Source organism: Mus musculus, chromosome 17 (assembly GCF_000001635.26).
Source record: "Mus musculus strain C57BL/6J chromosome 17, GRCm38.p6 C57BL/6J".
NCBI lineage: Eukaryota > Metazoa > Chordata > Mammalia > Rodentia > Muridae > Mus > Mus musculus.
This window is the reverse complement of record NC_000083.6, coordinates 70,817,342-70,939,237: the sequence shown is the minus strand read 5'-3', so window position 1 is coordinate 70,939,237 and position 121,896 is coordinate 70,817,342. Positions and strand designations below refer to the sequence as shown.

Genomic DNA, 121,896 nt, shown 5'->3' with positions numbered 1-121,896 from the left:
TGAGTGTGAGTGTGAATGTGTGTGTGTGTGTGTGTGTGTGTGTGTGTTTGGTGTTTGCACATGTGTATACATGCATGTTGAGGAGCATCCCTGGATGCTGTCTTGGGGGTCAGACAGCAACTTGCAGGAAGCAGTCTTTTCCTTCTGAACTCAGGTTGCTGGGCTTGACTGCAAGAGCCTTAACCCATGAGCCATCTCAACAGCACTCCATTCTCTCTCTCTTCTCGTCTTGTCCCGTCCCGTCCCGTCCCTTCCCTTCCCTTCCCTTCCCTTCCCTTCCCTTCCCTTCCCTTCCCTTCCCTTCCCTTCCCTTCTCTTCTCTTCTCTTCTCTTTCGATTTATTTATTTACACTTTAGCTGTCTTCAGACACACACCAGAAGGGGGCATCAGATCCCATTACAGATGGTTGTGAGCCACCATGTGGTTTCTGGGAACTGAACTCAGGACCTCTGGAAGAGCAGTCAGTGCTCTTAACCGCTGAGCCATCTCTCCAGCACAATTTTATTTCTTTTCTTTTCTTTCTTTTTTGTTTTTTTGTTTTTGTTTTTGTTTTTGTTTTTGTTTTGTATTGAGACAGGGTTTCTCTGTATAGCCCTGGCTGTCCTGGAACTCACTCTGTAGACCAGGCTGGCCTCGAACTCAGAAATCCGCCTGCCTCTGCCTCCCAAGTGCTGGGATTAAAGGCATGCGCCACCACTGCCCAGCTCCAATTTTATTTCTTAATATAAGGTTTATTTTCTTAAAAAAAAAAATCTCACCATTGGGGAGGAAGTCTACACTAATTGAAGAGGAGAAACCAAGCGTCGAGGAAGCAGTGGGGGGTGGTGGTAATGATGCAGAAACATCCCTGTGAGAGCACGGCTGGGACTTAATAGTGGGATGGATCTGAGAGGCGAGGAGAGTGGAGTAGATATGTCTGAGAGATGAAAGATGACTAAGAAAGGAAATGGAGGAGTGAGGGTCCAGATGTGGTCATTTGTCTCTAAAGATTGTTCCTTCGGTAGCCATCTTGTCAATCTGGCTAAATTAAGAAGCATCTAGGAGGGCAGCAGACATGCATGTAGTATGCACTTGTACATGCAGACAAAACACCCCTACCCATAAAATAAATAAACCTACGATAATAGAATCATTACACCTAACATCTTAAAATAAATGTGTATCAATTAATAAAGCACGCCTCTAGCCTCTCACATAATGAGCGGTGCACCCCCTCATAGGGTCACAATACAACAGCACTATGGGAAGATGGTGAAATTAGGCCCTAGGACTGGCTGGAAGGTCCTGAGTTCAGTTCCCAGAAACCACATGGTAGTTCACAACCATCTGTAATGGGATCCGATGCCCCAATCTGGTGTGTCTGAAGACAGCTACAGTGTACTCACATACATAAAATAAATAAATAAATCTAAAGAGAAGTCACTGGGACATTTCCTTGAACTCCCTTGTTTCTAGGCCCTTACTGTGTCACCCATGAAGCCTTGAGCCAAAAGAAGCAGTTCTGACTAACTGGATGCTGTTAAAGTGTCTGTCACTGATACACAGAGTTGCTTAACACAGTCCCCAGTGAGGTCATCCAATCACCAAAAAAGCACGCTGACCCAAGGCTGGTTCATTAAGACTCCAGGGAAGCTGTGGAAGAAGCCCAAGCTACCTAGCTGAGTTTCCAGTTGGCAGTCAGATCAGTCACCAGCCATGTAATTTCTGGTCCAACCAAGTCTAGAGATGAGTCTCAAGCAAGTATCTCACATCAGTCCTCTGAAAAAAGGCAACAAGAAGCAGCTATCTGGGCCCAAATGATCCACAGAATTGCAGGAGAGGAAAATTTCAGTGCTGTGAGGTTTCAAGGATATATGTCTATGTTTATGAATGTGTCTGTATATCTGTGTGTGTGTGTGTGTGTACATACATATATACACACACATGTAAATAACTCACAGGGTTGAGTTTGGTGACTGTGAGAATGGGTATAGCGTAGCTGAGATACAAGTTGTTTAAGGAAAAAAGGCTTTGGGTGGTATACTGGCCAGTTGTCATCACTGTGATCTCAGAGAGACAACGTAGAGGAGCAAAGATTTCTTTTTTGGAATCTCACACTTTTGGAGGGTTCCGTTCCGTTCATTATGGTCAGAGGACATGGCAGAACACAGCAGCTACCACCATGACAGCCAGAAAGCCAACAAAACAAAACAAAACAAGGACTCAGGAACTGGACAGGGCAAGATATATACTAGGGATGGCCCCCCATTGACCTACCTGCCTCAGCCAATCCCACCTCCTACACGTCTCCATCTCCCAATAATGCCATATTAAGATCAATCTGTCAGGGAATTCATCCATTGGAGCCTGCAGCCCTCGTGATCTGACTCTGGGAATTTGCTCGAAGACACGCCCACCACAAGCTACTAGCTCCCTAGGCATTTAAAATTCATGGAAAACAACGATAAAAAAAAAATCACCATCATTACGTCTCCACTACACTGGCACGCTGGACTCCTTCTTACCCTTGGGGCACACTTTCCCATATCACCGTGAGACTTATGGTCATCCTGGGCTTATCTGAATTCTAGGATGGCTCCAAGAAAACTGCTCCAGCCCAAAGTGGAATCTCTGACTCTGGGGAGCCCAGAGCTCCCACTCAGCAATGAATGCTTGGGTTTTCCGGGAGCCCAGGGGAATCGATTGTGCCCATGGAGCTCTTTGAGTAATGGGCAATCTAAGAGATGATGGAAAATAGAGGAGGATTCTGATATAGGCTGAAGATCAGCTGAGACATCCATTCTCATGGAATAAACAACTACTGGATTCTTGGACCTTCCTTCGGTAAAAGACCAAAGGACTAGCTGGATCACAGCCTGTAATCCACTCTAAAAGGTCCCATATTATCCCTCTGTCTCTGTCTATGCTTATGACTATATCAGGTAGATAGATGGATGGATGGATGGATAGATAGATAGATGATTTGTATATAGACAGTAGATAGATAGATAGATAGATAGATAGATAGATAGATAGATAGATAGATGATATGTATGCAGATAGATGATAGATAGATAGATAGATAGATAGATAGATAGATAGATAGATAGATAGATAGATAATAGGGATTCATTCTATAAATTCTGTTCCTCTAGAGAACTCTAAGACGAATGAAACCAGGTCCCTGTCCCCAAAGATCTTTGTCTGGTAGGGGAACAGGGTGACCTCACCATATGGCCACATATTTTTGCTGCCCACAAGTGGGTGCTGCAAATAGCAAAAACAAACAAACAAACCAAAAACACCTAACACATGGGAATGGCTTTGGAAGTAGGCCTGCTGAGTGGACGGACATGCTCTGTTTGAAAGTGATGGGTGCAAGTTGGTAAGGAATATATTTGTGTGATTAATCTTTATTGTCAGTTCAACTGGACTTAGACTTTCCTAGAAGAGATGGCTCTGGCCAAGTGTATCTGTGAGGATGTTTCCAGAGAAAATGAGCAAATGAGCAGTGAGGCCTCCCCATGAGATTCAGTCCTCAGCGCTGCAAAAGATGGATGTGGGAGCTGTGTTCCCGGCCTTCCAGAAGATACTCTCACATCTGGGGTTCAGACCTATTTCACAGACATTCTTTGAGCACCTGCCTCATGTCTCCTAGGTGGATTTGCAGGTCCCAGGGTACAGAGCTGGGCGGTCAGCCATTCAGGAGCAGATCTACTGCTGGTTGTCTGTATTCATTACCTTTCTGTTGCTATGATAAAAGTAATCAAAGGCAATTTTAAAAAAAATTTCATCATCACAGATGCAGAGATAAGTTTTGTTAGGGACTTTTGAGTTGAGGTGTAGCTCTCGGGTGAACATTTTCACCATTCTAAAACCTAGGCTATATAGACTTGGAAGATATCAGGGTATAAACTGCACACAACTCCTCCCAAGACGTAGGATGTAACCCTTCACTCATTTCCAACACCGGCCATCCTTGCCTCAGTAATTCTATAATAGTTTGGAAATAGTTTTTCTATAGCTTTTCCCTACAATGATATTACTTATTTACATGCCTGCCTTCCCCTACCAAGCTGTGAGGCACTAGGAGTTGGGGTTATACCTTACAGTTTCTAAATGTGGTGGTTTGGATGAGAAATTTCCCCTCAAGACACATGTCCCTCAACAAAGCATCCCTAATGTGTGGTACTGTTTAGGAAGGCTCTGGAATCTATAAGATGTGGAGCCTTGCTGGATAAGTTCACCCTTGAGGCAGGGATGGAGAGTTTATAGCCTCACCCTCCTGGCTGCCTGCTCTCTCAGCCTCCTGCATGTGATGATTTCCCAGCGGCTGCTGCTGTTGCTGTTGCTGTTGTTGCTGCTGCTGTTGCTGTTTTTCCACCACAGAGACTGGCCTTCCCCTCTGGAGTTGTGAGCTGAAATAAACGAAACTCCTCCTAAAGTTGCTTCAGTCACATTATTTTATCACACAACTACCACCACCCCACCAACAAAACACAAGCAAAACCCAAATTCATTAATAATGTCTACACACACAACAGGTGATTAGATAAACAAATGCATAAATGAATGACTCAACCTTAGACAGATAAGCATTTCTTTTAAGTATTTTTTAAAATTATGTGCATGTGTGTTTGGAATGGGGGGGGGGAGATATTAAAACCCTGTACATGTGCCCCTGAGGAAACCTGAGAGATCAGAGCCCTCTGGAGCTGCAGTTATACTGATCTGAGCCATGTGATGTTGGTGCTGGGGACCGAACCCAGGTCCTCTGCAAGAGCTGCACTTCCTCTTCCTGCTGAGTCAGCTCTCCAGTCCCTTGAGCAAGGGTCTCTTTTTATTAGACTAAAACTTGAAAGCAGTTCAGTATGTGATAAGCATAAAGCTGAAAGGAATGCTGTCTATAAATACACTTCTCATTCTTCATCTAGACTTACTTCTGTCTACAGACTCTATCTAATTACACAAATTTATCTTCATGCTATTTGGACTAGGGGAAATTTTGCAAGTTATACTGAAAAGAGACTTCAGTTGTATGGTTTGAGTAGCTAGTTAAATAGAAAGGAACAGACAACGGCTTGAGACCTGTGACCTTCAAAGTTTAGTGGATTTTTCATTTTTACCCTCTCAATAAGGGAGCTCATATAATTTAGTTAAATAGCTTTGGGAACCTCTTTGACTATCTTAGGAAGTTAAGAAAATCCTCTGACACCTTTGAATTTTATACTAGTGTACTTTATTTAATCCAATAAGGCATAATTAATTTATTTAGACATTAGAAGAATCAGCGTAAGGACTTAACTGCTCTGCCCAGAGGCTAGCCTATAAGTTTAGTTTCCCAGCCTTTCGATGAGTGAAGAAAACAGCTGTGTTTACCCCATTTGTGACTGACAAGATCCATTTGTTGGTACTGTGCTAGCAAAGTTACTTTTACAATTGCAAACTGGCAGTAACATGACTTCAAATTATCTCCTGTGCCTGAACAGATCTTTGGAGGGAACCCTGACTGTTTTGAAGGACTACTGAAGGCTCTAAAATATTCATTGGATGAGAAGTCTGCCAAGAGCTTCAAGAGTCCAACTGCTTCCTCAAATTACCAACAGACAGAACACGTGAAGAATGTTCACAAAATGACAGAGTTGCTTACATACCTTGGCTGATGTCTGAACTGCTGGAATTAAATTGAGGCCAAAGGTTAGGAGTACACGTCTTTCTAATGTCTCTCTAGAACAAACTAAGATATTATTGTGGTCCCTACCACTGTGAGCTAGCCAGATTTTTGAACAGAGGATTCTAAAGACACCTTTAAAAAAAATAACCTAATTTTAAAAAGCCCTGGGCTTCTGAGTCACAGGACCATTCAGCACACAAAGTTTAAGGGCCTGTTGTGGTTGCTAATGGAACTGTTGCCATGTGAAGTCTCTTTAATTAAGTCAGGAACAGGAAGGCCTCCTGCACAGTGTCTTACTGTCCATGATGCAACTCATAACTCCTGCCCATCTTCCTGTCCCCTTTGTGTTCCCTGGCCTCCCTATGTGCCCTTTAGATTTATATTTAAGTGTGTGTGTTTGTGTGTGTGTGTGTGTGTGTGTGTGTGTGAGTATGTCTGTTTGTGTGTGTATATGTGTGGGTGTATGTATGTGTGTGCCCCTGCCCACTCATGCACATGTATATATGGGTGCCTATAGAGGCCAGAAGAGGGTATCTGACCCCCTAGAGATGGAGTTACAGGAAGTTCTGAGCAATCAGACACAGATACTGACATGTGTGCCATACTGACAACAACTTGCCAGATGTGAACACACTGATGACAACCTGCCATATGTGAATACACCAATGACTACCTGCCATGTGTGAAAACACTGATGACAACCTGTCATGAGTGAACACACTGAAGATGAACTGACATGTGTGAACACACTGATGACAACCAGCCATGTGTGCCACACTGATGACATCCTGCCATATTTGAACACACTGAAGACAACCTGCCATGTGTAAGCATACTGATGACCCCCTGCTATGTGTGAACAAACTGAAGACAGCCTGCATGTGTGATCACACTGATAACAAAATGCCATAAATGAACAAACCTATGACTACTTGCCCTGTGTCCCACCCTGATGGTAACCTGCCATGTGTGAACACAGTGATGACACCCTGCCATGTGTGAACACACTGAAGACAACTTGCCATTTGTGAACATACTGATGAAAATCTGCCATGTGTGAATACACTGATGACACCCTGGCATGTGTGAACACACTGATGAGAAACTGCCCTGTGTGCACACACTAATGACAACTGCCATGTTGCTCACAGATGACAACCTTCATGTGTGATCACACTGATAACAACCTGCCCTAGGTGAACACATGGATGACTACTTGCCATGTGTGCCACACTGTTGACACCCAGCCATGTGTGAACACAATGATGTCAATCTGCCATGTGTGATCATGCAAATGACTACCTGCCATGTGTGAACACACTAATGACAACTGCCAGGTGTGAACACACTAATGACAACCAACCATGTGCAAACAACACTGATGACAACCTGCCATGTGTGAATATACTGATGACAACCTGCCATGTGGAGTACACCAATGACAATCTGCCATATGTGAGCACACTAATGACAACATGCCATGTGTGAACACAATGATGACACCCTACCATGTGTGAACTCACTGATGCAACTTGCCACATGTGAACACACTACACACTAATGCCAACTGTCATATATGAACACACTGATGACTACCTGTCATGTGTGAACACACTGATGACATTCTGCCATATGTGAACACACTGATCTAAACCTGTCATGTGTGAACACACTAATGACAACTGTCATGTGTGAAAACACTGATCATACCTTCCAATGTGTGAACACACTGATGATAACCTGCATGTGTGATCACACTGATGACAACTGTCATGTCTGAACACACTAATGACACCCTGCCACGTGTGCCACACTACCTGCCATGTGTGCCACACTGATGACAATCTGCCATGTGTGAACATTCTGATGAAAATCTTGCCATGTGTGAACACACTGATGACAATCTGCCATGTGTGAACATTCTGATGACAGTCTTGCCATGTGTGAAGACACTGATAACAAACTGCTATTTGTGGGACACTGACGACAGTCCCCTGGAAGATCAGCAAGCACTCCTAAAACTGATCTGTCTCTTTTGCCACCTATATGCCCTTTAAATATTTCAAGTCTTAGACTGGTAATTTTATAATTTTTTTTCACACACGGTTACTAGGTTGCCCTCCAACTCAAATCTCCCTGTTCACTCTCCTGAGTACAAGGGTGCCCCCTACACACCCCACCCCACACCCCTTCAGTAGCTCAGTGATTCTCCAACCTGACAGACTCCCCCCCCCATGTGAGAAGTTTTTTTGGATCTATAACTGGAGCCACACTTTGAGATTCTAACTTAATTGTTCTGGGGAGGTGTCCAAGGATGAAAACATGTTTTTAAAAGAAATCCTCCATATGGGTATATCCTACCAAATTTTAAATAACTGCTTCAGATCTCAGCCTCTATGGCAAACCTGGCAGTTTGGACATCAGCTCCTGAGGCAGAAAGACACGTCCAGCATTTGACCTGACTGCTGTGCTGAACTTCTATCATGCCTTTGCAGTTGTCCAGTGTGATATCCTGAGAATAACAATCACTAAGATAGCTGTACTCGAGCACTGCTACAAAATACCTCTGTAGGCAATTCTCCCATCCCCGTCACAACGGGATTCACTGGGCACTAAAGATGCCGCCTTGCGGTTGAGGAAACTGGTACTTGAAACCTGTGTTACTCCAGGCCCGCAGTGATTTTGTAAGAAGTGAAGGCTTTCAGTTCAAGGAAATTGCCCAAAGACTCAAGGCTAGAAGCACATGGGACTCAGCTGTGGCCTCCTGTAAATGTTCAGGAAGCATTGTCTAATCTATTTAAATGACATCCTGGGCCAGTGAGATTGTGTTGTCTGCAAGAGAGAAAAGACCGCAACCTCGAGCCATAGCAACAACGAAGATGTGCATTATCTTCCATTCAGGAAGTCCAGGGCTGTGGATGGCTCAAGAGTAAAGTGCTTGCCTTGCACACGTGAGGACCTGATTTCTATCCATCTCCAGACTTGACATAAAGAGCTGGTCATAGGCAGAGAAAGGCAGATCCAAGGCCTACCAGGCAAGTAATTTACCACTGAACAGTCCTAAAATGGTTTAATTTTACTATTAATACTCAATAAATTAAGTTCTAACTTAATGCCTCCCTGGGCTTTTAAGTTCCTCTCATGAATTTTTTACAAGCCCAATAGATCCGGCAGTCATTTTACAGGGCGTTTGTTTTACTTGTTTTGAAAAAAGTTCAGCTGGCCTCGAACTTTCAACCTTCACATCTTAGCCTCCCTGACATGCTGGGGTTATACGTGTGCCCTACCATACTCAGCCTTAAGAGAGCTTTGAGCAAAGCCCAGTCCTATTTGTCAACAAAGAACTTCTATGTTTTACTCATCAATGCCTATCTGATTTTATTACATAATTGTCTTCCATTAAAGCCTCGTGACCACTGAGTAACTCTGAGTCTGATATTTTACATCCCACTTGCCCTAATTTGGATATAAAGTTCTCTTCATTTACCCACTCCTGAATATGAACTTGAACATACCTTAATCAATTATTCAGATTGACACTTGCGTTGCTGACCAAGTGCCTCTTCTGCCAGTCATATTCAAACACACAATTTTATAACGTCAGCCATTCATTTACAAATCCCTTAGCCCCCCAATACAAACATGATTTGGCTTAGTTCCCTCAGATTGTGCTGGGGTTCTGAGGTACTTCCCATTCAGCCTGTAAGTTTACCATTAATTGAGGCTTGAGGTTGTCCAGCCAGCACAGATTAACCAGGATGCTAAGTGAAGTCTTTGGTGACTAAGTGAACACCACTTGTGGTTGCTAAGTCAATTCCTCCTTAACTGAAGGAGAGGGGTGTGGCAAGTAACCCAAGCCTCTGACTCCCCTGTCGAAACTATTTCTCCTGCATCAATTCACTTTGGCTCTTAAAATACAGAAACACTTTTATTTGTTTGTTTTGTTTTGCTTTGCTTTTGTTTTTGTTGTTTTTGTTTTTTGGATATTTTGTTTGTTTATCAGATAGTCTTTTATTGAAATATTTTCTTGTTGCTTCTTAACTAGCTGGGCACTCCACTGCACCACTGTTGATGTCATCTATGACGTCATGAGGGTGGCGGCCGTCCACATTGCAGCCCACAGACTGTGTGGTACCCAGGATCTCCTTGATAGTTCCCGAAAGTTCTCTAGCCAAAGACCGGTGTCTCATCTGCCGGGTAATGTTGACAATCTCATCAAAAGTAAAGTTCCCACTGTGTTTAATGTTCTGCTTCTTCCTGTCTCTTGGTGGCTCTTTGAGGGCTTTGATGATCAGGGCAGAGGGCACCACCTCAATCTGGGTCTGTCTGTTCTGGATGCTCAGTTTCACTGTAATTCTGAGACCTTTCCAGTCACCGGTAGCCTTGGCAATGTCATCGCCAACTTTCTTCGGAGACAAATCCAGAGGACGGATCTTGGGGGCCAAGGCGGATGTGGCGCCGACCTCACCTCCGGTGCACCTCAGGTACATGACTTTGATCTCGTTGGGGTGGAACTTGGGTGGCATGGTGGAGGCGGCTGGTGTCCGTAGCCTCCTCCCAGCTGAAAGCCGAAAAGCTTTTTTTTTTTTTTTAAGGTTTATTTATTTATTTATTATACATAGGTACACTGTAGGTGTCTTCGGACAAACCAGAAGAGGGCGTCACATCTTATTACGGATGGTTGTGAGCCACCATGTGGTTGCTGGGATTTGAACTCAGGACCTCTGGAAGAGCAGTCAGTGCTCTTTTTTTTTTTTTTTTAAAGATTTATTTATTTATTATATGTAAGTACACTGTAGCTGTCTTCAGACACTCCAGGAGAGGGAGTCAGATCTCCTTACGGATAGTTGTGAGCCACCATGTGGTTGCTGGGATTTGAACTCGAGACCTTTGGAAGAACAGTCGGGTGCTCTTACCCACTGAGCCATCTCACCAGCCCCCAGTCAGTGTTCTTAACTGCTGAGCCATCTCTCCACCCCCAGAAACACTTTTCTTGAGTAAAGGAATCTGCAGGACGGTTGGGTAGGTAGAGGTACTTACTGTCAAGCCTGACAGCCCAGCTTTGATGCTCAGAACCCCCATGGTTGAAGGAGGAAATTGACTTTAACGGTTGTCCTTTGACCTTCCTTCACTTGCATGAGTATATGCGTACACACACAAACACACATGTTCATGTACATGCACATGCACACACATACACCAACAAACTGAATAAACATCTACTAACTCTTGCCAGGGAACAAATGACAAACCAAGTTATAGATACTACAAAGGTCTAACTTGGTGAATCAATTTGTTTTCTTGGTGTTACAAAGAAAAAAAAAAAAAAGGATGTCGGGCTTATCAAAAATGTGATAAGCAGAAATGATCCTCAAACAGCTGCACTGTCACAGTCCACCCCGGCTTGGGTGACAGGTCATGAAAGCTGGAAATGTAGAGCACACTACATAGCCTGCGAGCAACTCCACAGGTTGGAGTGTCCTTCACAGTAGCTCTATTGGTCTGAGCCTCTTCCAGGCATCTGGGCTTGTGTGGAAGTATCCCTTAGCAGTTCTTAGTTCTTATATATGCTGGGGATATAGGGCTTGGGGGGGGGGGGGCGGGGGGGAAGCAGGTCTTTATATCTGTTCAGGTTCAGGGACTTCCTAAAGTTACTGAGTTTACTTCCTGTTGTTTGACCTCCCCTTTAAGATTCTGTGTCTTAATAAACTTCCCTCCAAGGTAGATGGTTTTAGATACAGAGGAAACTGCTACACAATGGTCAACAGAAGCAAAGTTGGAGTTTATTTTAAAATAGTTTTAATGGGGCTAAAGACAGGGCTTAGTAGTTAAGATCACTGGCAGACATTCTAGAAGACCCCAGTTCAATTTCCAGAACTCACATAGCTACTCAAAACTGTAACTCCAGGCCCATGTGATCCCACACCCTCTTGTGACCTCCATGAGCAATAGTCATGCATGTGGTGTGCACATGCCTGCAGACAAACACCACACACATAGAATAAACAAACATACAAACAAACATTTTTAAAAGTTTTAGCCTAGACTTAAGTAGGAACATTAACATAAAAAAATAAGAATTTAATAAAAACATCTCTATTAAAATGGTATTGTCTTTATATGGAGTGTAAAAAATGAATTACAAATAAAATTAAATTAAAAAAAAAGAAAAAAATGGTATTGTCTTTACAAAGGCAATCTTCATAGCAATTTTAGTTGTGCTGAATCCTGACTTCCACGAGTTGAGACTTCAGTTAGATTATGGGGAGGCATTCCTTTCTCTTCCATGTTCCCTCAATTTCTTTGCCCTGCCAGCCTTTCCAGGTGCTTATTACCAAGCCCAATGACCAAGCTCAGCCCCTGAAACCCATGTGGCAAAGGAGAGAATGACCCTTGCAGCTTGTCCTCTGAACTGGACATGGGTGTTCTGGCACATGATGTCTGCCCTCATTAAATAAGTAAATAAGTAAATAAATAAATAAATAAATAAATAAATGTTAAGAGAAAGAAAAAAAGAAAAACAGACAGAAAGAAGAAAGACAGAGAAAAAATAAATAAATAAATAAATAAATGTTAAGAGAAAGAAAGACAGACAGACAGAAAGAAGAAAGACAGAGAAAAAGAAAATCCCATGCTGGCTCACCCAAGGCCTGAACTCTTCTTGCTTTCTGCAGTGAATTCTGTGAATCAATAAGGTTGTTGTCTCTATAAAAGGCTCTTATCTACTTGGGCAGGTAAAGAGAGGCTTATTCAGGCTGGGAAACAATTTCACAAATAAAGGCTTGATTTAGGGGCAGCATCTTGCTATGGTTTGAATATATACACTAGGAAGGACAGGTGGAACCTTTGAGACATGGTAGAGGCATTATGTAGATGATCCCATTTTTTGAGTCAATGGTTCTGTGAATTATTGTAGGAGTTGCTTTGTTAGAAAAGCAAGCTCTCCAAACTGAGGGAGGGAACTCAAGGGAGCTGCCGCCATCGTGGAAGACACTGAGATGAAGAGAACTCTGAATCTCTCCTGCATGGATAGAAGAATCTCTAAGTTCACCTATGAGCAGTTCCAGAAGCTAAGAAATACTTTGAGACAATGGGGGAAACTCTGCAGGCCTTGGCTGAGGAACTCAAACTGCCCAATGGAGTCATCAAATACTGGTTCTTTGAGCAGCGTCATAATGAGTTGAGGCGCACGCGGTTTTCTAAGGGCCACAAGAGTTGGAGAATATGCTGTACCCATTGTACATCAAGAGGGACCACCAGGCAGAAGAACTGCAAGGAGTCCCTCTCAAAATGACCCTGGACTGCCCGAAGGGTTGGAAGCCTTGAAGAGGCTCAGACTCTCTTCTGGGTACCAGAGCAGAGATGGCATGTCACAGGATTTCTGACTTTTCGACTTCCTTGTTGGGGCAGGGAGCTGTTGGGATTTATGTCTATGGAAGGTACATTAATAATAAAGTTTGCATTCATAAAAACGAAAAAAAAAAAAAAGGCAAGCTCTCTCTTGCTACATGTCTTGGATCAGCAGGAAGGTCCTTACTGGCAAAACACTGGCATGTGTTCATGGCCGTCTGGGACCTTGAATATTTCTCTCTATAAATTTTCTAGTCTGTGATACTTGGTTATAGCAATAGAAACAGATGAAGACCTTTGGAGTTTTAATGGACTGCTCTGAGCAGGCCTCCTAAAGTGGCTGTTCCCAGAGATGAACACTTGTGTGCCGTTTTGTTTGTTTTTGTTTCTTGAGAGATGGTCTCTATGAAGTCCTGGCTGCTCTCAAAGATCTGCCTGCTTTTGCTTCCTGAGTGCTGGGATTAAAGGCATGTGCCACAATGCCTATTTTGTTGTTATTGTTTTGGTTTCTTGTTGTTTTTGAGGTTTTTTTTTTTTCCTACTTTCATAAATTCTGACTCTCTTCCTATGCGTTCACAAGAAATGGATATGGAAAGGGAATCTCTTCATTCTCTTTAAATGGGCTCTGTCCCCCTACCTCTTGACAGTCTTGCTGTGTAACTAGGTGGCCTCAAAGCATGATCTTCCCTCCTTAACCACCAGAACGCCCCTGCTTGGGATCTCATAACAAGATGACAAAGGTTTCTGGAGACTCGGGTATTAATGAAAGTTAGAGTTTTTTGAGGGGGGGAAGGGGTGCTTGAGCAAGGCTTAGCCTTCTTTTTTTGTTGTTCTTTTTGTTTTGTTTTTTGAGACAGGGTTTCTCTGTGTAGCCCTGGCTATCCTGGAACTCACTCTGTAGACCAGGCTGGCCTTGAACTCAGAAATCTGCCTGCCTCTGCCTCCCAAGTGCTGGGATTAAAGGCGTGCACCACCACCGCCCGGCAGGTTTAGCCTTCTTGAAGCTCAATTACTTCATCTGAGGATTAAGGGAATTGTGGAGATGCTGTCTGGGATTTCTTCCGGCTCTAGCATTCTGTGGTTTTCTACATTTGTACCCTTGAATGGAAATTCATGGTATTTTGAATGACCTATGCCTTACCAGAGGACTCAAAACCAAAACCAAAACCAAAATAGTTATTTCAAGAATGTGGGTGGGTGATAGTAACAACAGGAACAGGAAGGGGAGGGCTGACGGGACTTGAGGCAGGAGCTGACCTAAGAGAAAACAGCCCGTGAACCCGTGCGGAGAGAGGCTGCTGGAGCTCCAGGACCTACATCTGCCTGGACTGTGTTCTGGAGGCATCAGGTAAAAGAAGGGGACCTAAGGAGTCTTGTTTACTGTTTTTTAAAAATTACATTAGCATTTAGTTTGTGGAGGGGGTTGAGGGGAGAGTGTAGGGAACAAGTGCTTGTCATGGTACACGCAAGGACGTCAGAAGACAACTTACAGGAATTCATTCTCTCCTTCAACCATGTGGGTCCTGAGGATCAAACTCAGGTTTTTAGGCAGGAGCAGATGCCTTAACTGGCTGGGCCATCTCAGTTGCCTTTATTGTCTGTCTTTTATCTGTCTGCTAATCCCTCCTTCCACTGAAATCTCCAGAACACGTATCAGTGCAAAGCAGCCGCTCAAAGAATATTAAAAATATAGTGTGAGAAAACAAAACAAAACAAAAAAACAAAAAGCCGGGCATGGTGGCGCATGCCTTTGATCCCAGCACTCGGGAGGCAGAGGCAGACAGAGTTCTGAGTTCGAGGCCAGCCTGGTCTACAAAGTGAGTTCCAGGACAGCCAGGGCTATACAGAGAAACCCTGTCTCGAAAACAAACAAAAAAACAAAACAAAAATATAGTGTGAGGCTCTCAGTGCAAACAACCTTTGTACTCTTTTGGGAAACCTACCACTGCAAGGAACACATGTTGCCTATGTAAGAACCAATATTTCCTATCTATCTGTCTATCTGCCTATCTGTCTGTCCATCCATCTCTCATCTATCTATCCATCATCTAGCAATATCTATCTATCCATTTACCTATCAGCTATCATCTTTCTATCATCTATTATCTTTATGGTCACCTATCAATTAATTTGTCATCTATGTATACTTTAAGACAAAACCTCATGAAACTTGCTCTTGTTAGTTTCGATGGTGTCTGACATTTTCATCTTCTATTTTTTTTCCAGTGTATGCAATGTATACAATGTGTGTGTGTGTGTGTGTATGTACATGCATGTATGTGTGTTGTATACATACAGTGTGTGTACAGGAGTGCGTCATACAGAGGCCAGTGATCGATGCTTCCTTTGGCTCTGGGTTTTACATAGGTTCTGGCAATGCCAATCTGGGAGGCAAGCACTCTACCTGATGAGTTCTCTCTCTGGATCTTCCATTTTCATTAAAATCTTGTTTTCTTCTAGTCAGATATAATGCAGATATAGACCTGCGGTCTCTGCACTTAGGAGGCAAAGGGATTTTGTTGTTTCTGCTCTTGTGAGCATCCAAACAAATTCTCCTATAATCAGCTTCCAGACTTGCCATAGCCGTGTTGAAATTCCAGAGGCTGCTGCTGCATCCAGCACGCAGCTCATCAGACCTGCAAGACAACTGCCCTTAGCACCGAAGCCATTTCCCCAGCCCGTTTTTTTCCTTTTTATTTTTTTTATTCAATCCAGGACCTCTGACCACATTCAGATGGAGCCTCCCTGCCCCAATTTACTTAATCTACACGATCCCACAAGAAAATGTCTGCAGAGTTAAACCTAATCTAGCTAATCCTATACAAGCATGCCCACAGGTTTTCCCTCCTAGGCAATTCTAGATCCTAGATCCCGTCAAGGTGAGACGTGTCATACTCGGCTCCCTTAACATTGTGTAAGAAAGACTGCTCCCATCTCCTGTTGGGCTAATTTTATGTGCATCAGTGTGTTACCTGCATATGTGTCTGTGCACCATGTGCACGTCTTGTGCCCAAGTTGTCCAGAAGAAGGCACTAGAACGGGAATTACAGATGTTTGTGCAGCTGGAGATCAAGCCTGGGTCTCCTAGAGCAGTAAGAAGAACTCTTCACTACAGAGCCAAGCTCAGGCTCACACCTCCTGTTCTTGAAGCCAGTGTCTTAACAGTCAACGACTAGAACCATCCAGTGCTGAGAGTTATCTGCATCCAGTACTTTAGGTTAGACCTCGATAAAGCAAGAGAAAGGGTTAATCAGAAAACCGATCACATTCGGCAAGCATGAAGCCTGGCCCGACGAACAGGACTGATAGAAGTGTGGTGCACGCTGTGCGTGATAAACAACGCACTTCCTGTGTGAACTTCTGTAGAGAGAATATCTTGCGTGTTGTATGGATGCATCACCTTTCACATAAAAAAAACCTATGGCCTATAGGAAAGGGTAGACTAGAAGGTGGGACATCCAGGAAGCAGAAAGGATTCTGGGATAGAGCATAGTGTGGGAGATTCTTCCAGAAAGATGGGATGAAGTGGACACATGGTACCTGAACACAGGTAACCAGCTACGTGATGGAATGTAGATTACAATAAATGGGCTAAGTTATGATCTAGTCAGAGAAGAACCTAGCTATCTGGCCAAGGTATTTGTAAATATGTTTTTGAGTCTTATTTCTAGGAGCACGGGGTTGGGAGGGAAAACCAGACCTAACGTCTACAAACTTCCAATCTGTCTTCGCTAAAATGTCATGGAAGTGTGGGACTTGAGGTAGGCCAGCCTGGCTACGTTTATCTGCTGAGGTTTTTTTAAAAAACTGCTCATGCTTCACACCTGCCACCATCTAAGCTGAACGCCTACCACTATGCTAAAGCCCTGGGAAAGCACAAACGACCTCTTGTTTAAAGCCGGATTTGTCCCAGATGCAGCTGTAAACTCCTTCCTTAACCCCGTGGTTCAGAGGTTTTTTTGTTTGTTTGGTTTGGGTTTTTTTTTTGCCACGTTGAGTCTTAATTCACTAATCTTGATAGCCAAGTGCTAGGGAGGGAGGGGCACAAGTCCAGAAGTTTAAGGTCATTATCAGCTACATAGTTAAGTTCTAGGCTAGGCTCGTCTGTGCTACCTGCAACCCTGTCTCAAACATACAAACAAGGCCAAACAAAACAAAACAAACACACCAGGCAGGCACGTTCTGGAGCTACCTTGAAAAGCTTCTGTGTTAGGGATGCCTGTCGGGACCTGACAACTCAAGCGGTATGGTCACGATAAGCCTTCCCTATGAACTTGAGAGGGTTGAGTGATGCCTCGGAGGTTAGGGAAACATAGTTCTGGGTGTGTTTGTGTGGGCGTTTCCGAGGCTGGCTGGAATGTGGGACAGAAATTGAGGAGGGAAGACCTTCTCTGAATAGAGGTAGCATCATCCAACAGACGGAGGTCTGAATGGAACAGAGGGAGGAAGCCTGCCAGTGTAGGCATGTTTGCCTCTGCCTCCCGTCTGTCATGAGGTGAGCCACGCTGTTCCACCTCACGTTCGTTCGGTGCCAGAATCCTCTGATTTGTGGCTGCACAAAGACCCAGAGGTAATGGAACCAAGTGTCCAGACTAAGGAGCCAGAATAGCCCTCCCCTCCCATATTTACTTGAAGGTATTTTGGATGGATATGAACACAAGCCTTTGATGCATAAAAGTGCTATGCATCTTTTAAACAAGTGCTGTGTTTTAGAGCTTTGGGTTAAATTGTCCCTGGTTGCACAGTACTGTAATAATATTGAGGGGAGAAAGGAAAGAATACAGTGGGAAAACGGCCAGAACAGAACTGTCGTTTAGTAGCTTGGGCGCCTCTACACTTCTGAGCCTCATATTTCTGAGTTAGCCAGAAAAGCGATCGCATCTGAAGAGATGCTTTCTCTTCCCTCAGAAAAAAAGTCTGTGGAGTTTGTTTGAGTGTCCATCTTTGTAAACAATGTATATTTCTCCCCCAGGAATGTCTCTGCTCTCTCAGCATCCTCCTTGCTTGAATGTCTGATTCCCAGTTGGGGCTCTGCCTTTGGATGTTGTGGAACCTTTGGTACATGGTGCCTGGTCCATTAGGAGCCCTTTGAAGGTTACATACACTTCTAAGGGTAGTTCTAGGTCTACTTCCTGTCTGACTGTCTTGGAGCCACTGTGCATACCTTCCCCCTTACCACCGAGCCCCTCTGCCATGCCTTCCCCGTCCCCCTGAAACCAATAACCGTGAATACAATTTCTTCCCTTTAATTGATTCTGTCTGGTGTCTTGTCGCAAGCATGAGAAAAGTCACTGAACACAAGTTGGTTAGTTACGACCTCTTAACAGGGAGTGTCTGTCACTCAGAGGGGAGCAGAGTTTGGAAGATTTGAAGCATCGGTTTGTTCACGGAGCACTGTGCAATGTTTTGCCATGGTGTGCTGTTCCAGTGCTTTGTTGGTACTGTCTTTTGTGATCCTCACGGTACAAACATCTTTCTTTTAGTGAATGAGGCACCCGGGTTTAACTCACTGCGTTTGGACACCTGGAGGACACAGGCAGCAGAGTGGTCAGTCACAGTGGAGCGTATGTGCTCATTACCGCCTGTATGGTTAACTTTTTTTTTCTTGTTTGAGAATCCCATGTCATGTACCCCGATTGTACTCTCCTCTCAGTTTCCCCATGTCTGTCCCCTTCTGCTGTGACCTATTCCACCCACACATATACAAAAAGGAAGGAAGGAAGAAAGAAAGAGAAGAAAAGAAAAGAAAATCCTGGAGCATGGTCAAATTCCTAGGGGCCAATCCCCCAAAGGAAGATGAGTCATTTCTCTGCTTGCATCCACACCAGAAGCCATTGACTGAGGAGAGCCATGTGGTGGCTGGAGATGGGCAGGGCCAGCTCTTCTGCACCTGTGCCCCTGAACTTCAGGCAGAAACCCAGAGCACAGACATCCATCCACATGGACCTCACTGGTAACACAGGAGACAGACAGCAACATGGACCCTAGTTAGATCAGGACATCAGCCCACTTCAGTGGCTGCATGGACTCAACACAGCCTCAGGTGGCTTCTCGTGACATATCAGCACGGGCCCCCGAGGCAGCAGAGCTGGAGGACGGCTCCAAAACATTAGGCGGCGTCCCAGGCTGCATATGTCCACACGGATCTGTTCCAGAAGAAAAGAGTCATTATACAGGATGACCAAAGAAAGTGCTTTTGACTAAAGACTATTCCAAGGGACAAAAATCCAACCAAAGATACCCTAAACTGAATTTGAAAATACGACACAAAATCTCTTTCCAAGACTTAAGAGAAGGAAAGACTAGGACAGAGTGGTATGTGGTGTTACTTGGCGAAGACAGAGAAGAGAGGAAGTCACCATGTTCATACAGCTTTACATACACACACAGATAAACACACACACACTTCACATATACACACAGACCACACACACACATACCCCAAAACACGTGCCATATATACACACATAACAAACACATACCACACACACACATACCACAAAACACATGCCATGTAGACACATGTATACTATACACACATACACAAACACACATATAACACAAAACATATACATACATGCCACAAAATACATGCAATATGCACATTTACATATCATATACATATACCACAAAACACATGCCATATATACACACATAACAAACACATACCACACACACACATACCACAAAACACATGCCATGTAGACACACGTATACTATACACACATACACAAACACACATATAACACAAAACATATACATACATACCACAAAATACATGCAATATGCACATTTACATATCATATACATATACCACAAAACACATGCCATATAGAAACATATACTATGCATACATGCAGAAACACACATATCACAAAATACATACCACATACACACAGAGTATCACCAATAACAAGGCCAGAGAAGGGTCAAGCTTATTTTTTAGGGGATCTGGGCTGGACCTTCTCCCACGAGGGCTGCCAGCAGACAGGTCAGCAGTAGAACTTGAATTTGGAGTGAACAATGAATACATTTTTTTTTTTAAAAGAATGTCCCTGTTGTTATCCCATTGAAATTTAACATGCCATCCTGTGTTTTATCTGGCAACCCTCCTCCCAGCTCATAAAGAAAAGACTCTTAGTAGTATAGTTTCACCAAAGTTGGAGGAAGCCTGGGGACAGGAATGTGACTCAGTGTGGGGTGTGCACAAAGCTCTGCTGTCATCTCTGGCACTGCACATATGCAAAGAAGAGAGATGGAAGCCAGTGAAGAAGCGGTCTGTGCAGAGGGGTGGGCTTTGTTGTTTCCTCCCCTGGTTATAACAACCGTGGAAGTGTGTAAGGACGGCTGGCAGGAGTGAGCAGAAAGAGTTGAGGCTTTGCTATGCCGGACTCCCTGATTATGTCACGCTCTTCTGTCTTCCTCTGAACTCAGATCCTGACAAGATGTGCTCACATTTTTCCTATTTTGGCAGCATCATTGAAAGAGAACTGCGGACAAGAGGGTGGCGTGGGGAGGGTTGCGCGTGCCTGAGCAACAAGATGAAACAAGACTGAAGCTTTCCATCGTAGCATCCACGTTGCTCTAATGGAGACAATGAGATGTCTTATGTGTTCCCTCCATCGCACACCTGTATGTGTCTGCCCTGAAGGGTGAGCCGGAGGGATTTGGGGCCACCCAGTTCAGCCTTGTGTTTCCTCCTGGCCCCAGACATTTTTCTGAGGGTCAGATTCCTGGCATGTGACTAGGCAGGGCTCTTCCTGTTCCTTTGCCTTGACAACCCCTCAAGGGATTTTGTGGGCCACAGAAATTTTATAACTCAGAAATGAGAACGTATGTCAGCGTTTCTTGAGTTTCAGCTACGAGACAAAGTAGCTTCAGTTGTCCAACCATAAAACAACAGGGCTGAGTTTTATTAAAAGACACACACACACACAGACACTTGAGAGACAGAGAGAGAAACACTGACATTCATCATTTGGCCAAACCCGCCCAAGGAGCGATTGTTCAAAACCCTTTGCCTCCGGTTCTTCACTCTCAAGCCTTCTGGGAGAAGATTAACTAACTCTCTTGAGTCACGACACAGCAGGTTCATATGTTCAGTGGCAAAGGAGTAAGAAAGTGTATGCTAAACTTTCCAGCCCGGTCTAAGCAGGGTCCAGAGATTCTGCAGTTTACTTTCTCTGGGCCATTTCGTGGGGGAAATCTGATTTTCCTTTCTTCCCACTACCTTTGGTCATATGAAATCCCCAGGTTTTGGTACCTTACCCCTGCTAGTCCACAATGCATGACATTTTGTCTCAGTATCAGCAAGATCCTTAAGTGAATGAACAGTTGACATTGAATGGGAGCTGACAATTTCTATTTATTTTCTATGAATATAAGGGAGTACAATAGCTGCATGTGTGTGTGTGCATGTACATGTGTTCATGTGTGTGCACACGTGTGCGTGTGTGTGCGCGCGCATGTACACATGTGCGTGAGTGTGTATTCCTTAACAGGTAGATGCAGTTGGCTCTGTTATGATAATTTTACTCCCTCTGTGCCTTTAAAACTGGTCTCGTGAGATAAATACCAGGACAGAAAGGACTCTGTACTGCATTCGCCAGGATGTTACCAGATAAATGACTGTGGCATTTGCCTGTTCCATGAGGGATGTGTTACCAAATGATCTCAGATTTGGAGAATTTGTGATAATGCCTGACAGCCACCATGCTCTTGAATAAACACGAAGGAATTCCCTTTCATCTTCCCTTCAAGCCAGTCACTGGACTTCTCCAGCGCACAGCCCTGCAAGGCGGGCTGGGAAATCTGGAACTTGTTTGCTCATCTCTGTCTTCTTTCTGAGTTCTGTGTGCGGTGACCACATCTGCGAGTTCTTTCAGGGTGTTGGGGTGCCATTAATCTAAGTCGGCAGCCGGCCTTGCTCTCATCGTCCACAGGACACTCCCTTTCCATCTGCTTCGGAGAGACAAAGCCTCCATCTTCCACGCTCTCTTAGCACAGTCATTACACACTTTATTTACACCGACTTTTTTGTTGTTTTTCCTGGGTCTATCAGGGAAAAAGTAATATTTACTACTACTACATATATCCTTTAATCTATAGAATTCCATCAGTAGCTATAGCAAAAAATCAAAATATACTGTCCAGAGCTAAAACGATTCCTCTATTAGCTGAAGGATCCATGAACATAATACAGCACTTTGCATTACCATAAATACTCTAAGGAGTTCTACATAGTTTTTAAAAACCTGTTCCTTTGAGTTTTCAGTTTTAATCTGGAATCTTTGTCATGTGTTGCACTGTTTCCACAAATATCACATACTAAATCACGGCCATGTCATCTCCATTAAATGAAAGGACATCTCTCTTTCCCTCCACATTCTTCCTTTCAAGTGCACAGATCTGCGTACTGCCTGGACTCTACTCAGGGACTCGCTCATCCGCTCCCTTAGACACTAGGCAAAGTCTGTAAAATGTCACCCGCTGACTCTGGCAGGACTGAACCAATAGAAACCAATCCTGGTCATTCCAGTCCTTCATGTTGGTGCTAGTTTGAGGGCTACTGCATGCAAGCAAGGTCTCAATCCCATGGTTGCATCGCTTCCAGGAAGGACAGGGGAGGGCCTTCCTAAGACGGCTCAAAGGGTTTAGTTAGTGAATTAGGATCGAAAGGCCATCTGCATAGGAAAGACGTGGCTAACTAATCCTGTTTGTAGACGACACGATTTTATAAAGAGGGAAATCTAACGCCATCCCCCTTTTGTGAATTGTGTGGTTTGGGTTCTGGAAACCTGGTTGGGAGCACTGGCAACGAAGAAAGGACAGACACACAGACACATGGACAGAGAAACCGATGAACCAGCTGCAGGTGCAGCACAGAAGGGGGTGAGCTAGTCTTCACAGGAGGTCTCCCAAGCAGCAGTCTCTCTCAGGCTGTAAATACCCTGGAGAAGGAAGCTGTGGTTGGGTAGTTTTTGCACACACTGTTCACCCGTTAGCAAACACCAACACTTGCACACACTGACGACATTCACACTCAGACAACAGGAAGGTTTTACCAGCCCTTGGAGCCCCACTAGTGTAGTGGGGTGGAGGGAAGTGTGTCCTTTCCCATGGAGCTGAGGTCCTTGACATGGCCTCACCTGTGGCTACAATACACCTTAGCTCGAGGCTTCGTCTGCTCTCCTCATTCATGGCTTCCTCGGCTCGCCCTTCCCAAAACAAAACAAAACCCCCAAATAATAATCATTAATCTGTTTGAAGACAAATCTTTGGCATGTATATAAGTTTGCCATCTCAGTATTAAACTCGAAAGCAAGTGTGGAGAGTAGAAACCATAAAAGAAGCTGGAACCTTCCAATTTTGTAAGATAGGATATTCTCTCATAGAACAGCAGCTATAGGATGGAGCCTAATTTCCTGAGTTGATCAAAAAGTTTGAATCAAGTAAATATAAACTCCGAAGCCAACAGAAACGTAGGCAGTTTACCTCACACACAAGACAAAACTCAGATGGCGAGCTGGGCCTCTCCTGCTTACTTGCAGCTTGAAGGGAAAGTCACTGCAGGGCACAGAAGAGGGTGTGGCCGAGAGTCATGGAAAAGGAACAGCTAGCTACCTTGCTTCCACAGGGCAGGGAGGGTCGCTGCTTTTAAAACTGCAAAGCCATTGTGGCTAAGCTGGAGTCATATCTGTTGAGGCTTCCTGGCGTTGCTGCTGAGCCATCTTCCCCAGATGAACAAAAGGACCTATCTTAATCCATTTGAGCTGTTGTGACAAATTCACAAACAACAGAAATGTGTTCCTGTGATCCTAGGGTCTAAAATCAAGGTGCCAATAAAGTCAGTGTCTGGTGAGGGTGCCTCTTATTCTCTCTGATTCCATTCCTGGGTTCTTCTCCAACCTCATCAGCCAAGTCACCACTTTTTTTTTTTTAAAGATTTATTTATTTATTTATTTATTTAATGTATATGAGTACACTGTAGCTCTACAGATGGTTGTGAGCCATCATGTGGTTGCTGGGAATTGAATTTAGGACCTCTGCTCGCTCTGGTTGGCCCCACTTGCTCCGGCCCAAAGATTTTTTTTTTTCTTTTTTATTAGATATTTTCCTTATTTACATTTCAAATGTTATCCCCTTTCCTAGTTTTCCCTCCGTAAATCCCCTATCCACTCCCCCCTCGCCCTGCTCCCCGACCCACCCACTCCCATTCCTGGCCCTGGCATTCCCCTATACTGGGGCATAGAACCTTCACAGGGACCTAGGGCCTCTTCTCCCATTGATGACCAACTAGGCCATCCTCTGCTACATATGCAGCTAGGGCCACGAGTCCCTCCATGTGTTTTCTTTGGTTGGTGGTTTAGTCCCAGGGAGCTCGGGGGTACTGGATAGTTCATATTGTTGTTCCTCCTATGGGGCTGAAACCCCCTTCAGCTCCTTGGGTACTTTCTCTAGCTCCTTCATTGGGGACCCTGTGCCCTGTCCAATAGATGACTGTGAGCATCCACTTCTGTATTTGCCAGGCACTGGCACAGCCTCTCAGGAGACAGCTATATCAGGGTCCTGTCAGCAAAATCTTGTTGACATCTGCCATAGTGTCTGGGTTTGGTGGTTGTTTATGGGATGGATCCCCAGGTGAGGCAGTTTTGTAACTCCTTCCATGGGTATTTTGTTTCCCCTTTTAAGAAGGATCGAAGTATCCACACTTTGGTCTTCCATCTTCTTCAGTTTCATGTGTTTTGCAAATTGTATCTTAGGTATTCTGAGCTTCTGGGCTAATATCCACTTACCAGTGAGTGCATATCATGTGTGTTCTTTTGTGATTGGGTTACCTCACTCAGGATGATAAATCAGTACACTGTAGCTGTCTTCAGACACACCACAAGAGGGCGTCAGATATCACTACTGATGGTTGTGAGCAACCATGTGGTTGCTGGGATTTGAACTCAGGACCTTCGGAAGAGCAGTCAATGTTCTTAACCACTGAGCCATCTCTCCAGCCCCAGGTTCTCACTTCTTAATATGAATGAATGAAGATGGGTTTCAGTAGGTGAATTTGGGGGAAGACAGCAGAAAGTGATGTCTAAGTGTATAAAGTAGTCAGTGTTATATAAATATCAAATCTGGTTTTGATTATATCTGTGGTTATCACTGTGAGGAGCTGGAGAGTGGGTTTTATACAGAAATCAACCAAACTGGTTTGAAACTTGTGTGTATTTAATATCGATTTCAAGCACAAGGCTGGGGTTGGATAGATGCTCAGTGGTTTGGAGCACTTGTTATTCTTACAGAGGACCTAGGCTTGACTCCTAGCATGTATGTGATTCCCAGACATCTGTCACAGCAGTTCTAAGACAACCAGGCACACATGGAGTATACATACATACAACATATATACATACATACATACATACATACATAGTAAAGTAAATAAGTGCAAAAAGAACATTAAAACTACTACAAAATGTCATGTCCAAGATAAATCCACTTTCACATTCTACATTATAGTGACACACTTATACTCCATATTCCAAATGGAATACATACGTGCTATTAGTGGTTTAACACAGATGCTGTCATGAAGGTTTGTTCTAACTCCCCATTCTATGCCCCTGGAGGAAATAGTACAAGATGGATACCAGCAGAAACTAACTCGAACACTCACAGAACTAGGGGAGAGCCCAAGGCTAATGAGAGGAACAGGGAAATCACAGCTCTGAGGAACATGGCTGAGCACCTGACCAGAGGGGCAGAGCTCTGCAATGATCGGCTAGATGCCTTTGTTTTCCACCCCTTCCCTCTTGTATAATCTGCCAAAAGTGAGAAGCAAGGCTTGTCTCTAGGATATTGTCATTCAGATTGCAGACTTTCTGAATGAAGCTCAATTTCAATGTTATCTTTTGTTTTTGTTTGTTTTTGAGACAGGGTTTCTCTGTGTAGCCCTGGCTGTCCTGGAACTCACTCTGTAGACCAGGCTGGCCTCGAACTCAGAAATCCACCTGCCTCTGCCTCCCAAGTTCATTGTTATCTTTTTAAGTGTGGGAAACCAATCAGTTTGCCAGCCTGACCCCTACATGAGCTCTACTTTGTTCTACAGCAAATCAAAAAGCTGAACCAACGGCTCCCAAGCTGCCCTGTTCCGACCAGACAGATGAATCTCAGCCAGTCCTGTTGTCCTGTGCCATTCGCGTGGCACTTCCCTTCAGACTGTGATTTCCTTCGTACTGTGAGCGACAGGAGCTGGGAGATGGTTCAGTTAGTAGTGTGTGCCTGGCATGACTGGGCACGAGTACCTGCCTCTGTCCTAGCACTTTGAAGAGGAAGCCAAAGGATCTGTAATCCAGAAACTTCCTCAGCTACAGCAGGAAGGTTGAAGACCTGTCTAGAAGAGTGGGGGAGGGGGAGGGACTGTGGAAGGAAGGAGGAAAATTACCAGCCGTACTCCCCAAAGGAAAAGATGCTTTCTGCATTTAGTAAACTGTGAACCGAACAAGTATTTGAGGGTAAAAATGTCTTTTTACTGAATATTTATGGACTTTGGAGGAGTCGTTATTTCTTGAGCAATACAGAATAGTAACCATTAACATGAGATTGATCTTGCAATCGGTTTTCTAAACAATCTGGGTTACTTAAATAGTTGGAAGGACTGAATGAGCTCCATGAAAATACAATGCTGTTTTATATATGAGGCCTTTACATCCACGCATGTGGGAATCCGCAGGGAAGCTGAAATCATCCCCCTGTGAGTCCCGAGAGATGCCTACCATAGGAAATAAGAATCCCTGTGTAACTTGAAGTCCTGACTTTGTTTGATTAGAAGATGTCGCCGGGCAGTGGTGGCGCATGCCTTTAATCCCAGCACTTGGGCGGTGCCAGGTGGATTTCTGAGTCTGAGGCCAGCCTGGTCTACAGAGTGAGTTCCAGGACAGCTAGGGCTACACAGAGAAACCCTGTCTCGAAAAACCAAAAATAAATAAATAAAATAATAAAATAAATAAATAAATAAATAGAAGAAGAAGATGCCAAGTCTTGTGTTCCTGGCACCGTGGGTGGAAGATTTCCTGCGTGCCAGGTCACTAACAGCAAGATGCATTAGCCCATAGCTTTAGGAATTGCAGATTTCTTGGCACCAGAGGGTGGTGAGTAACTCTCTCCTCCCCTTGACTAATGGAAGCCTCTTCTAATAGTTCCTAGCCCTTACCTCTTTCTCCAGCATTGGGGCACACAGAAACCACCTGGTAAGAAGTTAGGATCTTGGGCCACCCTCACCGAAGGTCTGGTCAGAGCGAGTTGTATCCATTGACCATGACTCTGGTCATATATCAGTTGTCTGTAGCCCACATGTTGAAAAGCATTGACAGAGGAGACTTGCTCACCTGTAAAAGATACAGAAAATGTCACTGACAAATCTGACACTTGGCTGTGGAGACAACTCGACTGGCAAAGCGCTAATTGAGAAAACATGAGGACCCAAGTTCAATCCCCAGCACCCATAATGAACAACTAGGTATGGTGGCATGGTGGCATGCACTTGTGATCCCAGTACTGGGGAAGTGAAGACATTCCTGGGGTTTGCCCACCAGACAGCCCGGCTTCATTAGACAGCACCAGGTCCTACTGAGAGACCTGGTTTCAAAAATTAAGATAGGAGCCTCAAGAGGAATGGCACCTGAGGTTGACCTTTGATCTTCACATGCAGGCAACATACATGCAGACACATGTCCACACATACCTGTGCGCATGTGCACACACACAAAGATGCGGTTGTGTGGTGTGTCACTGTATTTCAGAATGTCCCTTAGCATCTTCCCCTCAGTGCTAAGTTCTCACATCTACAGGAGCTGTTCTCTTTTTCCCTTTCAATAAGTGGGTTAGAGATGAGCTGACTCACGCAGGCCGAGTTTTCATGGACTGCTACTGTTCAGCAAAGCTTGGGGGCAGATGGCATTTCAGAGTTGGGCCTTGAGTTCTTCAATAGCTTTTCAATACTCCCTGGACTCAGCTCCTATTTCCCTCTTTTGAGAGGCATTGCTGTGAGCATCTCATTCACTCCCAGTCTTGGCTGTTGATCAACTTTTCAAGCACAGAACTTGAGCTTCAGCAGGTCTCTTGAGTTCAGAACTTGTGCTTCAGCAGGTCTCATGAATTCAGAACAAAGCAAAAATCATAGTCCCTCCTACAGAGCTTTCGAGTACAGTAACGGTACAAAACGATCTGTTGTGTGAATCCATGAATATATAAATGTAGACGTGCAGGCAGCCACAATGCCTTCAGAAGGCCAGTTGCCTCTCTTGGGGGAAAGAGACATAAGCTACAGAAATACTGCATTTAGATTCAGAAAAACTGGCCCCTGCCTTCTCAGCATGGAACCTATACGCCAGTGCCAGCCAAAGAAAGCACAACACAGCTTATAAATGCAAGCTGACTACCTAACTGTATATATTTAGTAGCTCTAGTTTTAAAACTAAGAACAGGTGAAGTTAATTTTAAGATGGCATTTTATTGGACCCAATGTGTCTAGAATACTATTTCATCACATAATGAATATACACATAAAGACTTAAAATTAAAAAAGTTTTGAGAGTTCTCACAAGATAGCTCTGGCTAGCCTGGAACTTACTATTTAGACCAGGCTAGCCTCTAACACACAAAGACTCACCCACCTCCACCCCTTAAGTGCAGGGATTAAAGGTATGTGTTACCACAGCTGGCTGTTTTTATTTGTAATTATATATGTACATGTATACCTGGGGATTGGGTACCTGAGTGCAGTACCAGAGGAGGCCAGAAGAGAGCAGAGAGTTTCCTGGCCCTTTGAGTTACAGGGGTTTGTGAGCCACTTGGGGGGATCAAACTCCAGTTGTCTGCAAAGGAGGCATACGCTCTTAACCACTGAGCCATCCTCTCCAGCTCCCCAGTACACACTGCCTTCATTGTGCTAGGGACTAAACTCAGTGCCTTGTGTCTGTAAGCATGCACGCTACCACTGAGTTATGCCCCAATTCATCCAATATGAATTACTGATAGGATATTTTATATTCTCGTCTCATTCTGCTCTTTAAAGTGGTGTGTGGCTTACACTGACCGTGCCCCTTAGTTTGGATCACCCCAGCTCAGTTGCCCACTAGTCACATGTGGAGCAGCTCTGAGGCTGTGTTAGTCACAAACACAACCTGGTTTCCTTATTTGTGACTGTGCGTTAATACCTACCTCATCAGGTTCTATACAGATACAACAAAGAAGAGAGTGTGTAGGTGGATGGCAGCTTATGCCTTGCAGGTTTGTTTCTTGCTGTGCACTCAAAACTGGTTAAGTGGGGACTCTGCTCACTCATGTCAGGCTTTTGCTTTAGGAGAGGCAGGCTAAGTTATTTAGCCACACCAGAATGTCAATGGGAATGGAAAGCTGTAATCCTCCCATGCATGTGCAGTGGGTGGAAAGGAAGAAGTATTTGCTGAGCTCATTTGGATGAAGACACTTTAGCTATTATGAATGGGATTTATGTTGTTTTAGTCATGTGGTGGCTAATTTGGTGGTAGTGGTGGTTGACATGATCAAGTGATGCGTAAAGGTAGGATGTAATTCAATTCTGGGCATGTCAGTGAGCATGTTTCCAGAGACGGAGCCAGCTGAGTTTGGGGGAGAACTGTTCTCCGTGTGGACAGGATGGACCCCAGGAAGCAGCAGCAGCAGCAGCAGCAATTCTCTTGGATTTAGCCATTGTCTGCCACTGCTGATCTCAGTTTTCAGACTCCGGTTTCCTTGGTCTTTGGCTCTGCAGTTCCTACCAGTGCCCGTTGATGCTTGACGTTGTTGTCCTCTGCCTTTAGGCTGCATCCTTGCCTCCTTGGTGATAGCCTGCCACTTCTTAGATGGAGTCACACTGCTAGCTTGTGGAGTGGAACTCTGCGTCTGTAGTCTTGCAAGCCATTCCAGTAAGTCCAAACATATATGCAAGTATAGACATACATCACTCCTAGGTTCACACTGTTTACAAAAAGAAGCCCAAGGTGGAAGGTATCATGCTTTGGGATAAGAGCATGGTCTCAGGTAGCTTAGGCTGCCCTCAAATTCCTTGTCTTCCTGTGTCCGACTTCCAAGGGCCAACATTACAGATGTAATACAGATGTTTCCACATCCAATGCCCAATATCCAAACTTGCCTGAGGTTGGACCCAGTTTTAGACATCTAAGTTTCCGTTTCTGGATGACTTTGGATTTGGACTAGGATTTTCATCTAACTGAGTCACTGCCATTGGCATGCTTGCTAGGGGTCAGCTATTAGGGGTCTCGGGTCTTATTTGGGGCTTAGCCAAAGTAACAGGTCCCTCTAATTGTTCATGTCTAGGTCTTTGTTTAGCTCTTAATGTTCTCTGAGAACACAGAATTAAAGTTCTCTTGATTTTGTTCCTTGTGGGGTTTTTTGTTTGTTTGTTTGTTTGTTTACTCGCTTGCTTTGAGACTCATTCTGTGTAGCTCAGGCTCGCCTGAAGCTCCCAATTTCTTGCCTCTGCTTACCAATGGCTGGATTACAGGTGCAGGCCCACGCACTGCCATTAAGCTCATTTGTAGGTGCTCCCCTGTTGCTGCCTGCCTCCTCAGTCTGTACAGAGTGCAGACACTCTCTGCCCCTGCTTGCCCCAGCATCTCCAAAGGCAGGTTAAGGGTGGGACTTATGACTCACACTGGCCTTTTCAAGCTGGGGAATTCAAGCTGGGCCCAGGGCCACTCTGGAAGCAAGAGCTGGAGCGAGACCTTCTTCCTTCTGCTTTCCAGTTCTCTCCTGGCCCCCAGCCCAGAGGACAATGCTGCCCAAAGCAGGGCAGTTCTCTAGGTGTGTGGCATATCATTTCCCCCAACCCAGTCAAGGCACAGAGCATTCATTGAGTTCTTGGGGCTTGCTGGCTGTTGGGGGTACGTGACGATCCTCTCTGTAAGTGACGAGCTCTCTGTGTAAAAAGCTGTTAACAATAGCCATCTATCATACAATTCACCTTTATAGTGTGCCTTTAGCACACTTAGGGGTCCCAAATAATAAACACAAAATTTTTATATGGGCGTTTTATCAGTGAGGACGCTTTGCAGAATGGAGCAAAAGCATGTAGGTTTCTCAGAGACGAACTGTGACCTGGACTCCGTAAAGTGGGCGTAGACTTTTAATCATCCTTTCACCAGTGAGATCTGAAGGAACTTGTTCAAGTGCATTACATTGAACTTGTTTACTTGACCACGGTAATGGAAGCAGTGATTTTCTTCCACCCAACATGCCTGCCTTTGAAGAAAGAGTCTGCACAATGGCTCTAGATGCATCTGAGTGGAAGTACCAGCTCTGCAAGTGACCTGGGGGCTGGGGGTGGGGGCACCTGTTGTGAGGACTGTTCTGGAAGCTGTGTCACATCACAGGATGGAACCTGACGTAGACTGATTGGGTTTGATGTTTCTTTCAGCCTCTGTCTGCAGGAATATTCCTACTGGGATAGAACAGAGAGTCTGTCAGGTTTAGAGAGTCGTTTCATTTAAACGGGAAATGAGATAGGAGGTTGGGTACTGTGTGCTGCATGCAAGCCTTTGATCCCAGGTCTCAGGAGGTAGAAGCGAGCAGAGCTCTGTGAGTGTGAGGCCAGCCTGGTCTACATAGTGTGTTCCAGGACAGCCAGGGCTACATAGTGAGACCCTGTCTCTAAGATAGATAGATAGATAGATAGATAGATAGATAGATAGATAGATAGATAGATGAGATAGATAGATAGATAGATAGATAGATAGATAGATAGATAGATAGATAGATAGATGAGATAGATAGATAGATAGATAGATAGATAGATAGATAGATAGATAGATAGATAGATAGATAGATAGATGAGATAGATTGGTGGTTATAGCTGCATCTTACTATCTGTAGATCATATTAATATCTCAGTGTAAATCATACCTCAAAATTAATCTGATTATGCATCCCCTCCCACCTTTGGCAAAAGGATTATTTTGAGCAAAGACAACTGAGATCGGTGAGCTTGAACTTTCCCTTTGTGAAGATATTTAACAGTAAGCTCACCTTATCTGCTGAATGATCTCACTGGTCTGCCAGCTACCGTTTTAAATGCTTCAAAACATCTTGGTTACTTCCAAAGGACTCCAAAACCACCAAGCAATCCTCCAGTACCTCTAGGCCCTTGGTGAATGCCCAAAGTCTGCATCCATCTACTATCCTGGAAATCTCCCTTCAGTAGAATCAAACAACATACCACACGGCTTCTTTCACTTAGCCTAATGTACATTTTACGCAGCTGTAACAAGTGTCAGAACTGAATTGGTTTTGATGGGCAGGATAATGCGCAAGCATGAGCACACACTCGTGAGTGTGCACACACTCACACTCGTGCACAGACACACACACATATAGTGGGAAGGGCGGTTGCTTTACCTGTCCGTTTGTTGATGAATAACTGACATTTCCACATGCTCTTCTCACACCCTGTGTTAATGCCGGGAGTGGCACTGGCTAACTTCTGGATGTTACATTACCCTTGCACTCCTGGGATAAATGATCATCTATTATGCTGTGTAATTCTTTCATAGGAGCTTGGACTGAGTTTGCTACTTTCTTGTGGCGGATTTTTATATTATTATTTTGCAAACCAGTTTGAGCCTATTGTTTTTGTTGCTGCTGTTGTTTAAACTTTTCGTTGATTCTTTGTGAGTTTCACACCATTCACTCTAGTCCCTCCTATCTCCCTGTCCCCTCATATCCACCCTCTGCCCTTGCAACCTCCCTCAAAGATTAAAAAACATACAAATAGGGGCTAGAGAGATGGCTCAGTGGTTAAGAGCACTGACTGCTCTTCCGAAGGTCCTGAGTTCAAATCCCAGCAACCACATGGTGGCTAACAACCATCCGTAACAAGATCTGATACCCTCTTCTGGAGTGTCTGAAGACAGCTACAGTGTACTTAAAACATATAATGAATAAATAAATAAATCTTTTTAAAAAATATACAAATAAGTAAACAAAATAAAAGCATAGAAAACATCTCATTGTGGAAGCTGTAGTGTGTCACAGTGTCTACCATAATGTACCCCTCTGTCCACACGTCTTCACTAGCAGATGTTCATTGTAATGAGCAATCCGTCTGGTTTGGGATCTCTGGCATCTGTGACGCCATCAATATTGGATCCTTACTGGGGCTCCTCCCAGTTATCCTGCTGTTGCCCGGTGTCATGGAATTCTGCAGGTTTGAATCAGCAGGACCCAGCCTTTCATGCACCCCAACAGTTCACAGATGATGTGTATTTTAGGGTGGACCCTGAGTCAAAGCCCTGTAGCTGAGCTGGTCAGTCAGCTCTCCCCTATCCACAGCATTAGGGCAAGCTTCCTAACATCATTAGGACTGGTTTACCAACATGGCTCCTGCTAGGACTCCCACAATGCCCCTAAGCAGGATGCAGGGTCTGCTCTCTGGCTCTCATGACTTCTGGGTGGGTGGTTTACCCTCACGCAGGAGGTTAGCTTCTAGGTGATTCCCCTGGCCTGCCCTCAGGGACCTATCAATTGCTTACTTCATAACCTGCCTTGCCGCCACCTCCAGGCACAACAGGTGTGTGCTGCAGATAAAAAGGACCACTCCAGTTTGTGCTCTCTGGCTCTATCTCTGGCTCGCTCTCTCTTTCTCTCTCTCTCTCTCTCTCTCTCTCTCTCTCTCTCTCTCTCTCTCTGCCACTCCAGCTTGCTCACCCCCTCTGTTCCCAGCGTCCCCTTGTTCCCTATGCCTCCCTCTCTCTGCCATCATGGCTCTGCTCCCATCTGCCTGTCTACATCCCTCTTGTCTGTCTCTATCCCTTCCCAGGCCCTCATTCCTCCCCTTTACACCAGGTCTGTTGTGTGGGATAACTACTTAGGGGTACACACCTTGGCATAGGTCCACCAAAGGTACCCCCTACTGGCACTATATTCATAACACATGCCTCCAGAGCCTGTTCCACTGTATTGCCCAGGCAAGGTGCAGGGCCTGCTCTTCCAGTAGTGAGGGACAGCTAGCTCTCCGGCTCTCATGACCTTGGGGCCAGCTCTCCTGACTACCACGGGTGGAGGGGAGGGCATCACACCTGGGCCCACTCCACTTCACAGCAGATGCATGGGGCTGGCTCACCTGGGCCCCCTCTGCCCTACTGTGCTGCCCAGGTGAGGTACAGGGACCACTCACCTGCTCTCGTGACCCAAGGGGTCCAGAAGGGTGAAGTGGGGGAGGGCATCACTCCCCACACAGAGCATCAGGAGAGTGGCGGGGTCACCAGCTCTTTCTTGCTCTTGCCCTCTGGTCTGGCTCACCTGGGCCCCCCCACCAGGGTCAGCTCTACTGAACCTATTGGGGTGTTTGGTTTTGTTTTTTTCTTTTATCTGTTCTATATAGAATCTGACACCTGGGACTAGTGTAAGGCAGGCAGTAGGTGTTATGCATGGGATTGGGTGAGTTTGATATATTTTGGAGGGCACAGTCCTGCTTACCACAGGTTTGAGTCTGAAAGTCTCATTCACTAGTTACTTAAACACTAAGTATCTAAATTAGAAAATCTTCAAAAAAAAAAAAAAATTAAGGGGCCAGAGAGGTAGCTGAGTGGTTAAAAGTGCCCACTGCTCTTGCAGAGGACCCAGGTTTGGTTCCCAGCACCTACAACAAAGGGGTTCACAACCACTGGTAACCCCAGTTCCCGGGGGGTTATGATGCCCCAACACAGGTTTCTCATAAACTTACACAGACACACATTCACATAAATTTTTAAAATAAAATACTTTAAAATTAAGTTTCTAAATAATTATTTAAAATTTCCTTTTTAATAATCTTTTAGGGTTTTCTTTTGTCATAATGACTGGTATTACAAAGCTGTCATCTTTGTGGCTGTAATTTTCTATTTTTCTTGAGGATAATTGAGAGAAATTATGTTAATATTTTATGACTTTTCATTCCCTTACTTAAATTGTTTTCTCAATGTGATTGCTAATTTCATATTCATGTCCAGGACATTGTAATACCACTCCGCTAGATCCTTGTTAATACTGGCTTCTCTCTCTCTCTTTAAAGATTTATTTATTTTATTTATATGAGTGTACTGCAACTGTCTTCAGACACACCAGAAGAGGGCATTGGATACCATTACAGATGGTTGTGAGCCACCATGTGGTTTCTGGGACTTGAACTCAGGACCCTCTGGAAGAGCAGTCAGTGCTCTTAACTACTGAGCCATCTCTCCAGCCCTCGGCTTTTATTTCTTAACTTTTTTTTTCTTTACATGCAATACTACTGAGGCCGAACACTTTTGTATTATGAGTTTTATCACGGCAGGAGAATTGGCCGTCAGAATCACTCCTGCTACCACAGCATATAGCACGCGCCATGTGCTTCAGTAAGTCCCCAGCAAGGTCTGTAGGATGAACGCTGGAAGACTACAGTGGATATCAGGTGGTATTTTACATATAGCGATTTGTCTTTTAATCGTCACTAGAATCCTATAAAGTAGATACTCCCATGGGCATAACCACTATTTTCCAGGAAAGGAAACTAAAGCACAGACAAGTTTAATTTAACTAGTCCGAGGCCACTCCGCCACAGAGGGAGATCGAGGGTGGAGGCCTAGGCTAGGAACTCTGGCTGCAGGGGCTTGGTTCTTATTTATTTGTTTGTTTATTTGTTTTGAGGTAAGCTCTCCCTATGTACCCTGCCCGGCCTAGACCGTACTATGGAGAGCAAGCTGGCCTAAGTCAAAGGGGTCTACTTGCCTCTGCAGGCACCAGACACATGCTCCAAGTACATACACATAGACAAAACACCAACACACATAAAAATTGAAATTTTAATTAAAATCTATGCAGTGGGGGAGTGGACCTGAGGGGACTATAGCGTAAGGGTGATGGGGGTACATTATATGAAATTCCCAGATAATTAAAATATTCTGTTTAGTATATATTTTATTTTTATTTTTATTCTTATTTATGTCATATGTGTATAGGCTTCTGTGGAGGCCAGAAGCCAGTGTTGAATCTCCAGGAGCTCAGACTGTGAGCAGTCGAGTCCTGTGAACTAGAAGTAAGCACTCTTAAACCTCTGAGCCATCTCTGCAACCCCCACTTGTAAAAAGCTGTAGTCACCTGTTTTTATGTGAGTTGATAATTAAGAAGTAGTTTCTCTATGAAGTTTCCCAAGTTCTTATGTGCAACATTTGTTCTCACAAGAACCAAGAAGGCTTATTATATTTTTATTACTTTGTTTGCTGTGTATCCCTGGGTGGCCTTGAACTCACTCTGTCCACCCGCCTGTCCTCAGACTTGTGTGAGTCCTCCTGCCTATGTTTTTTACATGCTTGCTCTGCAGGTACTACCACAACTGGTAAGGAGGAAGGGTTTGTACCTTTATGGTAATCTATGGTGTATATTTCTGCTCCATGTTGAAGTTGTCTTTCCTTGCTTGTGTGTTAACTCAGCCCCAAACAGACCTCAGTAAGGCAAGACCTCAAACCAGAGCCGCACATAGGTGCTTAATGCCTAGACATGAGTGGCAGATATGAAATTTGCTGGGTATTATTAACACACATGCACAATCACACACAAGAACACTCAAAGGCCTGAAGGTATACCTCAGCGGTAGAGCACATACTAGCAATCATAAGCTCCCAGGATCCAATGTCCTCTCTTGTCTCTACACCAAAATGCAAACAAAGTTAAGTGGAGCTTGAAAGACAAGGGTTCTAGACTCACAAACATCCATGACCAAGATGAGCATTCTGGGGCTTAACAACAATAGTATGTCTCTAACAGGTGTTAATTAATAGTCTTGATGATCTAGAGTCTTTTAATATGTCCATGTGTTAAGGAATCAAAGACATAGCATTTGGTGGTGCGCACCTTCAATCCCAGTGCTCTGAGAGTGGAGCAGGTGTATCAGGAGTTCAAGATCAGCCCTAGCTACAGTAAGAAAAAAAGAAAAAGATAGAAATGAAAACCTCCCCAGTCCCTATTCTTCACAAGTAAGTAAATGACCACGTTTCTGAAATATTCTTGTTAAATGTCTAAGTAGACCATGAGAATACAAAAACAGAGTTTACACACTGCCCTGGCCATGACTCAGAACTTAGGAAGCATTTCTCATGAGTTGTATACAGCTGTCAGTACATAAGACACAAAACCACGGTGCAATAGAGATGACAATCTCGTGTGTCACGGTCAATGAATCCTTCAGTTAGGTGATCAATAAGACTCCTCAGGGGTCATCGCCACTGGTCTCAACATAAGAGGAAGTGTGTGTGTGTGTGTATGAGAGTGTGTGTGAGTGTGTGAATGAGTGTATGAGTGTGTGTATGAGTGAGTATATGAGAGTGTGTGTGACTGTATGTATATGTGAGTGAATGTATGAGTATGTGCGTGTGTGTAAGTGTGTGTGAGTGTGCGTGTGGATGTGAGAGAGAATATGAGTGTGTGAATATGTGGATGTATGAGTTGTGTGACTGTGAGTGTGCATATGTGTGAGAGTGTGTAACTTTGTGTGACAGTCTGCATGTGTGTGTGCATGTTTATGTGAGAGTTGTGTGTGTGTGTGAGTTTGAGTATATGTGTGACTCTGTGTGTGTGTGTGTGTGTGTGTGTGTGTGTGTGTGTGTGTAGCTAAGACCAAATGTCCTAGAACTCGTTACATAGACCCCAGCTTCCTTGAACTCATTAAGGTGTACCTGCCTCTGCCTTTGAAGGGCTGAGATTTAAGTCATGTATCACAATGGAAGTACAAGTTTACAAACATAAAGAATTCTATACTAAAACATACTAATTTAAGTGCCATCTCTGCCAAAAATGATCTGGGCTCCTTGGGGGAAAAAAAAAAAGACTAATTTAGGGTAGCAGTAGGCCTATATCATTATTTTCCAGGAGGTAAGAAAGGGTTCAGATGTACATCTGAGGAGCAGTGAGGTGGCTCAGTGCTGGAGGTGCTGGCTGTAACCCTGAGGATCTGAGCTCAGCCCCAGATACGTGGTGGAAGGAGAAAACTGATTCCTCTGACATAGCATTCTGTGGCATGAACACCCTCATACATCCTCAAAAGAAATTTAATTTTAATATTTTAAAAGATAAAGGCAATTTGTTTAAAAATAATTACAGAACGGAGCTGGAGAGGTGCATCTGCATCTGATCGAGGCTGGGAGAACACGGTGGGGCAGAGCCCTTCACATCATGGTGGTAGGGAATCTGCACTAGTAGAGCTTTTGGTTTGGTGTGTCCTCCCCCAGCCTTGAGCAGGCTAGACCAGACGTTGTTTGCCGTAGTTGATGGATGGAGTCTTCCCACCTAGGTAAAGTCTATTGTCTGCCACATCTGCAACTTCCTGCAAGAAGCCACCACCTGCTGAGCAGCTGACCTTGTTTTCCTGAGATCCTGGCAAAGTGGGGGATGTGTAGGGGTGTTTCGCTTGCACGTACGTCTCTGTACCAAACGCATACTTGATGAAGCCAGCAGGGAGCGTTGAATCCCCTGGAACTGGAGTTACAGAGAGCTGTGAGCTGCCCCGTGGGTGCTGGGAACTGAGTCTGGGTCTCTGGAAGAACCGCTGACTCGTTCCTCCAGCACAGGAGATTTTAAATTTTAAATAACCAGAGTTTAGCGTTTATGCTACAGAGGCATGGGAGCAGTAAGATAGATCACATGTAGGCAAGACATACATCCAGAGACTGATGGCAACTTCCTGCAACTGTTTTCTTCATGGATAGCTATGTCCTCAGGTACAAGGTACCAACTGAGTTCTCTTACGCTATGCAGGAAAACAATGGAGAAAATGATATGTAAACTTTGTTATTAACCTTAATGAATTGATAGAGAAGTTTAGTGACCATACTAACTCATGGTGGGATAAGATATTCTCACAGAACTCATTCATTCCCCACCAGCTAGATCATTACATATCATATAACTACTTTAGATAAGAAAAAGGAAACTCGCTGGTGGCAATGCCTTTAATCCCAGCACTCAGGAGGCAGAGGCAGGCAGATCTCCGTGAGTTCAGGGCCAGCCTGGTCTATGGAGTGAGTTTCAGGACAATCAGGGATATGTCTCAAAAAACAAACGAATGAAAGAATGAAAAACAACTTGAATATAGCAAGTACTTTACTCATGAGTAGATACCAGATAAGAAGAGGTTGAAGAAATGAACTAAATCACCCTTCTGGACTCCGGAGGGCCTAGGGACTGTATGAAGTAGACACCTCGTGCTACCAGCCCACACCCACTGTGGCTTCACCCTCCATTTCAAATGCTGCATCTAAGGATGTTCTGTGACTGGCGGCCAGTCAGCTGGGGATTTGTTCTAACCTGATGACAAAGCCTGGCCTGGCAGTCAGCTTTCACAACTGACTGTGGCAGTTAGTCTTGACTGCTCCCAAGGAGACATCCTGCCCTAAGGACCTGAAATTAATTAGAAGTCTGTTATTTTAGTTGTGACTCATTCTAAAAATTTTCCTCTGCGAGGGTTGATGCCAGAGGCCTCTACTCTGTGACTTCCCAAACTAGACACCTGAAAGACAACGTCCTCTCAAAAAACGGGGACTAGACCATAGAGTGGAGATGGCTGCTTCCAGCTTTCTCCTCTCTAGCTCTGTGGAAGTCTCCTTAGGATTCTCAGGACCACCCTGGCTAGCATTAGGCCATCGTTTTCTATTTTTTCTTAATTTAGGAGGTGTGATGGTTTGTATATTCTTGGACCAGGGAGTGGCACCATTTGGAGGTGTGGCCTTGTTGTAATAGGTGTGACCAGGTTGGAGTAGGTGTGTCACTGTGGGTGTGGGCTTAAGATTCTCACCCTAGTTGAATGGAAGTCAGTCTTCCACAAGCAGCCTTTGGATGAAGACATAGAACTCTCAGCTCTGCCTGTGCCATGCCTGCCTGGATGCTGCCATGCTCCCACCTTGATGATAATGGACTGAACCTCTGAACTTGTTAGCCAGCCCTAAGTAAATATTGTTTTTTTTTATAAGACTTGCCTTGGTCATGGTGTCTGTTCACAGCCGTAAAACCCTAACTAAGACAGGAGGTAAGTTAGATACACAGTAGGAGAGCAGTGGCCCTGAGGAAAATGTAGTATTGCCCACAGTCTTTTCAACCAGCCTAGCCCCCAGCCCCTACAAGATCCTGAAGCCCTGACTCGCCTGACTGCCTGCACTGCACTGGGATTACATGTGCACACCGTCACACCTGGTTACGTGGTGCTGGAAATGGTACCCAGAGACTCAACACGACAGGCAAGCACTCTACCGGGTTATGTCCCCAGTCCCTATTTTAATAAGTGGTTAATTAGCCAGGCGTGGTGGCGCACGCCTTTAATCCCAGCACTCAGGAGGCAGAGGCAGGTGGATTTCTGAGTTCAAGGCCAGCCTGGTCTACAGAGTGAGTTCTAGGACAGCCAGGACTACACAGAGAAACCCTGTCTCGAAAAACTAAAAAAAAAAAAAAAAAAAAAGTGGTGAATTATTTAACAAGACCTGATTTTATATTTTATATCATACATATATTATATATATATATATGTGTGTGTGTGTGTACACTTTTATCCTATTTAAGTTTTTCTTTTAAGATTTATTTATTTATTATATGTAAGTACACTGTAACTGTCTTCAGACACTCCAGAAGAGGGCATCAGATCTCATTAGCGATGGTTGTGAGCCACCATGTAGTTGCTGGGATTTGAACTCAGGACCTTCGGAAGAACAGTCAGTGCTCTTACCCGCTGAGCCATATCTCCAGCCCCCAACGTTTTTCTTTTTTTGGGGGGTGGGGGGGAGGGTTTCGAGACAGGGTTTCTCTGTATCGCCCTGGCTGTCCTGGAACTCACTCTGTAGACCAGGCTGGCCTCGAACTCAGAAATTCGCCTGCCTCTGCCTCCCAAGTGTTTTGTTTTTTTTTTTAATTAAGATATTTTTACGGACTGTAGAGATGGCTCAATGGGTAAGAGCACTGACTGCTCTTCTGAAAGTCCTGAGATCAAATCCCAGCAACCACATGGTGGCTCACAACCATCCGTAATGAGATCGTATGCCCTCTTCTGGTGTTCTGAAGACAGCTACAGTGTACTTACATATAATAAATAAATACATTTTTTTAAAAAGATATTTTTACGTTTTTACAGGCTTTTGGAAGGCAGGGTCTCTCTGTATAATCCACACTGGCCTCAAACTCCAAAACCTCCAGCCTTAGACTCCTGGATGCTGAAATTGAGAGCATAAGCCATGACACATTCTATTTCCTAAAGAGTGGGGGCAATTTTTTTTTCTTGGTATAGTCTTTAGATTTTTTTAAATTAGATTTTATTACTTTGCATGTGAGTGTTTTGCCTGCCTATCTGTATTACAGTGTTCCGTGTGTATGCTTGGTATCCTGGAACTGGAACTATGGATGGTTGTGAACCACTGTGGGTGCTGGGAATAGAACCCCAGTGCTCTTGTAGGAGCAGCCAGCGCTCTCAATCTCTAGCCTTTTCTCCAGCCCCCAGGAGTCAGTCTTGTCGTTGCGACATCTGTTTTCATCTCTATGGTATCTTACTAAATTTTTTTCGTCAGAATTTCACTACACAGCCAAGACATGACTACCAAGTTCATAAAGCTTTGTGATACGTATGGGTTAGTTGTATGTAAGTACCTTGAATATTTAGGTAAGCTTGTGTTTCCTTCCTTTGTGTTAAGTTGGAAAACTTACTCCCCCCATGGTGTTCTCCCTGCCCTATTCAATCTCCCTTCCTGAGGAAAGGCATACATGTGTCGCCATGCCTGGCTTGTGGTATACTCTTTTCCTTCAGTTGGTTAGCTGTATATTTGGTTATTCTTTTGTTTTTATTTTTTCTGAGGTCTTTTATCTCCAAGTATGAGTGTGATGTGGTGTGTGTGTGTGTGTGTGTATATGTGTGTGTGTGTCTTTTCAGTCAACAGGGATGAAGTCTTTCCCTTGGTCCCACATGGATGGACCTGGAAGACAGTATGTTGAGTCAAGTCAGCAAGGGAACAAACAAACACCCCATCTGCTCACCCATTTTCTGGAGCTCAAAGACTTTGCCACACAGTAGGCTGAGGGTGCAGATCACTAGAGGTTAGGAAGGGCATGGAGAAGAGACGCGCTGTTTCCTGTCATATTGGATGCTGGCTCACACAACAGAAGTTCCATGTTTGTATAGACTTGGAACTGATAATAAACAAACAAACAAACAAGCGGGAAAATCCTCCATTTCTACTAGTTGGAAAGAAACGTTAATGCTTTGTTGTATTTTTCCTTTATTTTTTGTGCAAACTTTCTACAAAGTTCTAATAAGACAATTCTACCTAGCCCCCACCCCCACCCCCCAAAAAACTTAAGTATGAAGATCTAAATTTTTGAGGTTTCTATAAGCTTTGTTTTTTTTTCTGGTGGCTACAATGAACACTTTTGAATTATGCTTCTAACTCTCAATCCTTTTCAACACTTGTTACAGTCTTCATTTGCACTAACAACATTTTAGGCATTTATGCAATATCCCATAGTTATAATTAAGTATTTGCGCTTTGCTGTTGAATCCGTCCTGGATGTTTAAAACTCCACAAAACATCATTTTTAGCACTGTGTCCACGTTATTTGCTGCAGACTCAGAAGGAGGCTGGAAGGGATTACTGAATTCTCTGCCACAAAGGCCCTCTCCCTCCTCAGAAGAAATGGTCTCAATATCCTTAGTCCCCTAGATAACCTGACGTGGTTCAAATAGAATGCTTCTCATGGTCTCAGGCCTCTGAACACTCCATCCACAGATGCTGGCGCTGTCTGGGTAGGTTTAGGTATAGCCTTGCTGGAGGAAGTATGTTCCCACTCGGAGGCTTTGAGGTTCAAGAGCCATGTACTGGGGCTGGAAAGATGACTTAGCCGTTAAGAGCACTGACTGCTCTTCCAAAGGTCCTGAGTTCAGATCCTAGCAACCACATGGTGGCTCACAACCATCGGTAATGAGATCTGATGTCCTCTTCTGGAGTATCCGAAGACAGCTACAGTGTACTTACATATAATAAATAAATAAATCTTAAAAAAAAAAAAAAAGCCATGTACCGTTCCCAGTTAGCATTCCTGCTCATGACTGTAGTTCAAGATGGGAATCCAGTCACTGTGTGTACTGCTGCCGTGCTTCCTAGACAGGATGGTGATGGACTCTCATCCCTCGGACCCATATGCCCCAAGTAAACCCAATCAACCCTTCCTTCTCTAAGTCCCCTTGGCCATGGAGTTTTTAATCATAGCAACTTAACAGTAACTAGTACCACCATGCTTTCTGTTGTTTTTTTTCTAGACTTATTCTAAATCAGCACTGTTTTTACTAAAATCATAAGGTGTTAATGTTATTGGTTTTGTGGTACTGGTAGCTGAACTTGGTCCTCACATATGATAGGTGAGTACCCACCACCATAGTCCCGGTCCTTGTTTGTATTTTCTTAATTGCCCTTTTCCTTTAATAGGAAGAAAATGCTCATGCCCAGTTGGGTAGTTTTTCTAATTCTTCATACCAGGAAATGCTTTCCCCCCATCTTCTCTCACTTTGGTTAGGCAAGTTACAGAAATCAAGCATCCTGGTTGGGGATGCAGCTCAGCTGCTAGCATGTGTGCCCAGTGTGCAGTGAGGTCTGTGTTCAGTCCCCAGCACTGAATAAAATGTTTTGGTACTCAGCACATGGACTCTCAGCACTCAGGAGTTAGAGACAGGAAGATCTCTGGAGTTCAAGGTATTGACTGCATAGTGAATTTGAGACTATCTTGGTTTACATGTGCACCTTTCTCAAAAAAGTAAAATTATAGATAATAACTTGCAAATTCTCCGTGGAAGGAGGTTACGGAGAAGAAAAGGGGAGGCTCAAAAGAGAGTCTTTCATTACCTTTGATTGCCCCTGGGCCCTTGAGTTGGCTATTTATTGTTATTTAACAGTCCTAGAGCTTGGTAGCCAAAAGCAACACCCGTTTTATTATCTTCAATGATTGTATATGTTTATTGGGTGTGTTGGGCCAATTCTTAGCCGCCTGTGATGTGGGCTGTAGCTGCGTTCATCTGGGCATTTGGCTAGGCGGGGCCGTTTCAGTGGCTCCTTCCCAGGGCTGCCAGGGACACCGGCTGGCAGCTGGCAGCTCAGCGGGGCTGTTGGCTGGGCATGTGCTTGGCCTGTCCGTGTGTGGCTTGTGCTTTTCACAGCATGGCAGCTGGGTTCCCAAAGTCCCAGAGGAGTAAGCAGAGACTGCCAGACCTCTCACAAGCTGGGTTTGTAGAGTTGGGGCCTTCCTAGGAAGGCTCATCTCTATGGTCCTGAATTCACTCTGATATCTTTCATCATCGCATTCACTTTGGCCTGGCTTACTTTCCTGGCTTTGCTATACTCTTGCCCTTTCATTGGCTTGGGTTTTAGTTTGATTGGTTGTTTTTGGTTTTGTTTCTGTGTCTTTTATTAGTGGAACCTGGAAGGAAGGGACTCATGTTAATGGTGTTATTTTGGAAGGCTATGGAGTCTTTAGGAGGAAGTTGATCACTAAGGGTGGACCTGAGGTTTTATGGTTCTGCCCATGTTCTATTCCCTCTCTGATTTCTGACACAACATGACTCCAGCCACGATGCCTGGCCCGCCATGATACCTGGAGCCATTGGTAAAACATAAGCCAAAATAAACCCTTCTATCCTTAAGTTATTTTCTGTCAAGCCAGGTATGGTAGTGTACACATCTCTATTCGCAGTACTAAGGGGAAGGTAGATCTTCATGAGTTTGATTGAGGCCAGCCAGCCATTTAGGCTTTTGGGGAGGATGGCCAATGAGAGCAGAGAGGACAGGCCCCACAATCCACTTCAGCGGGACTCCATTAATTTAATCTCCTAAAGATCCTGGAGCACCAACTGCTCCCCACATAAAACTGCCATCTTCATCCAGGTACAAAGCCTTTGCCTTTTGTTGCCCTGTTCTGGGACCTTTAGCACAGTAAGGTAGTTTCATACCAGGAAATATATTTTTTTTAATGTATATGAGCACACTGTCGCTGTCTCCAGACACACCAGAAGAGGGCATCAGATCCCATTACAGATGGTTGTGAGCCACCATGTGGTTGCTGGGAATTGAACACAGGACCTCTGGAAGAGCAGCGAGTGCTCTTAACCGCTGAGCCATCTCTCCAACTTTTCATTTATTTATTTTTAAAGACAGGGCCTCACTGTATAGCCCTGGCTCCCCTGGAACTAGGATGTAGACCAGGCAGGCCTCAAACTCACAGCAATCCACCTGCCTCTGTGTCAGGAGTGCTGGGATCAAAGCCATGTTTTTCTCCTTTTTTTTTTTTTTTTCAGTGAGGGTTCAAGTTCATGGTTGCTGCCACCAGTTGCAGGAATTTTCCCACCTCACTTAATCTTAAAACTCTTTCTCTCTCTCTAGGTCAGACTTCCTCATCCTCTCCATCACTGATGGTCGCTCCTGTCCAAAATCTCCTCCTGGATCCGCAAAGTCAGTTTCCTTTCTTTCAACCTTTATGCGATGGGGCTTGAGAGAAGCTGTCAGTGAGAGACGTCTCTGCAGGCCACAAGATACTCTTGTAGACCTAAGTTCAGTTCCCAGCCAGCCCATAGCTGGGTTGCTCTTAGCTGTTTATACAATAACCTAATAACTCCAGCTCCAGGGAGATCTGACCCCTCTGGGCTCCATGAGAACCACACACACGTGTGCATTACACACACACACACACACACACACACACACACTCACACACACAATTAAAAATAAATTTTTTCTTGGAGCTGAGCATGGGATGGGAAACTCAGAACTCAGTTAAGACCTTCACAGTGTGCTTAACCAAACAAAGGCTTTAGTCACGGGTGCATTCAGGTGCTTAAATGATGTCATCAAGATTGTGTTTCCCACTCTTCCTCTCGGGTTTATTTGTCTCTGTTTCTCTTTGCCTGTGGCCTCATTCTCTTCTGATCCAAATACACAGCTCATATGTTACCGGGAAGAAGGCTTCTACCTGCCCCAGTCATAAATAGCCTATGACTCAAGCTTCGAGAGGGAGACCCTCCCCAGATTTCCCAGAAGATCTCTTGGGTGCAGTTGTACTTGCCTGGGGCAGTGCCCAGTTGCACTGTGTAAACGTGGCTGGGTTGGCATGATTGGTTGGGGCAGATGGATTATGTATCTGCCTTGGTAGCGGGTCCCGTGGCGATCCTTTGGGATCTGGGAAGACAAATTCTCTAGGGTAAAAGAAGGATGTTTTGTTGAGGAGGCAAAGCCACAACTGTCCCACCCCTCACACTCTTTGGTATGGAAATGTGTCCTGGCCGGATCCTTGCTCCTTTGGCTCTTACTGCCTGTGGCTGAAGGCTAGCTGAAGGACTTTTACTCTCAAGTATCTGTCAGGACAAGCATCCTATAAGAGATGTGGGGGTCCCGTGGCTTGGCTTTTCCTGTCTATTTTTTTTCCCTCCTCTCTTAGTAATTCCGGGGAAAGGAGCAACAGCTGTGAGTTACTTTGTGAACGCCTTTCCCTTTGTTTTTGCTTTGCTTGCTGGTGAGCCATGGTGGGAACTGAAAAGCGAGAGAGGGTGGAGAAGATCTGGAGGGGTGAACTAAAGGGAAAATGACCTCATAAATCCCAGGCTCTCCAGATGAAATTATGGCTGCCATGGTGATTTTACACTCAAGGGCTCGGTGAGTTGCAACAACAGGGCAGCCTTATGCGTAAAAGCGCTCAGTCAACTGGGTACCAGAGTCAAAGGAACGGATTGCTTTGAAGTTTTCATAGGAAGCCATACACAGTGATTGAGGGCCAGGAGGCTGCCCGGCACAGAGCTGTGCACCAGGCACAATCAGGAGCACTTCCAGCAGACAGCCTGAGGGTCAGCTTAAAATCTCCTTCTGTGTCGCTTCAATCTTTTATTTCTTCTGTACAGCCCATCCTTTATGGTAAGTGGTGATTTTTTTTTCCTCAAGGTCCTACTTTTTGTATTTCCTTTTGGAAAAGACAGGTCTGGGGATGTGGCCCAGTTGGTGGACTATGTACATGAAGTCCCGGGTTCCATCCCCAGCATTGCGTGAGCCTTTCAAGATGGACTGTGCCTGTGATCCAAGAAGTAAAAGGAGGCAGGCGGCTCAGAAGTTCAAGGAGGGGCTAGAAAGAGCCTCAGCAGTTGGGAGCAAGTACTGCTCTTGCCGAGGACCCACACCAGGTGGCTCAAACCTTCTGTGACTCTAGCTCCAGACAGTCTGGCTTCCTCAGCTACCAGGACTCACATGCACACAGACACACAGACAGAATTAAAATAAAATAAATATCTTTTAGATATTTTTTAAGTTTAAGGCAAGCCTGCCTGAGACTCGTGGTCTAAAAATAAAATAAAAACCAAGTACTAATAGGTTACATATACTTACTATCTTGAATCTTTTCTAAAACCCGTAGGGAAGTATGATTATCTTTAAGAGCACTGGCTACTCTTCCAGAGGACCTAGATTCAAGTCCCAGCACCCATATGGCAGCTCTCAGCAGTCTATAACTCCCCATTCCAGCAAGGAGATTCAAAGGCATTAAAGACCAGAGAAGAGCGCAGGAAAGACTGGCATTTGTCAGAGAGGCACCTGAACTTACTTAATGCAGGATTTCTTTCTTTCTTTTTTTTTCTTTCTTTCCTTTTTTGGTTTTTCAAGACAGGGTTTCTCTGTGTAGCCCTGGCTGTCCTAGAACTCACTCTGTAGACCTGGTGGCTGGCCTCAAACTCAGAAATCCGCCTGCCTCTGCCTCCCGAGTGCTGGGATTAAAGGCGTGCGCCACCACACCCGGCTTAATGCAGGATTTCTTACCACAGCACAGGTACGGGAAATGACCAGTGTGCGTGTCCACAGGTGAATGGATGAAAGTGTGCCATCCACACGGGGAAGTGCGGTGACAGAAGCCAGGGTCAGGAGTGCTGTATGACCTCATTTATATGTGCACAGTGGCTGAGTGGGACTCCTAACTGGGAATAGAAAGGTGGTTTCCAGACAGTGGAGTTTGGGAAAGTGGAGTGATATTGTTCAAGAAGTACCATTTTGGTTACCGAATGAGTAGATTCTGGGGGTCTAACACGCAGCATCAGGACTAACACACCAGGAACGCTGCTGTCTACCTCAAGGGCTCTCAAGTAGTACATCTTTTTAATAAACATTATTTAATTTTAAAATAATTATTTTGTTTGTGTGTAATTCCCCCCCCCCCCCAGAAAAGGATATCTGATCCCTGGAACTAGAGTTACAGGTGATTATTAGCCACCAAAAATGGGCGCGCTGAAAACACAGCTTGAGTCCTCTGACAGAGCAGCAAGCACCCTCAGCCGCTGAGCAGTGCCTCCAGCTAAGGCTGTTTTATTTTTAATTATGTGAATGCATGTGTCTGTGAATGTGCACATGTCAAGTGCAGGTGCCCTCAGAGTCCAAAGAGGATGTTGCGTCCCCTGGGACTGGAGTTATAGGCGGTTGTAAGCTGTAAATCATATAAAACTGACGAGCCGTCTGCTAGAGTGAATTTTTTGTTGTTGTTTTTCAGGGTTTCTCTGAATAGTCCTGGCTGTCCTGGAACTCACTCTGTAGCCCAGGCTGGCCTTAAACTCAGAAATCCGACTGTTTCTGCCTCCCAAGTGCTAGGATTAAAGGCATGCGCCACCACTGCCCAGCTTGGGGTGGGGTGGCGGGGGAGGTCTCTTTTCTTTTTACATAGCCCTGGCTGTTATAGAACTCTGTGTGTAAATCAAGCTGGTCTTGAAGGCATGCGCCATCACACCCAGAGAGTAAATCTTAACCGTTTTCAGTGTGTAAGTATACACAAAGACACACAGTTGGAAACAGTGGGTGAGTTTTCAGTTCTCTAACCAGCCTAAGGCAACCTGGAGAAAATGGTTCACTGCTTTCTTGGACCAGAAAAAAAAAAACAACAAAAAACAAAAACAAAACCACACGAGTTTACAGGATCAACTCTCCTTATTGATTCTCTGTTCATGAAAGTGTTCTTGACCATCAAGGGCATAGTTCATGAAAGTCACCAAGGACCTGACAGATGTCACTTACAGAAGCAGTGCAAACCATCCTAGTGGTACAAAGGGAGAGTCAACACAAGTACCCAGGCCAAGTGGGGCTGGACACAGGGTCAGTGGACCAAAGGGAGTGATTTTTTTTAAATTATATTTATTTCTGACTCTGTGTTTGTGTCTATAACTCTGTGCATGCACGCGTGAATGTATGTGTGTGTGCGCGCGCGTGCACACGCGTGTGAACATATGTATGTGTGCATGTATGCACGCTAGGGTTGGTTTTCTCTTCCCACTGCATTAGTCCTGGGAATTGAACTTAGGTCACTAGGCTTGGCAGCAAACGCCTTTACTCTCTGAGCCATCTCTCTCACTGTTCTAAAAGCTGAACTTGTCGCTTCACATGTCGGAAATGCAAAATTATGCTAAGCTTGAGGATGTAGACACTGAAGTTCTATGTGGATGGGCCTAACCCAGGTGCTTCGCAGAGGTGACCGAGCTGGGTCAGGGTAACCACCTCCCCCCCCCCCCCACACACACACACAGCCTCTTCTGCTGCTGCTGATCCTCCCAGCCTCCACCGAGGTGATCCTCACTGAAGAACAAGGAATGCATTGTCTGTAAAAAGAGGAGGGGAGACTACTCAGAAGAAAAAGATATCTCAGAAGGCAAAAATCATATGGCTCTGGAATATGAATGCAGGAAGGGGGAGAGTTATATTTTCAAAATAGTTTCATAACACAGAGACATGGCTGAAATACACCAAGAGCAAAGACAAGCAGAATGGAAGCTCTTCATCATGACCCAGGGAGTGAATTCGCTGTGCATTAAGTGGTCAGAGGGCAATGTCAAGCAAAAAAGGAGAAAAGTGGAGGGAATTCAAGAAGCTGGGAAGAAAGAGAAAGGAGAAGAAGGGAAAGGAGAGGAAAGGAAAGGAAAACAAGTTTCTCCACACCGGTACCAGAAGAGGTTCCGGACCAGGAGGCAGCTGGATATCCTGGTTGATGAGTGCGACATAGGCTCTTTGTGTTCTGGTGGGGTGGGAAACACATTTGGTACCGGAGCTAGTTAGCATCCTCGTTGGGCAATACAGAACTGGTTTAGAGTGATGCTTTTGCAAGTGGCTCTATTTTCTGAGAACATTCTCCCATTGGCCAGAATCCTGGGCTAGCCATTTGGCCTTACAAAGCAGTCCCTGTCTACATAGTGAGACAGTTCCTCCACGTCCACCGTGAAAGCTCTGGGGCTTGGCACAGAGAAAGCCAAGGCAGGGTGCTGTGTGGTTACCTCCCTGCGGCAGAGACACCAAACAGGTTCAACCTGAAAGTACCTGTGCACACTTTCCCTTCCTTCACTCCAAAGCCCTGAGATCATCCGCCCGAGGCACCAGCCTTGCACAGCGGAGGCTGAAGTAGAGGCTGCCGTCCTGGGATCTTGATCGCTTATATATGAGCGCCAGGATACAGCACCTCTACTGTCAGTCTCTGACTCACACCCACACGTTTTGATATTTGGAGGAACTTTTTTTGTGGATAAGGAAGAAATAACATTCCATAAACTCAAACTGGGAAAATACAAGTTAGGTGAAACCAGGGGGAAGTGGGGGTGGGAAGGTGGGGCGGGAAGCGTAGGTAGATCACCAGCTTCGTATATCAACAAAGCACACACACACACACTCACTCACATACTCTGTGACTGTTCGATGATATCATTGTTTATAAAATAGTTCCTTGTCTTCTTCTGTCCCTATCTAGTGAAGGCAAGGGGAACTCCAAAGTGAGCTACAGTGGTGGCGTGAAATCTAGAAATAAATCAGAAGAATGTGAATTTAAAAAAAAAAAAAAAACTGAACTGTAGAGATGTCTCAGTGGCTAAGAGTGTATACTGCTCTTGCAAAAGACCTGAGTTCAAATCCAAGCATCCATACCAGGTGGCCTATGACTGTCGTAACCTTGGCTCCAAGCAATGGAACACTTTCTTCTGGCTTCCCCGGTGTGGTGGTTTAAATAGTAATGGCCCCCACGAACTCCTATTTGAAAGCTTGGCCCACAGGGGGTGTACCGTTAGGAGGTGTGGCCTTGTTGGAGGAAGCGTGTCACTGTAGGGTTGGGCTTTGAGGCCTCGGATGCTCATGCTAGGCCTAGTGTGGTCCTCGCTCGCTTCCTGTTGCCTGCAGGTGAAGATGTAGAACTCTCAGCTCCTTCTGCAGCACCATGTCTGCCTGCACCAACACCATGCTTCCCACTATGATGATAACGCATTCAGTCTCTGAAACTGTAAGCCAGCCCCAGTTAAATGGTTTTATTTACAAGAGTTGCCATGGTCACAGTGTCTCTTTACAGCAATAGAACACACACACATACAAAACCTATGAAAATGTTTTGTAGAAGTACAGTTGTGATCGATAAGCAGGAGTTTCTCTGAAGACAGAGCAAGGTGGAGTGGGAAGAGGATAGCTGCGTGGGTTCCCAAGGTACAACTGGGAAGCACCAAGGTTTGTATCAAGACTTCAGAGCAGCCTGGGAAGTTCGGGGTGAGTCTCCCCCTGGGGTTATCCTGGGACCGTTCAGGTGTAAGAATGGTTAACGTTTGTTGTGGCCCTTGCCTAAGATAGCTTATTTAACACTCACCAGAGCACCACGAGAAAGACGATGTTGTGGGCTTATTTTACAAATGAGGAAACCGAGGCACAGAACGATAAACTGTGTTGGCCAAGATTCTTACTGCTGGCCTCATGCGTGGTCAGCTCAGGAAATGTAAGTACTCCCGGGCCTGCAGGTCCCATATTCACACCAATGAGCCCCCTTGGCCGAGCTCAGCCCTGCTTGGCGTTCTTCTTTGACCTTGTGATGGTGAGAACTTCGTATGTCCACGGATGCTGCGGGGTGCCCAGAGTATGTGTATGGGTGCTTCTGGTGAGATTAGCATTTGAGTCAGGCAGGTGGTGAAGCCGACTACTCTCCACTACAGCCGGGGATGGGCTGGGGCCATTTAGGGCCTAAAGGCTACCAAAGCTGTGAGGAGGAATTTTCCCCCTTGGTTTTCTGCTTGCATGCAAATGCCGGCGGCCTGAGCTCCTTGGGCCCTCAGACTAGGACTGGCATCTTGGGCTGCTTGCCTTGCCTCTACTTCTCTGCCACTCAGAATTTGGAAGGGGACAGCTTTGTGGGAGCCAGTTCTCTCTGCCCACGTGGGTTCTGGGTCAGAACTTGGGGATATCAGGCCCCGTGGCAAACTACCTTGCTCTGAGCCATCTTGCTGGCCCGGTCTGATAACTTTCTCTTTCCCTGTTTTCACTCCACCCACCTGCGCCCACTTAAGAATGGTCCTGCTCACACCGAGGGGGTTTCCCCGCCCTCTCTTCATCTCTCTGGAAATCCCCTCAAAAGCACACCCAGATGTGCACCTCACCAATCCCCCAGGGTTTACAGCTCAAATTGATGAACTTAACCATCATACCATCCACACATTTGACTCCTCAGCCGTGGGTTTAAAGGTATTTGAGAGGGCTGGAGCAATAATGGCTGGTGGCTTAAGAGGACATTACTGCTTTTTCAGAGGACCTGAGTTCACCCTCACCTGTAACTCCAGTCTCAAGAGGATCTGACCCCTCTGATCTCTGGGTACACCTGCATTCACAGAACCATACCCATACTTAAGATAGTGATGTATTCTTTAAAAGTATTTGAAGTCGGTTATTGCCTATGCTTTTAACCCTTGCCTTGACTAAGGCAAGAGGATGGTGGCTTTGAGGCTACTCTGAGCTACCTAAGGAGCTGAAGTTCCATTCTCCCTCCAGGAACAAACCACAAACTTATTTTTAAAACAGTGGTCTTCAACCTTCCTAATGCTGTGACCCCTTAATCCAGTTCCTTATGCGTGGTGACCCTCAACCACAAAGTTATTTTGTTGCTACATCATAACTGTAATTTCTCTACTGTTACAAATCATGAAGTAAATATTGGATATGTGTGACTGTGAAAGGGTTTGACCCACCTCAGAAGGGTTGAGAACCACTTGCCTGGAGTGATGAAAAGGTTGTTTGACACCACCACCACCACCCCCACCCCCAAGGATTGAGACTCACAGCGTGAGCATCATTTGCCTGGCGTGATGGCTCAGTGGTTAAGAGCACTGCCTGCTTTTAATGAGGACTCTAGTTTGATTTCCAGGACACACGTGGCAGTTCAGAGCCATCCGTCAGTCCAGTTCCAAGGAATCCAATGCCCCTTTCTGACTTCCTCGGACACCAGGCATGTTACATGATGCTCACACATATATCTATATGCATAAAACAGAAATAATAATATTTTTTAAATAGTGATAATAGTGTTACATTCCCTGCCGTGTGCTATGCAGTTAGGCATGTATTTGTGCTAGATAACATATAATATGAAAGTGGTCTAAAGTATAGAGAACCACATAGGGGCATACAGAAACATTAAGCCATTTTATTTTGAAGGCTTGAGCATCATCAGGTTTGGGTATAGGTGTGTTTCTCTTAGAATCGATGACCTGAAAGTCCCAAGGATAACTTTATATCCTCTTGGCTTTATTTCTCCAGGAAAAAAAAAAATCTAATATCCAAATCTTTCCAGGAGTCTGGCAAAGGTCTGAGGTCCTGGGAGCAGAAGGATGGATCACTCTGTGTTCAAAGTGGATCCTTTCAGGGACCAATGAGATAGATGGCTTGGAGGGTGAGGTCATGGTCACCATCCCTGACAACCTGGGTTTGATCCTCAGGACCCACATAGTGAAAATAGAAAACCAACTCCCTGAATCATCTATGTACTGTGTGGTGCAAGCACACCCTGCCCGAAGCCAAGCACTGGGGCTGGAGAGATGACTGCTCTTCAAGAGGTCTTGAGTTCAATGTATAACATCCACATGGTTACCCACAACCATCTGTATTGGGATTCGATGCCCTCTTCTGGTGTGTCTGGAGACAGCGACAGTATACTCATATACATAAAATAAAATGATTCTTTTAAGAAAATATCTGCTCCTCTGTTAGCTACTTTTCTATTCCTGTGACCAAACACCATGACCAAGGCAACTTACGGGAGGACTTATTTGGGCTTACCGATCCAGAGTCCAGATCCATCATGGTGGGAGGCCGGTGAGGAAGCATGGCCACAGGCAAGCATGGGGCCTGGAGCAGTAAGCTGAAAGCTCACATCTTAAAAAGCAATCAGGAAGCAGAGAGCACCCTGGGAACAGCATGAGTCCCTGATACCTCAGGGACCACCCCAAGTGATGGACTTCCTCCAACAAGGCCACACTTTATGAGTCTCCATCTTGAGACCAAGTATTCGCATGCCTGGGACTGTGGAGAACATTTCATTCAAACCATGGCAGCTCCTAACTGGTTTCCAGCACTAACCAGCGATCCATAACAAAGTAGCTCTCGCCTGGCATGGTGGCACACGCCTTCAATCCCAGCACTCGGGAGGCAGAGGCAGGCGGATTTCTGAGTTCAAGGCCAGCCTGGTCTACAAAGTGAGTTCCAGGACAGCCAGGGCTACACAGAGAAACCCTGTCTCGAAAAACCAAAAAAAAAAAAAAAAAACCAACCAACCAAACAAACAAACACAAAGTAGCTCTCCACATTTGCACATCAGAAGGTAGAATGGGCTAAGATGTTTGACAGTACAGCCGTGCACAATTACAGACAGTTTAAGGATTGATACTTATGTTTATGTGTATATGTGTATGTGTGTGTCTGTGTCGGTACCAGAGTAGGCCAGAGGATGGCCCTTGTTCCCCTGGAGCCTGAGTTACAAGAGGTTGTAGGCTACCTCATGTGATACTGGGAACTAAACCCAGGTCCTCTACAAGAATAGCCGAGTGCTCTTAGTCACTAAGCCATCTTTCTAGGCCTTACAGACCTTTGTATAAGGCCTTTTGTCTTCCTTCCTCTCCCTTTTTTCTTCCCATCCTGGGATTGAATCCGGCCCCGTGTGCATGCCAAGGTCACGCTAAGAGCATATTTTGCTGCTAAGCTACACCAGCCCTCCTAAGTCTTCATTACAGATCCTTTCATTTGTTCTTCATTCAATCACGGAGGCTGATAACATTTTCCTTCCTATCATGTGTGAGATAAAGTTCTAAGAGGTCAGGTGACTTGTCCAAGGCCACATGGTCAACCCACCACAAAAAAAGAGGACCGAATTAGGGGGTTGTTCCCGGGTAAAAGAGGTCAGAGAGAGCCCCGTAGGCTCTGGGATCTCTCAAACAGCCTGTCTGGCCATAAATAACAAAAAAGAGGCTATGGTTCAAAGGGTTTGGTATCAGGAAGAATCTCTAAGTGCTTATTTAAATCTGGCACTGTATGCTGGGCAGTGGTGGCAAGCGCCTTTAATCTCAGCACTTGGGAGGCAGAGGCAGGTGGATTTCTGAGTTTGAGGCCAGCCTGGTCTGCAGAGTGAGTTCCAGGACAGTCATGCCTATACAGAGAAACCCTGTCTCTAAAAAAAATAAATTAAATAATTAAATAAATAAATCTGGCACTGTGCCTGGACTATGAGGTAGGCACTCGGAAAAAATTTGTACTTAGATCAGTGAGTTCTTTTTAAGATTTATTTATCTAAATAAATATGAGTTTCTTACTTGTATGAGGGTATATGTACAACAAGCAGTTAGGTGCCGCCAGAGACCAGAGGGCTTCAGATGCCCTGGGACTGGAGTTACAGATGGTCATGGACTGCCATGGCGCTGCTGAACCCCGGTTTCCTGGAAGAGCAGCGAATGTTCTTAACCACTGAGCTATGTCTCCAGGCCTGTACCGCATTGTTCTTAAGCAGGATGGAAAGGCACACCATTCACCTGGAGATGGTAGACCCTGCTCTGGTATGCAGTGCAGTGTCCAGTAACATGGGCGTGTCTTTGTGTTAAGCTGAGATTGGTTCTGTTACTGTTCGTGGGTTTCTGCTTCCTCTACCTGATGACGGAATGGAAGTAAGGCAGTTGGGAAAGAGGACCTGGGCTCCAGCAACATAGGCATGGACTAAAACTAGACAGGAAGCTGGTCTGCTGGGACCTTAGCCGAAGGGTAGTGCTCAAAAATGACCACTGCCAGCGAACAGTGTCAAGTTTCCATTTTCTTCCGAATAACACCCTTAAGTTTGTGTCAAACCTTGGTAACATGTTAAGTGTGGAATCGTTGCCTTCTTCTCTTTGGGAAATAAGGTAGAGGGCTTCACGCTGGATGAGAGAGAGAGAGGCACTGCAGGCCAAGAGACAGAAACGAAACAGCCAGAAGGAAGCATCGGAGGAGCCTTTAGATGTGGGGCATGGAGGAAGCAGATAACAACGTGGGAAGGAGAGAAGATGCTCACTGAGCCCAGAAGCCTCAGATGCGGGGAGGACTGAGTTCCCGCAGACAAGCAGGACTGGAGTGTACAGGACTTTATAGGGGCTCTAAACTCCTGGAAGGCAGATTACATCAATCTAAGTGTTTTCTGGACAGCCACGCATATGCTTATAAATGCACACACACCCTTGAAAGCTGGGGACTGGGAGGGTTCGTGCAACTTTTCTTCAAGGCAGAAACTCTGGTCTGGAGAAATGCCTCAGAAGTCAGCACTGGCTGCTCCTACATATGACCTGAGTTCAGTACCCAGCACCCATCTGTCACCTAGAAACCGTCCGCAACTCCAGTTCTGGGAGATCTGACACCCTCTCTAGCCTCCATTGGCGTGGCACTCATGTGGTGCATAGATATACAAGCGATCAACACACCCATCACTCTCTAGGGTGGGGCTGGGGGACAGGGAGGGAGCATGAACCTCCATGCATCCTGACAACTGGAAGACTCACGCATGTGGGTGTTCAGAAGAGACTGCTGCCTTTGGATCCCACCCTCGTGTGTCTGTGGAGGACGTGGACATGGGGGGAGAAACGAAACCACAGAAGCAATGGAAGTACTAGGAGAAAAATGATTTATGCAAGCCACATGTAAATGTGCATCAGCTACAGACGCAGCCTGTGTGAGGTGGTGATTGCAGACAGCTGAAGGGGAACCTGTGCGGCAGCCACACAGATCTGGTTTCAGCTGGGAGGATTTAGCCGCATTGTTACATGGATGGGATCCACCTTCTAGTGAAGGAAGGAAGGCACCGGCGCATATTGGATACAGCTACATCAGAATGGGTACCTAAGGGTTTCTGCAACAGCCCTGAGCCTGTAAACACTCAGTGACAGCATTGAAGACTGGATGGAGAGGAGCCCCTCGCTTTCTCGAGTCACTATTTTGGTTCAGCTTTTAAGAAGGAGGGCCCTTTTTTTTTTTTTTTTTTTTTTTTGGTGGGGACTTTGCATTATAAAATGATCTACTCTATCCCATGCTACATTGCTGTCCCCAGAAGTCACTTTCACAGTCTGTTTTGTTTCTACAGGATACTTTTTTTTTTTTTTTTTTGAGATAGAATCTTACATAGCCCAGGCTAGCGGAAACCTCACTTTGTTGTCAAGGCTAGCCTTGAATAACCTTGCACTTCTTTTGTAAATAGTTTTACTTATGATGATGAGTGATGTGCTTGTGGGGATGGGGGTGGCAAACCCAAACCAAGAGAATTCATAAATACAGGAAAGTTATTAGGCATATAGTAGGTTCCCAATAAGTGTTCATGTGTGGGTTGGTGTGTAGCTCGCTGGCAGAGCATTACTAGTTAAGTCTGAGGCCCTGGATTTAATCCCTTGCAGCACACACACACTACTTGCATCCTTTAAACATCTGCTTCCTTAACGGGTCCACCCCGTTTTAATGAGATTTCACGCTGTGGTGGTTCGAGTGAGAACAGCCTCTATAGGCTCATGTATTTGACTACTTGGTCCCCGGTTGGTGGAACTACTCCGGAAGGAGCAGGAAGTGTGGCCTTGCTGGAGGAGGTGTGTCACTAAGGGTTTTAGCCTTTGTGGTTCCAAGGATCCCACACCATTCCCAGTTAGCTTTCTCTTCCTTGTGCCTGTGGATCAATATGTAAGCTCTTAGCTGCTGCTCTAAGGCCATGCCTGTCTGCCTGCTGCCATACTCTCTATCACAGTCCTTATGGCTCATTCTCTGAAACTGTGACTCCAATAAACTCTTCTGTAAGTTGCCTTGGTCATGTCTCATCTAAGCAAGAGAAAATTAGCAAAGATACTGTGTCCATAGAAACAGAGCCAGCCTGCCTGCTTGCCTGCCTGCCTGCCTGCCTTCCTGCCTTCCTTCCTTCCTTCCTTCCTTCCTTCCTCCCTCCCTCCCTCCCTCCCTCCCTCCCTCCCTCCTTTTTTCTTTGACTTTTAGGACAGGATCTCTCTCCATAGCCCTGGCTGTCCTATAGATGACCATGTAGGTGGGTAGGCCTCAGACTCACAGAGATCTGCCTGTCGCTGCCTCCCAGGTGCTGGGTTTAAAGGCAGCCATCCATAATTCCAGTTCCAGAGGATCCAAAGCCCTCTTCTGGCTTCCGGGGTACTGTATACATGTGGTGCACAGACATACATGCAGGCAAAACACATACACACAAAATAGGAAAATAGAATTTAAAAAGCAAGCACTTATCAACAAAAATAACAAGAAAAAGAAAGTTATACTTCAAGTAAAATATTACTCTCACCATCATTAAGGCTAGGTAAGGTATAGTAGTTTGTGTCTTTAATCCTAGCACTTGGGAGACAGAGGTAGGATTTCCCTAGGTTCAAGACTAGCTTGGGCAACACACTGACTTACAGGACAACCTGGCTATAGAATGAGATGAGACCTACCTCAAAAACCAAATAAAACATATAGTGGCTGATAGCTGAGGGAAATATGTACTAACAAACCTTGCCAGATCAACCCACACCTCCGAGACATCTCTACCTGGTTATCCGAGACATCTCTACCTGGTTATCTGAGACATCTCTACCTGGTTATCTACCTCAGACCAAGCTCCCAAGTTTGTCACATTTTCACAATTTACTACTGCGCGTGCGTGTGTGTGTGTGTGTCTGTGCACACGCAAGCGTGCACACTTGTGTATATATTTTTAGCTGTGTCTCTTTATAAAGTTTCCTGTGGCATGTAAAAGTTGAGTTAAATAAATGTGTTTGGTTTTTGTTGTTGTTGTTGTTGTTGATTTCTTATGCCAGTTTAACTCTTGGGCTCAATTGAAAAACTCTAAAAGACTAAAGATAAAACTTGGTTTCCTTCACAGAAGAGATTCCACCCAGAAGAATACATACTGGAAGGGACCACATCTTGAGAAGACAGCCATTCATCACATGGGACCCAACGTACCGGGGCTCAGAACACCCTCTTCCCAGGTATCTTTTCTTAGAATATAGTGTGCCTCCGCAAAACAGAAGGAAACTAAGGAAAAAGACATTGGGTAGTTTTAACTGAGCTAAGTCATTAAGGGGAATTCCTGGCTGACAGTTGTGTAGCAGACATGGGCAGCAAGCACCAGACGTGTCAGGAAAAGCTGCTTTGGTTGGAAAGCAGAGCATTGTTTAGTTTTTGTGCTAACTTTCGGAGTCTAGACTCACAGAAGGAGACCAACCCCTGGGAGCTGGCTCAGTGGGTGAAGAAACTTGTCACACCACATGGCAGTTCAATCCCCAGGACCCACAAGGTAGAAAGAAACAACTTCCCACAAGTTTTCCACAGACTGCCACGTGCACTGCACATGTATGCGCCCCACATAGGAAATAATAAGTGTGAAATTTAAAAAAGAAAGACATCAAGACCGTGAAAGGAAATAGACAGGAAGATAATGAAAAAGACTTATTTTCATTTCAGATGGTTTACCCTGTACACCACAGTGGAATAAGGAACAAGAAATGGGGGCTGGGGAGGGACTGTCTAGCCGGCATGAAGCCCTGGGTTCAATCCCCATCATGGCCTGAACCAAGTGTGATAGTATACACCTGGAATCCTAGCGCTCTTGGGACAGAAGCAGGAAGGTTGGAAGCTCAAAATTGTCCTTGGTTATATATCAAAGCCAACCCGAGGTACACAAAACCCTGAATTAAAAACAAACAAACAAACAAACAAAGTAACAGGTGCTGAAGATATGGCTCAGTGGCTAAGAGCGCTGGCTTCTCTTCCAGAGGTCCCAGTTTCAGTTCCCAACACTCAGTTGGTAGCCTTCAGACATTTATGACTTCAGTTCCAGAGGATCCAACATCCTCTTCTGGTCTCTGCAGGCACCAGGCATGGGCCTGGTGCACAGAGGCACATGCAAGAGAGGCACACATGTTCCTAAAATGTCTAAATAGAAAGAAATGTACTATATGACAAATTAAGGACTGTGGTCTGTGGGCAGTGTCTGTGGGCAGGCAAGCTCCAGCTGACTGGTTAATTAAGTGGCTCTGACATTTCATCAAATGCTTAAACTTTTCTTCTATCTCTGTCTCATTTATTCAAAGACCAGCTTTCCTCATAATGGCAAAATTTCCAGTGTTCCCTCAGTGCTTATATATAACATGATAGAATCCCAAAGCAGACAGCATGTTTCTCTAGAAGACAGGAAGCTTTTCCCGAATTTCTCTGTAGACATCCCATCCTGCCCTTGACTGATACTGAGGCCTTGGAGTATCTAAAAGCATTGCTGGAAACAAGAACAAAATCACACAGCAGATGTGGTTCATTACACATTCCTCTCCTTGCCATGATAAACTTCCTGACCCACAAACATGATAAACATCTGGACACATAACCAACAGGACAGAGGCAGCCCTTCCCAAACTCCCTTAGTTGTGGTCACATGACTAAGTTCTGACTAGTAGGTTATGACTGGAAAGTTTGTGAGCAGATGGTAAGTTGATCCTTAAACATTTCTATGCTCTCTGCTGTCTTGCTTGCTCCTGGGCAGCATGAAGGTCTTTGGGTGTAGGCCAGCATCAGTCACTCCCCCAGATGACAGAGTCTGAAGTAGAAGGAACCCAGAATCCAAAGATTTCTCATCAAGAAGTTTCTTTACAAGGCTGTGGTGGCACGTGCCTTTAGTTCCAGCATTTGGGGGAGCGGAAGCAGGTAGATCGGAATTTGAGGCCAACCTGGTCTACAAAGCAAGTTCTAGGATAGCCAGGGCTACACAGAAAAACCAAAAGGAGGAGGAGGAAGAGGAGAAGGGGAAGAGGAAAAGAAAAGAGAAAAAGAGAAGGAGAAGGACAAGGAGGAGGAGGAGGAGAGGAAGAGGAGGAGGAGGAAGAAGAGGAAGAAGAAGAAGAAGAAGAAGAACAACAACAACAACAACAACAACGACAACAACAACTTCCTAGTTTGAAATTCGAATCATTTTCAGTCATTATTAACTCAGAGTACCCTAATTACTGAGATGGCCAAGTTTCATGTAGGTTAAAGGCTCTCAACAAAGTCCCTACACCGCAGTGTCTGCCGTCTGCATCACCCAAGTGCATGTTGGACATACAAGTCCTCCAACTCTACACCATAGCATGTCTGAGAGTGTAGCCCCGAACCCATGGTTTCAACAGCCTTCCAGTCACTCTGTTGTACACTTGAGTTTAAAGAGCAGATTATTCACAGGGCCCAGGGGTGACCTTACTGCTACTCTTCTGCTAACTGCCAAACTGCCCGCTAAATTGCTGAATTACTATCTCTATACCACGGTCAGTGCGGCTCTCAGACTGCATCTGGGTTTTGGTTTTCTGTTTGTTTTTTTGGTGCAGTGGACAGCCATTAACACAGAAACGCACAGCTAGTCAAGGTGCCGACAAAGCATCAACGGTATGGTCAGCCACAAAGGTGACTTTTATATCAACTGTAGCCGCCTGCGGCCACACTAACTGGGTTCCTGAGTGGGAGGCCGGAGCGGTATGGAAGGAAACGGCGAGAGAAATAATGATCAACAAACCACCAAACCCTTGGGGACCCAGTGCAGAAGAGGGGACAGCGAGACTATAAGAGTCAGGTCATGGAGGACCAGAGAGAAACTGTGTCCTCTGAGTATGGCAAGGCCACAACACTCATGAACTCATGGTAACTGTGGGAACGCAAGACCAGCACTGGATCAGGACAACCATCATTCTACCATGAGGGAGGAGGGACTTGTGGACCCCCCACCCAGCTGAGGAGCTGCTCAGAGTTAATGGTTTCTGTGGGAAAGAGAGACAGTGTGGGTCCTGACAGATTGACCATGCTCCAGTAGATGGCTCTACACCCATGAGTATTCAGGCAGCACAAATCAGGGTTTTTGTTTGGTTGATTGGGCTTGCTTTTTTTTTTTCCCCCATTAGAAAAGGGCTCAGTAGGTCTGTTGGCACATGCTTCAATCCCAGTACTCCAGGAAGCAGAGGCAGGTGGATCTCTATGAGTTAGAGACCAGCTTGGTCTATATAGTGAGTTCCAGGCCAGCCACAGCTACACAATGAAACCCTGTCTCAAAACAAACAAAAATGAGGGCAAGAAGTTGGGGGTGGATCTAAAAGGAGCTAAGGGAGAGAGTACAGGGTGAATATGTTCTAAATACATTATATGAAATTCTTTATTTTAAAATATATACTATACATGCACACCAATTAACCAGCATGGTTGCTCACATCTTTAATCCCAGCACTCAGGATGGAGAAGCAGAGAGATTTCTGTGAGTTCAAGGCTAGCCTGGTCCGCGTATCACATTCTAGGACAGCCAGATCTACTTAGAAAGACCATGTCTCAAATAAACTGAACAAAAAAGGTAGCAATTAGTCGGGCATGGGGGCACAAGCCTTTAATCCCAGCACTTGGGAGGCAGAGGCAGATGGATTTCTGAGTTTGAGGCTAGCCTGGTCTACAGAGTGAGTTCCAGGACAGCCAGGGCTACACAGAGAAACCCTGTCTCAAAAACAAAACAAAACGTCCCAATTATTCCATGCTAGGTTCTTTTTTTTTTTTTTTTTTTTTTTTGGTAGAAGCTTTTTAGTTTATTTGTCCTCTCAGAAATCTGCACATCACAGCAAAACATCAAGTTACCGCAGATCTACTCCTTTGGCTTTTTGCCAGCACCAACATTGGCCTTCGCGGTGCCCCTGACCTTCTTCATTCTATTCTTGCGTTCCTTTCGCTGTTTTCAGGAGGTCTTTTTCTTCTCATAAAGACCATGTCTTGCGAGTCTGTGTTTAGCCTCATTCTTCTTTGCATAATCTAAAGAATCATAGATCATGCCAAAGCCAGTGGTCTTGCCACCACCGAAGTGGGTTCTGAATCCAAGTACAAAGATGACATCTGGTGTGGTTTTGTACATTTTGGCCAGCTTTTCCCGAATTTCTGTCTTTGGTACTGTTGCCTTCCCAGGATGAAGGACATCAATGACCATCTGTTTCCTCTGAAGCAGACGGTTGGTCATGAACTTCCTGGTCCGGATGGTTACTGTGTCATTCATGATGGCTACGGCGCTGGAGCTGGAGAGCAGGTTCATTCTTTCTTGCTAAGAATGTAATAGGCTCACTCTAAAAATTATAGCCACATGGAAAATATAGGGTTATGTTAAGACAGAGTGGCTGGAGACTGGGTGGGCAGCTGCTACCCTCTGTCCCAGTTATAGCCATTACAGTCCATGTATTAACCTTGTAAGACCAACCCAGAGATATATGTTTGCTCATAGTTTCAGAAAACAACTTGGAGGTGATGACCATTAATAAAATTATGGGTAGCAGCCTGGGTAATAGCCATAAAAATGAGAGGAGGGGTAGAATGGAAAGACGTTGGTCAAAGGAAAACCATGGGATCCAAAGGACTGACACTCTCTCTCTCTCTCTCTCTCTCTCTCTCTCTCTCTCTCTCTCTCTCTCGGCAGGTAAACAGGAGGAAAGGCAAACAGGCTCACTGACCATCACATCATAGTACAAATATTGAGTGGCTTAGTGTAGTGTTTTGAATAAGAATGGCCCTCATAGGTTCTTGTGCTTGAATACTAGGTCTCCAGTTGGTAGAACTGTTTGGTAAGGATCAGGAGGCGAAGACTTGTTATAGAAAGTGTGTTACTGGGTGGGATTTGAGCTTTCAGAAGCCTATGCCACACCCAGTTCTCTCTCTCTTCCTCTCTCCTTCCCTCCTTTCTTCCCCCTTCACTCTCCCCTCTACTTTATGGTTGTGTCTCAAGATGTAAGCCCTCAGCTATGGCTCCATGCCATGCTTGCCTGCCTGCTGCTGTGCCCCACGCCTTCCCCATCATGATGGTCATGGGCTCGTTCTTTGAAACTGTAAGCCGCAAGTTTCCTTTCGTAAGTTGCTGTGGTCATGGTGTTTTTGTCATGGCCATAGAAAAGTAACTAGGACACCAGTGACAAACAAAAGTGTGTGTTCATTCCTCACAGGGGAGAGGAAGAGGTGTACACACTCTTAGAGGATGAGGAGGAAGTGGCTGGGAAGATTGATGAGCTAAGGAATGGACTACAGCTTGGGGCGAAGCTCGTTGAACTCTGGCAAGGCACCAACACAAGCCTTCTCTCCAGACACAGACACACACACAAGTATACACACATGCACACAAGTACACACACACATGCACACATATGCATGCACACACACATACACAGACACATATGGACATACACACATGGATATACGCGTACAGGACGTGACTATGGTAACTAGTTTGGTTTAACCATTCCACATTATATCTATCAACACATCACATTGTACCCCGCACATATATGCAATCATAATTCACCAATAAAAAAGTGAATTTTGGAGACTGGAGAGGTGACTCAGTGTTAAAAAAACTAGTACTATTCTTCTAGAGGAACTGAGTTAAATTCCCAGCATCCACATTGGGTAGCCTGTAACTCCATATCCAGAGGTCAACATCTTTGGCCTCCATAGGTACCCACATACATGCATACATACATAGAAATAAAAACTTTCAAGTACATTTTGTTGTTGCTACTTTCTTTTTCTTTTCTTTTTTTAAAGATTTGTTTATTATTATTATATGTAGGTACACTGTAGCTGTCTTCAGACACACCAGAAGAGGGCGTCAGGCCTCATTACAGATGGTTTGAGTCACCATGTGGTTGCTGGGATTTGAACTCAGGAAGAGCAGACAGAGCTCTTAACCGCCGAGCCATCTCTCCAGCCTGCTACTTTGTTTTTCAAAACAGGGTTTCTTTGTGTAGCCCCAGGTATCCTGAAACTTGCTCTCTAGACAAGGCTGGTCTCAAACTCATAGCAATCTGTCTCAAGTGCTAGGATTTGCCAAGACTGCCAAGGAAAAATTAAAAATGTAAAGTAATGGAAGTGCATTATACTTATTTATTTATTGTGTGTGTACCTTGGGGGGATGGGCACCGCGCACATGCTTTCCTGCTACATGGCCTCTAGGGGTTGAGCCCGGGTCTTCAGGCTTGGTAGTACTTGCCTCTTATCCACCAGCCCATTTGAAGACACTTTTCGTCCTTTGTAGCAGGAAGTCGGAGATAATTTCAGAAAATACCGTCATCACGGAGCATCACTGTGTTATCGCATTATTTAATGAGACAACAACTGGGGGTTGGGCGTGGGGTTAAAAACAGGCAATTAAAATAGTAAGCCCTAGAAGCTTCTAGGGCGGAACAGAGGCTGCTCAGTTTCACCGTAACCCCTTGTTTCCTAAGTGGCTTTTTATTTAACCTAGGGCACGTTTCCCTTTGGCTGCTGTCCGTGTGTTCTACACAGCAGTCAGCAACCTATTAGAACTGTGCTTCAGTTTCAGATTAAGCCTAAAGAGGAAAAGTCAATCCAATCCGCAAACAGAAAAGTAACAGAGGCAGCGCATGCGCGTAACAGACATCGTCAGGTCAGGCGCTCACACATTCACAGAGGTGGTGGTCAGAGTAGCCTCGCTGGGAGTGGGATGAGAGAGAGGCAACTCGTCAAACTGGAGGCTTCCAGCTTCCAGCAGAGATAGACGAGGGTAGAATCTGCAAGCAGGACCTGTGAGTGAGTCTGCCCACTGCAGGCATTTTTATACCAGGAGATAAACAGTAGTGGGGAATGGTTCATCTTTTAGCTGATCTCAGAGCTGCAGTGTTCACTGTTAGCTCTTCTTTCCCACTGACAGAGTCGGGGGCTGGGGTGGCCAGCCCCAGAACAGGGAAATTTGGAGGGTCCTGAGATGAGTCAGTTGTGCCAAGCCTGACAGCCGAGCTCCAGTCCTGGAACCAACCTGGCTCCGGCCAGTCATCCTCTGATTTCTTGCCTCTAGCTCAAGTACACTTCTCTCGCAGACACCCCTCATAGACAAATGAATGTTTTTGGAAGTTCTCGAAGGGAGCCGCACATGAAATATGACAGAAAATGTGCTGTCAACTATTTAACATTCAGCCACCGGAGGGAGAGGCTGTGCACAGTGTGGGGCATGAGTCCTCCCGTGTCCTGCTTTGTCCAGCAGAAACCACCACAATGCCTTCAGAGCCTCTGGCAGCCCAGTCTCTGGAAACAGCTTTGGGAGTGAATGGGGAGGGACTTCTGACAAAGGACCCTCGTTCATTGGCATAATCCTCTGGAAGGCTGTGCAGCAATGCATGTGACCAAGCAATGGGAACCAGCTGGGGGCAGCCTGTTGGCCGCCTTGTAACTGCCACCCTTTGTAGCGCGGCCTCCGTGAACCTCTTTCTCGGTCGGGCCTAGAGACTTGGGATAAAGGATGCTTTCAGATGGAGAGAGAATCCTCATTAGCCACTCAGCTCTGACCCTGCAGGTGAACACTCACATCCTTGAACTCATGATATTTCAACCACCTTTGGCCCCAGCTCTTGTTTAGACAGCCACGGTAGTAGCTACTATGTTAGGAGAGCAACAGGTAAATCGTGGTTCTGTCTTTTTATTCAGCTTGTGTGCTTCCTCTTAACACTCATCAGTTTTTAAGTTTCCTTTGTGCCCCAGAGTCAGTGTCAGGATCTCTGCCTTCAGTGCTAAATAACTGAGGTGGGGGAGGGGTGGGGCTGAAGTGTTCTGGAAGCTTTGTGGCTTAGTGGCGTCCTGGGGTGCTGCAGGGACTTGTTTTGGAGGAGCCCCTGGGAGTGGCCCGGATTTGGAGTGGCACATCACACACTCTGCTAGACAGTTAGGCTCCGTTACATAATTATGTCTGGGAGGGAGAGATCTTCAGCAATTCCTTGAAAACAATTGGCAGGCACACTTAGGAGGTTAACCCAGGGCTAATGGTCCTCATCTGCCTGATAGGACTGCCACCGGGAGCAAGTCAAGAAGTGACTTCTTGTTAGCAGTAACGTAGAGGTGATGGTGTCTTCTTCATCTTTTCCATCAAACTAACTGTCAAGTTGTTTGCTTCCATCTTATATGGGAAGTAAGCAAAAAAAAACAAAACCGATCCATCTGCTCTTGGGCTTGTTTCTGTGTTCCTTGTGCCTTTCCTGTCTCTAAAGCCAACCTCTGCTGGCCAGCTCATTAAAACACACCTTCTCATATTCTGCTGTAAGGGGATGAAGATTTGCCTGACTCGGGAATTGCAAATAAAAGTCAGTGGAGGTATTTAAACGAAACTTCTGTAATTTTAAAAAACTTTTCAGGCAGAGGCAGGATGATCTCTGTAAGTTCCAGGACAGCCAGAGTTACAATAAAGAGACGCTGTCTCAATAAACAAAAAAATACTTATTTTTGTTTTATGTGTATAAAGCGTTGGCCTGCATGTCTGTACGTGTACCGTGTAGGAACCCTCAGAGGCCAAAAGAAGACATTGGACCACGTGATTGGAATTACAAATGGCTGTGGGCTGCCATATGGGGTCCAGTTCCTCTGCAAGAACAATGATGGAGCCGTCGTTCCAACCCCTAGCTTTGGTTGCTTTATAGTGATGTTTGCGTTTCTTCCCACTAACTCAAGCTTATTTCGGAGCAGACATTTGACCCATTCAGAGTTCACTCGTTATTTGGGCCAATTGCTATCTTAATCTTAAGGTTGAGTAAATTACCTTAGATAAAATCCATACTCTGGCCGGGCGTGGTGGCGCACGCCTTTAATCCCAGCACTTGGGAGGCAGAGGCAGGTGAATTTCTGAGTTCGAGGCTAGCCTGGTCTACAGAGTGAGTTCCAGGGCTACACAGAGAAACCCTGTCTCAAAAAACCAAAAAAAAAAAAAAAAAAAAAAAAAAAAAATCCATACTCTGTCCCTTAAACTCTCTCTTCCTTGTTCGGGAGAAAGGGCTGGACTCGCTGAGTTCTGGCTGGGCCCCGGGAAGAGTACAGTGTCTCAGGTCTCCTCTAGCCTCTTCCAGCCTCGGCTTGGCCACTGCTTGTTCCTGTGGGTGAAGCTGGTCTATGAAGCAACTCATGGCTTGATCAGTGCCTTGGTCTGGCACCTTCCATTCCTCTGAACCCACGCCACAGCCACACCCTCACACAGCAGGCCCACCCAAGTCTCCTCTCAGTCTCTTACCCTTGTTTCCCTGGGACCCACAAGGCTTCTGTTGTCAAGGCAGTCAACGCTGGGTCTTCTCCAGTCTGTGAGACTGGGCCCCGTGACTTTGGGAAAAGATCTTCCTTGACCATGCTTTATAACCTCATCTCAACCCTGAAAGAGAAGTTGGGATTGGCTAATTGGTAGCCCCTCCCTCCCTTCCTATCTTCCTTCTGTCTTCAACAACACTAGGCAGAAGGCTCAGGCTTCTTTCTGTCTGAAAGAGTATTTCCCTTCATCGCATTCTCCCTCTTCTGGAAGTGATTATTGTCCTTATCCTAGGAGAGAAAGACTCAGGAAACAGAACTCCGCTTATCATCAGGAAAAAAAAAATTAAAAATTGGGATAATTCAAAGACATTGTATCTGAGAGAGAAAGGTGTGTGTAGGACCAGAGTGATTTGTCTCTGTTCAGCCAAGGCCAGGGCCTGGTGGAAGAGGCTACAGAGAAGGTGAGAAGGAGCCTGGACATACAGCACTGGATACTCTTGGAGCTGGGTATTAAGATGGCTGGCTGGTTCAGGAAAGCTGGTGCCTGCAGGTAGCTCTCTCTGTTCTTGTCCTGGCGCTTGCATGTGGAAGAAGCACCAGGTAGCCCTGCTGATGGAGAGCCCAGTCCAGGCAGGAGAGGCTATAGCCTCATCCTCCCATGTCTGGTTTCCCAGCATCCAGCAGAGGATGTGGTTCATTGAATGCTCGCTGGGGACCACGGTGTGGACTGAATGAACTAATTCTTTCATTGTTGACTCATTCTTTGACCTTTTGAGTCTCTTTGAAAGTGTCTGCATTTGCCTCCACCTTCACAAAATATGTCTGACCATAAATAAAATAAACAGACACCCAGATATTTACAATGTGGAACTGTACGTCTCACACTGCCTTTGTCAGGGGGTGGCTAGGGGGAGGCTAAAGGGTGACTAGGGAGAGGCTAGGGGTGGCTGGGAATAGCCTGGGGATGGTTGAGGGGAGGCTGGGGGAGGCTAGGGAGTGGCTGAGGGGAGGCTGGAGGGGACTGGGGGGGAGGCTGGGGGTGGCTAGGGGTTGTGGAAGTCAAGACCAAAGCTGTGAATATGCTAAGCAACTGGTCCATCACTCAGCTCTAACCTTGGTAAAGAAACACAAAATACAGGGCCCAAAAGAGGTAGGAACCTTTTTCTCTGCAGTGTTACAATGAAGCTGAATCCAAAGTTATTCAGAAATCCAGAATTATCTTCCCTTGTGTTGTTCCAACGTAGGTTGGGATCCTAGACACCTAGAAGCTAGTTGACCTCCACATTTTTGCCCACATGGGAGTCCACATTAAGCAAATCTGTCCTTAGGTCACTTGGAAGTCACACACTTGATCTACCTTCCCCACTGGCTTCAACAATTACATGACTGCACCAGTCTGCCAGAGGAGGAAGAGGAAGCTGGACTAAGGTTATGGCTAAGTCGGTTGTCATATTTGATCCCCAGAACCCCCATAAAATGTCCAGACAGACACAGGAAGATCCCTGGAACGTTCTTGCCAGCCAGTCTAGTTCATTTGGCAAGCCCCAGCTTTAGGGAGAAATCCTGAGAAGGAAAGAGGAGCTGGAGAGATGGCATGTTGGCCAAGGACACCTCCTTGGCTTTCGTGGAGACCAGAGATATTAATGAGCAGACCTTCCACGGAAGCTTGTACTGTCAACTCCAAAGGATCTCATGCCTTCTTCTGCACTGTATATGTACAGTGTAAACATATGAGACTACAGACTCACACACACATGTATTAAACAAGATCCTTGCTTTGGATCTTGTCTGGTAAAGTCCCTGAGGCTGAAGACTTACTATTACTGGCTGGGGAAAGCCCCACATTTACCTGGTTCTAATGCAGAGCTTCTCAAACCTGTTGGCAGCAACCCCTTTGACAAAAGCTCCATCTCCGAAAATATTTACATTACAGTTCATAACAGTAGCAAATGTATAATTATGAAGTAGCTTCAGAAATAATCTTATGGTTGGGGGTCACCACAACATGAGAAAGTGTGTTAAAGGGTCCCAGTGTTAGAAGGTTGAAAACCACTGCTCTAACTGATGCGCTGTTAATGGGCTCATAAAGCAATAGCCTTTGGGAGACATCTGTAGTTAGCTCCCTTTGGTAAAGGAACACACAAACTAGGCTTTACATCATTGCAATCTGCTTTCAACCTGGTTCCTGCCCGGGTTTGTGGTCTCATAGGACTCAGCTAAAAGCAGCAAAAAGCAGTCAGTCCATATAAACACTGACTTAGGTCAGGAGCCCTTCTAGTGCTGCCAAGAGCTGACTATGAGTGAGCTGTCTTCTGAATACTATGGGAGATAATGTCTGAGATGAGGGTAGCTGCTGCTATCTTTTGAGTAGTGTTAGTATGGTTCATCCTTTCCCATTCCTTTCCCTTTTGGGGAGGACATTTGTTTATTTGTTTTGTCTGAAATACGGTGTTACCATGTAGCCCTGGCTGGCCTAGCACTTGCTACGTAGACCAGGATGGCCTTGAACTCACAAAGATCTGCCTGCACTTCATGACCACCACCCAGCCTCTTCCTCCTCTCTCTCAAGCATTGCTTGAGTGAGTCTCCCTGTTCCTATCTTCCTGAGGAGTGACTGACTGGCCACGTGGATTTTAACTGTTGTTTCAGGTAGTTTAGGATGCTCAGTCTCTACCCAGGTCAGAGAAACACCTCTCCATGACAGACCTCCAGACAGGTGATGGCAGTGCATGCCTTCAAGCCCAGCACTCAGGAGACAAAGGCAAGGGGAATCTTTGGGCGGTTGAGGCCAGCCTGGTCTACAAAGCAAGTTCTAGGACAGCAAAGACAACACAGAGAAACCCTGTCTAAAAAAAAACAAAAACAAAATATAAAAAAAGAGGTCACTTAGTAGAATCATCTTACACTGTCACCTCTGTGGCCTGGTTTTGGATGGACTTGTTGCTGTGTGGCACAGGGATGCCTTGGAAAAGTTGAGGTAGTAAGAATGAAGAGCTCAGCTATGGAGTATTTGCCTAATGTATAGGAGGCCTAGGTTTCATCTTTAATACTACAAAGAAAAAGGGGGTGAGGGTGGGAGGGGAGTAGCTGGCAAGAGAACTGCCATGCTAGAACAAAGATCCAGTGAGCACCTACCTAGCTATGTACGAGCCTGGAGGGCTTGTGTCTAGATGGTGATGTAGAAACATCATCTTTCTAGCTGTAGCCTAATTGATATACAGATCTCACTGTAACTATTTGTGTTCTTATCCTCTCCCTCCCGCCTTGGTACAGGTCGTCAATCCAAGGTGGTGTGTGTGCTAACTAGGCAGGTACTCTATCACTAAACTATATCCCAGCCCAATTAAAAAAGTGTGTGGGTTATAAGAAAGCAAGCCGAGCAAGCCAGGGGAAGCAAGCCAGTAACATCCATCCATGGCCTCTGCATCAGCTCCTACGTCTGAACCTACTTGAGTTCCAGTCCTGACTTCCTTTGGTGATGAACAGCAATGTGGAAGTGTAAGCTGAATAAATCCTTTCCTCCATAATTTGTTTCTTGGTCACGTTTGTGCAGGAATAGAAACACTAAGACGTTATTTTAATTAAAAATGAACTTTAGGGCTGGTGAGATGGCTCAGTGGGTAAGAGCACCGACTGCTCTTCCGAAGGTCTGAAGTTCAAATCCCAGCAACCACATGGTGGCTCACAACCACCCGTAATGAGATCTAATGCCCTCTTCTGGTGCGTCTGAAGACAGCTACAGTGTACATATAATAAATAAATCTTTAAAAAAAAAAAAAGCAAAGACATCATGAATAAAAAAAAATGAACTTTATAATAATAAAAAAAAGTGTGTGTGTGTGTGTGTGTGTGTGTACACGCACACATAGTGCCAATGGAGGCCAGAAGAGGGCGTTCAAGTCCCCTGCAGCTGGAATTGCAGGGAGTTGTGAATCCTGCCTAAGGGCAACTAGTTCTGTCAACAGCTAAGCCTTTGTGCCACACCCACTCCCCATTCATTTTATCCTAAGTAGTTGTAATATCACCAGTGCATAACAATGTAGTAAATCTTTACTGCGTGGAGACTGGAAGCCCAGGCCTTACAAGGATCTGAGTCAGGAAATAAGATCAACAGTAAGGGGGGAGGGGGTGTTATTTCTACATCTGTGAGCCAAATTTCTCTTCAGTGACATTGTCAAATGAATGGTTGGCCTTCATTTCCGGACATACAACTACAAAAACAAGCCAAACAAAAACCTTGAACTCTCCAAAGGATAAGCATTTTTTTTTCATGCTAATGATTGGATGCTCGTCTGTCATTCACTGCTGACTGCGAACTCCCAGATAGCCTCCAATGGATGGGCATCTGCCCAGAGCCAACTGGAGCACAATTTGGAGCAATGAAGGTTTCAGTTAGACTTCCTCAATCCGGAAGGAGGGGTTGGAGGCTGGGTTGATCACCAATAAACTGTAATTTTATCCATCATAGGATGTTCTGAAGGGAGACTCGTGCCCCTCCCTCTGTGATCGGCTGAGATAATGGACCCCAGGGAACTGGAGTTTGCCCAGGAGGCTCAAGGCTGGATGTCACGAGCTAGTAGTGCCTGGGTGTCAGCCATGGGCTGAGACTTCAGTCAGTCATAGGGACACCTTGAACAGCCCTGGAAGCAGACGGCAGTGATTGATAGTGATGGGCAGGACCACCCTTGACCTGTGCTGTTAAGCAATGCACACTTCTTACCTTAAGTTAGGACCCCAAAGATGAGCTTGAGTTAAGAGGGGTGCTTACTGTGCCTCTTTGTTTTCCCCCAACCTAACACCATCAAATAAAATAATTCCCTCTCTCGCTGCTGTTTGTCTTTTGGCTGAAGATAGACAGCTGAGCCTAGCTTATCAAGGGCTTCCAGGTTCGACTCTATCTCTGGTCTTAATGCCTACTCTTCAACAAGTATGGCCGCTCATTGTTTGGAATGACCTCCTTCCTGTACTAGGACCCAACATACTGTTCCCAGAGTTTTAGGGTAACAGTACTTGGGGTCCTGCAGCCCCAACAAACTGGGCTCAGCCAATGTCCCCTCCACCATGGCCTGTCAGCAAGGAACGATGGAAATCGGAGGGAAGGGGCTAATTTCATGTCACCCACTAGCTTTCAGGCACTGGCTTGGGCTTCAGGTTTAAATAGAGGAAGGAGGAGGTGAAGTGGGGATGGGACAGGAGATGGGTGTAACTAGAGTCCAGGTAGAGGTGTGGTCTTGTTGATCTTTGCCTCCCGGGTAGTCTGAAGAAGCCCTCAGAGCCTGAGGGTTCAGAGCAATTAGTTCTCCAGGCCGGAGTCCTCACCTTCACAGATAACAAGGCCCTCCACCCCGTGGGGAAAGGAGAGCTGTGTCCAGGGAGGCGCTGACCTTTCTAGAATACAAAGGAACACAGGAGGAAAAGCGAAGGGTAATGACTCATCTCCGCCTTCAGCAAAAGCAAAGGAGGCCAGCGAGAGTGGGAGGCAGATGAAGGCTTTCACCTGCTTTTCCTTTTGAGCCCCAGGTGAGGACTCCATGCTTTTTTTTTTTTTTTTGGACAAAGGTGACTTGAGGGTCCCTCCTCTCCATACCAGATCAAACCAGACTAGAGTCACTCCTCTTAACTCTAATGTTAAAGAAGGCAGTTTCCCTGACAGACCAGTTTTCCCCTTCGGCCTCCTCCAGTCATCTCCATAAGGAAGTGTTCTCCACATCCACCCCAGCAAAAAAAAAAAAAAATCTGGCTTACCCGATGATGCTAACGGGGGTTTTTTGTTTTTCTGTTTCCTTGTTCCCACCTCACAAACCCCACTGTTCAGCACTGCCCAGGGGAGTGGGAGGGGAGGGGTTCTCATTCAGGAATCTCAAACTAAAGGCAGTTACACCTGTAACTAAATCATTGTAATTTTGTTTTTGACTATACATAATAAAGCCTGCAAAAAAAACCCAATAGGGCAGGGCTCTGGGGGTGGCTCTGAGTGAGTGGTGCATCCAGAGGGGAGAGGCCTCCATCCCCTGAACACCTGCCCCCAACCAGCTCAGTGTAGCAGCCTTCTAACAGCCTCCACCTTTGCTTACAGTCCTCCAGGCTGCGGTGACCCGCCCACCCCTCCCCACCCCCAGCACAAAATCATTTTCGTTGCTACTTCATAACTGTAAGTTTGCTACTGTTGTGAATCATAATGTAATATCTGTTTTCTGACGGGCTTAGGGGACCCCTGATCTCACTGTTCATTAGCACCCTGTGTGAAAGGAAACAGGCTTCCCCCAGCACTCAGAACTGTTCCGCAAGCGAACCAAAGCAAAGGGAGGCCTGGTTTACAACTGACAACTCTAAGTTTGGGGTCTTCAAGCTCCAAGAACCAAACTGTCAATAGTATGATAAGGAAACAGGATTTGGCTTTGCTTGCATCCTTAAAAACCATTCTGGTTGGCGAACGGCCGAAGGTAACTTGCAGACGGACTGGGTCCCCAGTCCTAGACAGGTCCCAGGACTGGGCGGGCACTCTCTACCCCCTTTGATTGGGTCAAATTATGATTGACAAGGGAGGGAGTCCTAGCAACTGTACTAGCAACAAGTACAGTGCTTGCGAAGAAGAATGTCTGTCTAGGTCTGGCTGGCTCTATCTGTACAGTAACGTATCCTAGGCACCCTTCCTATGCATCCTTTTAGTGGATTACAAGCAGCTCAAGAAATAACCTGTGATGGGTAACCTCGGTGTACGAGCACGTGTACGAGCGTGCTCGAGTGCCTGGAGCAGGTACCCTTACCCACAGAGCCATCTCCGCCAGTACCACGTTCATATTTTTGACAAAGCAATATACAAAATGTTTTCCCACAGTTGTCCTTGAAGTCATGTGAGGATATCTGTGGGTGTGAATGTTCACTGCAGCGATGTTGAAAACTGCAGCCCAGCTGTCCAAAGGCAACAAAGATTTGACCGACGCTCCCTCGAATCTGTGGAAGGAGTGAGGGTATCCCAAGGAGACATTCGAGTCCTTCCCTTTGACTATCCGACTGTGGAGATAATAGATCCCAAAGAAATGGACTTTCTCCTGAATTCTTACCTTAGGAGGGCTGTGAAGCCCGGGCCAGCCAGAGGAAGAACTTGTATCCCAGGAACAAGTTTCACAATTGGACTGGCCACCTTGTAAGACAGACTAGAGCCAAGACAACAATGGACCAAATGGCAGGGGACATACCCTGAGCAGGGATCCTCCTGCCCTGTTTTAGCCTAAACTGCACAGTAACAATCCAAAGATGAACTGAGCATCCTTGCTTGCTCCCTTCCCCAGTGTGGCCACTGAATAAATATCCTTTCTCTGGTTTCAGTTTCTTCTCTTCCCTTGTGTGACAGTGGACAGCTGACCACGCCTAGCTTGTTGAGGCTTCGACCCTTAAAATTCTTTTTTTTTTTTTTTTGGCAATTGTCCTTTTTTAAAGATTTATTTATTTATCTTATGTGAGTACACTGTAGCTGTACAGATGGTGGTGAGCCTTCATGTGGTTGTTGGGAATTGAATTTTTAGGACCTCTGCTCGCCCAAAGATTTATTATACGTATGTACGCTGTACCTGTCTTCAGACACACCGGAAGAGGGCATCAGATCTCATCACGGATGGTTGTGAGCCACCAGATAGTTGCTGGGATTTGAACTCAGGACCTTCAGAAGAGCAGTCAGTGAGAATTTTAAGGGTCGAAGCCTCAGGACCTGGCAGCCCTAACAAGCTAGGTGTGGTCAGCTGTCCACCGTCACACAAGGGAAGGGAAGAAACCAAAAGCAGAGAAAGGATGTTTATTCAAAATGGCCACACTGGGGAAAGGAGCAAGCAACAATACCCAGTTCACCTTCTTACCCACTGAGCCACCCCGTCAGCCCGACCCTTGAGATTCTTGTAACAGTAATATATAACTGTAAAACTAAGTAAGACTTCTATAACCTGATATTAAAAGCATTTTCAATTACATAATCATTATATATTTATATTATACATAATATTATACATAATATAAATATTATAACTGCCAGAAATAGAGCCCTAAACACATACCCAGAATATAGAACACACAGGTTTTGTTTTAATTGTTGTTTTTAGGACAAGATCTCATAGAGCCTAGGCTGGGCTCCAAACCTCTGTGTAGCTAAGTAAAACCTTGAATTCATAATCCTCCTGCCTCCAGCAGTGACTACAAGGTGGGCAGAATCTGTGGGTTTGACTGGTGTCTGGGTGAACTTTTCACTTAGTACGGATTTCTGCTAAATGTACAAGTGCAAGAAAAAAAATTGTAGAGTCAGAAGAATGAGAGGCACAGTGTGGGACACAATGAAAAACACTCAGATGGGGGCTGGAGAGATGGCTCAGTGGTTAAGAGCACTGGCTGCTCTTCCAGAGGTCCCTCGTTCAATTCCCAGCACCCACATGGTGGCTCACAACCATCTGTCATGGAATCTGATGCCCTCTTCTGGTGTGTCTGAAGACAGCAACCCTGTACTCACATACATAAAATAAATAAATCTTTAAAACAAACAAACAAACAGAAAATCACCTAGATGTATTTCAAGAGAGCGCCAGTCAGTTGAAGAGTGTGGAAGGCAGAATTACTTGAAGTAGGGATGTTTTGTCTTTAAACCCCCAGACCAAAGGGAGGAAGCAAACAGGAGTTAGTTACCAGTGGCAGGTAGGGCTGTTCTAGCTTGCTATCTAGGACTAAGTACTCATTACCCTGAGGTAATGGGACTAAGTACTCATTACCCTGAGGTAATGGAAAGCAGGTTGCTTGTGGTTAGAAAAGAGGGCGCAGATATGAGAGGCGGGGAATGGAAGGCAGTGCTGTGTTTGCTGAAATTGGAAGCACAAAATAATGTGGGCCCCTCCTTTCCTCCACTACACCCCATCACACACATACTCTTGTTTTCACATATACTCTTACCTAGGTAGCCCAGAGTGGCCTCAAATTCCAAATTCCCATGCCTATCTCCTAAGTATCAGAAGTATAAATATATAGCTGTTAACCATTGTACCCTGCTTGAATTCATGATTTCCAACATATGAAGGTGTGTGTGTGTGTGTGTGTGTGTGTGTGTGTGTGTGTGTGTGTGTTTAGTTCTGCTGAGAAACCCAGAAGTAAGCAATCATGGTTCAGTAGCAGTGCACTAGACTGGAGCTCATGTTGATGTCTATAAGTGATTCTCTTTTCTACAAGAATAGCCAGCACTTGCTGGAAAAATGATCAGTCCAGGGCTTGGGGACTGGAGCAGGGGAAGTGTAGCATGCACCTGAGACACGCCACTGTCCCAGACGGTAAGAAAATCTTCCAAGAATGGTACAAGAGGACAAGGAAACCGGTTTGGGGACTATTGGTGCTGGCTGCTGCTGGGGCAGGGACAGTCACTGCCTTCAATTGTGTGTTCACTGGGTGAGTCTACCAACTTCAGCGAATGCTTCTATACCCAGTGGCACGTGAACCACTGTGGTTAGACTCAAGGGGTGCAAAACAAGAAGGCATGAAGGGGCTCGAGGGTTGTGCAGAGGTTAAGAGCACCTGTTATTCTTGTAGAGAACCCACATGGGGCTCACAACCATCCAAACTGCAATTCCAAGCATCCAATGCCCTTTTCTGGCCTCTGCAGGTAGCAGGCACACATGGGGCACATGAGTACATTCAGGCAAAACATGTAATATTAAAAAAGAGAGAGAGAGAGACATGAACATGTCAGAGGGACTGGAGGGGAAGATGAGAAGACAGGGAGAATAATCAGAATGCACTGTGTATATATCAAATTGTCAAAGAATAAATTAATAAAAAAACAGTTTGAGGAACTTCCTCTGGGTAAATCCAAGAATTTTTACAATAGTGGTGGTGATGATGATAATAATAATAAGAGGCTATTAATGCACTAAATAAACCAGGACTCCAAATGTCCTGTAAGTAGACAGAGCAGCACAGACAACTGGAGGGGCAGCTCTCCCTACCATAGGACACAGCAAAGCAATGGAGAAGGAATGATGGAGTGAGGAGGCTGAGATTGAAGGCTTCAAAGACAGGACATTCACCTATTTTGATACATTTGATAGATTTATCAACCATAAAGGAAAACATAATGCCCACAGTGGAGAGTTTGGGACACATCACCTTAAACATGAGATCAAGGTTATAAATAAATAAATAAATAAATAAATCTGCCAGGCAGCCGGGCTGTGGTGGCGCTCGCCTTTAATCCCAGCACTTGGGAGGTAGAGGCAGGCAGATCTCTGTGAGTTCGAGGCCAGCCTGCTCAACAGAATGAGTTCTAGGGCAGCCAGGAACACACAGAGAAACCCTGTCTCAAGAAGGTAAAAAGTAAAAAAAAAAAAAAAAAGAAAAAGTAAAAAAGAAGAAGAAAAAAGAAAAGAGAGAGAGAACAGTCTACATTCTGAGGGGAAGCTGTAGTAGCTACACAGTATTGAACACCACACACAAGGCTTATACACACGACACAGTCAAGCCTGCATTATTTGTAGAAATTTAAAATGTCAAGCTAAAAACTTGTTTCTATTCATGAGCACAATGTTAATTTCTTGCCATTTAATGAAGATGCCCTCTTGAGATGGACAGACGGCAGGACAGTCTAAAGCACTGGCCTTGATTGGGTGCACAAGCCTGACTGAGCTCAGTTTGATCCCCAGCACCCACTCGAGTACAAGGGTGTGCCACGGTAACCCAGTGCTCTCAGAAAGAGATGGAGAGTGGAGACGGAGAATCAGCAGAGCTTGCGGACCACCTAGGCCAGAGCACTACTCAGTGAGAAGCAACAGAAGAGACTCCATCCCCCAAAAAAGGTGCAGAGAGAAAACAGACTCCTAAAAGCTGTCCCCTGACCTCCACATGCCTGAAGGACACCTCCCATATCTCTGTGTGTGTGTTTTACAGAAAAAGGAAGGAAGGAAGGAAGGAAGGAAGGAAAAAATATAAAGGTTTTTGTCTTTTTGCCCATGGTCACTTGAATCATGAGACAAAATAAAATTTTCTTCCCTTAAATTGCTTTTTGTGGAGCCTTTGGTTACAATAACTATCCAATTCCAACCACAGGAGGAAAAAAAAATGTGTGAAGATTCGAGTGTATTTCATCAATCAAACAACACAGAACAAACTGAGCACATAGTGTGTCGGGTGCCAGCAGAAAGAATAGAAACGCACATTGAAGAGTAAGCCTGCCGGGCGGTGTTGGCACATGCCTTTAATCCCAGCACTCGGGAGGCAGAGGCAGGCAGATTTCTGAGTTCGAGGCCAGCCTGGTCTGCAGAGTGAGTTCCAGGACAGCCAGGGCTACACAGAGAAACCCTGTCTCGGAAAACCAAAAAAAAAAAAAAAAAAAAGAGTAAGCCTGCTGGAGCAATTTTTTATCTCTTTATTAACCTAAATAATGGGTTATTAGAACTAAAAGCATTAAAGTGCCAACTAGAGATGAAAAGTAATTGTTCTCTCTGGAGAAACATTTAGCCTTAGAAGCAGAAAACAGCAAAAGACAATGGGGTGTATAATTCTGGGGTGACCAGACCTGCCTCTGCCTCCCAAGTGCTGAGATTAAAGGCATGCGCCACCACTGCCCTGCAGACCCAGCCCTTTTGTGAGTAAGTTCAGAGCTACAGATCAGACAAGCTAGAACATTAATCATAACTGCTGATCCAGAAGTGATGTGATGTCTGGGGTTTATATCAAACAATAGAAGTAAGCAGTAGCTTGTAGATGAAGGAAGACAGTTCAGGGGTCCAGAGTACACACTGGCTTTCCAGTCCAGTGGTGTGCAGCACAGTGTGTAGAGCCCTTCCCAGAGCCCAGAGCTTGGATTCCACCTCCTCAGAGAACTAGGTGGTGGGTGATACACGCCTGTAACCCCAGCACTTAGCAGGCTCAGGCAGGAGGCAGGGTCAGCGTCTGGGTTACACAGTAAATTCCCACACCATCCTGGGCCTGAGCTATAGAGTAAGAAGAAAAGGGGGAAAAAATCCACGATTTAAAAAAGTTAAAACGCAAAACCACTCTGGGAATGGTGAACATTGTATCTGAGATTACACATCTCTTTAGGATTTTACTAAAAACAAGATGAGAGAGGTGGCTAGAGAAAGGCTCAGCAGCTAGTTGTCATGGGGTGCAGTTCTAGAGATAGATTCCCAGCACCCACATGGTGGTTTACAACTTCTATAACTTCAGTGCCAGGGGAGGGCACACACACATATAAAAGACAATAGTAAATGTTTTAATTAAAAAAAAAAAAAAAAAAGGTTTTGGGCTGGAGAGGTAGCTCAGTGGTTGTGATTGAAATGTTCTTGCAAATCATCGGAGTCAGTTCCCTGCACCTTTGTTGGGAGGCTCTTGATGGCCATGTCCATGGAAACCTTGTGTGTATATAGGTGTTATACACCTATACACACTTATACACAAACCTATGTGTTCATGTATAGGTGTGTGCACAAAACCTTTTGTGCATACATCTATACATAAACACATAGACACATAATTAAAAACAGTGTATTTAGCTCACTCAGTCAAAGTGTTTGCCTCCCAGGCAGGAAGGTCCTGGACTTAATTTCTAGTTTTACACTAAAAAAAAGATGTAGGCATGGTAAGGCAGGTTTGGAGCCCTGACTCCTAGGAGGTAGAAGCAAGAGAAGCAGAAGTTCGAGGACATTGTCAGCTACCTAGAGAGTTCCCGACCAGCCTGGGATACATGAAAACCTGTCTATAAACAAACAAACAAACGAGTGAACATACAAACAAATAAATAGATGGAAAGGATTTCTTGAGGACCAGTACATATGTATGTTATATACTCTTTAAATATGCTAGAGAGCTTTCAAAATGAGAGTGGAATGTACCAATCTTTCTATATCAAGTATAGTAAAAAAAAAAAAAAAGTAATATAGATGTCAGAGTTTTGTTTGTTTTTGTTTTTCGAGACAGGATTTCTCTGTGTAGCCCTGGCTGTCCTGGAACTCACTCTGTAGACCAGGCTGGCCTCGAACTCAGAAATCTGCCTGCCTCTGCCTCCCAAGTGCTGGGACTAAAGGCGTGCGCCACCACGCTCGGCTCAGAGTTTTAACATCAAGTTTGCTACAGCTGAGGTGTGGCTCAGTGGTCAGTGCTTGCCTAGTAATAGGGAAGTCCTAGGTTCAACCCCCATCACTGCAATCAACAAATAAATGTAAAAATAAAATTTATTCATGTCGCTTGCAAGGGAATAAGCATTCCTGTCACTGAAGAAAATATGAAGGGATTGCCTTGGCTTCTGCAGGACACCCTGTGGAGATCACTCCCCTCTACACAAATACCATTGGACTGGAAAGCCTTCCATTACCCAAGTTCCCGCCTTCCGGGGAGCAATACTCACTTCACCTACACATTTATTAATTTGTTTTCAGTGAAAATGATTCAGGGCTATTTGCAATGCTTGGTCCATAAAAACTATCTGCATCAAGATAAATGGTTTTACTTTTTCACATCTGGTCATCTGCTCCCGGGCTATGACATCATCTATTCTTGTTTCTCGTAAGGGGCAATGAATAATTAGTTTCTGGTGTCATTAGGGGTTGTTCATGCTGGCTAATGATTAACCACTGCTCGCTCCAGGATACAGAATCTGACTGGAAAATTGAGTCTCGTTTCAGATCTTTGCTCCGGAGAGTGTACGTATCTAACACAAGCAAGAACCAAACTCACATACCTAGTAAAGACTGATGTTACGTGTAATCCATGGTACGACAGATCACTGCTCAGTTGTTATAGTGACACGACGGGATGTGTTGGCACCACGCCAGCCTCTGACTGCCTGTCACCTCCAGAGGCAGCAGCCTCTAATAGTTTTATGAAAAATGGCTTTGTACTGTTTTTTTTTTAATAGTGTCTGTGTGTGCAAACAGTCATTGGCCATATAGTCTATAGTCAATGGTGTAGCACACATATAATGATGATTTCGTAAGACTGAATGGCCTTGCCAGTTGTGGCACACATCTTATTCCCAGCATCTGAGAAGACAGAAGCAGAATATTTCTGTGGGGTTCAGGCCAGCTCACTATGTAGTGAGTTCTAGACCAGCTAGGGGTACATAGGGAAATCTGTTCTTAAATAAATAAATAAAGTGACCTAATGATATCATACCCATTTTAGATAAGGACATTGCATGATGTCTACATAATAAAATCACCTAACAACACATTTCTGAATGTATTACCATTGTTAATTGATGAATCAGTGTGATTTCCTCTACCCTGTAATAACAGCAGCAAATTCCTGTGTCTTTCCCCATGTTTGTTAGTGATTTGGATTCCTTATTTAGTTGTAAATTTCTAACCTGTAGATTCATTTGTCAAACCTTAAAAACTACTATTTATTCTGTCTCTCTCTGATGTGTATACACGTGCCTGTGGCTGTCCAAGGAGGCCAGCAAGAGGGCACAGATCCCATGGACCTGGGCTCTTGAGTAGATGGTTTTGAGCCTTCTGATATAGGTGCTAAGTACTGAACCCAGGTCTCCTGGAAGCAGTGTCATCTCTCCAGCCCGTGTCCCACTTCTTAATGCCAGGCTGTTCTTTCTTATAGCTGCACCGTCTCTTCTGGAACTAATGTCTTCTGTGTGCTGTTAACTATTTACTCTAGTTTCCTTGCATTTGAGAAAATAAACAAACAAAATGCTTTTCAACAAGGTCACCTATATATATTTTTTTCCATGCTCCTTGTCTGTTTCTCTGTGTGTGTCTCTCTCTCATGCACACATACGCACACACATATAAAAATTTAAAAAGTAAAATGTGGCTATGATTATGAACGGACAAGAAGAAATGAGAATGTCAGATGTACACACAAGCTGATTTTCTTAAACATAGAACTCTTAAGAGAAAAAAAATAAATGCAGGGCTGGAGAGATGCTCAGCGGGTGCGAGCACATCCTGCTCTTCTAGAGAAATCAAGTCCAGTTCTCCACAAGAGCCTGCTATCCCTCCAGCCAGCCTGGGCAAAACCTTCTTCTGGCCTCCAAAGTGAACCTGCACTCATGTGTGCTTGTGCACACACATGCACATAATTAAAAAATAAATCTAGGGGCTGGTGAGATAGCTCGGTGGTTAAGAGCACTGACTGCTCTTCCGAAGTTCCTGAGTTCAAATCCCAGAAACCACATGGTGGCTCACAACCATCCGTAACATGATATGACTCCCTCTTCTGGTGTGTCTGAAGACAGCTACAGTGTACTTACATATAATAAATAAATAAATCTTTTAAAAAAAAATCTAAGAATTAGGTGCAACTCATTTTCATCTAAGAGATAGACCAAAAGGAAGCCAGCAGCTTCAGGGTTAGAAAGACTCTATAGGAAAGAGCGGGATTTTAACTAAGGAAGGACATTTGGAGGTTACCTTGGCGATATCTGGATCTTGGTGTCTCTGATGTCTAAGGCCAATCTCTGCCTTCATTATCAGTGTGACCTTCTATGACAGATTCCCTGAGAGCCAGGTAGTCTGTGCCCAACATCTTGCTTTGTGCTGTTTAGCTATGGCACATTTGAATGTGTTCAAGTTATGTTGACTTTAAGAAAAATATAGCGTATATGACTAATTTGGATATTAAATGGGAGCATTTAAATGTTTCAGAAAGTCTGAGGCACATACATGAAGATACAAGATATTGAAAATAAAGGGAGCTGGGCAGTGGTGGCGCACGCCTTTAATCCCAGCACTCGGGAGGCAGAGGCAGGTGGATTTCTGAATTCGAGGCCAGCCTGGTCTACAGAGTGAGTTCCAGGTTAGCCAGGGCTACACCGAGAAACCCTGTCTCGAAAAATCAAAAAAAAAAAAAAAGAAAGGAAGAAAGAAAGAAAGAAAGAAAGAAAAAAATAAAGGGGATAAAGACTGAGTTCAATAAGGCCATTGTCAAACAAAAACCACAGCTCTCATCCCAAAGACAGTAAGAGATCATTTATCCTGAGCCAAATATGAAAGTGATTGTGGCCCAGGGAACCCAGATTTGGGTAGACTCCAGACATGTCCCACCATGGAAGTTATCATATGAACTGTTATGTCTATGTCCCACACCATGGAAGTTAGCATATGAACTGTTAATCATAAACTAAGCTAAAAATGAACGCATTTACCAAATAATACATGGATGAGGTCTCAAGATTTTTAATTGAGAGTCAAAAAAAGGGTAGGCCAGATAGACAGGTAATAAATGGCTAGGAGGGAGACTTTCGATAGATCGATAGATCAGGATGATCTGCCTCTGGATCTGTATCATTCCAACTCACCCCAACCAGGAGGCCCTAATCAGGCAATCACCGGGTAGATCAGCCTCAGTGTGTCTTTTCCAGGGAACTTCAGCCCACATCACCTAGGGAAAGAAAAGTGACTTCCACTTCAAAACAAAACAAAGGGTAGGGGGCTGTGTTGACGTGGAGAAAGTGATCAGTAGTGCCAGCTACTTAAAACTGAACAAGGGAATGTTGATAAACTCACCACAAGATGGCCGGGACCAGCCCTTGTGAAGACAATGGTTAGCTCTCACCTTGAGCAGCCAGAGCTCCTCAGAGCTGAGATGACAAGCTGATTACAGGTCCCTCGTGCAGTGTTGGAAGCCCAGCAGCCTGCATATTTTATAAATATCTGCACTAGCTGGCCTTCCAGGGAAAGAGATCCAATGACTGGGTGAGGCCCACCAGGCCCGGCACCTGACAGGAATCATACCTAATCGATTGTCCAGATGAAACAAACACCTCCCCTCAGGCCTTTGACAGACCTGGAGCCAATAATAATAACTAACTACACTTATTGCCACCGGGCTCTTCTCTCAGCCTTCCCAAGTTTGTGCCATTCGAGACCACAAAGTAAGTTTACCTTTTAAACAGCTCTGCTTACCTTAAGACATCGCAAAGAAAACCAACAAAACAAAACACCACACACACACACACACACACACACACACACACGAAAACAGGACAACTTAGATAATTTGATTATGAGGCATAAGAGTTCAGTAAAGTAACACGTGGCAACGACAACTAACCCGAAGTCGCTTGAATCAGTTACACGGAGACGCCCTGACACAGCCAGAACTGAACCTTGTTTTTCCGCCGCGCAGACAGCGGATAGAAAATATTGCGGATGTTATGAACTCGCGCTGGGGGGCCGTTTCCCTTTTCTGGAGTTGTAAAGCCCGGGTGCACCAGTCCTGCAGGAACGCAAGGCTGCTACCGAGCTTGGCTCCAGCCTTAAGGGTGGGGGAGGGGGTGGGGGAGGGGCACCGTAGGGCTTCAGCTGATCTCAGAATTCCGCCAGCGCGCTCCGACTTCTTAACTGCCTCGAAAAGATTTATGCGAGCAGAAGGTGTGCACTGGCGGAGTTCAGCTGGCCTTCGCGTCACGGTGAGTTTTTAATTCTGCGTTTTCCTCCCGTCCTAGTTTGAAAGAGGCTTCTACTCTCTCTCTCTGCTCCCGCTCGCCCCGTAAAGTTTGTTTTCAAACCTTGTAAACCCGGTTTCCATCAGTGCGGCCGGAGAATCGCATTCATTAGCCAGGCTGACTTGGGAGAAAAGAAAAGCTACCTTTGTGTACATAATGAGAGCCACCGCGTGGCCGCGGGTAACCGCCGGGAAAGAACGCTCTGGCCTCGAGCCGCCGTGGGTTGGGCTTAGCGGACCCGAGGCGGGTTCCGTGGGGTGGACCCTGAAGCCGCTGTCCAAGTTAGCAAACAAAATGACAAGGCAGTCACCGCCGGGTCCGGACCCGGCTCCTGCCACTCACTCGGTCCAGCTCCTCCTCCCCGAGTCTGTTCTCCCTCCTCTCCCGAGTCCCCGGCGGATGTGAGCCACCAATCCCAGCCACAAACACCAAAAACCCAGAGCGAGGCGGCCCTCAACCGGCGGCTGGGCCCTCCGTGGCCCCCTCCCGCACCACATGAGTCCCGCACCGGGGCGCAGCAGCTGAGTCATCCCCTGCCGGGTCCCGGAAAGCGCTGCGCCAGGGCGGTTTGCAGAGGGGGCTTGCCAGCCGTTGGGTTCTCCCTGGACACTGTCGTGCAACCGCCTCCTGCGCTGATGCCCGCGTGTGCTCACTTAGGGAGCACTCTGCAAACCACAGGATTTAGGGAAGGGGGAGGGTCATTTTAAGGTTCCTGCCTGCTTACTGTGACTCTTCCTCCAGTTGGTTCATTTTGGAAAAACCACCCAAGCTTCTTTTTTGACTCGGGGTTTTAACGCGCTCCTCGGAGGGGGCGCGGCGGAGGCTTGCTTTAATTTCCAACATAATCATAAACAGGTTCCAAAGTCTAGCGGGTCATCCTGTGGCCGCCTTACTGTGGCTCGGCTTTAACCTTGTTTTTACGGGTCTGTCTCCTCCTGCCGGATCTCCACCGAGGTCACAAAACCAGAACAGCCACAAAGCCGAAACTGGAGACAGACACCGGCGGTGACGTCGCTGCTCAGCTTATTTACGTTTGGGGTTTTTCCCCCCCTCTATGGGGAAAGTCTTCTGTGACATGTGACAGTTGCTTTTCTTTGCTTTTTTTTTTTTTTTTTTTTTTTTTTTTTTTAAACAACCGGGCATAGGTGAAAACTAGACCCAGAAGTGCGGGCGTGCGCGTCTCGAAGTCAGCCATAACAGCATCTGGCTTGTATTTGGGGAGGGGACGATTCTCGATTCTTCGTTCAACTCTTTGGAGCTCCCCTCTCAAGCAAAATAAACCAATAGGAATGAGTGTTTATTTAATGGCTAGTTTCTGTTTGAAATACTGAAGGGTGTCCTCTGGTGGGATATTAGCACACAAAGTAGACACTGTTTACTGAAACAGATGAGCAGTCCCGGCGTAGTCCCCCATCTTTTTAAAAAGGCGCGTGGGGGTGGGGGAGTCGCAGTGGGGCACACGCGCGCTCTGGCCGTCCCCCTAGCCCAGACGTTTAAAGAGCATGTGAGCATGACAAGTGTCTATTCGCAACGTGTTAGATTTCGAAACTGCCTTGCAATCCAATCCGGAACTCAGAGCTTTAGCCCGGGGGAATAGACATTTGCCCACGGTGACTATGTCTGCCTCCCCCCACCCCCACTGTCGCTGTTGGCAGAAGAGTCCACGAGGAGGAGGGTGCGCTGTGCCGCGCCCGCGTGTCAATGGCAGCTGCGCCTTCTGGAAGAAGTTGATTCTTGTCTGGAATACTTTTCCTTCGGTGCCCCACCCCTTGAATCAGAAGCTGCTGCCTCCGGCGGCTGGAGCAGAGACAGTGAAGTTTGGGGCAGCTGTCAAAAACAAGGATGGGGGTGTCTTTTCTTCTCTGGGGTGGACAGAGGAGATGTCCTTAAACCTCTCTCCATCCTTTACAAACTAAATGCACTCTTCGCTAGCCCGGGGAGGAAAGGCCCCAAAAGAGAAACCAGTGTGGCCGCTGAGAGCTGAGGGATGGAGATGGTGCTCTCGCCACGGGCAGGCAGGCATGACCCTGCTTCTGGGTTCCGCCAGCGCGTAGAGGGACGGGTGATCTCGGCCCCCAGGCCCAGGGTTGTGGAGCTGGAAGGTGCGGGGGAGGGGCAGAGGAGCGCGGCGGGGCGGGCGGGGGACGGGGCGGGCGGTTGGGGGCGGAGGCAGGACCTCCTGTACCTTCCCTCTGCTCTCTCACTCTGACAGCGCCGAGGTGCGCCGAGTGGAGCGGGAAACAAAGGAGCTGAGTAGGGAGGGAGGGAATTGGGCCAGGGAGAACCCCCGGCTGGCTGCCAGAAGATCCCGACTGGAGGAAGCCCAAGTGTCACTTGAATTCCAACCCAGAAGCCAGCGCCTGAGACCGGAGCACCTTGTTTAGCAATAGTGGTTGGAACACTCTCTTGTAAGTTACCGGAGCACTAGTATAGGAGGAGGATCATCGACTACCCTCCCGCCACTCCACGGCTGCTGGCTCCTAGAAACCCCAGCTTCACCTCTCACTGGGACTCGAGTTCCAGAATGAAAAGCAAGAAGGGTAAGGTGGCGGCGGGCTGTGAGCGCCCGGGGCACCAGTGCGGGACATGTGCGGGCCGCGCCGGATCGGGAGAACACTGACTTGATGGGACTTTTCGGACCAGTGGCTCCCCGGCTGGATTGGTGGCTGTTCTCTTTGTTGAGGCTGTGTCTCTGATGGCAGTTGGTGTTCTTTTCCTTCTAGACACAACCCGAGGGGCTGTTGTGGGGAGGCTGAGCCGCGCCACGCTGTTGGCACGTTGTCAAGAACCACGCTCAGCGCCTTGTTTGTACGCCTCCAAGTTTCATTGTCTTCCTGACACCCCATGCTCGGCCCAGGCGCCGCGTGGTTTCTAGTGCCGTTTCTGGGGCAGGGCTTTGCGGTTGATGTTCTAGGAGACCCTGGCACCTCGCTTTTCCCTGTGGGGGGTCCTTGGCGAATTCCAGTCGCCTTACCTTTTGTCTAAAAGTTTGTAGTTCCGGGTGTTCTCTCACTCCTCGCCGGATCCTGGCAATGTTTTTTTTTTTTTTTTTTTTAAAGAGATGTGTTTTTCACTATCAAAGGAATGTGATCCGGGACCCCCACACATATCGCCCTAGGGCGAGCATAGCTTTGGAAAGATGGACTTTAAAATTTTTACTAGTTTCTGAAAGTTTTCCCACGATGAATTTAGGACCGCGTGTGCTGTTAGAACACAAGTACCATGCAGTCGAAAACTGTCCAAGTGTGACAAGCAGGCTTGGTTGTAAGTGCAAAAAGCGAGGCTGTCATTGTTTCCACCAAAGCTTTACAACTAAAACTTGCCGTCAGTCTGGTTTAAAAACAAAACACACTGGGGAGGAAGGGGGGAAAAAAAAAACCCAAAAGGTCAAAGACTGTGAAGTCCCTTTTGAAGCTAACTTTGGAGTCCCTGACTGGGAGGTCCCTCGAGTGTTCCAGTCGTGGACTGGAGTTGGCTTTTTTTGTTGTGATTTATGTGGAGTGGTTCAAAACAGAAGTTAATCGCTTGGAGAAGCGGGCGGGGGGAAGGGGGCGCTGGTGCGCATGCCCGGGAGCTTCCTCGAGTTTGTTACTCCACATTCTTTCAGACCTAGACCGCGACTGCAGTTCCAACGGAACACGGTTATAGCAGCTGCCGCCAAACACGCTTCCTCACGGGGTTTCTCCGCGCTTCCTACCTTAGAGAGTTGGGTGGATGTTATTCTGTGAGAGACCCCGAAACATACGGAACTCATGAAGACCCCGGGTACTTGGTTAAGTAGGCCTCCTTGCTCCTTTCCACCCTGGGACAGTCAGAGTGTGGGCGCTCTGAGTTGGGGGACAGTTTAACTGAGCTCTGGGGAAAACTTAGGGATCTTCTCAAGACCTCTGTCACCCCTTGACGTGGCTGACAGATCTAGACCCCCGTGGGAGGCATTCCGCTCCAATAGCACCTCAATGAGGGTAGTTTGGTTTTGTGTGGCTCCGGGGTGCGGGAATGCAAAACTGGGTTTCCGTGGGTGGGGAGGAAGGCTGACGACTAGCTTCCCATTCAGGCTCCACCCTCTTGGGTGTCCCCTTCCCCAGATGCGAGGTCCCCAGCCCAAAGAGCGTGGGTTCCCCAAGTCAATCCCCCCGACTCATGGAAACGATGAACGGTGACGTGTTGGAGAGGAAACTTTGCTGAGACCGATTTCGAGTTTCTCATTGGGAGAGCTGAGACTGCTAAGGTTGTCCTGGCTCCTTTTCCCTTTTTTAGGCTTCCTCGGCACTGGGTCTGGGAAGGGGGCAGACCCTTGAGGATATGAACCGCACCGCCCCATTTCTTTACTTCCTTAGGGACCAGGGGCCAGCTCCGTTGCTAACTTGTACAGTTAGCAGGCGGGCTTCAGTTGGGGCTGAAGAACAAAAGCTGCTTGCTCTCTCCTCTTGCCCCTCCCTCGGCTGCAAGCCTCCACAGCCCTGCCTCCCACTGTCTGAAATTACCTGGGAGGGGAGGGTGAGCTTCCCTGCCTGTCCTTGGGCCTGGACTGCTTAAACCTGTCCCGCCTATTGTCTGTTTTAGGAAAGTGAGCATCTTTCAACAAAGACTGGTATATGGTAATAGAGTGCCCTCTGTAGAAAGCCGAGACCGCCCGAAAAGAAAGAGCTCCAAAAATGGCTTCAAAGCAGGCTGGAAGAGGGCTCGCTCAACTAGGAAAATCACCAAGTGTCCTCTCGGGGTCTCCAAGCCTGTTGAATCTGTTTAGGGCTGAACTGGCTGGGTCACTTCCAGCCAGCTGTGGATTTAGTGCCTTGGATGTAAAGTTCCATCCGAGTTACTTGTCCATAGGGAAGAGACTAATTAGGTTTGGTTTTCCCTTGATCTTTTTCCCCCATATTCTTTTTCTAGTCTCCAAGATATCCAAGTGCTTCCCCACCCCCCACCCTCCCAACTTCCATGTTTCATGACTTCAGAAAAAGAAAGTGAAGAAGCAAGATTTGCTTCCTAGAGCCGTGGGTTCCACGGGCCATCTTGTGGCTTTCGGAACAACATTTCCTTGTATGTGGATGGAGTAAGAGGATTCCGAATCTGTCCCACACCCACCTCTCCCTCCCCAACCGCATTTTTTTTTTTCAAAGTGTAAGCAAAGCGAGATGATTGGAAACAAGTCCTAACTGGGAAACTTTTCAAAAGCTCTGTTACAGTAGGAAATGAGTAACGAGGAAAAAAGTCTTTGTTTTTCCAAGTCGAGCCATAATCGGGAGGGAGTTTTAATGAAAATAGCCTTGACAGTAGCAAACGTGATCTCGCAGCACTAAACGGATCAGCTGGTGTGCCCAAGGCACCAAGTCTTAAAACTTCCCCGCTTCCTTCATCCTTTGTGCATGCTTTGGAAATACTTGTAAAGAGGTCTAGGGGTCTGGCTTTCTTTTTTTTTTCTTTCTCAAATGAACAGAGTCGGCAGTTTGGTGTTGCTTAACAGAAACCTGCTTTGTGTCCCTAACCTATTCTGAAAGACCGCGCTTCTTGTCAAACTCCAAGCAGGCGGATCAAAGGGCAGGCTTTAGGGGGTTTTTGTTTCAAGCACTTTGTTATTGCCAATTTACAGTTGGGAATTAACTGTTCAATGAGCAAATTTTCACACTTTTCCCCTCCTAGATTTAAGAAGAGGGGGAAGGAAATAAGTAGTGTTGAAGAATGTCTGGCTTTTCTGAAGTTGGGGGAGTTGAAGCAAATTGCTTTATTCAAATGTACTTAGTTACCCAATTAACCTGGCATGTTTAAAAGTTAGTTTTCCTTGGTTACCAAAGCAAATGTGAAACTCATTTGTAATCAAAGGAGGGTTTTTGGGTTTTTTGGTTTTTTTTTTTTTTTGTAATTAATAGTTTTTCACTCATTTCAATATGGGTGTTTTGTTTTGTTTTTTATTTAAAGTTTCTCAGATTCTGAACAATGAAAGCTCTTTCAGGTTTAAAATTGCCCTTTCTTTAGACTTTCTTTTCTTGAAACAGATTGATTTCATCTTCAGGAAGGAATCCTTCAATTGCATGGCAGTTAAAAATGGAGGTGTTTGTGGTTTATTTGTGGCAGTTTGTTGAGCCTTAAGCTACAGTGAATTTGCAAAATCATCCGCGTCTTTTGTTAGAACCTGCTTTTACTTTGTCTTTGCGGGCTTTGAGTGTTTCCTGTAGGAACTCCTTCTAGCACCTTCTGCCCCCTGCAGTCCAAAGCTAAAAATGTGTCAACAAAGTCAGCCTGCTCCCAGTTGTAAAATAAATTCCTTTAAAAATTCACGGAGTTGATGTATCAATGTGAAGAATATTCTGGTTTTATTTCCTAGATCAGTAAAGGGACTTAATTAGGATTGGAGGGAAAAAAAGCTATACAAAGTTAAAGAAAAGACCTTTGAGATGAACAGAGACAGTCTCACAGATGCCTGGCTTGTAGGTTTGAAAGGAGTTAATAGCATTTCTTAGAAGTGTTCTAAACTTCAAAATGTCTATCAAAGTCCAACTGGCCGGAATTGTCACTGAGCTCTGATTGAAATATTCTGTAGGGTTTGGATTCTTAACATTTCTGGTGGGATTAAAGTACCACCAAAATAGCTTTTTTGGTGGGTTGCACATATTCAATTTTCTTTGTCACGTAAGAATTAAGGACTGATGGGTAGCATTTAGGTTCATATCTAATTGACAGTCTTAAAAAAACCTTCAAGTATATAAAAATGGACGGTGCTTGCTTTAACAGCAAGCCTTTCACGAAAGGAGAGAAAAAAGCATATAAGATGTCCTTGTTCACTGGATTGCTGTCTCTCATGAGTGATGGATGACCTTAAAGACAAGGTTGTGAGGGCCATTCCCCACACTGCCCGGCACCCTTCGTGTTCCAGGCCTTTCCTTGGACACCTTGGCCCCGACTGAAAACTTCACACTCAGTAGTTGAAAAATCACAAGGATGTGGAACAGTCTAAGGAAGTGACTAAGTTTCCCTGCTGGTGAAAGCAAGTGACCGCGGGCCTTGTCCTTTCTCAGGTCTTGTTGCAGCATCTGGCAGTGACTCTGAGGATGAAGACAGCATGGACAGTCCCCTGGACCTTTCCTCATCAGCAGCCTCTGGCAAGAGAAGGAGGAGAGGCAATCTGCCCAAGGAGTCAGTCCAGATTCTGCGAGACTGGCTGTATGAACACAGATACAACGCCTATCCCTCAGAGCAAGAGAAAGCACTGCTGTCCCAGCAGACACACCTGTCCACACTACAGGTAAGGAGAAAGATAAAAGTTTGTGCCAGAATTTGCCCCGTAAGGTGTTGGGGTTCCAGCCCAGATTTGAACTATGCCCCTAACCTATACATACACTTTCTTCTTTATTTACAGACAATTTATAGCATTCCTGTGTGCCAGGCTATAAGCTCTTCTCTGGTGCCTAGTAGAGGGAGGGAGGGAAGAGAGAGAGAAACAGGATCTTTTCATTGTAAACTTTATAGGGTGAAAAGGTAATAATTGGCTATTTAATAGAGGACAGAAACACTTGACATTCATCTGTCAGGAAGCATTTCCTTCAGTGCCTGAAAGAGAAGGAGGTTAAACCTTATTCTATTGCCCAGGAAACTGGTTTGCTATTTAAACAAGGACAGACCTTGGTGAGGTAATTGTGTTGTGTCTGTTGACACAGTCATTTGAACTGAGAGAAATCAGTTACTGGGAGGTGTGGCCTCTTTTAAACAGGAAATGTTTTCCTGTAGTTGATTAACTCAAATGCTGGGGCAGTAGGTAGTAGGTTGAAAGAGACTTAAAGGTGAACTTTCGTTAAAGCTATTTATTTTCAGGTATCTGAGATTTTGCGCCTTTTCCTTGTCTCTGAAAGGGTTAAGGATGATGGCATAGACAAAGTAAACTTGCCCTTATGGCAGGCCGACCCAGCTTAGGTGCCTCTGACTTGCTGGGAAGGCCAAAAAAGCTTTATTTTAGTTTATTTTTTAAAAATCATTGCTGTTGGGCCACTGGTGTACTAGGCAAGTACTCTACCATTGAGCTACTTCCTTGGTGCCAGATGAGCCCCTTTTATTACCTCTTTAAGTCAGGCTTCCTACATCGGATGTTTTCAGAACCTGTTTGTCAAGTGAACTGAGAGTATTGAAGGAGACCCTGTGTGATTTCAGGTCTGTAACTGGTTCATCAACGCCCGCCGCAGGCTCCTTCCTGACATGCTGAGAAAGGATGGCAAAGATCCAAATCAGTTCACGATTTCCCGCCGTGGGGCCAAGATTTCAGAAGCTAGCTCTATTGAAGCTGCAATGGGTATCAAAAACTTCATGCCAACTCTAGAAGAGAGCCCATTTCATTCCTGCGTAGTTGGACCCAACCCAACCCTAGGGAGACCAGTGTCTCCCAAACCTCCCTCCCCAGGATCCATTTTGGCTCGCCCGTCAGTGATCTGCCATACCACTGTGACTGCATTGAAGGATGGGCCTTTCTCTCTCTGTCAGCCGATTGGTGTGGGACAGAGTACAGATGTACCGCAAATAGCACCCAGCAACTTTACAGACACCTCTCTCGTGTACCCAGAGGACACTTGCAAATCTGGACCCAGTCCAAACCCTCAGAGTGGTCTTTTCAACACTCCTCCCCCTACTCCACCAGACCTCAACCAGGATTTTAGTGGATTCCAGCTTCTAGTGGATGTTGCACTCAAACGAGCGGCAGAGATGGAGCTTCAGGCCAAACTCACAGCTTAACCGTTTTTTCAAACAAAACAGTTCTCCAAAATACGGTCCTGATTGCCGGGGGTGATGGCAAGAGATGCATTATTTTATATATTTTTCTATTAATATTTGCACATGGGATTGCTCAGACGAAGCTTCCTGTTACTAAGATGTCTTAAGTGGAATAGAGTCATTCCAAGAACTACAAACTAAAGCTACTGTAGAAACAAAGGGTTTTCTTTTCGAATGTTTCTTGGTAGTTTCTCATAATGTGAGACGGTTCCCAGTATCATGTGATCTTCTCCTCCAGACTCCTCTTCTTTATGTTCCAAGACTGTGCAATACTTTAGACGCCCTCGCACCTCTCTCTTCCCATGTGGAATGGGACGCCCACCTACAGTCTAATGAGTAAACTTTCAGTTTTTTGTTTGTTTGTTTTTTTTTAGATTCAAGCAAGTATGAATCTAGTTGTTGGATACCTTTTTTCATGATGTAATAAAGTATTTTCTTTAAAAGTTATTGCAATGAAGAGCATTTTCTTGAAGGAAGCAATCAGAACACAGTAGGAATATAGGAAATGGGGGCAGGGCAGACTGATTTAGGTTGTGTGTGTGTGTGTGTGTGTGTGTGTGTCACTGCTTTGAAGAGCTGTGGACGGCAAACCACTGTGAATAATCCGGGTGGGTGAGATTTCCTCTTGATTGGAGGGTGAGTTTGCCCCTCAGTCTTTGCTTACAGATGAATGGCAGATAGTAGTGAGGTATCCGCATCAATTCATGATGACATCAGTAGTGAGGTCACCAGCAGTGAGCTGCTGTGTATTTCAGAAGGGCCCACGCTGAGTTTATCTTAAACTCTCCAAGGTTGTAAGTTTGACTGTTGCGGCATGTGCAAGTATGGTCTGTTAGGATAGAAAGTTACTTGCAAAGCCTGGTTGCCCAGGAGGGAACCGGTTGTCGCATGCCTCAGAATCATTCCTACAAAGCCATGCTTGCTGTGAGGCTCCTTTGTTGTTGAAGGCCTGTCCTGTGCTTTCCTGCCGCAGCTAAGAAGCCAAGGTGCACTACAGCTTCTGGACGGCGGTTTTAGAGAGTAGGACATTCTTGCACACTGAAGTTTGCCTAAATGTGAAAGTCTCTGCTCCAGAAAAAAAGAACACTCAAACAAAAGTTGGTAAGTGACACAGAAGACCCAGAGGGTGTACGGAAGTGAAGGGAAGGTGCCAGAGGGTGGCTTGGCCGTAGTACAAATGAAGGTGGGTAAAGAATTATGTTCACTTCAAAGCTGGATCAAAGGTCACAGCCACACACTGCTATAAATCCTGATGGCCTACCCATGTTAAGCGCTTGCTCACATTAAAAGAAAAAACCCCAAAATAACAAGAGCTGGGGAAGGAGTCAACTCAGGCCTAGAGGAATGCACAAGGCCCTGGCAAAGAGGCAAAAATCAAGGTTGAGGGCACTTTTCCTCCTCTGAGTTGAGGGATCCTGGTTCTCAGTGACCAGATAGTAAATAGAAACCATTGTTCTACAAGGTGTAACTCAAAAGCTGCCATATCAGCTGGGCAGGGACGCACACCCGCAATCGCAGCAGGCCAGGGCAATCAGACCGCCGCTGAAACGAGAGATCTGCTACTTCATGAGAGATTCAGATTTAAAACAAAATTATTCGTGGGGCTGAGGAGTCTTCCATTTAAGGGTGCTTGCCTAGCATGTGGGTCTGTCCTCCCAGTACATAAACTGGGCAAAGTGGCACATCCCTGTAACCCAAACCCATGTTCAAAGTTATACCCTGTTCCATGTGAGCTTGGCCAGCCTGGGCTACTTAAAACACTGTCTCACACTGAAGGGAAAGAATTCTTTTGTGTCTACTGTTTTTATGGTATAACTTTTTGTTTGTTTACTTTTAAACTCCCTGTGTTTAAATACCTTCTTTTCGGGCATATTTAACTGGGTTTTTCATTTAGTCTCTGCTTTCGAGTCACTTTGTTTAGTCACTTTACACCTTATACAGTTTCAGCACCAAGCCCAGCTATCTCTTGATGAATTTGTAGTCCATGTACGTATGGTTTTCCCCTGCCTTTGTATTCCTCCGTTTTTTCCTCATTTTAGTTTAATTAGTATTTTCTAGTATTTTTTCTTCAGTTTTTATTTTCAGTCATGGTTAGTTTAATTGTTGTGTGTTTTTTTTTTTTTTTTTTTTTTTTTTTTTTTTTTTTTTGTCTTGTCTCACTAAATAGACCATGCTGGCCTTGAACTCACAGAGTTCTCTTCCTCCCAAGCTCTAGAATCAAAGGCATTTTCTACTCCACCCAGCCACCCAGCCATACTGTTAATTCTGAGTGGTTGTAGGGACAAGAACGCGTGCCTTTAGTTATTCAAGTCTCCGGTGAAGAAGGTCTCTTCACTTTCCCCCTTTGCTTTTGTGAGTCTGTTCAAATAAACATGTCTCTACACAATAAACTCAATCATACAGATAAAAGTTTTGCTTAAAAACAAGCAAACTCAGCTTGGTTGGTCTGGCTTGGCAGAACTTGCCTTTAATCCTAGCAGTAGGCAGGTAGAGGCAGGGGGATCATTGTGACTTCAAGCCAGTCAGGGCTACATAGTGAGACCCTCTCTCAAAACATGAGCTTTGTGGGAGACTCTGTGTATGTGTGCGTGTGTGTGTGTGTGTGTGTGTGTGTGTGTGTGTGTGTGTGTGTTTAGCATTTCTGGTGCCTTCCATTCTTTCCTGTAGACTCAAGTGACATCTAGTGTCATACCTTGTAAGCTTGGAGAACCCCCCAGAGGAGTGTAGTGTGAAATGATTCCGTGGAAAGCAAGCTTGCCGCACCTAAGCTCAGTTCTCGGGGCCCACCTGCGGAGAGAATATTTATTGAACTTTGATTTTCCTTTGGTCTTGGAAGGGTGACCCCCTTTTGGAGAATTTCAGGTTGGTGCCTTCCTTTGGTCTGTGTAAGACGTAGCCTCCGTCTGTCTGTCCCCTCTTTCTGAGGAGACCCCAGCTCTCGGGTCTTGGGTCCTTTCCTTACTTAGAGTGCTGTGTGCCTTTGGAATTTCGGCACTCCACCTTAATGTGGCCAGGTAGCTTTTCTTTCATTTGTTTGCTTTGCTTTCTACCATCTTGTCTATCATCTCTCATCATCCTTCTCACCGCCCTGGGCGTACGTGTTTGTTGCCTTTTTATTTGTTTTAAACACAATCAGGAAGGTTTTGGCCCTTGGTTTTAAAATAAAATAAAATTTCTGTTTTCTTCTCTCCTAAAATGTCACTGAATGTATAGTAGATCATCTAGGATTGCCTTACTTTTTTTTTTTTTTTTTTTTTTTTTTTTGGTTTTTCGAGACAGGGTTTCTCGGTGTAGCCCTGGCTGTCCTGGAACTCACTTTGTAGACCAGGCTGGCCTTGAACTCAGAAATCCGCCTGCCTCTGCCTCCCGAGTGCTGGGATTAAAGGCGTGCATCACCACGCCTGGCTGCCTTACATGTTTTTAAGGCTTATATATTCACTGTGCTTCAAATTCAATAATTCATCTAAGTAACTTTCAGCTTTCAATCTGCTGTTAAGCCTATTCCAGGACATTTTGAGTTTACATATATATATTTTTATATTTATATATATAATATATATATTATATATATTCCATTTCCTAGAAATAGAACCCAGGGCCTCATCCATACTTCACAAGGACTTCACTGCTGATCTACACCCCAGACCAGGCTGGAGTTGAAGTGATCCTCCTGCCTCTGTTTCCTAAGTGCTGCTATTAAAGGCATATACCACCACACCCAGCTTTATTACTGTTTTTGAAAAGCCATTTATATTGTGATCTCTCTTTTTTTTTTTTTTTTTTAATTTTCTCACCCCTGCTCCTCTCATTTGGTTTATCAGTTATATATTATTTCTGTATAGGATCTTCCTCCCCACTCCACCCCCGTGCCTTTATCTCTTTCTGTTATGTGTGCGTAGGACAGAGGTTGATATTGTCTATAGTCACTTTTCATTTGATTTACTGAGGCAGGACCTCTTCTTGAATCTGCAGCTGGCCCCATGACTGCCCTGAAGTTCACCTGCATCTGCTTCCTTTGTACTTGATTGAAGGTGGGTTGTTACACCAGTGTGGCTTTCCCTGTAGGTGCTGGGGCTCTAGAGTTCCGTTCTCCCATTCCCAAGGCAGATGCTTTACCCGCTGAGCCATCTCCCCAGCCCCTCATACGCTATTATCAATAGCCTTAAAGCACTCTTCTGCCAATTGCAATGTGTTATAATAGCCGAGGTTTCTGTTGGCAGCTTTTTACCTCAGTAGGAAGTCGACTTGGGGAGCCAGTGATTTTTTTTTTTTTTTTCCTTTTCTTTATATATTGGGCATCATGGGTGTGGTATGATTCAAAACTTTGTTGTATGACCTTCCTCTGAAGAGTTACTTTTCTGTCTTCAGGAAGCTCTGATTGTAGCTGAAGCCTGAACCTGTCCTTGCACCATCCTGCAACGGGCCCGAGAGCAGTACTCTTTCCCCCTGCACAGGCTGAGACCTGTCCCTGCAACAGCTTTCTTTCTACAGCCTCTCCTCAAACCATAACCTTTCACCTTTGTCTACCCACAAATCTTTCCATGACAACTTAAAAACAACATTTTTAAATTTAACTTATGTGTTAAGAGTGTTTTGCCTGCGTGTGTGTGTGTGTGTGTGTGTGTGTGTGTGTGTGTTCCAGACAGTGAACACCGGATGGTCCTCTAGAGCTGGAACTCACTCCAGCTTCTTCTATGACATCTACATAGCGTTCCACCATTGCTAGGCCTGTGATGATGATGAAGATGACGACATTATGAATGAGTCCATCTTCAAATTACCTTCTCTTGACAGGACAGTCCCTACCCATTTTTGCTCAGTTATTTTGAAGAGGGAGATTGAGAAGAGTCTTGCATAGCTTGAGCTGGTCTCCAACTCACTATCCTGCTGCTGAGGCTAGGACTACAGACCGCCACATCTGACTCAATTAGCTTTCTGTTCATTCCCAGTTCATAATCGTTAACCGTGAGTGCCGTTAATCTAGGAAAAACTCCTCCACTACTGGAAATTAGAAGATTTCTCAGAATCACTGGGAGAGGAAGGGGCAGGGCCAGACTGAATATTCTAGACTGGCTTAGACAAGCTCATCTGTCCCCATCTCTAGATTATAGTTGTCTACCACCACACCCAGTTTAGATCATTTTTTTTTTCTTTTTAAAGATCTATTTTATGCCTATATGCTTGGTGTCCAAGGATTTCAGAATGTCAGGTGTCAGATTCCCTGGAACTGAACTTAGGAACAGCAGTAGGTCAGCAGGTGGGGCTGGGATCTGAATCCAGGACCTCTGCAAGAATAGCAAGTGTTCTTAACTGCTGAGTCATCTGTCTAACTCCCTTAAATCGCTTCTCTTCTTCTCCTCTCCTCTCCTCTCCTCTCCTCTCCTCTCCTCTCCTCTCCTCTCCTCTCCTCTCTCCTCTCTCCTCTCTCCTCTCTCCTCTCTCCTCTCTCCTCTCTCCTCTCTCCTCTCTCCTCTCTCCTCAGGGTGTGGGAGGTTGGTATTGGGACAGGGTTTCTATGTGTAGCCCTGACTGTCTTAAAATTCACTATGTATGTTGTAGACCAGGCTGACCTCAAAACTCACAGAGATCCACCTGTCTCTGTCTCCTGTGCACTAGGATTAAAGGTGTGTGCCACCACTGTCCAGCTTGTTATAAATCTCATACTTGACACTGGACTCATAAAACGGGATTCATATGGTTCTTGCTACATGAAGCCAAGCCCCTATTAGCCCTGAAGACACTGCAGGAAGGTAAGCATTGTTTAACCACCCCCACCCCAAATTGATATGTCTCTCTGGAAGGTGGCCAGAGAGCAAAAGATAATGTGTAAAGGTCAGAGGTTTAGATCTCACTAAGCTCATTAACAGGAGAATATGCCGAGTCTTGACCTCAAAATCATGACCTGTAATTAAAAACAGATTGCCCTGTGGGCTGGGTTTTATGATTCAGAGGTTGAAAAGAGAAAATGTCCAACAACTGCTTTGCAGACGAAGGAAAAGTGGTAGCTTAGGGCCCACGGTTGCAGTAGCACAGCAGGCAAACAAGGGAAGCGTGGTAAACCGTTGAGTAAGAATATCAAGTTTTGGGGCTGGAGAGATGGCTCAGTGGGTAAGAGCACTGACTATTCTTCCAGAGGTCCTGAGTTCAAATCCTAGCAACCACATGGTAGCCCACAACCATCTGTAATGAGATCTGATGCCCTCTTCTGGTGTGTCTGAAGACAGCAACAGTGTACTCACGTTCATAAACTAAATAAATCTTAAAAAAAAAAAAAAAGGATAGCAAGTTTTACAGAGATTTAACAAATGTCAAGGAAACAGGATTTCTGAATGAAGTGTTTTACCGACACCAGTAGCCAGTGCCACCCTCGGGGCAGCTTGTGGGTGACTTCACATGGCTCAGACCTCATGGAAATTTACCTGGCTCTAGGAGGCTGTTGGAGGCAGACATTTAGCAAATTGTGCGCACATGCAGGCAGATAAGTACAACAAAGCCAGGCAGAGATTACAGAAGATAACCGTTACCCTAAGGAGAGGGACAAGCGTGAGACTCTGCTTCAGAGGAAAACCAGAAGGCTCCATTTCACTTTCTCTTTTGTGTGTGATGTGCGTGTGTGTGTGTGTGTGTGTGTGTGTGTGTGTGTGTGCCTGTGGGCCGTCCCACATGTATGGTATGTGTGTGATGTGTGTGTGTGTGTGCCTGTGGGCCGTCCCACATGTATGGTATGTGTGTGATGTGTGTGTGTGTGTGTGTGTGTGTGTGCCTGTGGGCCGTCCCACATGTATGGTATGTGTGTGATGTGTGTGTGTGTGTGTGTGTGTGTGTGCCTGTGGGCCGTCCCACATGTATGGTATGTGTGTGATGTGTGTGTGTGTGTGTGTGTGTGTGTGTGTGTGTGTGTGTGCGCGCCTGTGGGCCGTCCCACATATATGGTATGTGTGTGATGTGTGTGCACCTTTGTGGGCATCCCCACATATATAGTGTGTGATGTGTGTGCCTGTGAGGGCCTCCCTCCATGCCTGGCCATCAGAGGACAACTTGGGGAATCAGTTCTCTCTCTCTAATGGAACCTGGTCATTAAGCTTGGTAAGGAGAGCCTTTACTCACTGCGCCATCTCAGTGGCTCACTAGTATCTTTCAAATAAAATAAATCTTGAATATGTTCGTTTTGATAAGATCATTCACATTTTATCTAAAAAGGAAAACAAATTATTCAAATTTATATTGGGACAATATCTGTAAATAGATTTGAATATATATATATATATATATATATATCCTAAAGCTATAAATTCTCCCCATATAAATTTTAATGTGAAATTAGAAGTTGAAATTAAACAAAGCTAGTTGCCATTCTGGTTCTGTTTGTCTCTTGTTACCTAATAATATTTTATCCCTCATGAATTTCAGTTTGAAATGTATTTGAATGATTCTTCGAAAAGCTGATATGTGCCACAGTTTCCCTTTATCCACCTCTCTTAAGGTTTCAGCCACTCGTGGTCAAACAGGACTGAGACTATCAAATGGAAAATCCAAGAAATAAACCTCCTGCCTTAAATTCCATTCCGTTTTGAGCAGCGTGATGAAATCTCATGCAACCTTACTCCGTGACTCACCCCTTTGTTGTATACAGGGGACAGGCTGCCTGCCTTGGCAGTCACTTGGTAGCTATAGTAATTCCCGACTGGGCTGACTGGGCTGACGGGCACCCAGTGCTAGGGTTCGTAATGGGAGTGTAGTGAGCCATGATAGGAATTAGCACATGCCAGAGAGTTGTTCTGAAGCTTTTCCTGTAAGTGAAAGTTCTCAGCAAGGTTAGAAAAATTCCCATCCTGTGGTTGGTCAGGCCTAAGGGAAGATCAAATCTCCCTGTGAGATTGTGAGGAGACAGAAGTTGGGGCTAATCCTGGCCATTCAACTTCTAGCACCCAGTTAGGACAAAGGGCAGAGCTGATGCATTCAAACTTTGGAAAAAGCAGATGTGATAAGATTGAGTGACCTCAGGCATCCAATCGGGTGTGGGGATCCACACATCAAGAGAGACCACTTTCAAGAAGGTTGCTGATGCAAGATGGCTCGTTTACTGCTTTTGACCCACCTATAAGCTGAGAGCATATATTCTATAAAATCATGTTCTGAGCCCGATGGTGTCCCAGGCTGGTGGTGATGCTGTCATGCTGGGCAGCCACGGTGAGCCCATAGCTCTGACTTAGTCGCAAGACCATGAAGGTAAACAAGGCGTACCCTGGCATCACGGTATAGAGTTGATATGGTTTTAGATACATTCAACCCACGATAGCAGAGGTAACGGCCCTGTCTCAAAAAAAAAAAAAAAAGAAAGAAAAAGAAAAACCAAAACAAGATCCCAGGAATCCAGGAATGTAGCTCAGTTGGAGGGGCAAGGCCTGGGCTTCCATCCCCACTAAACACAAAACACCACCAAAGAGCGGGAAAAAAAAGATAGACCAGACTAAACTAGACAGGTGTATTAAATTCCTTTGAATCCATAATAGGTATAATGGCAAGTCAGGGGGTGTTACACGTAGTTGACATTTTTCTCCAAAGTTACATGCATGACATATCCAGAACATCATTTATTTAAAATTTTCTAATTAAAAGCTTTAATACCTTAAGCTCAATCCAATCATTTCGCAATTTATAGTAGAGATCAAGATGCCACAAATATATACATCTTTCTTCACATTTTTGTAAAGGCTTTATAAATTTCAAAATAACATTGCTGCAGAGTTTTTCTAACATTTTCTGTAAATCCTGGATAGCAGTGAAATGTCAGAATAGGAGTTGGGTGTGGTTCAATGACTCCAAGCGTTCTTAAAGTCCAAGGTTCATTTCCAAATACTACATGTGTAAACATAGAAACACAAAGTCAGATTGACTTAAAAGTAATAGTCTATCTATTGCACACCTTATATTGCCACTTATCACATTATCTTATTTATTGGGCACCTTATGTACAGTCGTTTAGACTTCACAACCCTAGTGAGAGGTGTTGTTACTGCTGTACAGGGGGAGGAAGCTGGCTGGCTGGTGAGTTCAGCCTGTCTGAGGCTATGGGCTGTAATGCAGCCCTCAATCCCCAGCAGATTCTGCATGCTGTGCGAGCACTGCATTTGAAATCAAATGACTTGCAAAGAGATAACCCCAAAAAACAAATGAACAAAACCACCCTATACTCTAAAGGATTTTGGAGTTGCCTTGGCAAATGATCGTTTATAATTTTATTTTCTAAATACCTCTATCCTCTGTTGTCTACCAAGTTACCCCTTCTCCATTTTCCTTTTGACCACATCTGCTCCTTAGGAAGACTCGAGGCACTGCCGAGTCCTCGGGGATTTCCTAAGTCTCATTAACTACAAAGAGTCTGACACAATGAACTCCTGTGCGCTCTCCGCAGCTTCTCGGTGTATTAACACCCAACTATACATAACTTTTCACTTTCTTTTCTAGGCATCAGCTCTCTGAGCCCACGGGCTTTGTTTTCCAGTGTGTTTGTTTTTATTCTGACCCTTTAGGGCTACTCTTTAAAAAACAAAACAAAACAAAAAACCCTATCAATACTATGGCTTTTAATAGGGATGAAAGGGACAACGCTGCGTAAAGGGGCCGGCGCAATTTTATGATAAAACCATTCATTCCTCTCCCAATCTCAACTCATCCATCCATTTTTGAAAAGGGGTTGCTTGTGGATTAGAGCGGAGGGGGGAGGGCTCTAGTGGCGTAAAGATCAACGTTAAAAATAAATATCTCTACGCAAAGAAAACAGACCACGCCTTTCCCCTCCGACCCAGACAGAACCTAAGTACTTTGCCTGGGCAAGCTTTTTGAGAGGCTCACCTCCCGGCAAGATGAGCCGGTTTGCTGTGGCGCTGCTCTTCCCAGGCAGGTGCTGCGCGGGCTCGCCAGCTCCCTGTTAATTTGAGCCCGCAAAGGGACCTTTGATCAACGTGCTCACAGCCTGCAGGCTTCCCGAGCTGGCTCCCGGCGACTTCAAAAGAGCTGTAAAACCGACTGTAATCTCGGCCTTCCTGTTTCTGAGGCTCCCACCCCCACCCCGCCCCCTGGGTCCGCACACAAACGCCAAGCTTCGCACCGGACTATTGTCCTCGGTCCGCAAGGTGCAGCCACTGCCAGCCCCGTGTGCCATTTGCAGAGGGCTGGGCCAACTGCTAACTCAGATTTCTTCGTCCAGAGGAGGACCTGACTCGAGCTCCTTTGCGGAGAAGTGGAGATGGGCATATCATGTAATGCTTGCTGGCGGAAGGTGATGTGAAAAGCCCCAGTTTGAGGGAACTCTATACCAGGAAGGCAGTGGTTTGAAATTTTGATACAGAAACTACAAAACTAACCAACAGAGTCAACCAGTCTGTCTGACTATCTATCTATATCTATCTATCTATCTATCTATCTGGTTTGAGACTAAGTTTCTCTCCGTGTGTGTGTGTGTGTGTGTGTGTGTGTGTGTGTGTGTATGTATGTATGTATAAATGAATGTATGCATCTATCTTTTCTATTTATCTTATCTACCTACCTACTTATCTGTGTTTTGAGACAAGTTTCACTCCATGTATGTATGTATATATGTATGAATATATGCATCTATCCTATCTATCTATCTATCTATCTATCTATCTATCTATCTATCTATCTATCTATCTTATCTGTGTTTTGAGACAAAGTTTCACTTTACAGACCTAGCTGGCCTCAAGGTCCACATTCTCCCTGCTGTCTTCCGTCTCCACATCCCGCTAGTAGTCCTTTCTATTCTCAAATTTTAGTTCCTGCTTGCCTTTGGATTTTCTTGGTTCTGGGATCTTAATCCCATTTGGGATTCAAGAATGATTTTTAAAAACTTGACACGTATTTTGTGTGTGCTGAGGGTGCACATGTAGGCAAGTGTCTGGAGGAGTACACTGGGAACTGCCAGGTATCTCCTTCATCTTCTTTAGGAGGTTGAACTCAGGTCACTGGTTGGCACCTTCTGTCTCCCTGGCTCTGATTTACTGATGGCTTATGTTGTGATAGCGCGGGTGTGGAGGTAGGAGGAAGAACTATTTGTGTAGCAAGCTTTTTGTCCTTTTTATATGGTACTAGGGCTTGAACTCAGGACCTGGTCAGTTCGAGGCAAACCTTTTCCTTGGAGCTACGTAGAGCCTTCTAAGGAATATTATTCAGAATCTTTGAAAAGCTTAATTTCTTTATGTAAGATTTGGTATTTAAAACAATACCACTCTCCACCAATCTCCCCACCCCTCCCCAAAATCCCACGAACTTCAAAGTTGTTGAGAATCACAGAAGGTAAACTGAGCTCTCAGAGGGAGAAGACGGTGATAGCAGATTAGAGGCTCTGCCAAGGAGAAGCCCATCCCTGATCAATTAAGAACCAGGACTGGGGTCTGAAGAGGTGGCTCGGTGGTTAAAAGCGCTGGCTGCTCTTCAAGAGGACACTGATAACAGAACTCACTGGGCAACTTACAACCAACAGTAACTCCAGGTCCTGAGAATTCCACAGTTTTCTGGCCTGTGCAGGGCACTGGGTAGAACAGAGTAGACACACACACATTCAGACAAAACACTGGGACCTATAGAATAAGTTAATAAAAGAACTGGGGTTGATCTGGGGCAAACTCCGAGGTAAAGCCCTGGCCTGGCATGGGAAAGATTCCAGCACCCAAAGGGATAAAACACAGTAACCAACCCTCAGCCCGAGAGACCATGGTCACCCCGTTCTTAGCGAACTCGTCATCGCTCTCTTAATCTTGTGACCATCTTTGAAGCCCTCACTCACACTGCTTCCTCCTATGAGGTCCGGAGGAGAGGGAAGTAGGGATCGCTTTGCTGCTGTGTCATTAGAAGATGGAGAAGGGTGGGCTGAGGAACGGGCCAGTCAGGGCCAGAATGGAGCCAAAAGGCAGAAGTGAGGCTAGGACATTCGCCCACAAGCAAGAGGAAGCAGGACTTTGGCTCCCATCCAGGGAGAGTCACTGCAAGATCTGTAAACAGCATCCATTTGTTGACAGCTCAGGTTTGCTTCAAAGAACTTGCTTTTTGTTGGGCACAGATCCCAGCACTTGGGAGGCAGAGGCAAGAGGATCTCTGTTGAGTTTCAGGCCAGCCTGGTCTACACAGTAAGTTCCAGGACAGCTGGAGCTACATGGTTAGACGCTGTTTAGAAAAAAACAAAACAAACAAAAAACGGGCTGGAGAGATGGCGCAGTGGGTAAGACTGCTCTTCCAGAGGTCCTGAGTTCAGTTCCCAGCAACACATGGGGGCTCACAACCATCTGTAATGGGGTCTGTTGCCCTCTTCTGGTGTGTCTGAAGACAGCGACAGTGCACTCATATAAATAAGTCTTAAAAAAAGGAAAAATCAAAACCAACAAAACAGCACAAGCATCTCAAACCACCATCATCAACAAAATAACTTGCTCTTTGTAACTCCATTGAGAGTGTTAGTGTGTGAGAGCATGAATCTGTGTGTGTGTGTGTGTGTGTGTGTGTGTGTGTGTGTGTATGTGTGTGTGTCTTCTTAGTCACATTTATGATGCTCTAGTAAAACATTGACCAAAAACAACTGGGGAGGAAAGGGTTTATTTGGCTTACACTTCCTCATGGCAATCCATCACTAAGGGAACTCAGGGCTGGAACTTGAGGCAGGGACCTGGAGGTAGGAACTGGCGTTAGACAACACTGGCCCTAGACAACACTGTTTATTTACCGGCTTGCTCCTTGTGGCTTGTTAAACCCCCCTCTCTTATGCTACCCAGGACCACCTTCCCAGGGGTGGACTGCCTGCTCACCCCTAGTCACACATTAATCAAGAACATTCCCCCCACGGACACACTGATAGGCCAGTCTCAGTGGCGGTTCTCACTTCCCACTAATTTGTGTTGAGTTGACAAAAACTAACCAGCATGGTTGGTGTGACCAGAGGATGAAATAATGTTTATTTTTGGACAAATCCACCTAAAGGATCCTTGAGGACTTTAGGGTGGACATTTTGGGGGTGGGGGTGGGGTGGAGAGAGAAGAATCTGTGTTAAAACATCAAATTTGAGAGTAAAGCTCTCTGTCTCAGGTGGGCGTCACTGATGTGCAGAAATGGAATGCTCGATATGACAGTTGGTGGCAAATGCTGCAGAATACAGGGTTGAGAGGTCAGAGGAAGGACAGGAAGAGGTCTGATGGCAGACCACTAGGTCTGGCGACCTATTGCAGGCAAGACACTCTCTACTGGATATAGAAGGGAAAGATTGTAAGAGGCTACAAAGTTTCTCCTTCCCCCCCACTTCTTCTGTGCTTAGGGATTAAACTCAGGATCTTCTATATCCTAAGATTATACCCCACCACTGCCCTATACTCCCACCCCCTGCTAATTTTCTGAGGACCAACAGAACTCCAATAAAACTCGCGGCCAACTGGGGCAGTGACTGGATTATACATCCATGCAAACTCAGCAAGAAGCTGGAGAAAGATCTGGAGGTTGGGGAGGAAAGAGCTCATGACTACAAAACAATAAAAAGAGACAGCCTCGAAGTCAGAGCAAGCACTGGGCAACTGTGTCTACCCATGGAAGGACATCTTATTAAAAACAGAGGTGCTGGGCGTGGTGGCACATGCCTTTAATCCCAGCACTCGGAGGCAGAGGCAGACGAATTTCTGAGTTCGAGGCCAGCCTGGTCTACAAAGTGAGCTCCAGGACAGCCAGGGCTACACAGAGAACCCCTGTCTTGAAAAGCCAAAAAATAAATAAACAAACAAACAAACAAAAAAACTAACAAACAAAAAAAACCAGAGGTGCAGAGAGGCAAGGCTGGTGAGAGCCCATGGACAGCGCAGTGGGACTGGACTCATGTTGGGGGCTGATAGGAATCAAACTCTAAGAAGCCTTGAAACAGAGGCCCAGAGCATGTATCCAAAATTCTTTCTTGGCTGAACTCTCTAGGACTCGTGTCTGTGTATACAAGTTTTTGGTCAATGTTATCAGCTCCCCCAACACCAGCTCTGGAGTCTGTATGTGCCAGTGTGAAATACACGCGTGGAGCTCCTCTCAAGAAAAGACCATCGGGACCTACAAGGTGGCTCGGCAGGTTAAGGTATTTATTGCCAGCCCTGATAACCTGAGTTTGATCCCCAGGACCCAGCTGGTAGGAGGAGCAGACTCACTCCCTCAAGTTGTCCTCTGAGCCCCACTTGTACACAGCGTTAATGAGTACATCTCATAAATACATAAAATGTCATTTTGAAAAAAGAACCGTGGGAGGTGTTCAGTTGCTGGGTACATACTTTAAAACTGCAGTCCCAGGTACTTGGATAGCTGAGGCAGGAGACTTACTTGAGAGCCCAGGTTCTCACAGATTCCTGTCTCAAGGAAAAGGAGAAAAAGAAAATCAAAGCTAAACACAACCATCCAAACGCAAATGACAAATGACAAATGACAAATGGCGGCGGAACAGGAAGAAGGAGGATCCACAATGCAAGGTCACCTTCCGCTCTGCACGGGGTCAGAGGTCAGCCGGAAATACAATGGACCTTGTCCCCAAAACACAAAACGAGCTTCTAAGACCTTAAATCAAAGCATCCAGACGCCTCCTCCCCAACCCCCGCCCCGCCCCGCCCCGCCCCGTGATTTCAACTTGTTCGGTAATATTCACCGTAGAGAAGGCAGACAAGTTGTTAGTATGGAATTTTTAACGGTTTATAATCCTCTAGTGCACTGCCAGCTTTAAATGGAAATGAAGACCATTTCGTTACACTTGGGATCTCTCGAACTACAAACTTCAGTTTCACCACTTCAGTTTCACCACTTGTATGAGTGTCACTTCTTGTTCTTATAACAGCGACACCCATCCAAGCTGTAAAACTGTTCTTCCTCCTCTTCTGGCCTCATTCGGCTCGTATCTCACCAAACACATTCCAAGTTAGGAAGAACTGAGAGCTAGAGGCCCTATGGTGACCCTGTCTTGAGCTCACCTCCTCCTCTTCCTTTTGAATGTATATGTATACATTGTATGCAAGGTACATGACAACCCTGTCACTGTCTCCAGACACACTAGACGAGGGCATCGGATCCCAAGACAGATGGCTGTGAGCCCCCATGTGGGTGCTGGGAATTGAACTCAGGACCTCTGGAAGAGTAGTCAGTGTTCTTAACTGCCGAGTCATCTCTCCAGCCCATGCCCTCCCCTCCCTCTAGCTCAGTGTTGAGCTAACACTGGAAGTCACAGGAGTGGTGGGGAAGGATGTGGCCCAGTTCCTTGTTTCTCGAATATCATCAGCTTTTTCTTTTTTTCCTTTGGCTTGAATGGAAAGCACACCCTCTCTGGACTCTAACTGCCCTCTCTGGTTACTTTGGCGTAGTCGGTACAGGCCTCTCTGACAGCCACCCCATACAAGGCCTGCTCCCTTCTCATGCATGTGTGAAAGGGATTGGGTTTGCTTCTTCTAAGTGAGTTGGGGGGGGGGTTAAGGGGGGGGGTTGGGAGGGAGAGGGTGTGACGTCAGAGCTGGAGAACCTAGTTGGATGTGCCAGCAGCTGCAGCTGAGGCCCTGCACACTCCAAGAAAACAAGACCAGAGGCCCACACCTTTAATCCCCGCACTCCAGTGGCAGAGGCAGGTGGATCTCTGAGTTGGAGGCTAGCCTGGCCTACAAAGGGAGTTTCAGAACAGCCAGGCCTGAACAGACAAACCTTGTCTTGAAAAATCAACCAACTAACCAACCAAACTAACAACAAGCCAAACAAAAACACAAAAGCCTAGAGTCTTGTGACCTTTGTTTCTTCCCAACAACTAATTGTTCTTGGAATGGGTTTTCATGCCCCTCCCAGGTGTAGCTGGCAGGAGTCAGTTTACTTCTGATTGTTCATTACAATCGGCTTTTATGCCTGCAATGGAAAAAGGGGGTTTTGTGGAGCAGAAGTGGCCTTGCCCAGTCTGTCCACCAAGGGCACCTTGAAGGGCTCAAGCCGGACTGAACTTGACAAATACAGGATGGAGCACAGCAAACATGGCACCAACAGGTTTGGGCTCTTTCCCTTCTCCTTGCTAAACTGTTAGATTATATTCCTAAAGCCAGGCCCTAAGAAGGCCTCCTCCCTTATTTGGCCACACTGACTACTTTCTGAGACAAAACACAAGGTCCCACAATCAAGGTCATTATTTGACCAATGTCCAATCAGAATTTACCAACTCACCTTAGCACAGACTCTTCTTTTTTTCCTTAAAAACCCCACCGCAGCAAAAAAATCTCAGCTAGCCACAACTTTCCCCAACCCCATCCTGCTCGGGTAATCTCCTTTGTAATGGATATTGGGTGTCTAGGTGTGTCCTTTATGGAAGAGGCAGACCTCCCATGCGCCAATCTGAACTCCTAATCACCATCCTTGTGGCTGTGGCCCGGCCTTACCTCCTTGGCCTGTCCTTGCTGCCATGGCCCATCTTTTTTTTTTTTTTTTTAGATTTATTTATTTTATGTATATGAGCACACTATGTAGTTGTCCTCAGACACACCAGAAGAGGGCATCGGATCCCGTTACAGATGGTTGAGAGACACCACATAGCTGCTGGGAATTGAACTCAGGACCTCTGGAAGAACAATCAGTTCTCTTAACTGCTGAGCCATCTCTCCAGCCGGCCATGGCCATATCCTTGCTGCCATGCCCACCCTTGCCTCTATGTGGCCCGTCCACGTCTCTGTACATTTTAAAAAATATTTATTTATTTATTATATGTGAGTACACTGTAGCTGTCCTCAGACAATCCAGAAGAGGGAGTCAGATCTCGTTATGGATGGTTGTGAGCCACCATGTGGTTGCTGGGATTTGAACTCCTGACCTTCAGAAGAGCAGTCGGATGTTCTTACCCACTGAGCCATCTCACCAGCCCCTTTTTTTTTTTTTAAGCCTCTGTACATTACTCACTAACGTCTCTTCGTCCTCAGAGTATAAACTCTCTAATGTGCTCTGAATGGCTATCGCCTGAGACTTTAGTCTGGTTCATTTCTTGGCTCCACTCTCCCCACTGTCTTCAGAGAATAAACATTTAGAATTAGAATTTAGGGAATTATAATTTCTAGATAGGAAGTCGTCTGCTGTACTGAGCTTACTAAACTGAGCTTTCTGTATATATGTTGGCATGTTCAAGATGTAGACAAAGAACCAGATGTTTTTGTATTTGTTGTTTTTTTTTATTAGATATTTTCTTCATTTACATTTCAAATGCTATCCCCAAAGCCCCCTATACCCTCCCCAAGAACCAGATGTTTAACATCAATGGACACCTACATTGACATACTCATTCCACGGCCCCCCGCCCCGTGTGTGTGTGTGTGTGTGTGTGTGTGTGTGTGAGAGAGAGAGAGAGAGAGAGAGAGAGAGAGAGAAACCTTGGGGTGCGGCTGTGAGGGTAAATTCTTCATGGACACAATATTCTAGTTCCTACTTCCCTTGCTCTGGCATGAGCTTGAATACAACCTGTGTGATAAGCTTGTCTTTCTAGTCAGATTTGTCCACTTGCGACTCAGCCCCCACACTCTGCCCCACTTGGCTTCATCTTTTCCCCTTAGGTTCAGACGCTAAAATGATATTTCAAACGGAGATGCATGGAAATCTGCCAACAGCAGGTTTAATGCAATTGGCCTTCCAAACACCGTTTTGTTCTGCTTTGTTTTGGGGCTGTTGGGGATCAGGCCTCATGTGGGTGCACACCCAATGTGATGTGCACATGTGTGTGGTGATATACCTTGCTATCCTTCCCTCGCTCCATTTTTTTTTTTTTTTTTTTGACACGGGGTCTCAAGTTGTACCTGGAGCTAACGGATTGGCTACCATGGCCTGACCAGTGAGCTTCAGAGATTCACATGTTCTACTCTTACCCTCACTACCCCCATTTTTATAGATTTGTGTGTCTAACTAACTTTCATGTGGGTGCTGGGAAATCCCAAGCTCACCTCTTCATGCATTTATTTACCTATTGGTCAGCCTACTTCCTCCCAGCCCTTCCTGACCACCCTCACAGAGTTCTGATGAGAGCTGTGTCCTAGAATATGTGAAATAAACAAACCAACAAGGTCCAGGCGAGCACTTCCTCAGGAAATGAAAAAAATTCTTAATTATCGTGATGAGAACTGTTAGCAACAGAAGCTGTATCCAGCTAGCCTCCGAATCCAGCGTTGACGTCATCCCTAGGCGACAAGAACCCTCTCGCATCGCTTGCCATGGCAACCACTGCACACTCCCTGCGCATGCCTCACTCCCATCACCTAAGCACATCATCATCTGGGTTACCTATGTCGTGGTCTAAGTCACAGCCCAGATAAGAGACAGAGACCCCGATCCATCTCTCTCTCTTTCCTCTTCCCTGTTTCTTACCCCCTTCAGTAAAGGACTTCTCTCGTGGGAACTGTGCTGTGTTAATCATGAGCGGGACACTGAATAGAGTTTTACAAAATCTATACACAAGGACCTCATAGCAGCCCTATGCAAACATGAACCCTTTCCCTTCTAATTACACAGGCTTAGAACCCAGTAGCCAGAGAGACTGTGATTAACTCAGCCTCTCAAAGATTGTAATTAGGCTAAGGGCAACACATTTTAGGTCCATCTTAAGTATGGTGAAACCCCTGATTTACTTCTGTGTGAAGAGTTGCTCCCTCACATCACCATGGTTTACAGTGTTGGGTGTTCACTCAACTTCAGCCTGGAAACACAGTTCTTCTGTGCTAGCTAGCCCCTCCCCACAGGTAGAACTTCCCAAACGTTCAGACGTCCCACTCTTGAGATGTCAATGCCCGTTCAAGGCATCCATTGTGCACCTATACAAGACCAGATACAAAGGTACTGCTCACTGGAAAGGGCTCCCCAGAGTTACAACCTGGCTTGCTACGGTCAACAAACAGGCTCAGGGTTGGAAGTGGCAGGTTCCTTAAAGGAGACTCCCTTCAGGCTAAGCTGCAGAGAAGACCAAGGGTGAACCTTTATGTTCCACCAAGGGTAGGAAGCCTCTTTTCCCTGAACATGTTGGGACCTGGTGGGACTTCCCAAGAAATGGGCTAAGTTGGACTCCACAGGAATCCAAGGTTGAATCATTCCAACTATCCATTTTGCCTTCACTCAAGAGCAGCCTTTGGGACCAACCCCCATTGCTCACTTGGTCACGTTAGCTCAAGCAGTGAAACATTATGGTTTATTTGGAAAATGAAACAATGTGAGAAGTCTAGTATCTTTAAGGAGTGTCAGGTATAGGAGTAAATGTTTTCTCTTTCTCTTTCTTTCTTTCTCTCTTTCTCTCTTTTTTCTTTTTTAAGATTTATCTATTTTATATGTTAATACACTGTAGCTTTCTTCAGACACACCAGAAGAAGGCATCGGATCCCATGACAGGTGGTTGTAAGCCACCGTGTGGTTGCTGGGAATTGAACTCAGGACCTCTGGGGGTGCGTAGTCGTCGGTGCTCTTAACTCTGAGCCATCTCTTCAGCCCAGTAAATGTTTTCTATAGCAAGATGTTCACCCCTAAGATAACAAGTATGTATTACTCCCTAAAGTAGACTCTAGGGTTTTCAGTTAATAGAACATACATTTTAAAAGGTGTATTCATTTTTAATTTTATGTATAGGGATGTTAGTCCTCGTATGTGTATGCATACCGTGTGCGTAGTACTCTTGGAGGCCAAAAGAAATTATTCATAGGTAATTATGAGCCACTACCTGGAAGCTGGGAATCCAACCTGGGTCCTCTGGATAAGCAGCATACATTCTTACCCACTGACTCATCTCTCCAGCCCCAGTTAACAGAATATTTTTATTTTATTCTAGTGAGACACAGACTTGCCTGTAAAGGGTCCTGTACAGTATCGTCTAACCCCTTAGATCATTGAATCTGTTGGTAAGCCTTGGACTCCAAACTCCTAGAAAAAGAAAGTGTCCATCAACCAGGTACTTTGTAATATCTATGAATGACCCGTTCCAAAACCTTGGCTACCAAAAATCAGTGTAGATGTTCTCATAGAAGTCTCTTATATAGAATGGTGTAAAATTCACGTATCACCTGTGCACGTCCCGCTGCGACCTCATCTCTAGGTTCTTAGTACAATATAATGACTATGTAAGAAGTTGTTGTAGTGCCTCGTTTAGGCAAGAATGAAAAGAAACAGTTATACAGGGCTGGTGAGATGGCTCAGCGGTTAAGAGCGCCGACTGCTCTTCCAAAGTTCCTGAGTTCAAATCCCAGCAACCACATGGTGGCTCACAACCATCCGTAACGAAATCTGATGCCCTCTTCTGGAGTGTCTGAAGACAGCTACAGTGTAATTATATATAATAAATAAATAAATATTTTAAAAAAGAGACAGTTATACAGGCTTAGTGTAGATGCCTTTTCCCAAATATATATTTTTAATTATTATTTCATTTATTTGTTAATGTGTGCGCACATGCCAAGGTTTGTGTGTGGAAGACAGAGGACAACCTGAAGAAGTTGGTTCTCGTCTTCCATTGTGTTAGTCCTGAGGACCGAACTCAGGTTGTTTGGCTTGATGGCAAGCGCTTTTACCTGCTTAGCTATCTTGCTGGCCCCTCCAAGTATTGTTGATTCACAGTTGACTGACCCTGGAAATGTGGAACCCATGGGGATGGCTGACCGAGTACAAATCTGAGAAACCTGGCTATGCAGGGATTTTTTTCCCCCTTTTTGTAGAGCATTGGCATCCTAAGTAATAAAGGTGAAAGGATTTGAGCCTACAGAAAACAGGTGTAGTCATTTATATCCTCCTTGAAGAGCCACCGGGCAGAATGCATTTCCCCTGGGTGTCAGAGGCTCGGAGCGGAGCTCTCTCTGCTTCCCTTTCCAAGGTGAGCGTCGCTCCAATGATGTTGCTTGGGGATGCTGGCTTCCCCATCGGATTTCCGGGTCTTGTCCATCTACTTGTCCAGAAAGAAGACTAGAAAGAGTCAGGATCCTCCTCAGTGCCGTGGAGATCGATCTGTGCGGCTGACAGTGGGCAGGGCCGGCGGCAGCACGGAGCTTGGCTTTTGCTGTTTATTAAACACGCTTCCTGCCACTTCCACTCTAAGCTCAAGCTTGTGCTCATCCGTTTAGAAGACACAAGGAAGTAATTCCTTGACAGGCTAAACCACGGCGCGGGCTGATGTCAGGCCTCACATTCGTGGGATTTTCACAGGTACCTGGGAGGGGAGAATGGGTACCTCCCGAAGCCTGGTTCTCTTTTGGCTTCGTGGGAGACCTCAAGGGGAGTTTAAGACCTCTTTTGCAAACTTAAAGATTGGTTAGAATCAAGGGAGAGATTTCAGACAGGGTCATTAGTTTCTGTTTGCGAAAGGAATTGATTGGGTCTTGGTTTCACAGCTGAAAGTCAAACAGCGCATTGAACAAACACAAGGCAAACTTCAGCACCTTTAATTTCCAATGGCACTCGGGACTGAGCACACTCAGACGCCATGGTTTTTAACGCATATGTCATTTATTTAAACCAAAACTAGTTTATAGTTTCAAGCAGTGGGTTTCAAAGATGAAAGAAAGAAAGAAAGAAAGAAAGAAAGAAAGAAAGAAAGAAAGAAAGAAAGAAAGAAAGAAAGAAAGTCATGTCCTCAACAACCCCATCGCCAACTTCTACTAAATACTAGATTGCACTGTAGAGGAGGGGGTGACCCCAACATGGGATAATCTCCTCCTCCTTCTTCTTCCTCCTTCTTCTCCTCCTCCTCCTCCTCCTCCTCCTCCTCTTCTTCTTCTTCCTCCTCTTCCTCCTCCTCTTCCTCCTCCTCTTCCTCCTCCTCTTCCTCCTCCTCTTCCTCCTCCTCTTCTTCCTCCTCCTCTTCCTCCTCCTCCTCTTCCTTCTCCTCCTCTTCCTCCTCCTCTTCCTCCTCCTCTTCTTCCTCCTCCTCTTCCTCCTCCTCCTCTTCCTTCTCCTCCTCTTCCTTCTCCTCCTCCTCTTCCTCCTCCTCTTCCTCCTTCTCCTCCATCTCTTTCTCCTCCTCCTCCTCCCCCTCCTCCTCCTCCCCTTCTCCTTTTCCTTTGTTTTTCTAGGCAGGGTCACTCCACGTAGATCAGGCTGGCCTCAAACTCACAGAAATCCTCCTGTCTCTGCCTCCAGAATCAATTTGAATTCTTGATCCTCCAGCCTTGGCTGGAGTTCTTCAGTTTTGGGTTCCTACATTCAAAAGCAAAGTCAGTTCGGGGACTGGCTGAAATGTTTAAGGAGAGGGGTGAAATAACACTGGCGAAAGGTAAGACAGTGTGACAAGATTTTAGGCAGGTAGCCAGTAGCTGTCTAAGCCATCAGACCTCCATGCCCTCCCAGGATTCTTGTCTGTTGATCCTTTCGCTTCTGGAACAGTCTCTAAGGCATATTCTATTGTCTTATTTGGTGATGTATGCGCAATGCCTATCTGCGTACTCATCTGCAAGTCTGGTGCATATAGGTCGATGCATTTTGCCAAGATGTCAGGGGAGACTGGAAAGGAAACACTATGAACATGGCTGACATTGATAACTGCAAGTCCTCTTTGTCAGCACAAAACCCAGTGGAAAGTGAGCGTTGGTGACAAATAGTCACCAACACGAACTGCGGAGGGAAGGACACAGGCCTGAAGTTTAGATTCACACCTGTCCCTTAGGAACAGTGCCACGATGGCAGGCAACTGAGCAGAGAGCAAAAGTTTCTTCTCTCTTTTTCTTCTCCCATTTCCCCTTTTCTTTGTGGTGTTGGGTATTAGATCCACACACAGGCTGAGGACACTGTCCACCACTGACGTACATTTCGAATCCCAAAGTACACAGTTTTTGTTTTTTTAATCACTGTGGGAATGGAATTAGAAACCCAAAGCACAGGTCTGATTCTACCTTTAGGACTGTTTGGGAAACACAAAGGGAGATGTGTATGCAAAGAAATGAAAGTGGTTAAAATATATATGTGCAAGGGGCTTATAGAGTCATTGGTAATCCGTATCTAACCCTTAGGACGGTGGAGTGGTAGGAAGACCTGAATCAAAACTCCAAGCTTATGTGACTATCAGTGTAAGAAACTTCAGTTCTTTGATTCTGAAGTCCTTTAGACAGAATCTCCCACAGCCTGAGCAGCACTGGGCAGGCAGCAGAGTGTGTCCTTACAATGAAAGCGTGAAAGATAACGTAGTTGCTGAGCTACCCACTTCCAAAGACAACCACTTAGATTTTGGAAGACTGGGGCTTCAGTAAACACACGTGGGCCTGAAAGAAGTGCATTGATTATTTTATTAATTCCTTCTTTTTACATGATGGGAAACGTTCATCTATTTACAGGTTGTTATTTTTATTTATTTTTTTGTCCACACACAATCTAGGTAAATAAGCCTATGAAATTCCAATTCAGAAAGCCATAAAAATCTTCCCTACCCCATCCATCTGAAGGCTTTCAAATGAATCTTTTTTTCCCCAAACCAAATTAATTTTTAAAAATTACATTAGGGAATTCAGATATGCTGATGATTTACATTCCAGTTATTTAAAATATGCATCTAGACATGTTCTTAAAAAAAGAAATGGTAAATTCACAAGGATAGGGCTTAAATTAAAGCAGTACTTCACAGAAAAACATTAAGGGAACATCTATAAATAACAGAAATATATTACAAATAAATTAGTTCTATTTACCATTTCAAATATTAAAAATCTTTAATCCATTTCTTCATCTCTCTTTACAAAAAGGTTATGTGAATTGTATGGAAACATCTGCAAAAAATATAATAAATACTTGATTTCTTTGAATGTATTTTTGTTGTTGTTTTTGATGAGGGAGACAAACCTCTTTTGTAATTTCCCCCCCGCCCCAAGAAAATGCCCAACACCTTTATACCAAAGTTAAACAAAATAAGTAATTTTTGAGGGTACATACACTGTTCATTATGAACTAAAAAACATCTCTACAAATTACATCAAAAAGAAGAACGCAACAAAAGTTATGTTCCTGCTGTCAGTTTCCGGGTTCCAGTGGGTAACAGGCTGTATCGTGTGTGGGTCATGTCCTAATATCAATAATTCGCTTTTTTATTTTTTTTAATAAAGTGTACAGTTTAAACTGTGTTTCTCAGGAAGGCAAAGGTTCTGATGCCCTGCAGGCATTCAGCTAAGAGATTTAAAATTCTTACCAAAAATAGCTTATGAATATACAAATGCCGTTCACTTGGACAAGATAAATAGGCCTTCTCTTGTCTCTCTTTAAAATAGCCTGGGCTAAATCAGTCCCCAAGGAAAACATTGTCAGAGGATCTGGAATCCCACCAGAAACTGACCTCAGCGCTATCTCAGGGCAAGGAGCTGCAGTAATGCATGAGTGGGGCAAAGTGGGACCAGAATGGACCAGAATGAACGCTGCGTTCTGTGAATGCCACATCTTTCTTGAATCAGTGTGACCATGGGCTACCCAAGGTGAAAGTTGGCCTTACTCCCAAATACTTCTGATCTTACATTGCTGCTCCACTGTAAAGAAAACGTGTCTTTTTTTTTTTTTTAAACTAGCAAATACTTGAGTCAAATCTCTGCTCCAATTTGACACAGCGCTGACTTTGCCCTAGTTAAAAGTTGTTGGTTTTGTTTTTTAAAGTAAGTTATAGCCCTTTTCTTGTAAACCACAGCAGTAAACATTTGTGCCCTGTTGAGAAAGGAACCTCAAAGCTTCGATGGCTCTGAGAGGTAGCAAATTCTCTAGTGGTTTTAGAATATGTCTGAAAATACTGGTTGCCAGAACCCATCCCTTCTTTTAATTTCATAAAGAAAATTAAATTAGCACCTGGCTATGAGAGTGGTTTTTGTTTGTTTTGTTTCTTTTTTTTGTTTGGTTGTTTCTTTTTTTTTTTTTTTAAGCATCTCTGATACAAGCATTTTTTTTTTCTTTTAAGTCTTTCGTTTTTTTTTTTTTTTTCCTATGACAAATTTCTAATTCTTTAGGTTGCCAGCTGATCTTTTCAGATAGCCACATTCTGAATGTTTAAACTGCTGCAAGTAAAGGGCATTTGAAGACTTCAGCTGGAAGCTAGGACACACAGCCCATCAATGACGACTAAATTGCAAGCCAACAACCAGCCTGGAATCCACCCAAAGATTTGGCTTTCTATCAGCGTTTATGAATGCCGCCTGCCCTGCCGCCTCCTTGTTCTTGACCCCTGCGTCTCAAATGACTTCTCTCACTACCTGGAACTTCAGGATCACAACGACAGCTCTTGGGAATGAGGCAGCGTGTCAACTGGGGTAGAAAACCTTTTATTTTATTCATTTGACATAGAACAAAATCCTGTGCTGGGGAACAGGTGAACTCTGTATTGGAGTGAAAGGAAACCAAAGGAGAAAACGCCCCCGGGAAATGTGAACTAGACAGGTGTGGCATTCAAAGGGTGGCGGAGAACCCGAACTCTCCTCTGGCATTGTCCTTGCCGCCCCTCAGAAGCAGAAACGTTCTTCCGTGTGTGAAACCTTAAGTGGCCCCACCAGGATGGACACTAAACTGACAGAACCAACTCTTTCCCACCCTCCCATTTAAAAACCATTGCCATGACATTATAATACATAGAGTACAAGAAAAGTTGATTTAAAAAAAAAACACATTTCAGTTCTAAATTTTCTTAAGGTAAATAAATGGATTCCTTACAGAGGATCTTAACCCACCGGTATTTATTTCCCTTTTGCCTTAACTTTCTTCCTTTTATTGCCTTTCAGAATAGATTGATTTCCCTGAAAGATCGAATTTACAATCTTCTGCTGATTGAAACATTTGAAGCTTGGTTGATGAAGTACCAGTGAGGCAGTTTGTACAGCTGCGAGGGAGGGCACAGATGCAGGTACCTGCGCACTCCGCCCTTCTCTCTTACACACCCAGGCCCCCCAACCCTAGGCCAACTTGGTCCCCACTCTGTCACCTTGATTCCAATGAGATGGTGTGATTTCTGAGATTAGAAATAAAGCGCTCTCTGTTTGTAAAAAGTAACTGTTTGGGGGCAAATAAAGGGAGTTGGAGCCCTCGTTTCTTTCACATGGAAGACGGTAAGTCCCAAAGGATCACCCTATGTGATACTGGGTTTCTGAAATACCCTATGGTTTTATATTGCTGAATTCTAGGGACACACTAGCTTGAGAGAACTGAGGAGGATGTGAGTGACCTACAGGTGTCGTTTTCTACATAGGTGGGTTTGCTTGGCCCAGAAAATAAAGGGTTTGGATGTCTGCATGAGGCTTCAGGACGGGGGGAGCGAAGCTCGGTGGAGAAGATGGGCAAAGTGGTCCAGGAAGCGGGGCGGCCTGGGGACGGCTCCTGCGAGGTGGACAACTACGCCACGGCGGTGGCTGTCACTGAGCTCAGAGACGGAGGGGGCGGGGAGGTGGCCGAGGGCAGGGATGCGGGACGGTCCTCGGCGGCGTTCAGAGCCGGGTCTGCGCCTCGGGGATGTAGATCTCGATGCTCTCGGCGCTCTCGGTGGCCGAGTTCTGGCGGACCGACGCGGCGCGCTTGGCGGCCATCAGGCGCTTGCGGGCCTCCTGGCGCTGCGAGCTCTCCAGCGAGCGCTCCCGGATCAGCGGCGCGGGGCCCTTCGCCGGCTTCTTTGGCACTGGAGGAGGGGCCCTTCGCTCCTGATCAAAGCAGAAGGTTCAGGACATTACACAGATTCTCAGGACAAGCTTGGGAAAGACTGGGATAGGTCAGTAGTTTGAACACACACGCGCGCGTGCACGCACACATACACACTTCTGCTTTTTGTAAACCTAAGGATGGTTAGTTCTGATCTGCACATTGTTAATATGATTTCTCTTCTTTGTTCTGGTTTGGGTATTAAAAAGATGCAGGGAAAACGTAATATTTTACGCTTAGGGCCGAGGGTAACGCTGAATTGCGGAATTAGGTCTTTCCATGGCAGGATGTGGGCATTTAAAATGCACCCCTGCAAATGGACCCCTGATCCTCACAGTGAAGGTGGTTCTCTCAGCATCCTCCAGACTCTTCCTGGTGCTAGGGATGGACCAGGAGAGCTCAACGGCTACAGAATTATTTAGAACTCTGCATCAGGTAGGAGCTTGGGTTAAAGGCTAAAACCCTGTCCACCCTCTCTCTGGGCCCACCACGCTCCCCCTTCCTCCACTCCTAAGCAGCCAGATGAGATTATAAGATTGTTTCTCGGCTTCGATGGTGCCACCCGGAGTTACACCCCTTTTGAACACCACATGGGAACACATCGCCATGGACTGTACAGGGAAGGGAGACTCTGGCATTTCCTACTCTGGGGAGGACCTCAGCTTGCTTGTGGTGGCCCAAAAGT

General features: G+C 45.4%; 2 protein-coding genes, 4 long non-coding RNA genes, 1 other non-coding gene and 2 pseudogenes across 43 annotated transcripts in view; 4 read left to right on the top strand and 5 right to left on the bottom strand.

The window, feature by feature from the left end:
• Gm16519 (predicted gene, 16519) lies at window positions 9,648-10,230 on the bottom strand (annotated as a pseudogene).
• Gm26510 lies at window positions 14,240-62,549 on the top strand. Of its 2 annotated transcripts, XR_385732.4 has the most exons (4): window positions 14,240-14,352; window positions 45,443-45,511; window positions 59,232-59,340; window positions 61,708-62,549. It is a non-coding gene; the product is annotated as a predicted gene, 26510 (long non-coding RNA). The 2 variants fall into 2 exon arrangements; XR_876933.3 differs by lacking the exon at window positions 45,443-45,511.
• Window positions 15,057-27,236, bottom strand: Gm52315. Its single transcript, XR_003952407.1, has 3 exons — window positions 27,211-27,236; window positions 15,977-16,228; window positions 15,057-15,640 (listed from the first exon to the last, which is right to left on the bottom strand). It is a non-coding gene; the product is annotated as a predicted gene, 52315 (long non-coding RNA).
• Window positions 62,925-63,429, bottom strand: Gm9320 (predicted gene 9320; annotated as a pseudogene).
• On the top strand, window positions 78,638-78,735 carry Mir1195 (microRNA 1195). Its single transcript, NR_035427.2, has one exon. It is a non-coding gene; the product is annotated as a microRNA 1195 (primary transcript).
• Window positions 78,736-84,539: 5,804 nt separating this feature from the next.
• Window positions 84,540-85,698, bottom strand: Gm36856. The gene is made up of 2 exons (XR_876932.3): window positions 85,433-85,698; window positions 84,540-85,013 (listed from the first exon to the last, which is right to left on the bottom strand). It is a non-coding gene; the product is annotated as a predicted gene, 36856 (long non-coding RNA).
• A 7-nt stretch (window positions 85,699-85,705) lies between these two features.
• Tgif1 (TGFB-induced factor homeobox 1) lies at window positions 85,706-95,033 on the top strand. Of its 8 annotated transcripts, none has more exons than NM_001164074.1 (3): window positions 85,706-85,790; window positions 92,840-93,066; window positions 93,966-95,033. In NM_001164074.1, the coding sequence occupies exons 2-3, from the start codon at window positions 92,884-92,886 to the stop codon at window positions 94,539-94,541; spliced, it is 759 nt and encodes a 252-aa protein (NP_001157546.1). In that variant the 5' UTR covers window positions 85,706-85,790; window positions 92,840-92,883; the 3' UTR covers window positions 94,542-95,033. The 8 variants fall into 8 exon arrangements, with proteins under 8 accessions (NP_001157546.1, NP_001157547.1, NP_033398.2 ...); NM_001164075.1 differs by lacking the exon at window positions 85,706-85,790 and adding an exon at window positions 87,504-87,928; NM_009372.3 differs by lacking the exon at window positions 85,706-85,790 and adding an exon at window positions 88,028-88,366.
• Window positions 95,034-97,953: 2,920 nt separating this feature from the next.
• Window positions 97,954-100,850, top strand: Gm41610. The gene is made up of 3 exons (XR_876931.2): window positions 97,954-98,611; window positions 98,949-99,545; window positions 100,197-100,850. It is a non-coding gene; the product is annotated as a predicted gene, 41610 (long non-coding RNA).
• A 16,974-nt stretch (window positions 100,851-117,824) lies between these two features.
• Dlgap1 (DLG associated protein 1) overlaps window positions 117,825-121,896 on the bottom strand; it is an 852,341-nt gene continuing 848,269 nt past the window's right edge. For 22 of the 29 annotated variants that reach the window (XM_006524173.3, XM_011246406.3, XM_011246407.3 and 19 more), the window contains one exon: window positions 117,830-121,213. In XM_006524173.3, the coding sequence (XP_006524236.1) occupies window positions 121,004-121,213 (210 nt within the window). In that variant the 3' untranslated portion in view covers window positions 117,830-121,003. Of the gene's footprint in view, window positions 121,214-121,896 lie in introns of all 29 variants that reach the window. The other 7 variants (NM_001360665.1, NM_001347411.1, NM_001347412.1 and 4 more) reach the window with 1 other exon arrangement.

Bases quoted from the DNA above. Each gene is read 5' to 3' on its own strand.
- Tgif1 (NM_001164075.1), top strand. From the start codon at position 87,814: ATGGAGATGGTGCTCTCGCCACGGGCAGGCAGGCATGACCCTGCTTCT. The intron at 87,929-92,839 runs GTGCGGGGGAGG...GTCCTTTCTCAG, and splicing joins CAGGGTTGTGGAGCTGGAAG to GTCTTGTTGCAGCATCTGGC. The intron at 93,067-93,965 runs GTAAGGAGAAAG...GTGTGATTTCAG, and splicing joins CACACCTGTCCACACTACAG to GTCTGTAACTGGTTCATCAA.